Source organism: Malania oleifera, chromosome 13 (genome assembly GCF_029873635.1).
Source record: "Malania oleifera isolate guangnan ecotype guangnan chromosome 13, ASM2987363v1, whole genome shotgun sequence".
NCBI lineage: Eukaryota > Viridiplantae > Streptophyta > Magnoliopsida > Santalales > Ximeniaceae > Malania > Malania oleifera.
Window position 1 is genome coordinate 3166142 of NC_080429.1, and position 144179 is coordinate 3310320.

Below are 144179 nucleotides of genomic sequence, written 5' to 3' on the forward strand. Positions count from 1 at the left end.
GTCAGAGGAAGAGGCCAGCGCCTCAGGGTTTTCAGGCTGGCTCTAGTAGGGGCCCATGGAGAGGTGGTCGTGATAGGGGAGACTAGAGGCAGATGGCAGGACCTCGTGGGAATCAGGGTGCACCGACGTACTTGGTGTGTTAAACATGCGGGAGACATCATTTGGGAGAGTGTCGGGCAGGCAAGGGTGTATGCTATCGTTGTAGGAGACTCGATCATGTGATGCGTGAGTGCCCAGGTCAGCAGAACCAGGTCCCAACACCCAGGCCCTATCAGGGAGGACATTAGATAGCTCGGGGTGGATACCAGACACCTCAGGGTGGCCAGTAGAGGAATGTGACCCCAGCACGGGTATATGCTTTGACGCCAGGAGATGCAGAGGCTGCTACGGATGTGGTGACAGGTACATTTACTGTTTCATCATATCCAGTTATTGTTCTTTTTGACTCGGGTGCTACTTATTTTTTTATTTCTACATCCTATGTTAAATTATTTAAGAGTGAGACCCAGTTATTAGATATAGCACTGTCGGTAGCTACACCATCAGGATTAGTGACCAGATGTCAGAGGGTACTTAGGGGCTATCCGATAGAAATACAGGGTAAAGTACTACCAGTAGATCTTATTGTGTTTGATATGTGCGGGTTCGATATAATATTGGGCATGGACTGGTTGGCTGTCAATCACGCCAGCATTGATTGTTTCCAGAAAGAAGTAATTTTCAGACCTCCTGGAGAGTAGGAATTCAGATTCGTTGGTTCACGGGTGCGCGCTCCAATACAACTGGTGTCTGCCGTGCAGGCAGGTAGATTACTTTTGGATGGAGGTCAGGGGTTTATAGCATTTGTGAAAGAAGCATCTGAAAATGAGTTGAAGATTGACAGCACTCCAGTAGTACGAGAATTTTCAGATGTTTTCCCAGAGGAGCTACTAGGGTTGCCTCATGTGCGCGAGGTAGATTTTCCTATAGATTTACCTCTAAGGATTGCGCAGATCTCTAAGGTTCCGTATCGTATGACTCCAGTTGAATTGGGAGAATTAAAGGAGCAGTTGCAAGATTTGTTAAACGAGGAATTTATACGACCTAGTGTATCGCCATGGGGAGCTCCAATGTTGTTTGTAAAGAAGAAAGACGGGTTCATGAAGATGTACATTGATTACAGAGAAATCAACAAAGTTACTATCAAGAATAAATATCCTCTACCCCATATAGACGATTTGTTTGATCAGCTCTAGGGTACACGGGTATATTCCAAGATTGACCTCAAATCCGGGTATCATCAAGTGAGAGTAAAAGCGGAGGACGTCGCAAAGACAACCTTCAGGACTAGGTACGAACACTACGAATTTCTTGTTATGCCTTTTGGTTTGACGAATGCCCCAACTGTGTTCATGGACTTGATGAATAAAGTTTTTCACCAGTATCTAGATCGGTTTGTAGTAGTTTTTATCGATGATATACTAGTGTACTCGAGGAGTTTTGAGGAGCACGAGGTGCATTTGAGGCAGGTGTTGCAGACTCTCAAGGAGGAGAAGTTTTATGCTAAATTTAGCAAGTGTGAGTTCTGGCTAGAGAAGGTGGCATTTTTAAGCCATGTGATCTCAGGGGATGGTATTTCAGTGGATCCCAGCAAGATTGATGTAGTGGTAAATTGGGTTAGGCCAAGGAATGTGCAGGAAATCAGGAGTTTCTTAGGGTTGGCAGGTTATTATCGTCGTTTTGTTGAGGGGTTTTCAGCCTTGTCGTGTTATCTCACGCGATTGACTAGGAAAAATGCTAGATTTGTGTGGGATGAAGAATGTGAGTAGAGCTTTCAGGAATTAAAGCAGCGGCTCGTCATTGCCCCAGTTCTGACAATTCCATCGGGAGGCGATGGTTATGTTATTTTCAGTGACGCGTCCTTGAAAGGGCTTGGTTGTGTGTTGATGCAGCACGGTAGGGTGGTAACATATGCATCCCGACAGTTGAAAGAATATGAAAAGAATTACCCTACTCACGATTTGGAATTGGCTGTGGTGGTACATGCACTAAAGATCTGGAGGCATTACCTTTATGGTGAGAGGTGTGAGATATTTTTCTGATCATAAGAGCCTAAAATACATCTTTACACAGAAAGAATTGAATATGTAGCGGAGGAGGTGGTTGGAACTCATTAAGGATTACGACTGCAACATTAGTTACCACCCAAGTAAAGCAAATGTAGTAGCTAATGCACTGAGCCGTGAATCAGGAGACACAGCACAGCTAGTAGCTGTAGTTCAACATCCGATTTAGATGGATTTAGAAAGACTCGGTGTGGAGTTAGTGGAGGATGATTCTCAGACACTTTTTTCCAGTTTGGTTGTTCAACCCACATTGTATAAGAAGATTAAAGCTACTCAGAGAGATGATCCAGGGTTAGTGGAGGTGATAGCCAGAGTTCAAGATGATCAGGGGGAGGAGTTTAGTATTTCTGATGATGGGGCTTTGAGATTTTGCACCAGATTGTGTGTGCGTGCAGATGATAGCATCAGGAGGACGACTTTATAGGAGGCACACAGGTATCTATACACTGTTCATCCTGGCAGTAGGAAAATGAACAGGGATCTGCGAGATTATTTCTAGTGAAGTGGCATGAAGAGGGAGATAACAGGGTTTGTGCAGCAGTGTCTGACATGTCAGCAGGTTAAGGCTGAGCACTAGAGGCCGGCTGGTCAGTTGTAGTCACTTTTCCTTCCTTAGTGGAAGTAGGACCGCGTGTCCATGAATTTTGTTATTGGGCTGCCGCCGGCATTGCATGGACAGAATGCCATCTGGGTGATAGTTGATAGATTGACGAAGATAGCTCATTTTTTGCCTATTAAGGTCAGTTACCCTATGAACAGGTTAGTAAAGATTTACATACAGGAGATTGTTCGATCCCATGGAGTGCTGGTATCCATAGTCTCAGATCGTGATCCACGTTTTACATCACGATTCTAGAGGAGTTTGCAGGAGACACTAGGGACTCAGCTAGCATTCAGCACAACTTTTCACCCTCAGACCGATGGTTAGACTGAGAGAACCATCCAGGTATTGGAAGATATGCTTCGTACTTGTGTGCTAGACTTTGGAGGTAGCTGGATTCAGTTTTTGCCGCTAGTAGAATTTGCTTATAATAACAGTTATCAGGCTAGCATCGGCATGACACCCTATGAGGCATTGTATGGTAGGAGATGTAGATCTCCTCTTTTTCTGGGATGAAGTAGGCGAAAGACGAGTTTTGAGTCCAGAAATAATTCAGCAAGCATGTGATAAAGTCTGACTTATTCGTGATAGGATCAGTGCAGCGTGGAGTCGGTAGAAAAGTTATGCAGATACACGCTGCCGGGAACTAGAATTTGGAGTAGGTGATCATGTTTTTCTGAGAATAAATCCACTGAAGGGGATTTTGAGATTTAGGAAGAAGGATAAGTTGAGCCCTAGGTTTATTAGCCCTTTTGAGATTCTTGAGAAGATTGGGTCAGTAGCCTATCGGCTGGCTCTACCGCCATCTTTATTTCGAGTTCATTACGTATTTCATGTTTCTATGCTAAGGAAATACGTTCCAGATCCTTCCTATATCATCAGCCATGCAGAATTAGAAGTCAGTGAGGCTTTAGCATATGAAAAGCTCTAGTACAGATCCTAGATAGAAAAGAACAAGAATTACGCAGCAAGAGAATACCACTAGTGAAGGTTCTATGGAGAAATCATGCGATTGAAGAAGCTTCGTGGGAGCTTGAAAGCGAGATTAGACAGAAATATCCCCACTTATTTAGTGGATCATAGTATTGATGTATATGCTTAGATGACAATTTTATATTGTTGAGTCCAATGTAATTGTAATGTAGAGTATAGGATAGGTAGCATTTTGTTTTGGGAGAAATTTTCCTTTATGGTTGTAATCTCCCATAACTACCCATGTAACCACGGTATTCCTCCGCCATAAGTGAGGGCAGGTAATAAAATAAGTAGACTCTTTTCTTTACGAGATGATGGAGAGTATTGATAGAGATACATATAGTAAATTTCAAGGACGAAATTTTATAAGGAGGGGAGAATGTAGTGACTCCGAAAATAATAGCATTATAATAATAAAGAGGGAGAGGAAATAGCAACAGAAACCAGAAAGAGGCCATATACTTCGTCGACGACATTGCATTTTAGAGAATAAAATAATTTTAAGGAAACTGCCAATCATCGTTGACGAACACAGGGTTTCATCGACGAAAGTCTGAAGAATTTCGTTAACAAATATAGGGCTTCGTTGACGAGAAAATACCGAGAGACGGTTTTGGCTACTCTGAATTTCATCGACGAACACAGGGTCTCGTCGACGAATTTAATGAAGGATTCGTTGACGAGGTGACGTGTCTCATCGACGAATCTCGTCCTATAAATAGCTAAAAATCGGATTTTTACTCATTTCTCGCGCCACTCTCTCTCTCCTCTCTCTCACCTACGAACCCTCTCCCTTCTCTCTTCGTTTTCGGCCTCGCCAGACGCCAGATTGACGAACCGAAGCCACCATGACGTTCCTGGTGGAGTTCTCTTCAAGTTTGCTAGGACGGATCGTCGGTGGGATCAAGTTGGATTTCATCCCAAATTCAGCGTAAGACCTTTTAGTCCCTTTTTGGCCTTATGATAGTGATAGAAAATGATGTAGGCGATGAAATACTGATATTTAGTTATGAAAAATATTATTTTCAGGGTGTTTTGTAGGAGGCCCTGCAGGTTAGGCCCTGCGGGTGTTAGGCTAGTATTCTATAGGGGCTTTTCAGTAGTCAGGTAAGGGAAATATGCTATGCTAGGAAGTTTTGAAATATTATACAATTTATTTAATTATGAAAATTATGTATTTAAGTATGATGTGACTTGTGAATATGAAAATAGTACGAAAATATGTTTCATGATTTTCAGTATCACGATTTTATGAATCCCAGTACCGTGATTACATGAATATTAGTATTATGATTATGTAGATGATGGTGTTATGATTATATAGTTCTCAGTATTACGTATGAATTACAGTTACAGTTTATGTAGCATCATGGTAATTTCAGTACTTCAGAATCATGGTAAAACAAATGGATATATATATATATATATATATATATATATATAGAAATATATTATATGATATCAGACCCTATTGGACTTGTAGCTATAGAGCACGGTACCGTTGCTACAAATACTATGTTACTTTATGAGTGCAACCACCTATTTAGATAATACGTGGTAAGGTCGTTTACCTAGGCCCTTGAAGAGGTTAGGCTCCCCATCCAGATATGGGTTGAGGTGGGCAGATCGACCTATGGAGTATAGTGATTTATTCTTGGTTGGACAGTTAGGGTAAATCCAGTCTACGGGCCGTACAACCCTGTCATGAGAGGGTAAGTCATGACACACAGATAGTCACAAGGAACATTTTCAGTTATTATTACCTATGTATAGTTTTGCAGAAATAGGGAACATACTTACTTATACTAGAAGTATTTTGAATAATAAACTTCAATATTGTCATGTTAAGCAATAGGGACAGGGGTGGTGTAATTTATCACTTATACTTTGTTATATATTCTGTTAGACATGTTTATTTGATAATATATTTCATGATATAGTAGCTCATTTGCCACACACTAGTAATAACATATTTCTTCTTATTGAGCATTGGCTTATCCCAGTGTTAAAAACCTTTTTCAGGTGATCCGGGTAGGCGAGCAGACCGGGCTCGTAGATAGAGGGGCTTCGGTACTGCGCTGATAGTGGAGAGTGAGTACATTTTGAAAGTATTTTTGTATACCCTAGCTAGTTAAGGATATTTTGGGGAACAGACGTATGTATATATTTCGGAAAAACATGTAGTACTCTGGTATTGTGTGGTATTAGTTTTTGTACTGTGTATATATTTTCATATGATTATGTTTATGTGATTATGCTTCTTGGTGCTTAGGTTATTGATTGGATTTATTCCCAGTATGGTATGAGAGCATGTAGAATGTTACAGCGTAAAAAAAAAAAAGTAACAAATTAATTAAGCAGGTCGTTACACTTCTCGTCGACGAGACAAGACCTCGTTGACAAGATCTTAAAGAACTCTCGTCGACGAAACCCCAGTGTTCGTCAACTAGTGCTTGAAAAATTTCTTAGGTTATTATATCCAAAATGTAATGTCGTCGACGAACGTTTTGCGTTCGTGGACGATGTCTGCTCCCTCCTTCTATTCCTGTTTCCATTTTTATCTCTCTTTTTTATTTAAATATCATTTTTCTTCAGGTTGTTACAGTCAATCTTGAGATGACATGACTAATAAGAGAATTTTCCGCACTTAACTAATTGGAGAATTTAATTTATTTAGTTTTACAAATTAATAATTATAAATATTATATTGTTAAAGTTCAAAACATCTCAACCAACACATCATGTTGGACTCTTGAAATGGGTAAAAAAGAATATGCGTGCCAAAAAAACTTAGGTACAATGGAAATATCGTGTTCCCTTGATTGAAATTATGTCAATATACTTGTTCGTGGTCAAACTGTTCATATGTTTTAGTTGGGGGTGACATACGCTACGACATCGAATGTTCAAATATATAGTAATGTGTGAGAAAGAAAGTGTGGTAAATAAGTAAATAAATGAGGAGAAAAAGTGAGGGAGAAGAAAGAAAGAAGGAAGAAGAAAAGCTATGTCCCCATTTCTCCCTCCCCCATGTGCTCTCTGTTTTGCTTCCTTGCCTAGTTTCCATCACTTCCAACTAACTATTCAATTTTTTAAAAAATAAAATTAATCTTATTAATTATCAATTTAAATTTTTAAATTTTATTTTATGGTAGGACCAATGAAAATTTTCAACCTAATTAAATAGCATTAGAATATTATTATTTTACAATAGTCCCACAAATTTAATTATCAATTGATTAAGGTTTACACCAAACTAGTGAAATTTTAAATATCATCATTTTCTATTTAAATAAGAGTAGATTGTACCATCATTAAGAAGAATTCTGAATCGATAATAGGTATGTATATTATTTTTGCATATTATTAATACTTTTAATATTTAAAATAGTTTATTATATAAAATGAATAACTTAGCGGTGCATGTGTTGTAATCAAATCCTAATATTTGAAATTATTAATATGAAAATTTGTAAAATATGAAATGGATGAGAAGAGTTTTAAACTTACTTGATAATAAATGTCGCATTTATTTTATTTTATAAATAAATAAAATTAAAAAAACCCTTATAGTGCATTCAATATTTTTAATCATTATTACATTTTTTTTTATAATAAAATATTTAATAACGATTGAGCCCAAGTAAAAAGGAAAAGGGAAAGGAAAAGGCAAAAGAAAGAACTGAGGATGGGATGATTGGGATGGAAACCCGAATACGCAGTAGACACGCGGCGCACAAAAGAAGCAGGAAAATCCGTGGGGAGCAGGAGTAGCAGATAACTGCCCCGCTTTTCCCTGACAAGATGACGATAGAACGCAGCAAGCGGGAAGTGCAGTGCATACCCGGCTTCTTTTGGAAGCTATGTGAACGTATGGAATGCCTTACCCAGGCGTGACACAGGAGCAGAAAATAATAGAGCAGAGTAAATCTCCTCAGCGGTTCCAAAGCTTCTTTTGCCAAGTTCTTGCAGCGGAACTCGAGTAAATCTGAAGGTATTCCAAAGCTTCTTTTACCCAAGTTCTCGGAGCAGAATAGACTCTAATGCTGGTCTTAAATGTTCCTTATCCCAGTCTCTGAATGGAGTAAAGCTTTTTTTTGGTTGTGAATCGCATTGAGCTGTTCTGTATTCATTTACACTTTTTGGGGTTCCAGCTTGGTGCACATGTATGTGAAATTTGTGATGTCATGCTCAGTGGGTGTTTTATATAGGTTGAATTAACTGTTGTTTTTTCCCCAGTTCTGATGTTTCATTGTTACCTTGTTGATGATGGTTTGAAACTTGAAGCTTGACGATCACACTGGTTTCATTATGAGTAATTGGAACATGTCTCATTTGTTATGATTAAGAATTGCGTGCTTTTGTTTTCTTCTGATGTATCTCCTTTCAATCTCTTTGGGAAGCAAATGAGCAATCACCAGGAAAGGACTTCATTTTCCGGGTAGATATGATGATGCTGTTTTTCTTGTTTGCCCTGTACTTGGCAACATGGCTACCATTTCACTGCTCTGTGTGTGTGTGTGTGGCTGTATGTGTGCTCTTCCTTCTTTGCTCAGTTTTGTTTTTTTGGAATGGTTGTATAGCTAGTTTTTCTTTCCTTAATTAATTGCATATGAACATAATCTGGTTAACAAGTATATGAGGACTATTGATGAGCATTTTAAGAGTATTTTATTACTTCTAAAAGTTCAAAAATTGTATTTAGGATGATTTTACGCTTACGCCTCTAGTATGCTGCATGTTGTTTTGCAGCTTGCTGGACCTGCACCTTATAAAATCTGGAGGGGAGAGAGCTGTTTTTGACTAGTGATTTTTTGTAAATTTTGGTGGTGTTACTCTTTTTTGAGCTGGATTAATGGCAATCAGGCCATTGTTTATTTTTAGGTTGACTTGCTGTAAGATTGTGCGTCTAATGTTTTGTTTTATTTCCCTTCATTTCAAAGTGCTTCCCGTGGTTGCGCTCTTGGTTAATAAATGAATCAGTACCGAAAAAGTTAATATTGCATTGATTTTGGCTACGTCTTGAAGAAGCAAGAAAAACACATTAATTCCACAAACCCTCTCTAGAAAAAAGAAAAAAAAATCTGCGAACATCTAGTTTGCAGGTTTGTATGTGGTGGATTTTATCTTCATTTTTCATGCATATCAGGATCCCCACCAACCCTGCAGAAAACAATTCTGGTCTTTAGGGGATTATATCTAGTCAATCAGTTTAAGAACAATCAGCAGCACATCAAACTAAGAAAATTTGTTTGTTTTTATCTGCATCAAAGTACATGCCAGAGAAGTAAAAAGAAGCTCACTCTCATTTTTTTCATCTTTCTCATCTACTTTGAGGTTGCTGGCGGCCCCTTCGGGGAGGTGCTGGGCAGTGGTGATGGGGAGGTGCTGGGCGGTGGTGCTGGAGTTCAAAGGAGGTGGGGCCGACGGAGGGGTGTTTGGGACTTTCCGGCGAGGGGGCTCATCGGGAATGGTAGTCAGACGAAGAGCTCTAGATGAGAGGGAGAGGGAAGAGGTTCCTGTGCACCAGCTAGAGAAACACGAGACAGAGGAGAGAAATTGCGTGGAGAAAAAAAGAATGCAAGACTCGCTACTTCGTGTAGCGATTTTTAACAAATCATAGTTTAAAAGTTTTGTCTGCCACGCGTTAGTAGGGCAACCCTCCTACTTTAAAACTTGCTGGATGGTCCAGCAAGTTTTGTTTAAAAATCGCTGGACCATCCAGCGATTTTTAGGACTCATCAAAGTGGGAAATAAAGTTCCTACCAAATCGTTATTTAATATTTTAATATAAAATAAAATTAAAAAAGGAAAAAACTCATTATTTAATGCATACCATTGGTTTGGCCGGGGGAGAGAAAAAACGTTTCATGCAAAACTCATTGAATGATCTAGTGAGTTTTGCTTAAAAATCGCTGGACCATTCAGTGAGATTTGGCTGTCACGTGTCAATTAGCGGCAGCCCTCGTCGTTTAAAACTCGTTGGATGATCCAGCGAGATTTTCTTCAAAACTCACTGAACCGTCCAGCGAGTTTTGGGACGCATCAAAGTGGGAAAAAAAGTTTCCATCACACTGTTATTTAATATTTTATTATTAAAAAAATTTTAAAAAGAAAAAAACTCACCTTTTTAAGCTTTTGATTAAGTGAGAACCTAACCAAACATTTTGGCACTGCTAAGGTGAGCAGGCCTGCTGTACACGTGGCAATCATCCAATAAGTTTCCTGTATTGCGCTCAGCGCATGCTGACCGGGTACAACGCTGCCATAAAGGTAGCCGCCAAACGCAATTCTCTTAAAGTGTGCCGGATATGCACTGTGTGCAGCGACCTCAGCAGTCCGATCAGCACCATTCCCACATGTGGCGTAACGGAAAAAGCAGTGCACAATTCGCCCCGGGTGCACTTTAGTCAGCCTAAACACTTCCAGTAGGCAGCTCTGCAGACAGAACGCTACATTTGCTTTCTTCGCTTTAATTTTCTGGAACAACCCCCCAACCCCCCCCCCCCCCCGGGGCGGGGGCGCGGAAGCCTCTCTCTCTCTCTTTGTTCTGCTAATACCCATTTGGAACGGAATCTCTGCAGAGCTCTGGTAAGGTTGGCATTTCATCTATTGAATGTTCTATCTTCTTCTTCTTTCTTCTGTACATTATTGTATGTGTGTATATGCGTACTTATTAATGAGTGTATGTGAATATGTATGTTTTAGTGCTCCGTGTTCTGCTAATAGCTTAATACCCAATTGATGAGAGAGGTTGAATGGACATATGCATTAGTTAATGATGCAGAGTTTACTGTTGGATTGGTTTATGTTTGTGTAAGGTTGGTTGCTGGGTGGTTCGTTTATCTTTTGGGTATTTTGTGTTGGGTCAATCGCTTTGGGATTCTTTATGATTTTTTTCAATGATTTAACACTCTTTTTGGGGTTGCTGCTTCTTGTTCTGATGTGGGAATGTTTATTTCAACTGCATTCTTGCTTGGAGTCATTTGGAGAAGCTGAAATAATATTCTACTTTGGTTCTGGAGCAGTGAATCTATTGATGCAAACTTCTAATTCAATGTTTTTCATATAAGATACACTTCTATTAACATGTTCTTCTACTAATAGATAGAAGAATTATGGCATTTTAATTTTCTTTCTGTCACTGTTGTTCCACTTCATCAAAGAAAATCTCTTAAAATCTAGGAACACCTCAACCTCCTCTCTATACATGTATAGTTGCATAAGCATTCTAATATACCTCCTGTTCCAAAAACCAGATCGTTTTGTGTTCTAAGTAACTTTATTGGCTACTTGGTTGGGGAACATCACCCTCTCGGGCCTCCTTGCCTGGCAGATTGATTTCAGCATAAATGACATTCAGCTTCATCTTAAGGATGTGCCTTGTTGGAGGCTTCTTTGTATCCCTGGAGGGGGTAACAAAGCTGCTTATGAAGTTGGCCAGTACATGTCATCTAAGTTCTTTGGCAAATTCCCCTTAAATGAAGCTCCTCCCATTTCACTTGCAGCTTCAGTTTTGGAGGGTTTCTGACCACACTTTCAAATATATTTTCATGTGTATTAATTAATAAATGGGTGTTTTGTGTCCATAGACACACGCATACACATGCAGTGATATTATGTTGCTTGTGTGTGATGTGTTCATGCATTCTTGCTCTGAACACTTGTACTTGTATATATGGGAATTTTTTTCTTCTACATGGGTTTTTAAAATTTTTCCTATTTAAAAATATTCTGATTATTAGAATTTTTTCTCTCATTTTTGTTTCCGTTTTTTTGTACCTTTCATTTGCTGCAGAAGGTAACAATGACAATGGAGCCGTGGAGGACTAAGAGGAGGCTGATTGTGGAAGTTGAGGACAGTGACATTGACAAGGTGTACAAATTCAAAATATTGTTACCAAATGGGAAAGCTTTGGTCCTGACATTGTGCGAACCACCAAATGAAATGCCCCTTGAAGAGTTTGTTGATAATGTGAAGCATGAGTATTTCCAAAGTATAAGACAGTTGGACTTGGTGAACCCAATAAAGCGCATAATGTGGAAGAGTAAAGATGTGTACCTTGAAGATGGTTATGGAAATAAGATTAGAAATAAAATATGTTTCACAAACTTTAAGATGCACAAGTGCCATATTTTACAGCTTCATGTGAGTTTTGATGCTTTAATTTTAGGGCAAAAGACACTTACCTCCCATAAGGTTTCAAAAATGCCACAGACCTCTCCTAAGGTTTCAAAAATGCTGCAAACCTCTCATGAGGTTTGCCAAAAAGACACAGACCTCCCCTAAAAAAACTTGTCTTTTTGTAAGATACAAGGGGAGATTTGTGTCTTTTTGGCAAACCTTAGGGGAGGTCCTTGGAATTCTTAAAATCTTAGGGGAGGTCTCTGGAATTTTCGAAACCTCAGGGGAGGCAATTGTATTTTTACCAAACCTTTGTGGAGGTCAATGTCTATTGCCCTTAATTTTATGATTGTTCGGTCTTTTTGCACATTTTTATATTGTTTTACTTGTTTTATTGTTGAATTAGGATGGATCTGCTGATACTGCGGATAATTTTGAGGTTGGTTATCAGTTTTGGCATGTGATTTTTTTTTTGTTATTATATATATTTTGAAGTGAATATTGCTTATTAATGCCAAGGAATGAAGTGTTCTTATTGCGGTTGCAGAATATGTGGGATTTGACACCTGATACAGAATTGCTAATGGTGCTCCCTAAAGAATATACGTTTGAGACTGCTCTTGCTGATTTGATTGTAAGTTGTTTGGTATGGTCCATGGATAGATTTAGTTGTATGCTGTTCATTTGCATAGTTACACTTCTAAGCTTGTGTTCCAGGACAACTCACTGCAAGCAGTGTGGTGCAATGGTGCAAAAGAAAGGAGATTAATCAGGCACGACATTATTGACATCTTGCGATAACTGTTTACTTATTTTGATCTTGTTTAGTTCAATTATGTTTTCCTTTCTTAAATTTATGTATTTCTATTTATGGATATGATCTTTTAACAAAGAACTTTTCTTTTTGGCTCTTTTTCTACTTAATTTTTTTTTTTTCATTGAACAATACTTCATGAACATATCACATTCATTTGAGAAGGCAAAATCAACTTCAGCTACCCACTTCCCATGTGCAGTTGATCCAACATAAGGGAAACAATCACCATCTTGATGAGAAAAATACAAAGATATTAATTGATAAAGAACAATGTGCTGCTCTAGAATTGTGGCTTGAGAGCAACTTGTTAGTTGATCTTACTCCATGTCATGCAAATTGAGATGGTTTATGCAAGATGTTAGATAGATAATGACTTGGCCCTTGAAAAACAGAATACATGTCACATGATAGGGCACCTTTTTTCGAAAGATGACATGGAAGTACCTGGTTTGCATGGGATTGTTTTTTTTTAAATCAGCAAAGAGATATATTATTGAAATAATGACAAGGGCATCAAGGGGATGCCAGTCAAGTACAACCCAAACAATGCGAAATCAAGGGTTGCAAAAATGTCCCTCCCAGGCAGCCCACTTTGCCAATTAGAATTCATTGATATCAAACTGTCCCTAACAGCCTGCAGGGTTGAAGCCACTCCATCAAAAACCCCTCTGCTCCTTCCCCTCCAAGCACTCAAAAATAAGCAAGGGTAGCCCTCCTTGTGGCCTTATTAGAGCAGATCCCTTTCCAAGCCTGAATCTCTTCCTCCACCAAAGCTGCAGTGACCCACTTTTGCTTGACCATGGAAATGGCCAAGCTTCTCAGGTTTTGGGTCCAAGAACAGTGCTGAAGGATGTGCTCCACAGATCCCGCTTCCTTGAGGAAAAGAAAAAACCTATTCATGAGAGATAAGCCCTTTTTCTGATGATTATCATAAGTAAGGATCTTCCCTGGTGTAGCCTCCCATGTGAAGAAAGCAACCTTTGAGGGGGGCTGCTGTTCTCCAAATGAGCTTCCAAGGGAAATTGTTGCTGCACTCTGACTATGAAAGTTCATCTTTGTTCAAGGACCACTTGGGCTGATTGAAGGTGGCCTGGCACTAAATTCTATAAAGGCTACTATAGAAATTATTCAGAGTATCAATCTCCCAATCAAAAACATTCTTAATCAAGGGAACATTCCAATGCACCCCTGATTAGGTGGGGGTGGCCTTGTGATTGTGGGATTGTTAGGTCTGTTAAAGAATGTCCCAGCATGGCTCATCATGAAGACCTTCTTTAGCAGACCTAACATTCCCATCACAGCCTTGTATAAACTCCTCTCCAAAGTCCTGGCAGCTAGGCTCAAATTACAATTTCAGGGCAGCATCCATGAGCTGTCTGGTTTTTCCTGAATCTGATAACTTCTGAAATTGCTAATTTGAGCCTAGATGCTAGGACCTTCGAGAGGAGTTTATCCAAAGCCATGATGGGAGTGTTAGGTCTTCCCATATGAAAACATTGCTATTCACGGTTTGCATTGGAGGGTTGGGTCTGCTAAAGAAGGTCTTGATGGTGGGATGATTAATAAATTGGGCATGTTTTAGTGCTACATAGTGCAGCAATGTTTTAAGCAAGCTAGATGGGGCTCCGACATGGATTGCTTTGCATGACATAGGCTAAAGATAACTGGTGTTGGTTTATAGTTATTAATATTGTGAGACTAGTCTTGGTTGTGACAAGTTCGCGAAACAAGTTTTTTAATTATTATTTCTTTTTTGAAAAAAAAATTTGGATATAAATTTTCTTATTGAACTTGTACACTTATTTTATTTGATTTATTATTTTTATCTATTATGTTTTCAGGAATTTATTTTATGTCAATTTTATTCTATAGTTTTTGTCATATTTTTCCCCAAAATTATATATCTTACATTCAACCAATTTATATACATATATGTAGATGCTTGCCTGCCTGATACTTCTAACCATTACTTGTCTATATCTTCCTGCTTCCTTGCATCCATTCCCTGCCCTTGCTCCAGCTCTTTGTTTGTGTAACTATGGATTTTAATCCACATGGTATATGCTTTAATTGATGCATCAATCATGGAGTTAATATTAGTAATTGTTAGAGGAGGAAAAATTACTTTAGCAATACTCTAGAATTCAAATTATTTCATGATGTTTGTTAAAAGTGTTCTAAAATATTTATATATTGGAACAGTATGAAAACAAAACATCTAATATATTTAGCATTATTTTTGGAATGCCATGAATGGTAGGGTGTAGTGATGTGTTGACATCAGTTCTTGCCAAAAAACGAAGGGCAGCCTGGTCCACAAAGCTCTTGCGTATGCAGGGTTCAGAGAATGGGTGGACCACAATGGGTCTATAATACGCAGCCTTACCTTGAATTTTTACAAGAAGCTGTTTCCACACCTTGAACCTGTGACCTCCAGGTTACATGGTGACAACTTTACCATTGCACTTAGGCTCCCCTTCACGTCAGTTTGATAAATATTTATATGTTGGAAAAAGGATATATAAAAAACTAAGCATTTAAAATATTTTTGCATTATTTAGAAATAGAATAAGAAACTTGAATTTTTATCAAACTTAGCATCTTATGCCATGAATTGTGGGATGTAGTGATGTGTTGACATTAGTTTTTACCACTAAATGGATCCAATTTATATTAATCTAAAACCAAAGTTGGAATATTACTCAGTGCTAATATGTGAATTGCATGTTTACCTGGTTATCTCAGTTGATCCTTTTGCTGCAGTGTTTGTGTTAATTGCTGTTTTTCCTTTTGCTATATCTCATACTTACTTGGATAAATGGGTTTGTTATGTGCGTGTATGCAAGCATGTTCACGTATTTCTGTCAGATTTTTCAAATCTTGCTACATGTTTACATTTGGCATGCATTTTGGCTACGTTTTTTGTTGCATTTTATGTCAAAACATGCTGCACAACTTGTTTTTGGCTGCAATAATACTCTGAATTTCTTGATTTACTATATTTGCAGTGTGGAGATTGCTGAGGATAAATTATCAATTTTTGACACTGGCCCTGGAATGGATGGTAGTGATGAGAATTCTATAGTGAGATGGTACAATGTTACAACCTTCTTCCCCCCATCCTTCCTTCTTTCCTTCTTTCCTTTCTTCCCCCTTTTTCTTGAAACTTTATGTGCTTTACAAAAGTTGACTCAGTAACGAGGAAGAACGATTTCTAGTTTCAACTAAATTAGAATATTTGAGTGCTGACAATTGTACATTTTGCTTTGACATCACTGTTAAACTGATTCCTTGAAAAAATGCAATACTTTATGTATTTGCAGGAACTTAAAGATCCACATCAGAAGTTGTAAAAATTATATATATTTGTATTTTGAAGAAAATGAAGAAAAAAATTGCAGATACAAATCTAATATCAAAACACATGCAACTCCATGGATATGTTTCCAATATATCTTAACAGAGATAAAAAAATTCAATCTCGATGCTTCAGTTCAGCAAAGAGCAGAGGTTTACCGCAGTTACTAGTTGGCACAGTGGATTTGTTGTGAATGAGTTTAATGTAATTTATGATTTTTGTGACACCCTACAGGGTGATTGATTTCTTGTACTATGGTTTGGCATACCCTTGATGCCCTTTTAATAGATACCTTTTTTACTGATAAAAAAAATAAGACTACTACTAATTGTCATTCTTCCTCAAACTTGGTTCCATGCTACTGTTTCTAAAGGTGATGCAGGACAAATAGGGAAATTAGGAAATTATTTAATACTAGGGTCTTTGAAGGAAATTAGGGAATAGGGAAACTAGATCTCAAAATTAGACATTGAAATTTGTTTTAGAGCTTACTTAGGCTAGCTATGCTAACAGGGCATTTAACTACTGGCCTCACACTAAAGGGTTCAAGGTTTTTATTCTTGAGAGAAGTAAGCCTCAAGCTTTCTAGCGTTTAAGGTATCCAATTTGCAGAAACATTAATGATAATGATTTGTTAGTTCATTTAAAACTGCAGGTAAAATAAATGCAAAGCTTACATAGGACTCTTGCTAGTTTATCCCTGACAGTAGTTAATCTTGATCATTCAAGTAAATGATCTTGACCATACATATAAAATAACAAGACCCCGGATAAAATAAAAATAACCCTAAAAATAGACTTGTGAACTGTACAGATATATAACGGCTTTTGTGGCTTGAACAATATTTCTACAATACCCGAACAATACTCAAACTTGAAATTCAACTCCAGGTCAAACCTCCGTTATCATCATTGTTGGAGCAGCCGTTGTTGCAATTCATACAGCAGCCAACCACCCATGCAATTCACACAGCCGTCATTGTTGAAACCGCCAGCCACCATTGTTGAAGAGCAGCTGCATTCACACAGCGGCCAGCTGCCCATACAATTCACACAGCAGCCAACCACCCATGCAATTCACACAGCCGCATTTGATTTTTGTTTGCCATCCAATTGCCTATATGAGGACATGATGCTCTGTTGAGAAAATCATCCCAGAACCAGAAAATATTTGAGAAATTTGTATACCCAATTTTGCATACTATCCTGTGAGGATTATTGGGTGTATTTGGGTTTGGTTTCGAGAGTGTAAGCTGCGATTATTTTGTACTCTACTATTTTTAGTGGATATTTCTGATTCACCTTCGCCCGTGGAGTAGGCGCACTGCCTAACCACGTAAATCACCTGTGTCTTGTGCATGCCATTTTATTTTTTTTCCTTTTACCATTAATTTCTCGTGATCATATTCAACTGCAAATTTCGATCCTGCTAGAAATATTGTTTATTTCTGGGCCAAATCTCGTAATAAACTAGTATTAGAGCTATTTTAGTTTTTGATGTCTATTTGGAGTTTTTCCAAAATGTCTGCCAAATATGAGATCGAGAAATTTGATGGCAAAATTAGCTTCAGTTTATGGCGTGTTGAAATGCATGCCATTTTGGTCCAACAAGGACGGAAAAAGGCACTTTGGCCACGAGAAAAATTACCTGAAGAAAAAGGAGCTAATAGCAAGGCTCTAATTGTGACCACGACGGCTGCAACAACGGCAGCCTCGACCGCAACGATCGTTCCGACAAAAACAGTGTCGGCTGTGGAGCTAGTAGAAGTAGACGAGAAGGCTCGCAGTGTAATTATTCTCAATTTATTAGACAATGTGTTATACGAGGTTGTGAAGGAAGATGACACGTTTAAATGTGGCAAAAGCTTGAGAGTCTGTAAATGATGAAGTCTCACCAATAGGTTGTACCTTAAACAAAATCTTTACACATTACGAATGAAAGAAGGTACGCCTATTAAAGAACACATCGATGAATTTAATCGTATAGTTATGGATCATAGAAATGTTAAGGTTAAAATTGATGATGAAGATCAAGCCCTTATTTTATTATGTTCGTTGCCCCCTTCCTATGAGCATTTTGTTACCACTTTGCTATATGGTAAAGACTCCATTAGTATGGAAGATGTTAAGGCATCTTTGAATACGCAAGAATTAAGGAAAAAAGTTTCTAGCAATAATACTGAAGAAGGGGGGAGTCAAAATAAGGGATAAGTAAATAGAGACCGATCTAAATCTAGATTGAAGAAAAATATTGAATGCTTTTATTGTCACAAGAAGGGGCACACTAAGTGGAATTGTCCTAAACTTAAGAAAAATAACAGATAAGATCAAAAGGACAATAAGAATGAAAATTCTTCCGTTGTTGCTGAAGTTGTAGAAAATAAATCTTCATATGCTAAATATGTTCTTTCAGTTACCATTATTGATTCTAACTCTAAAAATGAGTGGATTCTTGATTCGGTTTGTTTCTATCATGTGTCCAAATAAAGACTGGTTTACTACATATCAATCAATTAATGTTGGTATCGTCTTGATAGGTAATAACATGGCGTGTAAAACTGTTGGAATAGGTACAATTCAAATTAATATGTTTGATGGTGTTGTAAGGACTTTGACAGATGTTCAGCATGTTCCGGAGTTGAAGACGAGTTTGATTTCTTTAGGTACTCTTGATGCTATTGGCTATAAGTTTTCAGCTCAAGGTGGAGTGTTGAAGTTGAGAGTTTCAAAAGGTGCACTAATTGTGATGAAAAGAAATAGAAGAAATGGTCTTTACTTTTTGTAGGGTGATACAATTTATGGCTCTGCTTCAGTTTCTGCATCAGTTGACTCAAATTTAGACACTACTCGGTTGTGGCATATGCGCTTGGGTCATATGAGTAAGAGGGGCATGACCGAATTGAGTAAACGTAGTTTACTTTGTAGACAAAAGACAGGTAAACTAGACTTATGGGAAAATTGTGTTTTTGGTAAACATAAGAGGATTAAATTTCGGTACTGCAGTGCATAGGACCAAAGAAACTATGAATTATATCCATTTTGATATTTGAGGTCCTTCACAAGTTCCTTCTCTTAGTGGTTCTTGGTATTTACTGACTTTTGTTGATGATTTTTCCCATAAAAGTCTGGATTTATACCTTGAAGAATAAAAATGATGTGTTTGGAAAATTTAAGGAGTGGAAGGTTATGATAGAAAATTAGACCTGTAAAAAGGTGAAACGTTTACGGATTGATAATGGTTTAGAATTCTGTTCAAGATAATTGAACTAAGGCATTGCTTGACATTGTTTGGTCAAGGGTACTCAATAGCAAAATGGAGTTGCAGAATGCATAAACAAAACTCTTTTGGCGAGAGCACGTTGTATGCTCTTTAGTGTAGGTCAGCCAAAGAAATTTTGGGCGGAAACAGTCAACACAGCCTGTTATCTAGTGAGCAAGTCTCCATTGACTGCTATTGAGTGTGAGACACCTGAGGAGGTATGGTCAGGTAAACCTGCTGATTATTCTTGTTTAAGAATTTTTGGTTGTCCAACCTATGCTCATGTTAATGAAGGGAAACTGGAGCTGCCAAGAAATGCATCTTTCTTGGATATAGACAAGGGGTGAAAGGATATAAGTTCTGGTGTCCTGATCCTAAGTCACCCAAGTTTCTAACCAGCAGGGAAGTCACTTTTGATGAGTCTTTTATGCTTCACCAGAAAAAGAATTCTTCTGACACAAGTTGTAGTAAAAGTGACAAACATCGGGTGGAGTTACAGTTTGATGTTTCAAAGATGATGCTTGAAGCACCGATAGATCAGCCTACTGAGGAGGAGGAGGTGCAACATGAAGGAACACCACCACTGCAACAGGACAGTATTGTTGTTTAGAGACAGCGCAGGCAGATTAAGCCACCCCAGAGGTATGCTTATGCAAATTTTTGTTGTTTATGCGTTTTCTATGGTAGAACTCATTGAAGAGGATGAGCCTTCCACGTATCGTGCTACCATTGTAAGCAAAGAATTTGCTAAATGGACTGTTGCTATGACTGAAGATATTGAGTCTCTTCATCGAAATCAGACATGGGAGTTAGTTAAACCATTGAAGGGTCAAAAGGTTATTGGTTGCAAATGAGTTTTCAAAAGAAAAGAAGGAATTCTTGGAATTGAGGATGCTAGGTACAAGGCATGTTTGGTAGCAAAAGGCTACAATCAAAGGGAAGGTGTAGACTTCAATGAAGTTTTCTTACCTGTGGTAAAACATACTTCAATTCGTGTTTTACTTGCCTTAGTTGTCTTATATGATCTGGAGCTTGAACAACTTGATGTAAAAACTATTTTTCTTCATGGTGACCTTGAAGAACAGATTTACATGCATCAGCCTGAAGGCTTTGTTGTCCAGGGAAAAGAAGACCATGTTTGCTTGTTGAAAAAATCACTATATGGGTTAAAGTAACCTCCAAGACAGTGGTATAAGCGGTTTGACTTGTTTATGATTGATCGTGGTTATTGCATAAATTACTATGATAGTTGTGTGTATTTCAGGAAGCTCTTTGATGATTCATTCATATATTTATTGTTATATGTTGATGATATGTTAATTGCTACTAATAACAGGTCAGAAATTTCTAAGTTGAAATCCCAACTCAACTCTGAGTTTGAGATGAAAGATTAGGTACAGCTCGGAAAATTTTGGGCATAGAAATTTACTGTGACCGTCAAGATGGAAAACTTTGTTTATCTTTGAAATATTATATTTTGAGAAAGTGCTTGAGCAGTGTGGGATGGAAACTTCCAAGTCAGTTTGTACACCACTTGCTACGCATTTTTGCTTATCAGCGGAATTGTCACCACAAACCAATGAGGAGGAGCATATGTCACGTGTTCCTTATGCTAGTGTTGTTGGCAGTCTTATGTATGCTATGGTATGTACTCGTCCTGACATTTCACATGCAGCTAGTGTTGTTAGCAGGTACATGGAGAATCTAGGAAAAGAACATTGGCAGGCTGTGAAATGGATATTGCGGTATTTACATGGTACTTCAGATGTTGGTTTGGTATTTGAACATAGGAGTGTTGACATTTCTAAAAGTCTTGTTGGATTTGTGGACTCTGATTATGCAAGTGATTTGGAAAAAAGGAGATCCCTAAATGGTTATATTTTCACTCTATTAGAATGTGCTGTTAGTTGGAAAGCAACTTTACAACTAATCGTTGCTCTTTCCACTACTGAGGCAATGTATATGGCATTGAATGAAGCAGTGAAAGAAGCCATTTGGCTTTGAGGTTTGGTTTCTGATTTGGGCTTACAAAAAAATTTAACTATTGTTTACTGTGATGGCCAGAGTGTAATACATTTTACCAAAAATCAAATATATCAAGAGCGGACAAAACATATTGATCTCAGGTATTACTTTATTCGAGGTATTATATTTAATGACTTTATTAGTGTTGAAAAAATTGCTACAACTGATAATTTAGCAGATATGGTGACAATGCCTATTCCGATGATCAAGTTCAATCACTACTCGAACTTGGTCGGTGTTCGCAAGAAATAATTCCTTATTGGAATTTTGGAGAAAATTGGATCAGTAGTTTTAGTTTTCCCTTATGGGGGTGTTGTGGTTTGCAGTTTTCTCCCCATATCTGTTGGAGGGGGGAGAATTGTTGGAGCAGCCGTTATTGCAATTCACACAGCAGCCAACCACCCATACAATTCACACAGCTGCCATTGTTGAAACCTCCAGCCACTGTTGTTGAAGAGCAGCCGCATTCACACAGCAGCCAGCTGCCCATGCAATTCACACAGCAGCCAACCACCCATGCAATTCACAAATCCGTGTTTGACTTTTGTTTGCCATCCGATTGCCGATATAAGGACATGATGCTCTGTTGAGAAAATCATCCTAGACCCAGAAAATATTTGAGAGATTTGTATACCCAATTTTGTATACTATCCTGTGAGGATTATTGGGTGTATTTGGGTTTTGGGTTCGAGAGTGTGAGCTGCCATTATTTTGCACAGTACTATTTTTAGTGGAGTAGGCACACTGTCGAACCACGTAAATCTCCTGTGCCTTGTGCATGCCATTTTATTTTTTTTCCTTTTACCATTAATTTCTTGTGATCATATTCAACTCCAAATTCCGATCTTGCCAAAAATAATATTTATTTCTGGGCCAAATCTCGTAACAGTCATCCCACCAAATCAATGCTTGTGGTTAATAATTTTGCCATCATTTGTGTCTTCTTTAATCATCCAACCGCTGATTTCTGTCAAAGGACTGCTAATGTTTCCTTATATTGATCGGACAATCTTTTGTTAATTTCCAATGAAATGTATAGGACATATGCACATAGAGCACATGCACAAACGTACATGCAGATATTATGTTCTTATGGTGTGTGGGTGTGTGCTTGGACACCCATTGGGTGTATTCTTGGATGGCCTGAGCTTTATAAGCAAATGTAGGGAGCCTTCCCAAATGTTGTCAGTCCTTTTGGGTTGAATCAGGTGCTGATGGTTTTGGAGACACCCTGGAACTATATGGCCAGTGAGAGTCTCACATAACCATTGGTTGTGAGAAGCCCGTCATGATGTGCACTCATGCCTAGTCTGAAATTGAGTGTGTACTGTAAATAGCTTGGGTATGAATTTTAAGAACTGTCACTAACTGGTTCCACATAAAAAGGTCTGGTCAACGTTTTGACTTTCTGCACCAGCTTATAAAGTATGATATCCTAGTGCATGAAGATGTGGGGTTCAACACACTCTAACAGGATATGTGTGTGCGCATGCATGCATTTATATGTTCATAGAAATATTATGCATATTGTATTTTTGCTTATATGAATATTGCAGTTGTTATGTTGTGATAGCCACATGTTTTCTTGATGGGTTATATTTTAATCTGCTGTGCGAATATTTACTTCGATGTATTTTAAAGTTGTCCTTGATCTTTCACTTTGTTAAAATTTATCCTACTTTATTTGAGTAATTGTCACTTTGCCTTCCAGGGGAAAGATGGGTGCCTCACTCCATAGGTCATTGAGAGGGGAGGCAATAGGAGACAAACCTCCATACTTGATGGTAAAGTTTAATTTGCAAAAGCCTTCCCACTATACATGGTCATTTTATCTGACAGTCTCAACGTTAGATTTTCATTTTGGCGTCAAGTTCTTCCCAAAATTTGTACAAACTACAGTCTTATATATATATATATATATTTTTTTTTGTAAACTTTATTAAAGATATTTGAAGGTTTTTTAGGATCAAAAGTTTAAAAAGGTTCTGAAAATTTGAGAAGTCTTAAAATGTCAGTGTTTTAAGATGCTAATGAAACGATATATTGTTTGTATGTTTGATATATTGATGGATCCAAAATCCTATATTTGATAACTGTGAAACCTCGACCTTTGCTGCAACTCCATCACTTAGCAACAAATTCCCACACCTGAACACTGAAGCTTCGTCTCTGTCACAGAAAATGAACCAATTTCTGGCTGGTGACCTTTGTGGCCACAAGCCCATCTCCCGAAGAGGACAGGGCATATATGAGATTGAAATGGGATGAAGTTACTTTCCTTTAGTCACCGGGGAAGATGATGCGTTGTGTTGTGTAACTTGTGTATTGTAAAGTTTGAGACGATATGATGTCTAGCAATGAATATTGGGAATTGGGGTAGTTGGAGTCATGTTCATGTTTCCATTCCTTCTTTTTTAAATGAATTTATTTTTCCATCTGAAAAAATGTTCATGCTTCTGTGAGCACTATCTCTTGGTGGTTAGCACATCCATGACCCTTGTTTTGCAACTCTAGCAACTAGAGCACGACATAGTCTGCAGGCAACTTAGTAAACCTCTAAGTTTCCATTTGATTTAATCACGAATTTGTATAAGATATTATTTGTTTGGAGGTTTTTTAAATGCAATGTCCTTCGATGCGATGAAGCATCTGTCACTCGCATCTTCTGGGATGTACCGGATCTTCCCATTTTAAATTGTTGGTAATACCTCTGAATGAAAAAAATGGTAGTCATACTTGATTTACATTGAAGGGCCAACGCACATCAGATGGCTTGGATGTGCTGTAGGTTTGGCTAACAGATTATGGCCAGGATTCCTAAATTTTCTGCTGAAGTTTTGCTGGTGGGACTCAATTCATGTCTCAGCTCTTTAGTAGTAACTAATGATGATACCATTTTCAATTACTAAGCCTTCAGGGTTCTTTAATTTGAAGAAACAGTCATGTGTCCAAGCCTCTACATGTTAGTCTTTAAATTTCTGCTGTGGCTTTTACTTTACTCTCGCACTTCCTTTGTGCTCTGGTTACTTGGGGGGAAAATTTGGCCCATCACAAGGCTATCACGAGGTTTCCTGTTCTCTTCTCATTTTGTTTATGTTTAGATTTTGATTAAATGAATGATCTAACTTGAAGATCTCTCCCTCTATTTATTATACAAATCAAATACATTCTAATAAGTAATAACCATAATATCCTTATTCTCACTAATTAACATACTAGCACAGAATAATAATACTAAAAGACTAAAATAACCATTAACAGTTTACACTTTGGAGTAATTTTGTGAAGTTGTTGGCCCTTATATGGCAATGCGAGCGTAAGCTCTATTCATCTATCCTGTTTTGCATTCATTACAGACGTGATCAGTTTTAGCGGCTAAAATTCAGTCCCAACTTAATCTCATGCCAATGCAAATGCAGTTTGTAGTTAAAATTGAAACATGTATTAGTCAAAACAATTAATGGAGAGAATTCAAAATTTTGTGTGGTGCCTAGAATGAAATAAAATGCATTTTAAGGCTGAAATTTCTATGATCCATGGCTCATATATGGATGCTTCAAAATTGGCTACTGAAGTGCTTGTTTTGAAATGAGTTGTCATGGGAAATGATGGTGGCGTCATATTTCTAGCCTTATTTACTGCTTTATTAGGCTCATCAGTTTTTTGCCCCGAGTAAGGGGCGATCTATTTCTTCTCACCAACAATGACATGCACATTTACCCTCTAAATTCCTATTCAACCAAGATGTCCATTTGTTTTATAAAGTTTGTGGCATGTATGAACTAATTTGTAAAATATACGAGCTACAGTTTTGTAATGAAACCATAGTAATTCAAAACTCACACAGGCTTTTTGCCACTAGTTTCTAGGTGGATACAGACTTTCTCGTTATAAGTTAAACCTTTATTGTTTGATAAGAGTTGTTTTGTTTATTTATGCAGCCTTTCTTTGGCATGTTTGGGTATGGAGGACCAATGGCGTCCATGCATTTGGGGAGGTATGACTATTCTGAATATTGTCAACATGTATTTTCCCCCTTTCTCAATTAGTTTAACTCCAGGAAAAGTATCACCTTGGTTTCAATTTGATCATTTTACCACATTTCTATAGGCATGCTTTAGTTTCTTCAAAGACAAGAGAGTCCAAGAAGGTTTTTACTTTACGTCTAGAGAGAGAGGCTTTAGTTAACAAATCAGGCTCTGAACATACTTGGAGGGTAATTACACCTTCTTCCTGCAATCTCTCAATCACCTTTTTTTTTAGTTGGTTAGTGGGGGTGGGTGGGTAATGGTTGGTCTCTTATTTATTTATTTATTTATTAGTTATTATTATTTTTTTAGACGGATGGTGGAATAAGGGATCCGTTTCATGAAGAAATTACTAAATCACCACATGGAAGCTTTACTAAGGTTATTTTTCTTGCATGTTTCGGCCCTCCTAGATGCTTGAATTCTGGTTATGCTAATTTATTCTCAGAGATATTGTTAAAGAATTGTAATGATGGAGAACCTACCTTGTAGTTAGGTCCCCTATTCTATTTACAATATATCCATATACAATACAATTAATGAAAATAATGCCCTTTGTAACATCTAACCTGTAACACCCCCTAAAGTTGTAGTGTATATCATATGCTTTTTCTTGTCAGAAATGAGCTTAACTTGCCCTAAGACACGGTGAACAAATCAGTCAATGGATCTTCAAACTTCGCATGATTTGTAGTAATAAGATTTTTTACAAGCTTTTCTTGAACAAAGAGGTAGTCAACTTCAATATGTTTCATCTTCTCATGAAAAACTGAATGAGGCAATATGAACAGCTGTTTGATTATCACACATCAAGCCATAGGCTATGAATGCAGAAACCCAAACTCTCTGAAATTTCAACGTATTCTTTAACCAAATCAATGCACTGGTTGTATGTGCCATGGCTCTAATTTCACTTTTCACTTGATCTTGAAACCGCAGTTTGTTCTTACTTTTCAAAGACAATATCCTGTCTCAAATCTTCTATCAAATGGTGATCATCCCCTATCCTCATATGTGTATCTTGAACATGAGTGTGACCCTAATTTTGACCAAAGAGACCTCTCCTAAGTGCATGAGGGAGAGTCAAGTAATTGTCTAACAAAACTGGTTGCGAAGGATATCTAGCAGAGTGACTGAAAGAAAATTCAACCAGTGTAGTTGTGGATTAGCTGACATTTTACCCCTGGTATTAGTTTACTATTAGGTCCATGGGTGTAGCAACAGGTTGGGACCCCAATAGCCCTGTCTCGCAACTCTCGTCCAACAAATCAAGATCATATTAAAATAATTTCGGCATGAGATCTAGATACCTCAATTCCCAAGAAGTACTTCAATGGTCCTAGATCCTTAGTCTGACATGGTTTGTAAAAGCTCTGCTTCAAATGTTGTATACCCAGACTATCATCACCCGTGATGACAATGTCATCCATGTAAACAATCGGAAGAGTATTACTGGGGGCAATATGATTATAAGGTAGGCCATACGAAGACTCTTTTGGACGACATACCAACCTTGACTCTCCATGTGCAACAAACCCAAATGGTCCACATAGACCTTTTTCCCAAAGATCACCATGCAGGAAGCTGTTGTAAGGTTATAGAAGGAGGAGAAGAGAGAAGATGGGATTCTAGAGAAGAGGAAAAATTAAGCTGTAGTTTGGTGGAGCATATGTACTATGTGCAGCTCATGTCTGCGCTTTTATGTAATTTTTGATCACTAAAAAGAACTTTATTAAGAGGTCTTCAAGGGGATGCCAACCCAGAAACAGGTAAAAAATTACATCATGATCTTTCATAACCTCCCCATTGTGCCAGCTGGAAACAGTAGCAACCTGCTGGTCTTTACTAATCTGAAGCGGTGTAATTGATTCTTTTAAAGCTCTCTTGTTTCTTTCTTTTCAAGCACACCAAAAGATAGCAAGAGGGATGAGACTCAAAGCCTTTCTCTTCTCTTTTGTGGCTTGAAACCTTTCCAATCCCAAAACTCTTCACCCTATGGCATAAGGTGATTAAGAGCCAAGACAGGATCAAACAGAACAGGCGGGAGATGAAAGGCAGTGGCATCCTCTCTCATGCGTGTTCTTGGAAATTTGTGTCCATGGTAGCTAGTCATTTCTTTCCCCTTATCTAGATCAAAGTGGGTAATGCGAAGAATGTTCGTTTTTGGGAGGATGTTTGGGTGGGGGAGTCTTTGTTGGAGTTGAAGGATCCTTATTTATTTAAGCTTTCATTACTACATAAAACTCCCATTACCTCCTTCATTTCTTCTTACTCTTTTTTTTTTTGGGGGGGGGGGGGGATGGGGTTGGATTTCCATTTTTTTAGGAACGTCAATGAAAGAGAAGTCGATGAGCTCACTATCCTTCTTTCTTTGTTGGACCATTGTATTCCTTAAATTAGTGAGGATGAGAGAGTATGTGCGTATGTTGGGGGGATGATTCTTTTGGTATGTTCACTTCTAAATCTTTTCTCTAACCTTTAGAAACCCCTCTCCCTAACTGTTTTCCTTGGAACCACATTCTTTGGAGGACTAAGGTGTCGGGAAGATTTGGGCTTTTGTCTAGATTCTGGAAAGCATTAATAGACATGATTTGCTTCAGAGGAGAAGGTCCTATAAGCCTCTTAATCTTGACATGTGTATCATGTGTTGTGAAAGCAACCACTTTTTACAGGTCGATGGAATCTTTATGCTCAAAACCCTGATTCAAGTAGTCATTTATTTGGTACCCCCAGGGGGGACTGCCATTTTAACCCTTCTCGAGGGATTTCATCCACAAACGCAAAGTTTATGGTTGATTGATATCGCTAATCACCATTTAGCTATTGCATTTTTTTCTTGTCGCTGGTCATATGTATAGAACTAACTTCGGGATTGGGCACAACATGAAAAATATTTTAGAAGCACACATTCCTCCAGGGGGTCAATTGGGACGTGGGCATTAGGGTCTTTATGACACAATCAATAATTCGATTCATTTTCAATTAGGTCTTGCTGTAGCCTCGTTAGGAGTTATTACTCCCATGGTAGCTCAACACATGTACTCTTTACCCGCTTATGCATTCATAGCACAAGACTTTACTGCTCAAGCTGCGTTATATACTCATCATCAATACATCGCGGGATTCATCATGACAGGGGCAAACGAATGCCCATCTCTTCGTGCATTGCGAAGTGGCCTCGCAGCTTTGGAAAGCCCTTTTATCATTTACGGGGGAAGAGGAGTGGCTCGTGGAAAGGTGGGAGAGTTTCTATTGGTTAATTTCAAGGAAATTATAAAGCTCTTTGGAGTGCACCTCATAGTATATTAGAGGATAGTTCTTTTGTTATGGTTACTTGTATTGTTTTTTCTGTTTTTCTTCGGTATAGTATAGCTTTTCTGTGCCTCTAGATTTTTGGGGTGGATTCCTTGTCAAGGTCTTAAATTTTGATTTCAACTCAAATTTTGAAGCTCCAAAAGTATGGAAATTTCGAGTAAAATTTCTGTTTTGATGTCAATTTTGATTTCTATTTGAAAAAATAATGGAAATCAATAGTAAAGCATGGAATTTTTTGTGAAACTTAAGAAATGGTTCGCATACATAATATTATAATAATGTAAGTTTTAGGACTAATATATTACAAGTTAAATACATCTATGTTGTGTATGAGGTGAAAAAGTTGCAATATTGTGTGTATCAAAAGAATTTGTAAGATAATGTGCACTAAACATATTTAGTTAATACAAATAAAATTCGTAAATCATTTAAATATTATTTATTATGTGAATATTGATAATTGTTTAGACATGAATGGTTAAATAAAATGTTGTTGTAAGTTTATTTTTCATATAATTTCAAAAAAATTTGTAATAATCATTTGTTTTGATAAAAAAAAATAAAATAAATTAGGAGAGAAATTTCACTTCACTTCTAAATCTCTCATTTGTATTCCAAGGAAATTTCATTGCATAGTTAATATTTCGACAAATTTTGCCTGTGATCCACTTGTCATAATTTTTTCACACATAACCGGTCCCAAGCCCGAGTAAAGGAGGAGGGTTGCATTAGGCAGTTGACAGCCAACATAAAATTTGTCAAATCACCATGATATGAATCCTTACTGAATATTTGCTCGGGGCGTCCCCTACGAGTGACATGTTGCACTTGTACCACCCAGGTGTAGCGAAAAGCGGGTGAGGGTGGGCTAGGTCGTTGCCCGGGTACAGTGTCAAATATGCGAGGGTTCCTGCATCATTCTTGATGACATAGGCTGGTAAGGAAGTTAGTTCAGGAAAATAGGATTAGATTAGCAACTTGGAGTATAGGGACACTTGTGGGTAAAAGCATGGAAATTGTGGACACAATGATTAGACAAAAAAATAATATAATTTTCCTTCAAGAAACTAAGTGGGTAGGGAAGAAAGTTAGAGAAATTGACAAATCAGGATTTAGACTTTTGTGCACTAGAAAAGAAAAACATAAGAATGAAGTAGGAATTATTGTAGACAAAAACTTAAAAGGTAGCGTTGTTGATGTAAACATAGTGGGGAATAGAATTATAAAAGTCAAGATGGTATTATGCTCAGAGATAATAAATATCATTAGTGCTTATGCTTCTCAAGTAGGCTTAGTTGTAAATTTTAAGAGACAATGTTTGGAAGATATGGATGATATTATACAAGGCAATACCAAGGACTGAGAAAATATTTATAGGAGGAGATATGAATGGATACATTGGTAGGGATAATAAAATTTATGAGATCCACATAGAGGATATGAAAAAAAAAATGAGCTTGGGGAGATGATCTTAGACTTCACTATGTTATATGATGTTAATATAATGAATACTTGCTTTAAGAAGAGAGAAGAACACTTAATAACCTTTAAAAGTGGACAAAATAGAAGTCAAATAGATTTCTTTTTAACTAGGAGGGTAGATCATTTATCATGCAAAGATTGTAAAGTTATTCCAGGTAAAGTCTAACCACACAACATAGAGTCTTAAGCGTTAGATATATGTATTAAAAAATGGAAGAAAAAGGATAAAATGAGCCAGTGTAAGATAACTTGGTGGTAGAACCTAAAGGGAAAAAATATAATAAAATGATCAAAGATGGGGATTGGACTATAGAAGACGGGATAGATACAAATACTCTTTGGAGTAGATTAGCTAGCTCTATTAAAAAGATAGTAAAAGAAATTTTAGGTGAATCAAGGGGAAGATTCTTGAATAAAAAAGAAAGTTGGTGGTGGAATAAAGATGTCTAAAAAGGTGTATAGACAAATAATTTGATATAAAACATGGGCAAAATGTAGAAACATAGATAACTTTGAAAAGTATAAAGAGGTGAGAAAAGATGCAAAAAAGGCTGTTAGTGAAGCTAAATACAGATCATTTAATAGTTTGTATGATAGATTAGATACAAAAGAAGAGCAAAAAGATATATTTAAACTTGTTAAAGTTAGAGAAAGGAAGAGTAAGGACTTAGGAAATGTAAAATGTATAAAAAGTGAGGATGATATTGTCATGATTAAGGACGAAGACATAAAAGAAAGATGGCTAAGTTGTTTAATGAAAACCAAATAGAAGGCTTAAGCTTAGATTTGAAAAATGTAGAAAAGACTAAAAATATTAGATTAATTCACAAAATTAGAGTTAATGAAGTTAAGTTTGCACTAAAAAAGATGAAAAATGGGAAAGCTTTAGGACCAGATAACATCCCAATTGAAGTTTGGAAATGCTTAAGCGATAACGGAATTATATGGTTAACTAAGTTATTTAATACAATTATAAAAAACTAAAAAAATGTCATATGAATAGAGGAAAAGTACTTTAATACCTATATATAAAAATAAAGGAGATATTCAAAATTGTAATAACTATCATGAAATTAAATTTATGAGTCATACGATGAAATTATGGGAAATTGTAGTTGAATAAAGATTAAGGCTAGAAATGAAGGTCTCAAAAAATCAATTTGGTTTTATGCTTGGGAGATCGACCATAGAAGCTATATATCCTTTTAGAATATTAATGGAAAAGTTTAAAAAAAAAGAAGAGGGACTTGCATATGGTGTTTATTGACCTAGAGAAAGCATATGATAGGATACCTAGGGAAGTTCTATGGTGGATTTTAGAAAAAAAAAAGAAGTGTGTGTAGTAGGTATACTGATGTCATTAAGGATATGTACGATGGAGTAATGACTAGTGTAAGGACTATAGATGGAGAAACTAGAGAATTTCCAATCAACATAGGTGTACATCAAGGATCTACTTTGAACCCTTAACTTTTTGCGTTAGTGATGGACCAATTGACTAAGAGTATTCAAAATGTAGTTCCATGGTGTATGTTGTTTGTAGATGATATTGTATTGATTGATGAAACTAGGGGCGGAGTAGAGGCTGAGTTAGAATTATGGAAATAAGCTTTGGAATCTAGAGGCTTTAGGATAAATATAAATAAGACAGAATATATAAAATGTAATTTCAGTAATGGTAGGAGGAAAATTGGAGACAAAGTTAAACTTGATGATGAATAAATAAATAGCACTTGTAGATTTTGATATCTTGGATCTATCATGCAAGCTGAAGGAGAAATTGAAAATGATGTAATGCATAGAGTTAAAGCAGGTTGGGTAAAATGGAGAAATACTTCTAGTTTGCTTTGTGATTGTAGAATACCCTTAAAATTAAAAGGGAAGTTTTATAGGACAGCTATAAGACCAGCTATGCTATATGGATCAAAATGTTGGGTGACAAAGAAATAGAATATCCAAAAAGTAAAAATTGCTGAGATGAGAATGCTTAGATGGATGAATGGTACACCATTGAAAGATAAATTAAGGAATGAATATTTGTGGTAAGTTAGTGTTAAGAAAATACGGAAACGGAGAAAATGGAAACGGAATTTAATAGCCTTGAAGAGGATGAGCTGCAGCGGAAGAGCCAGCTTTCATGCGCTGGAATGATAATGCCCGTGTGCTAAAATAACCCATTAAATATCCCAATTACTCCCTTCCTTTCCTATCCATTCAATATTGCTATATAATGAAACAATTGAATGTGAATGTGAATACAGTGAAGTGAGTAAGCGAGGAGTGTGAGGGTGCTGAAGGTGAGAGAGAGAAGTGTGAGAAGAGTTGAGTTGAGTGTGTGTCTCCTCTTATTTTTCTCCTAAGTTATAGTATTTTTGGTGTTCTCCGTGGACGTAGTTCAGATTAGACTGAACCACGTAAATCTGGTGTTCTTATTTTGTGTGCTTGTTTTGCTTGTGTGTGTGATTATTGTTCCTAGATCCCTAACAATTGGTATCAGAGCTAGATCAGAGCAAAGTCGCCAGATCAAAGCAAAATTGCTAGATCGGAGCAAAGTCGCCAGATCAGAGCACAATTGCCAGATCGGAGCAAAGTCGACATATTGGAGGTCCAAGGAGCTATATGTGCTAATTATGTGTCTAAGGAAAATTTTGTCTGGGAAAGTGGGACTTGAGTGGTCCATTGTGATCCTCCACTTCTCTGAGAATTTACCTGGTATAATTTAGCACAATCATCACTGGGCCCCACTGCCACGTCATCAGTCAACCCACTCCAGCGTGATGTCAACGTGCCGCGTCAGCATCCTCATCAGCGCCATGTCAGCGCTGTGTCAAAGCCACGTCAGTAGACACGTGTTAGCCGCCACATCATCCCTAGGCCCACTTGCCACGTTAGCTTCTACATCATCCCAGGACCCCACTTGCCACGTCAGCAACCAGGTAACGACGTCAGGCGTCAGTAACAACGCCAGGAATATTTCATTGAGTGGAAGTATATTCCGTTAAGTTTAGTGAAAAGTTGATCGATTTTGACCAAAGGTTTGACTAGGTTTTTGGCTCTGAACATTTCAGGTCCGATTTTCAAACGACTTGAACCATTTCTAAAGTTTTCGACCGTTCCGGATACAACCGTGCTATCCGTTTGAGTTGATTCCATCTCTAGATTGACGAATCGAGATGTTGAACGAAAAGAGCTCAAAGATCGAGATGTTTAACGACACCAACTTCAGTTTTTGGAAGATGCTGATTGATGACTACTTGTTTGGTAAGAAGTTGTAGTTACCATTGAAGGGAAGGCTAGATTCCATGACGGAGGACAAGTGGGAGTTGGTTGACCGAAAAGCTCTTGGAGCTATCAGGATGACGCTGGCAAAGTCTGTTGCCTTCAATATCAAACACATGACAACCACCAAGTCTCTTATGGATGCACTCTTCAACATGTACGAGTAGCCATCAGCTGCCAATAAGGTACACTTAATTAAGAAGTTATTTACCATGAACATGTCCGCATGTGAAAGTTTTAGTAGACATCTGAATAATTTCAATGAGCTGTTGGATCAACTCGCCTCAGTTGAAATCAAGTTTGATAGTGAGATCCGTGCCTTATTGATTCTTAGGCAGTTGCCTGAGTGTTGGAAAGGTGGTGTTACTACAATCAGTAGTTTTGCAAGAAAAGGTCGTTAGTATGATTTTGACAGAAGAAATCAATATGCAGTCAAACAGTGCTTCCACTTCAAGTTCAACCTTGAATGCGGAAAGCCAACGGAGAGAATCTTGGAAATGAAACGGGCATGGATGATCAAACAATCGCAACAGATCTAGGACCAAGCGGTCCAAATCCAAAAATTCCAGAGGTTTCCAGGGCACAAAGAACATTGAGTTCTGGAACTGTGGAAAGTTCGGTCATTTCAGAAACCAGTGCAAAGGTCCAAGAAAGGAATATGAGGTGAAGACAGAAGCAAATGTTGTTTCAGAAGAAGGTGATATGTTGATATGCTCTTTAGAGAGCAAGAATGAGTCTTGGGTCTTAGACTCTGGAGCCTCATTTCATGCCACTTGCAGTAAAGATTGCCTAGAGGAGTATATACTAGGTGACTTCGGTAAGGTATACCTTGGCAATGATCAACCTTGCGACGTAACCGGCGAGGGAATTGTGAAGATCAAGATGAACGGGTTAGTATGGAAGCTGAAGGATGTCAGATATATTCTAGACTTGAGAACTTGATCTCAATTGGTCAACTGGCAGATGAGGGCTACACCACAACATTCATTGACGATGAATGGAAGTAATCAAAGGGTGCACTGACAATTGCATGAGGTAAGAAAAGTGGAACACTTTATGTGACTTCTAATGCCTGTATGTCTATTTCAGTTGCTACAGGAAGAAATGATAGCAACATTTGGCATCAACAACTCAGTCACATGAGTGAGAAGGGACTTAGGGTGATGCACTCAAAGGGAAAGTTGAGTGATCTACGGTCAGTAGAGATTGATATGTGCGAGGATTGTATACTTGGGAAATAGAAGAGGGTCAGTTCCCAGACATTCACCAGTACCCCAAAGAAGGAGAGACTTGAACTAGTCCACTCAGATGTATGGGGACCGATGACTGTTTCATCCACAGGTGGAAGGAATTACTTCATGACATTTATTGACGATCATTCTCGGAAGGTATGGATTTACATTGTGAAATACAAATCTGATGTCTTTGATGCTTTCAAGATTTGGAAAGCAATGATTGAAAGTGAAACTGGTTTGAAAATCAAGAAACTAAGAACTGATAATGGTGGTGAATATGAAGACATTGGGTTCAAGAAATTTTGTTATAAACATGGTATCAGGATGGAAAAAACTGTGCTAGGTACGCCTTAGCACAACGGTGTAGCCGAGCGGATGAATCGATCATTGATTGAAAAAGCCAGAAGCATGCGTATGCAATCAGACTTAACAAATCAGTTCTTGGCAAAAGCAGTCAAAACCGCAGCATACTTGATTAACAGGAGTCCATTAGTACTGTTGGACCACCATCTAATAGAAAATGTATGGAGAGGAAAAAAGGTGAGACTTTCACTTTTGAAAGTTTTTGGTTGTGTAGCATATGTGCATGTTAATGATCATGTCAGAAACAAGCTTGATCCAAAGTCCTGAAAATGTACCTTCGTCAGTTATGGTGAAGATGAGCATGTGTATCGCATTTGGGACAATGAAAATAAGGAGGTGATCAAAAGCAGAGATGTGATCTTTAATGAAAAGGTGATGTACAAAGATAGACATACAACAGAACCAACAGAACTTGCAGAACCAGTTCAGAATGAAACAATCTATGTAGACTTGGATGATGTTCTAGAAGGTGTCGGGACACAACACACCGAGAATCGTCAGGCAGAGGAGACACAACAGTAAAACGTCGAGATTCCTTAGGCGGAGGAACTTGTGGAGCAGATTGTCGCACCACCGCCTCCTACGCCAACTCTGGAGCTTAGGAGATCTTCTCGGAAGCATGTACCAAATAAGAGGTATATGAATTATTTATTTCTTGCAGATGGAGGAGAACCTGAATGTTATGATGAAGCATGTCAGGTAGGAGATTCGAGCAAGTGGAAGCTTGCAATGAAGGACGAGATGAAGTCCCTTAACTCCAACAAAACGTGAAAACTAGTTAAGTTGCCCTAAGGTAAGAAGACTCTTTACTACAATGGGTGTACAGGATCAAAGAGGAGCATAACGGATCCAGGAGGTACAAAGCTCGATTGGTAGTCAAAGGCTTCGTGCAGAAGGAAGGAATTGACTATACTGACATCTTTGCTCCAGTTGTGAAGTTAACAACCATCAGATCAGTCTTGAGCATTGTTGCCTTTAAGGGCTTACATCTCGAGCAGTTGGATGTGAGGATGACATTTCTTTATGGTGATCTTGATGAGGAGATTTACATGAAACAACTAGAAGAATTCTCAGTAAAAGGTAAAGAGGATCTTGTGTGTAGATTGAAGAAGAACTTGTATGGTCTCAAACAAGCTCCCAGGCAATGGTACAGAGAATGTGAAAGCTTTATGCACAGGAAAAATTTTCAGAAGTGTAATGCCGACCACTATTGCTACTTTAAGAGGTATCGGTCTAGTTATATCATTTTATTGCTATATGTCGATGACATGTTAGTTGTAGGATCATATATAGAAGAGATTAGGAAATTGAAGTAGCAAATGTCAGAGGAGTTTGACATGAAGGACTTGGGTTCAGCCAAGCAAATACTTGGGATGCGGATCTCCAGAGATAAGCAACAGGGAACGTTGCGATTATCTCAGTGGGAGTATATTAGCCGTGTATTACAGAGATTTAACATGAGCAGCGCCAAACCAGTAAATACACCATTGGCTGGTCACTTCTGTCTCTCCAAGGGTTAGGCTCCCCAGACAAATGAAGAGAAGGACTTCATGGCTAAGGTACCTTACACCTCAGCCATTGGAAGTCTCCTGTATGTCATGGTTGGTACCAGACCGGACATTGGTCAAGTAGTGGGAGTTGTTAGTAGGTTCATGTCAAATCCAGGGAAGACTCATTGTGAAGCAGTGAAGTAGATTTTGAGATATCTACGAGGCACTATTGATAAATGCCTATGTTTCGACAAAAGAGATTTGAAAATTTGAGGGTATGTTGATGCCAATTTCGCTAGTGAAATTGATCATCGCTGAAGCACCACCGGATATGTATTCACTGTTGGCACAACAACTGTTAGTTGGATGTCACAGATACAAAAGATTGTTGTCCTATCCACTACAGAAGTTGAGTATGTAGCAGTGACAGAAGCTAGTAAAGAGATGATTTGGCTTCAAGGTTTGTTGACAGAGCTCGAAATTAAACAGGAGAGGAATGTTTTACACAGTGACAGTCAGAGTGCAATACATCTAGCAAAGAACTCTGCATTTCATTCCAAAACCAAACACATTGGATTACATTATCACTTCGTTAGATCTCTGTTAGAGGATGGAGTGTTGACAGTAGAAAAAATTTAAGGTAGCAGGAATCTGGCAGATATGTTGACAAAGGTGGTGACTACAAAAAAGCTGAAGTTGTGCTCAACTTCAGTTGGTCTTCATGTTTGAAGACAGATTTGAGCACATCATTTATTTATATATTGGTTCAGATAGTATCTCCGTCTCCAAGTGGGAGATTGTTAAGCAAATATGGAAACGGAGAAAATGAAAATGGAATTTAATAGCCTTGAAGAGGATGAGCTGCAGTGGAGGAGCCAACTTTCATGCTCTGGAATGATAGTATCCGCATGTTAAAATAACCCATTAAATATCCCAATTACTCCCTTCCTTTCCTATCCATTCAATATAGTTATATAATGAATCAATTGTATGTGAATGTGAATATAGTGAAGTGAGCGAGCGAGGAGTGTGTGAGTGTTGAAGGTGAGAGAGAGAAAAGTGTGACAAGAGTTGAGTTGAGTGTGTGTCTCTTCCTCTTGTTTTTCTCCCAGGTTATAGTATATTTGGTGTGCTCTCTGGACGTATGTCAGATTAGACCGAACCACGTAAATCTAGTGTTCTTATTTTGTGTGCTTGTTTTGCTTGTGTGTGATTATTGTTCCTAGATCCCTAATAGTTAGGTGTAGCTCCTATAGAAGACAAGATAAGGGAGGGATGCTACTGCCCAGTCAAGGATAAAGCCTTGCTCCAAAGGTTCCTGGTCCAAGGGTAGTGCAGGAGGATGCGGTTAACTGATTTTGCATCAACCATGCAAAGAAAACACCTATTGGTGAGGATCAACCCCCTTTTCTGCAAATTTTCCAAGGTTGAAATCTTCACATGCATTGCCTCTCAGGCTAGAAAAACAACTTTTGCAGGGGTTGTTGTCTTCCAGATGTGAATCCAAGGGAGGTTGATGTGATTTGTTTCCACCCGGGAGAGTAAATAGACATATGGAAATATCATTACTATCTAGTATCCATTTTGGCTTACAGCCTATTGTAAGAGTAAATGAAGAGATGAAATTCCCAATCTGCGTCATTTCTAATGAAGGGAATATTCTTGAAGATTCTCTGATTTGATATTTGAAGATGTTAACCGATGATGGCATTCTTGTCACAGGTGAGGCCAAAGATGGAAGGAAATGTAGCGCTTAGAACCCTTTGGTCACACCAAGTGTGCCCTTTTATATGTCAATAATAGAGAAGACAAAAAAAACAAAAATGCTTCCATCCAAGCCACGTAATTACTAAAAAAGCATATTCTCTTCTAAAACTCCCCCACTTAGGCTGGAGGTGTATAAATATTACCTTTAGAACCTTTAGACAAAATAAAGCCTTCGTGAAAATGTCACCTGAAGCGCTAGGTTTCTAGCGATTTATATGGCTGCTAGATTATCCGAAAAACATATCTGTTGTAAGGTTATAGATTGAGAGAAGAAGAGAAGAAAGAGGAGAAAAAAAGAGGTGGCAGTTTTCCTAGAGCATACATACAGCTCCAGCTTCCAAGTCTGCCATCTTGTATACTAGTAATAATATATGCAAAGTACAAAAAGGCCCCCACTTATTCAACCTAATTGCTAAAAAATAAAATATTCTCTTACTAACACTCCCCTATAAGCTGGGGGCATATAAATACCACTTAACCCCAGCTTGTGACAATTGTTAGATAAGGCAGGCTTAAATAAAGGCTTCTTGAAAACATTTTGTTGCTGATCCACAGATTTCAAAGAGTTCTCACGACCTTTTTCAACAGATCATTTGTTACAAAATCACAGTCGACTTCATTGTGCTTTGTCCTCATGAACATTGCATTGCCAACAATGTCAATGACAGTTTGGTTATCACAAAACACATCTATTGGTTTTTTTGCCAAGAATCCCATTTGTAACATTAGAGACTTCATCTGTATAAACTGACTTATAGTCTGAGCCATGGCTTGGTATTTTGCTTCAGCACTAGATCTTGCTACAATAGTTTATTTCTTGCTACTCTAGCTTGTTCCTTGTTTTAAAAATGTTCAGCATCCAATAATATACCTTCAATCATCAACAGAGCCAACCCAAATGCAGAGACTACCACATTGACTTTGTCAAACTGGGATTTAGGAGATTGCATAAGATGATAAATGGCCTTATGCAACCTATATACTTTACTCTTCCTCCTCATGAGCAACATACCCAGGAGGTTGTTACATCTATACTTCTTACAAACCAGACATCACAGCCTGATCTGGACTCTTGGGCATGGGCATCACTAATCTCAATCTGCAGACAATATAATCAACAAACCAACCTGTTAGCATGGGTTATGGAGGGAATCAAACCATCACACACGCATCAGAACAAAAATAAGGTCCAATGAAGCCTCACATGCAGGTGTGAAGTAGAATCTGCAGGCCTTTGGTCAGCACCTAAGGCTGCATATGGTTGTCGTCGGAGATGGTCTTAAGGGTTGGTATGATTGGTGAGGGCTGAGACTGTTTGTGGTGTGATTGTTTGAAAAATACGAGGGAATTGTCAAACAAGAAGTGGCAATGACGTTAGACAATTGATAGTGGTTTTGAATTGCTCAGGTACAGATGACCCATCTGGGACGAGGAAGAGGCATGGTGATGTGGGGTTTGGCTGGGGACAACTTTATATGCTTAGGTCTCAGATTTTTGCTCTGGTATCATGTTAAAAAAAATTTAATAACTAGAGGACCTGCCAAGTTGTTAGTTTGATTTCTGTTCTTTTTATAATAAATCCAATGTACAATAAATGACAATGATATTCTTACTAACTTATTGACCTATACCAGATATATTGTTTCATTTCGCTCTTTTCAAATCTTCTTTTTTTTTTCACATTGTTGATAAGTTCCCTCGGTTACATTATACCCCTTTTTGCATATAGGCATAGTTTCATTTTAAATTTTTTTTTTTAATTTTTTCCCACTAAAGAATGGCATGCAATCTTTATACCATCCTACGTACATGTTGTTTAATAGTTAGTGAGGACTATTGAGGTACTTGTTTTGTGTTTTATTGTTCTAGTTTTTAATTGTGTATTGTTGCAATATACCTAACAGGTTGAGATTTTTGAGCCTAAATTGAAAAGATTGGGCATATTTTCACTTCAATGTAAACTCAAGGACATCTACTTTCCCTATATTCAGGTTTGCTTTTGTTACTTGCATTTTTTTTTTCCTATGTAAAAATATAATTTGCTAGTGTTTTGTGCATGCCTATGTTTTTTTAGTGGTGTAAATGACAATTCTTATTTTGGGGCATTAAATTGGTAATCTTTCAAAAGGATTGGGTAGAAAACTTTTTTATAACTTTTTCCATTGCTTTCTTGGTTTGTTCAATTTTGCCTACATTGCACTCAATGTCCTAAGTCTCTTTTTACACGTTGTCAGTCCCATGTTCGAGTAAAGCAGAAGGTTTGCATTATGTAGCTAATAGGTAGTGTAAAACTTGTCAGATCTTTATGTTATGCATCCTTAACTAATATTCATTGGAATTTCCCTTGCAACCCAAGTGTAGTGAAAATTTGGTGAGAGTGGCCAGGTCATCACTTTGAAGCAAGGATCCATGTCAATTACGGTGTCAAATATGCAACAGTTCCCACTTATCTCGGACGTGGGCAGGAGATGAAGCTAATTTAGGAGACGAGGGTTAGATTTGCAACTTGGAATATAGAAATACTTATGGGGAAAAGTATGGAGATAGTTGATGCAATGACATAGTTTGCTTTTAAGAAAGCAAGTGGGTAGGGGAGAAACTATGGTACAATGGGAAAGGGCGCAAGAATAGGGTAGGAATCATTTTAGACAAAGACCTATAGTGTTGTAGGTGTTAATAGAGTAGGGAACAAAATCATAAAAAGCAAGATGGCTTTAGGTCAAGTAATAATGAATGTCATTAATGCCTATGCTCTTTAAATAGGCTTAGAAAAGAACTTAAAATACAATTTTTTGGAAAGTATGGATAGTATTATGCTAGGGATATTAAGGACTGAGAAATATTCATAGGAGTTAAGTTAAAGATATGGAGATAAAAATGAGTTTGGGGACATCATCTTAGACTTCGGCATGTCATATGATCTTGTCATAATGAATACATTCTTTAACAAGATGGACACCACTGAATAACCCTAAGAGTGCACAAAATAAGTCAAATATATTTTTTATTAACTAGGAGGGTGCATCATTTATCTTGTAATAATTGTAAAGTTATCTTGTGAAAGTTTAACTACACAACATAGAGTTTTAGTGTTAGATATATGTATTAAAAAATGGAAGAGAAAGGGTAATATAAATCAATGTGAGAAAACTAGATGGTGGAACCTAAATAGAGAAATTGTAATAAAATTTAGCGATAGATTGATTAAAGAAATTGATTGGACAATAGGGGATGGAGTAGAGATGAAAAGTCTTTTGAGTAGGATGTGTAGTTCTATTGAAAAGATAGCAAAATATATTTCAAGTTAATGAGGAATATTCTTAGCTAGTAAAGAAAGTTTCTAATGAGATCAAGATGTCCGAAAAACTATAAAGACGAAAAAAATTTGGTATAAAACATGACGAAAGCATAGAGACACAAAAAACTTTGAAAAGTATATAGAGGTAAGAAAAGATGCAAAAAAGACTTTTAGTGAAATTAAACATAGAGTATATAATTATTTCTATCTAGATTAGATACAAAAGTAGGGGAAAGAGACATATTTAAACTTGTTAGAGCTAGAAAAAGAAAAAGCAAGGACTTAGGTAATGTAAAATGTATAGAAAGTGAGGATGATAGTGTCTTGGTTAAAGGAGCTGACATGATAGAAAGATGAAGTTACTTTAATAAGCTATTCAATGAAAGCCAAGTAGAAGACTTAAACTTAGAATTGACAAATGGGGGAAACAACTGAAATATTGAGATTTGTTCTCACAATTAGAGTTATTGAAGTTGAGTTTGAATTAAAAAAATATTAAAAAATGGAAAAATTATAGGGCCTGATGGCATCCCAATTGAAGTTTGGAAATGCCTAGGAGGTAATGGAATTGTATGGTTGATTAATTTATTTAATGCAATTATAAAATCTAAGAAAATGCTAGGTAGCTTAGATGAAAGGAGGAAAAAATAATTTAATACCTCTATAAAAAAGAGTGAAGGAGATGTTCAAAATTGTAATAACTATAGTGGAATTAAACTTATGATCATACAATGAAATTGTGTGAAATGGGCAATTGAATAGAAATTGAAGTTCGAAACAAAGGTCTGAAAAGTCAATTTGGTGACTTGGGAGATCAAACACAAAAAGAAGATTAATTGAAAAGTTTAGGGAAAAGAAAAGGGACTTATATATGGTTTTAATTGAGTTAGAGAACCTATGGTAGAGTGCCTAGGGTAGTTCTATGGTGCGTTTTAGGAAAAAAAAAAAAGAAAAAAAAAAGGGAGTATGCAGTAGGTATACTAATGTCTTTAAAGATATGTACAATAAAGTAATGACTAGTGCTAAGATATAGGTGGAGAGTATAGGAATTTTTAATCACAATAGGCGTACATCAAGGACCTATTTTGAGTCCTTATCTTTTTGCACTAGCAATAGATGAACTTATGAGGAGTATCCAAAATGAGATTCCATGGTCTATTTTGTTTGCAGATGATAGTGTCTTGTTTGGTAAGTAAAGGGAAAGGTGGGAAGTTGCTCACATGATAAGTAGAGTGGGATGAAGGAAGTGAATATATTCGACGAATGGGAGAGGCAATGAAGGCCAACTGAAGAGGCAACTAAAGGGAGCTTGACTGACTTTCCTTTGAGAGGGAGATGCCCAATATAGTTCTTTTGTCGTGTTTGCATTTAATGATATTTGTTTGTCTTCGTGCTAGTGTAACTGCATGGTACTTCTCATACCTCATTCCTTAGCAGCCAAAGTTGCTTTGGATTATTGGCCCTTTCTTGTCGTCCCCTGCGTTCTTCAACTAGGGGTGGACTGGAATCTAAATTATATTAATAGAGAGAAGTTTTAGAATCTAGAGGTTTAAGGATAAGTAAAATAACTAGAATATATTAAATGTAATTTTGTTCATTATAAGAGGAATACTAGAGAAAGATTAAACTTGATGGTCAAGAAATTAATTTAGATTTTGATACCTTGGGTCTATTGTGCAAGCAGAAGGAGAAATGATAGAAGATGTGAAGATAAATGGAGAAGTGCTTTGAGCGTGTTGTGTGATTGTAGAATACTCTTAATATTAAAAAGGAAGTTTTATAGGACAGCTATAAGACCAACATGTTATATAGAGTTGAACAACTAAGAAACAACAATAGAGGTTGCCAAAATGAGAATAGTAAGGTGGATGTGTGGTGTAACATTAAAAGATAGATTAAAGAATGAACATTTTCTTAGTTAGGCATAACACATGTATTAGATCAGATAAGGAGGGGCGACTTATATGGGTTGGGGCCTTTAAGCATCTGCAACATAGGCCAAATAGTGCATTAGTAAGTAGTGAGCTAGTTATTACAAGTGGCCGAAGTGGGGGCGGAGCGAAGAACAGTTGCATGAGAGAGTTCTTGGACTTCGCCAATGTGAATGCCCTCATTGATCTCCCTGTTATTGGTGGTGCTTTCATTTGGTCCAACTCTAGGGATCCACCTTCTTGAGAATTGATAGATTCCTTGTGTTAGTGAGATGAGATACTCACTTTCCCAAAACCACTCAAGAGTTCCTTCCTAGGCCCACGTTAGATCACTTTCTTATCCTTATTGACATGGGTGGAATCAAAGGGGACCAACCCCATTGTGCTTTGAAAAGATGTGGTTAAAGCACAATGGCTAGGGGACCTTATTAAGCTATGGTCGTTCACGTTGCATGTTGAGGGGAAAGCCAGCTTTGTGCTAGCTTCAAAAATTAAGGGATTGAAAGAGAAGCTCAAAGTGTGGAATAAGAGCACATTTGGGAACATTCAAGCGAACAAGACCATTATTCTGAAAGACATCAAGATCCTTGATGAGCAAAAGCTAAGACAAGGGCTCAGTATTGATGAAAAGGCCAAAAGAGTTTTGTTAAAAAGTGAGCTAATTGAGGCTATTAGCCTTGAAGAGATCTCCTGGAGGCAAAAATCTAGAGCCTTATGGCTCAAGGAGGGAACTCGGGATACTAGATTTTTCCACCAAACTGTGAATGCCCATCGCACACTGAACATCATTTCTAGTAATGAAATTGGGGAGAACATCTTAACTGAGCAAAAGGATATCAAAAAGGGAATCTGCAACTTCAATAAAGCTCTTTACTCTAAATCCAAAAGCTGGAGACTTTTAATGGACGGATTGATTTTAAATCTATCAACCCCTCCACTGCAAAGTGTCTTGGGAGACCTTTTGAGGAAGCTGAAATTGTCCAAGCCATTGGAGATTGCAATGGTGACAAAGTGCCAGTGGCTAGATGGGTTCTCCTTATCATTCTTCCAGTCAAATTTGGGCGAGCTCAAGCTGGACTTTTGTAACACTTTTGAGGAATTCTTTAGATCGGATAGATTTTTGAGTAGTATCAATGGGCATTCCTTACCTTGATCTCGAAGAAATCCATGGCAATAAACTTAAAGGACTTTTGTCCAATTATCTTGGTGTGAATTATTTATAAGATCCTTGCTAAAGTCGTTTCAACGAGGATTAAAAAAGTCACTCTGGAAGTCATTGGGCAACATTAACACGCCTTGGTGGTGAGAAGACAAATCATGGGTGCAGCCCTCTTAGCTAATGAGGTGGTGGATGCTTATCGAAGGGAATATAAAAATGGGGTAGTGTGCAAACTTGACATGGAGAAAGCTTTCAATCACATCAACTAAAACTTCCTTCTCTTTACTACTATTAGGAAAATAGGTTTTGGGGAGCGTTGGTGTAGTTGAATCACTCATTGTGTCAATACACCAAGCTTCTGAGTGTTAATCAATAGGTGTCCCATCGATTTCTTTCGCTCCTCTAGAGGTTTGAGACAAGGGGAACCTCTACCCCCTTTTTGTTCATTGTGGTGATGGAAGTGTTGAGCTTCATGTTGGAAAAAGCCACCATAGAAGGGCTACTCAAAGGCCTTAGAGTTGGCAGGCACGAAAGGTCCATGGAGGTCACATATCTCCTATTTGCAGATGACACTATCATTTTTTGTGAGGATGACCCTCTCCACATTCTAAACCTGAGATGTGTCTTGGCAAAGTTTGGGGCAGTTTCGGGTTTGAAAGATAACCTTGGAAAAAGTGAAATCAATTCGGCTGGAGAAACCATAGATGGGCCTCTCCTTGCTGGCCTTGTATGCTGCAAGATAGTTAGTTTCCCCATTAATTACTTTTGGGCTACTTCTTGGTGCCAAATTCAAAGATAAAGGAGAGTGGGATCCCATCATTTAAAAATTTGAAAAAAGGCTGGCTGGATGGAAGAGGAATTTCTTATCAAAAGGTGGCAAACTCACTCTCGTTAAAAGCACCTTGACAAATCTCCCTGTTTACTTCCTGTCTCTCCTTACCCTTTTGACTCCAATTGTCAAGAGACTTGAAGGAATTCAGAGGAGGTTTCTTTAGGGGAGCTTTGGGCCAGAATTCAAATTTCTCCTTGTCAAATGCGTCATGGTGAAACAACACTTTCATTTAGGAGGCTTGGGTTTGAAGTCCCTCCACATTTTCAATAAATCCCTGTTAGGGAAATGGTTGTGGAGATTCATGATTGAGAAAGACCACCTTTGGCGGGCATTCATTGCTGTGAAATATGGGCTTGAACATAACGATGAGATCTCCCATGCTAGCTAAGGATCACATGGTGTGTAGGGGTGTGGAATTTCATTAGGAAAGGTTGGAATAATTTCGCTTCTGGTATTTGATTCAGGTGGGGAATGGGTACAACATTTATTTTTGGCATGATTTGTGGGACGATCAAGAAGCTCTATAGTGTCTTATTTTTAGCCATTTACAACTTGGCCCGAGTCAGTTAACATATTCAAACCTTAGATTAGGGGCTCTTTTCTTTTGGAGCATCCCCTTCCTTAGGAATTTGGAGAGCTCACAGACTTTTACAACTTTCTCTACAGCTTTCACCACCATAATAGTACTAACCCTCTTGTTTGGGCCTTAGATGAGGAGGGGATCTTAACTGCCAGATCCTTCTATAGGAAGCTCTTCCCTTTGGACTCAAAACATATTTAATTTCCCTTGGACTTAGACTTGGAAGACAACTGTCCCCACAAAAGTTGCCTTCCTTGCATTGGAGGCAACCCATGCTAATACTTTAACTCTAGATAATTTGCAAAGAAGGGGTCTGTTAGTTGCCAATAGATGTCCCCTTTTCATGTGATGCAGGGGCTGCATCAAGGTTCTACAGCCATGGAGAAATTAGAAGAGATGAAAGAAGGGGAAGCAAGGAGAGAGGAGATACCAAGGGGGAAACTCACTTTCAATTCAATTCAAATTCATCAACAACTGTCTACAAGTCTACAACATGGCTTTCATACACTATTTATAAAAACGCATCTTTACATGAAATTACACATAAATCCCTGAAACTACATTACATTACAAACATACCCTTACTTTACATTGATATTACAAACAACCCCCAAATGCACATAATCCTATACTTATTAACACTAAACACACATAATAAACTACTAACTTAACCCCGCAATTCCTTAACCCAGCTCTTAATTTTTTCTAGTATCTTCCTTAGGTCTTACTTCTTGTTCTACGTCAGCACGACTGAGATAGAATTTGTCAAGCACATCCTTCTTCATTGCACTTGGACCAGGAATCTCTGGAACATGGCATTGTCTCTAATCGGACAATGGTGGCTTATTGCTAACTCTGTGGGAGGGGAACTCTGGGACAAGAAAGGGATTCAGGCGACAAAGGAGTAGAGAAAGGCTATGTCCCTCATTCCCCTTGCTATTTTCTGGTTCATTTGGAAAGAGAGGAATATGCAAGTGTTTAAAAATTTAACCTCAGCAATATAGATTGGCAAAGAGCATTGGTTTACCGCGGTCAATAGCTGGCATAGTGGGACTGTTGTCAGTGATTGTGATGTAATATTTGAGTTGTGTGACACCCTTCAAGTTGCTCGACTTACTGTACCATGGGTCGGCATCCCCTTGATGCCTTTTCAATTAAGTTTCCTTCACCTATTAAAAAAAAGGGTTAAGGGTAAGCCTAATCTACTTGGAATAAGATAGTAGGGTTTAATAGCCTTTAAATTGTCAGAGGAAATTGCCCATGATCATGTAAATTGGCGGGAAAGGATTAATGTTGCCAACCCCACCTGGTGAGACTTGAGGCTTGGTTGCTGTTGGTGTTGTTTCTTGTATTCATTCAGTATTCAATGGAATGTGTGGTCTTAGTTTCTCTAAGCAGTGTGCTCCAAGTCTAGCTCATGTGTACTAAAATAATTTTTTGGAACCTAACTTTTTTTAAGCGTGAGTTGCATGTGTGGCAAAGCTATGAATTTTTTTTTTTTAGCACTAGAGCCGACCTCCAAAAAGGGGGGGGGGGGGGAGGGGACTACAATTAACCCACACGTTTTCAATAATGATAATGTAATTATATGGTTAGTATTTAATGGGGAAGGGAACACACTATCGGCTATTTATGCTTCTTTAATGGAAGATATCCAAAACAAATGGATTGATGTTAGGGAGTAGTTTGTTTGGGGTAAATGGGTCAAACACAATGAAATATATGAGATAAAAACTTTGATATTTCAATTTTTAACATTATATATGTTCAAAAGAATAGCCCCCTTTATATTGAGTGTAGCTTCATTCTTGAGTGTTGTTAATAGATATTTACTAAAAAGCTGTTGCACAGCACTCAAAGGTTGTCTCAAGTGATACAAGGTTGAAAGTTTGGTGGTTCAAGGGAGCTTCATAGACTAATTCAGGTTCACAACCAAAATATTGTCATTTAGGTTGGTTTAGAAATTGTTTGCAATTCTAGTGCTCATGTGTATGACACGCTTAATGTAAATATTTTTGTTGAAGAATCCATCATGAAGTCTTTTGATGCCAATGGATTTACCAAGTAAAAAATAAAATGATGTCACGAAGTTTGTATAATTTGATTTAACAGTAGACTTTTATTCACATGAAATAAGTTATATGGTAGTTGAGAATGATAATATAGTGCTGCAGATGCCAACTTAACTGGTAATTGGTGCTTTCCCATATACAAATAACTCTTCGCTAGGACTAAACTCTGGTTTAGCAAATCCAAGCTTAGTGAATTTTATTGCATGGATGATTTAATGCGAGTCACATTTCGATATTACATCAATGAAAAACACTTGTCAGTTAACATTGCAGATACCCTTAATTATTTAGCTCATTTTGTGGAGACAAGATTGAGTTCAAGAAAGAACAATGACAAGAAGATCGATTTTCAGAGATGTTGCTCGGATTGGGGAGAATAGTGGAAAAAGATGATATAACCCTCTCACATTCAGCGACTTGAGGAGGCCTTCTTATGGAATTTGGCGGGATGCTACTTGTGAATTGAATTTAGCTTCTTTTTTTTTTTAAATGTTTATTAAAACAACAACAACAACAACAATAAAACCAAGCCTTAAGTCCCACTAGGTGGGGTTGGCTATATAAATCCTTTTCCGCTAATTTATGCAATCATGGACCATTTATTTTGATAGATTCAGGGCAGTTGATTCCTTATTCACTATCTCCTTTCAAGTTATTTTAGGTCTCCCCTTGCCCCTTTCACTGCCCCTTAGAGTAACTAGCTCACTCTTCCTTTATGGCACACTTTGTGACCTATATTGCAAGTTTCCATACCATCTGAGTCGTCCCTCCCTTATCTTATCTTTTGTAGGAGTTACACCTAACTTATCTTAAATTTGTTCATTCCTTAATTTATCTTTCAGTGTTATACCACTCATCCATCTAAGCATTCTCATCTTGGCCACTTTTACTTTTTAGATATTCTATTTCTTTGTCGCCCAATACTCTGATCCATATAGCATAACTAGTCTTATAGTTGTCCTATAAAACTTCTATTTTAATTTTAAGGGTATTCTACGATCACAAAACACACTTGAAACACTTCTCCATTTTACCCTACTTGCTTTAATTCTATGCATTACATCATTTTCAATTTCTCCTTCAACTTGCATAATTGATCCAAGGTATCGAAATCTACAAGTGTTATTTATTTCTTCATCATCAAGTTTAACTTTGTCTCTAATATTCCTCCTATTATTGCTAAAATTACATTTCATATATTTAGTCTTATTTCTATTTATCCTAAAGCCTCTAGATTCCAAAACTTCTCTCTATAATTCTAAATCAGCCTCCACTCCACCCCTAGTTTCATCAATTAATACAATATCATCTGCAAACAATATACACCATGGAACCTCACTTTGAATACTCTTAGTCAGTTGGTCCATCACTAAAGCAAAAAAATAAAGGCTCAAAGCAGATCCTTGATGTACGCCTATGGTGATTGGGAATTCTCTAGTTTCTCCATCTATAGTCCTTACACTAGTCATTACTCCATCGTACATATCCTTGACATCAGTATACCTACTACATACATCCTTTTTTTCTAAAACCCACCATAGAATTTCCCTAGGTATCCTATCATATGCTTTCTCTAGGTCAATAAATACCATATGCAAGTCCTTCTTCTTTTCCCTAAACTTTTCCATTAATTTTCTTAAAAGATATATAGCTTCTGCAGTAGATCTCTCACGCATAAAACCAAATTGATTTTTTGAGGCATTCGTTTCTAACCTTAATCTTCAACTAACCTTTCCCATGGTTTCATCCTATGACTCATAAGTTTAATTCCACGATAATTACTACAATTTTGAATATCACCTTTATTTTTGTATATAGGTATTAAAGTGTTTTTCCTCTTTTCATCTGGCATTTTCTTAGCTTTTATAATTGCATTAAATAAATTAGTTAACCATATAATTCTATTATCACCTAAGCATTTCCAAACATCAATTTGGATGTTATCTGGTCCTATAGCCTTCCCATTTTTCATTTTTTTTAGTGCAAACTTAACTTTGTTAACTCTAATTTTGCGAATAAATCTCTTATTTTTAGTCTTTTCCTCATTTGTCAAATCTAAGTTTAAGCCTTCTATTTGATTTTCATTAAACAACTTACTAAAGTAACCTCACCATCTTTCTTTAAATCCTGGTCCTACTCCATTCTTATGTTTTTCTTTTCTAGTGTACCAAAGTTTAATTCCTGATTTATCAATTTTTCTAACTTTCTCCCCCACTTAGTTTTTTGAATTATATTAATTCTTCTTCTATTTATTGTGTCCACAATTTCCATGTTTTTACCTGTAAGTGTCCCTATATTCCAAGTAGCTAATCTAATCCTACTTTCCTACACTAACTTCTTTATCTACCCACGTCCAAAATGATGTAGGAACCCTCGCCTATTGGACACTATACGTGGGTTCCAACATGGCGCATCGCTTCGGTGCGACGACCTAGCCCACCCTCACCTACTTTTTGCTACACTCGAGTGGTACAAGTGCAACGCGTCACTCGTAGGGGATGCCCCATCAAATATTTGGCAAGGATTCATATCATAGTCATCTGAGAAATTTTACGCTGGCTGTCAGCTACCTAACGCAACCATCCTCCTTTACCTGGGATTGGGATCGGCTGTGTGTGAAAAGATTAGGAAATTAAGTGCATCACAGGCGGAGTTTGAATGTTTATTGAGAAAAAGAAAAAATAAACGGACATAGTGACAGATTGTGGAATCTTGTTATTGCAATTTTGTTTATTTCTAGTTTTTATCTTGTGAAGTCTTTGTCATAATAAATTTTTAAGCTAAGTGAGACTATGAACTGAGTTGTGTTTTTGTGTGTGGCTTGTGGGTTCGGTGATCCCTTGAGAGGGTAGTTGTTACCCTTCTCTTGCGTCCCTTTCCTCTCGCTCTCTCTCTCTCTCTCTCTCTCTCTCTCTCTCTCTCTCATGTTCCTCTATTATCTCCTCATCATCCCATAGTTGCCCCTTCTTCTCCTGCATCATGCAGCCTTTGAGAGAACCTGTGGGTCAAAGGTCAAAGTATCTACATTTTTTTTTGAAATCTCTTGTTTCCTTTGGTTGAATGTTGTTAACATCATCATTATTTTCATAAAAGTATATTTGTTTCATTATGGGGTGCTTCTGTGTTTTGCAGTGTGATGATGTATCCAGCAAAGGCAAGACAATCATGCCTATTGAGTTTCAGGTCTTACTTGTTACTAGATTGGTTTTTTATGTTTTGAAATTTTCCCAATTGTTCTTTATATTAATATTCTCTTCTTATCATTACCACTGTATTTTAGATGTTTTATTATCAGTTATGATGTTCTTTCAATTTGCTCTGGGAAACTGTTGTCTCTTTGCATCTGAAAATTGTATTTTTTTTTTCCTCGTAGAAGAAAATTTCATTCAAAATAAATTTTGCCTTTTTTTAATTATATATATATATATATATATATATGTATGTATGTATGTATGTATGTATGTAAAAGGATGGGTCGAGCCTGGATTCAATGTTAAGGGTGTTATATCCAAGACCTAAAGGTTAGAAGTTCAAATCATTGAAACAATTCCTCCAAGCATGCTGGTAAGACTTCGCACATCTTGCCTTCTCCATACCCCCAATTGGCATGAGAGCCTTACGCACTAGGTATTACATTTTTCTTTTTTTAATATGTAAAAGGGGATGTGTAGTGCCTGTTTTTTAATTTTTATATATATATATATATATCAGAGTCCACTAAGAAATAAATTCTCCCTGTCTTTGTCTCCCTATTTATCTAAGAAATTACAAGTTTTAAACACTGAAGCTTAGATGTAAAGGCTCACTTTGGTGATCCCTTTGTTTTCACTATGGGTTGCCATGCAACAACATATTTAATAGAATGGGGTAAGGGTGAAATGAAATAATTAAAATTTCTATTTACCCTGACTTTTTTTTTTTTTCATATTCCATGTTTGCGCTAGGAACCATATAATCCATTTGTTTTTCTCCATTGTTTAATTTATTTCCATGAACTTTATACTTTTGCCTTTTTTCGTAATGTTGAATGATAAGCTCAACCAGTTATATTTTATGCCATTTTCTCAGAATATTGTGTATTTATCTTCATGTGCATTTCAAATGCCATCCCCCCCCCGGGTGAAGCGCCCCTTTTATTTATTCTCTCTCGCTTTCTTTCTCCATGTGTAGGGTTGTGGGTGTGCGGTGGACAGCTTGTGTAGTCATATTTATGCTTTAGTGTGTCAAGTGTTTTAAGTAGTAAATGCCATGAGAATTCTGAAGAATAAGTTAATGCTTTCCCAGGTCAATGGCATTGATTTAGCTGAAATTGAAAGTGGGGAGATTGCAACAACAAACTTGCACTCTTGTAATGGTCCTGAATTTGTTCTACAACTTCGTTTTGACTGTAAGAAGGACAATACTGCAACTAGAGGTTCAGGTTAGTAATCTGTAAATTCTTTCTTGTTTTATTATTATTTATGTTATAGTGGAAAGACAGGACCTTTTGTTTCCTTTCCATTTCTTTTTTAGTTAATTATTTTATGTGAGCAACCTTGACAAATTTGATGTAAATGAAATGCCAGATTTGATAGCTTTATGGTTTTTAAGACTAACAAATTTCCCCTGTTTTAAAGGTCTCCAGAAGGCTCATGCATGCTTGAAGTGTGTTTATTTTCCTATTGTGGAGGCAAGATAACTCTTTTTTTTTCCCTTTCTGTTTTCATCTGCTTTTGAAATTTTGGAATTGTTTATAGTGGTAAAGAAACTTATTTGTGTGAGGCATGGTGGGGGGTGGATGGGTTTCGTGATTTGCTCAAGAGTAGGGTAAAGAGAGTATTGAGAGGATTTTGGAAAAGTTAGATGCTGAAGGACTTGGAATTTCAGAAAGCTATGAAACATTTAGTCGCGTATCTATTCGACGGCTAGGTCGTCTACTTCCAGATGCTCGATGGGTGAGTTGCCTAATTTTCTGTTTTTCTTGTCCAAGTATTGCTTTTCAGTTTACAGTTAACTTTAGGAACCACCACTGTCCTGTTGTATTTAATATTTAGTTTCTTTTCCTATATCCTATATTCACAGTCTGGAGTTTCATAATTTATATTTGGGTAAAATTCAGCAACACCCTCTGAGTTTTCAAAATGTAACACTGCACCCCCTCAGTTTTTGACAACTAGCAAAAAACCCCCTGAGATTTAGTTTTATTGACAAAGTGAACCTTCCGTTAGTCAACCATTAAGCATATATAGAAAATTGAATTTTATCCAATATAATTACCTCCCCTCCCCCCCCCCCCTCTTCATTCAATTGTGATAGGAAAATGATATTAATTTATTGACTCGACCCATTGACATTAGCATAATAACATAAATTATTATTTCAAAAAAAATTAAAATATATGAAAAATGAAGTATTAATAAAATTGAGAAAAAACTGTAAATTAACCAGCTGACCTGGATAAACTGACCCAAACTGTAGGCTCAATCAATTAATGTAAATTTGAGTTGCTTTTTTTATTCATTTATTTTTATATTTTATACACAAAAGGACTAACATTTGTTCTATGATTTTAATTCTGAAGTTTGAACTTTGCGTTTTTAATTTTTATCTATATTTTTCTAGCAATATATTTATAAATTATTAGTTATTAGTTATTACAATTTAAAAATATTTAGCTATATTTTATTTATTTTAATTTTTTTTTTTATGATTTGTTATCATTATTCTTTTTTTTTTTTTTTTCCTTTTCAGATATTTTAAAAATTTTTAAATAATGATATAGTTATGATGTCATACTTGTGTCAATTAGTTGACTCAAATTAGGACTAGTTGGGCTAGTCAACCCAAAAACTGGTTAGACGTATGATTAGTTTAGCAATTTGATTTTCAAAATATTATATTTAATTTACCAATTTTCTTAAATTAATTTATTTAATTGATGTCATTTTTCTAATTTATCTTAGTACAATTGAATGAAAAGGTAAAAAATGGCAATTTATTAAGGTGAAACATCATTTTTTTCATTTGAACTTAACAGTTAACTAGCTATTGAGTAACAGAAGGTTCTTTTTGTTCGTATAATTAAACTTCAAGGGGAATGGGGGGTTGTTAGTTTTCAAAAACTCAGGGGATGGAGTGTCATATTCAAAAAACTCAAGGGATGTTTTTACCCTTCATTATTATATGCTACATTGTCTTTGAAGTACAATATCATACATGTAGTGACACGAGGGAAATATGCATGTACAAGACCTAAATTTTTGTATAAATTATTAATTTGCATGAAAATACTTGCCTGTCACTCACATGATTTTGTAGGATGAAGATTCAGCTTGTCATGGTCATTTTGTATTTGTTACACCTACCAGTGGAGAGATTTTATTATGCATTATTCACCTTTCAGGTAGGGAAAAATGATGGTTTTGGAGTGAAATTTTTTGGTATGGGAGTGAGATAATTTAGGGGCCAAAATGCTCGGAAGGTTGTTCAAGTGGTTGTGGGAATGAAGGAAAAAATTGGGGAGAAGAGAGGATCTTCTAGTAGAAAAGTACCAAGGTTTTTAAGAAGAGATTTAGAAGGAAAGTTATCTATTGTTGAAAATCCAAGTGTTCAGTGGGCTGCAACTAGTGTGAGGGAAAGCAAATGGAAGAAGAACAAGAAATGGGGGATCTCTCAGGTAATGATAGTGAAGTCCTTAGTGAGTTTGACTGTGATGGGAGAGGGGGGGGGGGGGTGATGCTTAAGGATGAAATTTGGGAGAAATATGGATATGGTTCCTGTTGTCTAGGGCCTTGTCAACCTCAAAAGCTAGCTTATGGGGTGAGGCTTTCCGTCACACTTAAAAACTGACTACCAAGTCCCTTCCACAACCGATGTGGGACAAACCCCAACAGTTCCAACTCTTTTGATTTACTTTGGGATTTATTGAATCTCTGATAAAAGGTTTGGAGGGGATTCCTATTTTTGAGGGTGGTGGTATGGATAATTAGCTATATAAGGATGGAATTTTGCCTACCCATGTGGAGGAGATTTCTGGGAAGGACACAACAATTGATGGATGAGATGGTTTTACGATTGTCTAATCCTAGAGTTAATGAAGTTCGTTTTGATTTTTACAAAAGAAATGCAAAGAAGGGCCAGAGAGAACTAGCTAATCTAAACTACTCGATGAACTACAATGGAAAGGGTTTGAAAGGGGTTTTCTTGGTTAATTTTTCTTTTTTTTTTTTTCTCCTTTTTTGAAGATTTCCTATCTTCATCTAGGTTGTAATTCCTCCTTTTTCTACCTAACTTATTTTTTTGTTTATCAAAAAATTATTCAACTCTCAGGTTGTAGTAAATTTTAGCGTGAGAAACTTTACAAACATCCAATTGCGTGGGGGGGGGGGGGGTGTTAAGAAAACCTGAACTAACACTTGCAATGATCTTGGAGATATGAAAAGATGCAATCTAGTGACTTAGGAAGGTTGCTTGTATCTTAAATAATACAGGATTATCTAAAGGCTTCCAAAGGTACTGGTCTCAGTTAAGGCATCTGCCAAGTTACCCTATAAATAATCCAAGAGCAACCATATCACACTATCATCTTTTGTGAGGATGAGCCGAAGCAAATTCTTAACCTTAGATGCATCTTCCTCTGTTTTGAAGCAGTTTCGGGCTTGAAAGTAAATTTTGGCAAAAGTGAAATCATTCCATTGTGACTGGCAGTTGTGGTCCTTACTTGCAGGCATCCTCAGCTGTAAACTTGGTGCCTTCCCTATTGCCTATCTTTGCCTCCCTTTGGGAGCAAAGTTTAAGTACAAGGGTGTTTGGGATCCCATTGTTGACAGGTTCGAAAGAAACTCACTGATTGGAAAAGGAACTTTTGTCAAAAGGTGGTAGACTCTCATTAAAATTTCTCTGTCCAATCTGTGGTTTACTTATCTCTTTTCCTTATCCCTGGTACAGTGGCCAAGAGATTAGTGGGTCTCCATAGAAGATTCCTTTGGGGGGTCACAGTGAGGTTTTCAAATATCATCTTGTTAAATGGGGGGTGGTCAAACAACTTTTATAAAAGGTTGGCCTTGGCCTTAGATCCCTTGTTATCTTTAATAAGGCCCTCTTGGGAAATGGCTTTGGAGATTCATGACTGAGAAAAGCCAACTTTGGAGGGATGTCATTGCTGCCAAGTATGGTCTTTATCAATTATCAGAATGGTTGGACCTCAAAAGTTTTAAAGGAAGCTCATGGTACAACTGTTTGGAGATATATCAGAAGGGGATGGGAGAAATTTCTTTTCTCATCTATTTCCTTGTGGGAATGGAGCTGATGTTTTCTTTTGGCATGATATTTGGTGTGGGAATTCACAACTCAGCTCCTATTTCCCTTCCATTTTCAGACTTGCGAGTAACAAAGATGCCCTTATTAGCCAACACTTGGAGTTCACTAGTCAAGGATTGTTTGGGATAGTCCTTTTAATAGAAATGCTTTTGATTGGGAACTTGATATTTTTACAGATTTTTTCAGCAATCTCTATCAGTCTCATTATGATGCCTGTTCCTATGGGCCCTAATGGGTTTTGAGGAAAGATGAGAACTTCACTATCAGCTAACACCTTAGTTCCCTAGCAGGGAGCAACACTAACTTCCCTTGGAAGCTGATTTGGGAAACAGCAGCCTTTTTAAAGGTTGCTTTTTTCACATGGGAAGCTACTCTTGGAAAGATCCTTACTATAGAAAAAAAATTATCACTCTTATCAATAGATGCTTTTTATGTTTGAAGTAGGAGGAATCGGTTGATCGTGTATTGTTCATGCACCAAGAAATTGTCGAACTTAGCCATCTCCATTGTAAATTAGAAATGGGTCACTGCAGCTACAGTGGGAGGTGAACTGTGGCTTGGAAGGGGATCAGATCTAATGAGAAAGGGAGAAGATCTTTCTCCCTCATTCCCCTTTGCTATTTTCTTGGCCGTGTGGAATAGAAAAGCCTTTCAAGGAATTCTCTCTCCTATTCTGGCTGCCATGGACCATTGGATTGCTATTTGGACAGTGGGAGGTCTTTGAAAGTGTTATCTCCAGATTCTTGCATCTTGTGTTTGGATATCTCAGAATCTTCTCCTCCACCTCCTCTCTCTCTCTCTCTCTCTCTCTCTCTCGTGTGTTGCACTGTTCTTTCACTTGGAGGATTTGTGTGCTTTGGGTGGAAAAGGGGCTCATATTTGTTTAGTGAAGATCTCTTGTCTTTGCTTCTCTCTGCTCCTTTGCAGCAGGCTGTTTTAAGGGCCCCGGGGGGGGGGGGGTGTGTCTTTTTTGGACCTTCAGCGAGATTGGAAGGTGGTCTTATTTGGACTCTAGTTTACTTCTTTTATGTTTTCTTTTTCCTGTTGGTGGATGCCTTATTCTCTTTTTTATACATCCTTCTGTAATGAAATCCCATTTTTTTCTATGGAAAAAAATATAGATGGCTACTTTAGGGTCTGTTTGGTATCATTGTTGTTTTTTGTTTTTTGTTTATGTTTCTGCACAATAAAGAAATAAATTATAAAAATGCATTTGTTTATGCTTCCAGTTTTCTGTTTCCTTTGTCAATTTTCAGTTTGCAAAAAAACTAAAAACCAGATTTTATGGCTTTCAATTGTTTTGGCAACCTGCTGCCTAAAACTTTAATATCTAGATTATATTTTTTTTGGATTAAATCATTCATTTTGCACTTTTAAATAAAAATAAAAATAAAATGATCATTTGAATTTAAATATAATTAAAATAAAAATATGCATATATTTCAAAAAATAATAATAAACCCAATGCAATATATTTTTCTATTTTTCAGTTGTCATGTCTAATAAAATTTTTATTGTAAAGTAAAATTTGCAAGTATAAGAATTAACTAAAGTAATTATAATAAATTTTATTTTTTTAATGTGTTATTTTGCAATTTTATTATTTTAATCATATTTTATAAGATTATTTGATTTGAAGAAAAAAATGACCATTTTTTAATTAAGTTTTTAACTTTGTTTTAAATTTATAAATATTAACCAAACTGGTTGCTGGTTTCTGGTTTTTAGTTTCTATTTCTGATTTTCATTTGTATAATTTTTTACAATGATACCAAATGGCCTCTTAATTTGTTGTGGAAAACAAATGTATTCCTTATTTTTCAAGTTTCTCTTGGCTGAGATATCCTACACAGCTTGTGAATTACCAAGGAAAATGAAACAAGTAGAATTTTTTGCGAAAAAATTGCACTTTTTCTGTTTGTTTTGCTATATTTTGTCTGCATCTTTTTTATTTCCCAATGCCTTGAATACATGTATCCATGGTCTTAAAATTCCACAAAATTGTCGAAATTTCCTATTTCCGTCACTCTTGAAATCGAAATGGCAGTCGATTTCTGTCTTGCATAATTTCTGTTGAAATTCAACAAATCTTCCTAAATTCATCAAAATCTCGAAATTTTAGTGAAACTTGTAGAATTTTGAACTATACAATGAAATTTCCTCAGAATTCAAATGAGAGATTTAGGAGTGAAGTGAAATTTCTCTCTTAATTTGTTTTATTTATTTTTATCGTAACAAAAGATTATTGCAAGTGCTTTTGAAATTATATGAAAAAATAAACTTACAACAACATTTTATTCAACCATTAATGTGTAAATTATCATTATTTTTATAATAAGTAATATTTAAATGATTTATGAATTTCATTTTTTTTAACTAATTCACTAAATATGTTTAATGTACATTATCTTACAAATATGTTTGATGCACATATTATATTACACTTCTCTACCTCATACACAGTATTAGATGTATTTACTTGTAATATATTAGTCCTAAAACTTACATTATTATGTCTACTAATCATTTCTAAAGCTTCATAAAAGAATTCCATGCTTTACTATTGATTTTCATTATTTTTTCAAATATAAATGAAATTTCTGTCGAAATTTTCATACTTTTGGAGCTTCGAAATTTGTGTCGAAATCGAAATTTAAGACCTTGTATGTATCTTACCAACATTGAGATGTTGGACAACTCCTGCAGGGCTGCAACTAATTTTGTCATTTTCTGCTTTACCACAGGCACAACTTCCTTTCATGGAACCTAGGATTAAGAAAGGAGACAAAGCTCAAATCCTGAAGAGATCTTGCTTAAGAGTCAAATGCTTCATTGGTAAAGTAAACTTATTTTTTATTATTAACTATCAAGTTAGCATATCATTGTTTATCATATATCATAAAGGATGTACAAGCATGGTTATTTGTGAACTCTTTTGTACCATATTATGATATGAAAGTCGTCGTGTTCCTTCTCTTTTTCCTTAAGTGGAACAGTGTTGTGGTTGCAGATACTGATGCTGGTTTTGATCCAACACCTTACAAGGTAGGGATTTTCTTTGACATATATGTGTTTGTGTGTGTGTGTATTTATGCATATGCATATGCATTTATATTTTTAGTCTTCTCAGGTAGTGTGCATTGTATAGTGCAGCTGGTGCCATACTTCTGAAACATCTCTGTATGGTACAAAATTCTTGAGATTTGCTTGCTTGATTTTCTTTCCAGCCAGTTCTACATGCATATTTATGGCCTTTGTTACGCTTAAATAACCTTCATGAATAAACAAAATAAAAATCAAATAGATTTTTTCTTAATTAGGAGGGTAGATCATTTATCATTAAGAATTGTGAGTTATCCTAGGCAAAAGTTTGACTACAAATAATAGGTTCTTAGTGTTTGATATATGCATTAGAAAAAGGAAGACAAAGGGTGAAATAGATCAATATAGCAGACTGCTAGGTGGTGAAGGGAGAAAATATTAAAAATTGAAAAAGGTAAAGTAATAAAAGAAAGCGAGTGGACAGTAGAAGATAAACATGAACACAGACACCATTTGAAATCATCGTCACTAACACCAGGAACCTTTCATTTTTCAAACCTAGCCGGCCTGTGGTTCTCACAGATCAATTCTGCTATCATCATCCCTAAGACCAGGAACCTTTCGTTTTTCATCAATAACCTAGCCTTGTCTGTTCAAAGCCTTTTGCATATTATCAGAAAGCATCGTCGGAAATCAGAGGACTCGTTTTCCACCAGAAACTCATCCTCAACCATCCAGAATCCATCATACATTATTAGTAAAGCTTCGTCAGAAAACTCGTCTTTCCGCCAGAAATTTCTCATTGGAGACTCTTTTTTTTTTCTTGATAATTATCTCCTTTGTCTTTTGAATTTCTTCTGAACCAAAATTTGTTTTTGACTTTGTGAGCAACATATTTTTCCTATCAGTTTGGGATGCCTAAAGGAGATTATATTTATGAAAATCTTGGTTTCTCAGGGTACTGGATTAGTTCACTTGTTCATATGAATAACTGTGGTAGATAGTGCATGTCTGTTATATGGACAGTAGCTGTAGAAATACTGCAACTACATTCATCTTGCTGCTTTTATTAAATGATGATAGATGAATGCTTTTTTTTTGTCTTCCAGACTGACTTGGCACATCATCATCCTTATACTGTTGCGCTGAGAAATTTTGGCAATAAGCCTCTTCAGAATGATAAAGGTAATGATAGACCATTTCAAATGGCTGAAGTATAGTCATTTAGTCCCTTTGGATTACAATGTCTTTTCCTTGTGAATCTGCTAGTCAAATAATTTAAACTTTACCTGTAGATGTCAACCTTGAAATCTATAAAGATGAGAAACCATTGTCTCTATCACAACTGGAAAGGGACTATCAAGAGTGGATTTTCCAAATGCATGATCATTATGATGAAGAAATTGACTGTGGTGAGGACCAGCCAGTTCTTGTTATCAAACCAACAAACAGAAAAGGGCTTGGCATTTCATCTGATGGTGAGCATTGATTAGTTTTTCTTATACTAAATTATTATTTACTTTCAGTTATGTAAATTAGCTTAGCATATAAGTGGTCCGGGCTTTAAAGTATTTGAGTTTTTGTTTGTATCTGACTAGGGATTTATCATATTATTCATATATGCTAATTTTATAGTTTATTACAACTTGTAGTTGCCAGGGTTCATCGGATTATAAGGAGGAAAGGAATATCATGGAAATCTGGACAGAAAGTTAAGATCCTCAAGGGGGCGTGTACTGGATGCCACAAAAACAACATTTATGCTATATTAGAATATATATTGCTTGAGGGATTTCAAGGGGATTCAGGCGGTAAGTAATGTATACATATGCTGGCGTTGGAGGAGTTTGAGCCCTAGTCTTATGTTGATCATTCTTCTAAAATGGCATACTTTTTTTGTCTTAAATCCTACCCATATTACTGATTTACAGAGTGGACTTAATTTTGCTAAGTATATGACAGGATTGCCTTGGGACACCTGCAATATCTTAATTTTACATTGAAATTATGATAGATATGTTTATACTTTATACCCTTGAAAATTTTCTGTGTCAATGGCATGTCAAGTAGGGTTCTTCACTTATTTTTGTAAAACACTGTTCTCCATTTAGTTTGATGATGCTAAACTGTTTCACTTTTCTTTAAGAATAGGGGGAGCTCGAATTATATGCAGGTACTCTATTTTCTACAATTCTTGTTTTCTTATTGTTAAACTGTCATATTTTGAGTATGCTAATTTGTAGTGTTTACTGATGACATGCTTAAATTGGTATTGGAAGGCCACTAGGTCTTTCAGACGAGCGTGGCTGCACCCTTATTGAGAATGATGGAAGCTTCAGTGTTGACATTCGTGAATCTATGTCCTTACCCATCAGTGTGATAGACTCTGGAAAGGTAAGGCTCTTTTTTGTTCCAATTTGTTTTTCTATTTTTTTTTCTGTACCTTTTTTTTAAAATTTTTTTTACTGTACTAGTGTCATTATGTAGTTTTCTGATCCTTGATCAATTAACATTAGTGTGTAGCTATTGAAAGTGCCGAATGGGATTACCAAGTTGAGAGGCAACGCCAGAAAGCTCCATCTGCAATTGATATATTGAGTGCTAAAGATTGTCATAAGCTAGATGTTGATTCGGTCAGTTTATTCTAGCTTTCTCTTTATCTATGGGGAAAATACAGATCCTTTATCCCTAGTTTTGTTGCAGGAAGAGACCAAAAAGAAAAGTTGTTTTTGGAATTTTATTATATTTTCACAAACTTTATGCTTAATATTTGAAGAAGGGGAGCCTAGGCGCAATGGTAAAGTTGTTGCCATATGACCTAGAGGTCATTGGTTCAAGGCATGGAAACAGCCTTTTGCAAAAGAGTAAGGCTGTGTACTATAGACCAATTGTGGTCCGCCCCTTCCCCAGACTCCACATACATGGGACCTTTGTACGCTAGGATGCCCTTTATGCTTAATATTTGAAGATGTGCTTAAACTCCATCTTCTCCGTACTCAGCAACAAAATGGTTCATCAACGCCTTCTTCTTTCCACACTCAAGCATCTTAAAATAAAGTGAAATTTTTTTTTTTTTTTCTGCTTTTGTTTCTGTTTAGGTATTACCTGTTGGCCCTTCAGTTTATGCTGGACATGTTCCTCCTAATGAAATTGTGGCAGTTGTTCGGCCCGTCAGTTTCTTTTCTTCTAATGCTGCAAAGAACTTGGATCAAAAGTATATCGTTAACAATCATTTGGAGATGCATGTGGAAATTAAGTTTATCAATGAAGCTATGGATATTCCAGAAAAGGCCCATCATATTTATTCAGGACACATAGCACCTTCCTCGCGCAAAGGATTCCATGGCTTATATATCCTTCCACTTGGATCCAAGCTCCCAAATTTATTTCAAAAGGCTGGTGTTTATACATTTTCATTTTATGTTGTAAGTATAATTTTTGAACCTAGTTATGTCCTTTGGAATTATTACATGGTTCTAAATCCTTCTCTGGTTATTTATTCACTGATTTTTTTTCCTAGAAAAATTCAGTTGTTAAAAGTTGTGAAAAGAGAGTATCGGTCAAGGCATCATCTCAGGTTGGAAGGTGGGAACTCTTGGGTAGCGAAAAGAATCTACCATTTAATGTATGGTAAGGAGGCAGTTATTTATTATGCCCACAGTATGTTAATATTGATAGCTGTAACATTTTTCTATTCATTGTCTTCCTATTGATCATTTTAAGTACCTTTTTTCAGTTAATATCTTGACCTATCATTGCATGTACGTTATCAATATTACTTTGTTGTTTGTTGTGGCTGCTCACATATTTATGGCTGGTAAAAAATATTTCTTTAATAACTGGCAATGAAGAACGAACTCCGCTCACCTTATGTATGATTAGAACAGCAATTGGTGTATTAAATGAAGGTATGAATTTGTCATTTAATTTTGTTTAGCCAAATTACAAAACATGCACCAACCTCATGTCAATCAAAATCTTGTAGAAGACAATAAAAAGAGCAATTTTAATCTAAAAATAAAATACCTATGGTATTTTTTGAATGAAATTTAGGTCATTTATTTATTGTTATTTGTTCTATTTAGCTCCCATTTGGCAGCAATTGAATAAAATGCTTATAGCACTTACCTAAAATCAGGGTTTGTGGACGTGCTGTTTTGCATGTTAAAAAAAGTGCTTATTCTATAAAGTGCTTTAAAAACCTCTTATTTTGAGTAGTTTTTTCATAAGCTATCCAAGATGGCTTAAGGCTCTAGGATCTTCTGTTAAGTGTCAGTGTTCCTACATGGTGTCATTTTTGTAATCTTTGCAATGGTGCAGCCTAGCTCATCAGTGAGCATGTCTCCAACAGATTCCCAAGTGAGGCTTTCTTTTCCAGCAACCCTTCTTCACTAGACCCTTGAGGAGGCCACCAGAATTGTGGTTCGGAAGCTATCGCTGTTGAGGATGAGCCCTTGAAGCTTGGAAAAGATCTGTTTGAGGCGCATATCTCACTGGGAAACAAGTTACTATAGATAATCAGTCATTGGAGGCATGTGAAGCTGGGGTCAGGTATAGAGCTCGTGAAGGAGTTGCTGAGAGGGAGCGAGTAGCTGCAGCAGCCAGATCTGACTTTGGAGCCAGATCGTGAACAATGCTTGAATTAATTTTAATTAAATTTATATTAATATTTAAAAAAATTATTTTATTATAAAATAATGAATTTTCATTAATTAATGATATTATTATAAACATCAATATACCATAATTTTTATTTTATTTTATTTTTACGAAAACCCCAATTTTATTGATAGCCCTCACTTATGGCGGAGGAAAACCGTGGTTACAAGCAAAACACATGGGATTTACAAATAAACCATCAAAACCATCCCAGGCATCAAAACCAATACTATAAAATCAAAACCATTATCCAACTAAAATAATCTAAACATGCCTAAATGTAATAAAAACCAAACAAAGCAAACATAAACAAATTGCCTGCAAAATGATGTCAATTACCTGCAAACATAAATCAGAGGAAAACAGGGAAAACCATAATTAGAGAATAATAATGATGAATTATATTAATTACAATATTTTAACTTAAAATATATTTAACATAAATTTATTATTTTATTTTGTGATATAATATATGAATTATATTTTGAAATATAGTATTATTATTAATATGATAATAATATAGACTCTTGGATATCATAGTAAATGCATAGTGAAAAACCAGTTATTTTTTGACACAGCCAAACGGACTTACAATATTCAAAACTTATCCAGTTCCGTACTTATTCCACATTTTTTTTTTTCATTTTAGCACTTCTTAAGTGGTTTGTGGTTCCAAACAATCCCTTAGTATCTTATTGCGATTCTTTTTTTCTCCTTAATGGTAGTCCTAGAAAGATTAGGAGCAGGACTGTAGGACTAAGGCAACATAAGAGGATTTACTGCATTATTTTCATTACAGTGGAACTCTCTCTCTCTCTCTCTCTCTCTCTCTGCCCCCCCCCCCCCCCTCTTAGGAGTTTGTGTGGTTCCTTTTTTCTCCTTATTAGTAATCTTATTTAGATTAGGAGTAGGACTGAGGCAACATAAGAGGATTTACTGCATTATTTTTAGTTATAGTGGACTATCTCTCTCTCTCTCTCTCTCTCTCATTAACACTATCATTAAGAATAGTTAATCATTATATCACTTAAACAAAACATTATTTAAGTTATTTATAAAAATATACAATAAAAAAACAATGGCATTTGTACAATATACTTTTTCATGAAAGAATTAACATAAATTGAAGACTAATAGATTAGCACATATGTTTTTTTGTGAAACATTGAAAGGTAATAAAAATTGAAGATTAATTATGAATCAAGGGTCTGGTAATATCACGCAAGTACACAACTGAGGAAGTCATGTAGCTAACCCCAAATGATAGGGTAACTAACTTCAAAAAGATTTTTGTGGGTTGCATGCACGCATGTGCTTAGTTATTGTTTGGAGCAGAATTACCACATTGGGTGCTCCATATGTTACCATAACAATGTTGTATGTAGGTATTGTGGTAGTTAATGTGGTTGTCTGGCTATTACTGTTTGATGGTATTGTAGCAGTATTGGACTATTTGTTATGGTGTTGTATTTAGAGTATTTGAGTCTTTTTATTCATTTATTTTATTATATTGTTGTACATATTAAATTGTATTTAAATAAGGACCTGGCCTACTGTTAGCTAGCTTTTGGGCTGTCCTCTTAAACAAAAGCAACGATATTGATAGTATGGTAAGGAACTTTTGATTGTTAAAGAATTGTGTAGTTATGTTTAAGTTCTTTTGAGAACTAAGTTGTAGAAATCCTGAGCATCTTCGAATATCTTGGAGTAATCTAGGGAAGTATATATTGATATTATTGAGAGAGATTTGTTTAGGAGATTATTTCCATATTTAGATCTTTCGATTGTATTATAAATATTGTAAATTGGTCTGTACAAAAAAATTCAAGAAATACAGAAATTCCATTCTTCATGGTATCAGAGCTAGGAGATTAAACCTAGCTATCAATGGCGGAAACCGCCAGCCAAAGTAAAGGTTCGATGACCTCTGAATCTCACGAGGTCCGCCAACAGAGTTTCACGAGGTCCTCCAACAGAGTTTTAGTCTGCGACTCGCCTCATCTCTGCATTAGAGGGAAGACCTCTCAAGTTAGGGTTTCATACCTTCATTTTTTGTCGCCGTCGCCAACTACTGCCCATCACACGCTCGCGGAGTCTTGTGAGTTTGTGACAACTCTCGCCTCACGGTGTCGCTATACCTTCGCATTGCAGTGTCGCCATACCCTCACCTATTCGCCAGTTAGTTGTTCGTGCATCACTTGCTCGCTTAAGTCGCTCGTCGTTACATTCTTCATGAACCACGAAACCAAATCATGTGGAGGTTACTGATGCAGTTTCCAATGAGATCGAACAGAGGAGGAAGGAGCTGAAACTCTACGTGAACACTCAGAATCACGGTCGCCACAGGAATGGATGGTGGATGTTCGTCCCCTTCACTCATTCTACAACCCTTGACACCATTGCCATGGACTCAGATTTGAAGAACCGGGTCAAGTCAGACCGCGATTCCTTCCTTGGTGCCAAAGTTTCTTGGGTGAACGAAGAGAGGCGATTGCAGGTCCTTCGTTTTGAAGATCCGAAGGCGAGATAAGCACCAGGTCCTATGTTCTTATCTGCAACACATTGACTGTGATTTGAGTGAGCCAATTGTGGATTGCCTTTACACACAAGATGAAAAGGTTATCTCAAATTCGAGAAATATTTCTTCAGGTTCTTTAGCCCAAAGAGGTAATTTTTTACAAGCCTTGAATATAACCTCTAAATCCAAAACTCCTTGGATTATTGATTCTGGTGCTTCTAACCACATGATCGATGCCTTTCATCTTTTTTCATCATATTCACCCTGTGCTAGAAATTTGAAAGTTAAAATTGCAGATGGATCACTCTTGTCTGTCACAGGCAAAGGGAATATTCGACTCTCTAACTTCATCACACTAGAGTCTGTTCTTCATGTTCCTAATTTATCTTGCAACTTTCTATCCATTAGCCAGTTGACTAAGAATTCCAATTGTTTTGCTAAATTTATTCCCTCTCATTGTGTTTTTGAGGACCTATTATCAAGGAAGACAATTGGCAGTGCTAAGTAGTGTGAGGGACTCTACTACTTTGAGGAGGCAAATGTGAGTGAACATGTAAAACTGCTATTTGTGATTGTGCATCTACTTCTAGGGATAGTGAAATTTTATTTTGGCATTCTAGGATGGGTCATCCAAATTTTCAATATCTAAGACGCTTATTTCCTTCCACTTTTTCAAATAAAACGTCTTCTGAATTTCGGTGAGATTTGTGAATTTGCAAAACACCAATGTAATTCCTTTTCAAAATCCACATACAAACCATCCTAACCCTTTACTATGATTCACAGTGATTTATGGGCGCCCTCACGCTCTCTTAATCGCACTCACATGAGATGATTTGTTACTTTTATTGATGATCATACTTGTATTTGTTGAGTTTGCTTGTTGAAAGATAAAATTAAAGTCTGTTCTATTTTTGCTAGCTTCCACTCCATGATTCAAACACAATTCCAAACTCACATTCAAATTTTACGTACTGATATCTTGGGACATTTTCTCTGAGAAAATGGAATTGTTCATCAAAGTTCCTGTGTGGATACCTCTCAACAAAATGGGGTTGCTGAATGTAAAAATAAGCATATTCTTAAAGTAGCTTGGGCATTGATGTTCACTACAAATATGAAAATATATTTTTGCAGCGATGCCATTTTAATAGCTACACATCTCATTAATTGAATGCCTAGTCGAGTTCTTTCTTTTGCCACTCCTCTCCAGAAACTCCGGGAATGGTTTCCCAACACTCGGCTCCACTCCAATCTCTCTCTAAAAATCTTTGGATGTACTGCATTTGTTCATGTTCATACTCACAATCGGGATAAATTGGAACCTCGTGCCTTTAAATGTGTTTTTATTGGTTACTCTCCTACTCAGAAAGGTTACAAATGTTATGATCCTGTCACAAAAAAAATTGTTTGTTAGCCTTGATGTCACGTCCTTTGAAACAGCTCCTTACTTCCCTATGCCCTCTTTTCAAGGGGAGAAATGGAGTGAAGATCGGTTCTTTGAATTTTCTGTTGATGAATCTGTGTCATACACTGAGTCTACCATTGCATCATTTCTTGACCTGTCATGTACAAAAGATCACTTAATCTCAGGGGGAGATGCAGAAAAACAAAACAACACAGAAATACTTGTTTACTCAAGAAAGCCAAACACAAAGAATAGGGAGAATCTCATGCCTGAGGCACCAAGAGAGTTGGAACTGGTGATAGCTCCGAGCAACCATGAGTCCACGCCCAATCCCGATCAGGTAATAGATGGTCATGAGCTCCCTTCTGATAAGCCTGTACCTGATGACATCAATTTACGCATTGCAGTCAGAAAACAAACCAGGTAATGTACTCAATATCTCTGGTCAAAATACATGTCTTATAAAAGCTTGTCTACCGAATATCGTGCTTTTACTTCTAGCCTTGACAGGATAAAAATTCCAAAGAATATCCAGGAAGCCTTGGAGATTCCTAAATGGAGGGAAGTTGTCATGGAGGAAATGTGGGCTCTAGAAAAGAATGAAACTTGGGACGTTATGAATTTGTTGAGAGGGAAGAAGCCAGTTGGTTGTAAATGGGTCTTCACAATGAAGTATAGAGTTGATGGGATAGTTGAATGATATAAAGTCGGACTCATTGCAAAAGGGTTTACATAGACCTATGGCATTGACTATATAGAGACATTTGCATCGGTGGCAAAATCGAATACAGTTCAGGTCCTCCTGTCCTTAGCAGCTAGCTTAGATTGGCCACTACAGCAACTCGACATTAAGAATGCATTTCTAAATGGCGAGTTAGAAGAAGAAGTCTACATGACGATACCGCTAAGTTTCAGTAAGAAAGGTGAAGAAAACAAAGTATGTAAACTCAAGAAGTCCTTGCATGGACTCAAGCAATCTCCCAGAGCATGGTTCGACAGATTTACGAAAGTGATAAAGAATCAAGGATATCAACAAGGGCAATCAGATCACACTATGTTCTTCCAACAATTTAAAAGTGATAAGAAAACAATTCTGATAGTGTATGTTGATGATATAATCCTAACTGGAGATGATACAGTGTAGATGGAAAGATTAAAGAAAGTCGTAGCTGTTGAGTTTGAAGTTAAAGACATGGGATAAATGTGGTACTTCTTGGGAATGGAAGTTACTAGATCAAAAAAGGGTATCAAAGTCTCTCAGCGAAAGTATATCCTTGATCTCCTAACCGAAACTGGTATACTTGGATGCAAACCTAGTGAAACCCCGATTGAAGCAGTAAAGAGGGTCGAAGACTGCGGAATACCAGTTGAAAAGGAGAGGTATCAAAGATTGGTTGGTAAACTAATTTACCTATCGCATACCAGACCCGAAATTGCATTTGCGGTAAGTGTGGTAAGTCAACACATGCATTCACTGAAGAAGATTCACCTAGATGCTATGCATAAGATCCTTAGGTACCTCAAGGGTTCTCCGGGCAAAGGACTCTTCTTCAAGAAATGTGAAAGTAAGGAAGTAGAAATTTTCACAGATGCAGATTGGGCAGGATCTGTGGAAGATAGAAGGTCTACCACTGGATATTGCACCTTTGTATAGGGAAATTTGGTAACTTGGAGGAGCAAAAAACAGAATGTAGTGGCTTGAAGCAGTGCTGAACCTGAATTCAGGGCAGTTGCTCAAGAGATATGTGAAGGACTGTGGTTACAAAAACTCTTGGAAGATTTACAAATCTCGGTGAAATGCCCTATCAAACTCTATTGTGACAACAAACCAGCCATTAGTATCTCTCTCAATCCAGTTCAGCATGATAGGACTAAGTGTGTAGAAGTGGACCAACATTTTATCAAAGAGAAGGTTGAAGAAGGAGCCATCTGTTTGACTTATGTACCTACTAAGGAACAAACTGCAGACATCTTTACTAAAGGGCTAGCTTGCCAGAGCTTTGATGATTTCATTTGCAAGTTAGATATGATCAATATCTATGATTCAACTTGAGGGGGAGTGTAGAAATCTTGAGTATCTTCGTATATCTTGGAGTAATTTAGGGAAGTATATATTGTATATTATTGAGAGAGATTTGTTTAGGAGATTATTTTCATATTTAGATCTTCCGATTGTATTATAAATATTGTAAATTGGTCTGTACAAAATAATTCAAGAAATACATAAATTCCATTCTGTTTTCATAAGTGTTAGCTGTAGTATGCTATACAGATGGTTAAAGCCTTTGATATCTTCACTCTAGATGTATTATGGAAGAAGCATATGAAGTATGTTATTTTGTTAGACATAGTATTGAAGATGTAAATAACTATTTCCTATGTGAAATTGAAGAGTCAACACTATATTGTCTTACTAAATTAGGCAGGCAACAACTCTTGTTGAGTACAGTAAGGGAAATGGCTAGGTATTGATGAAATTCTTCTTCATTATTTTTTATTTATCCTGAAACCTTCATATATCCTTCAAAAAAACTTCATCTTTTATTATTTTCATTTTTTTTTTTCTATTCCAAACTTTCATATATCCTCCAAAAAAACTTCATCTTTGCAGCTATAATGAAGGTGGCTACCCCTCTCCCTCTCCCTCACCCTCTCCCTCTCCCTCTCCCCACAGGTTCTTATACCTTCTAAAGCTTTCAAAGGAAAGGAAAATTCATTGGAAAAGGAAGTGACTAGCTACTATGTATATTTGACTCCATAGTGTATGTTGTTAAAATTTTATGCCTTCTCTATTTTTTTTTTTGGTAATTTTTGTGGCTTCTCACCGTTATATAGCTTTTCTGTACGTGGGCGACTTCTCCTCAAAGTCCCTTTTAAGAATGTGGGCACATTTACTTGGAATATTCCCTTTCAACTCTGAAAATTTGAATGGGTTATAGTTTGAGTCTCATCATATTTTCTGGAGTGTAATTTAGTCTTTTCATTCAAGGCATAAATGAAAGAGAATGCTCTTTGTTTTTTATTTCAACTGTTCATCTCCATCTTCAATAGTTTTTTTTTTTTAAAAAAATTTAAAATAAATAAATAAATCCACAATTATGAGTAAACTGACAATTCTTGATTATTGATATCTTAATAACAGGGTTGGTTCATGCTTTCCACCATTCTCAATTACATGCAATGATGTATATGGCAATCGGATTCCATTCAGATCCATTCCAAATTTGATTGTCAAAATTGATTTGAAATGCGATAAGCCTGCCAATGTAAACAAAATGAATTTTTGCCTTTCATCTGATAGGTTGTTGCTCTTAGTTAAGGTATGATTTAAATATTAATTTTCTTTCTCTTGAATCTTGATTCCCTTCTTGCGGTCATTGCATCCACTTGCCTTATTTACAATAATTTCTCACTTGAGTCTTTGAAATTCTGTAGAATGTTCTAATTGAAAGCAGTGATTTGGACAAGATTCGGCCAGATTATGGAGCTAATTTAGTTATTTGTACACAAGATGAGTTGTTCTCAATTTGCATTCCATGTCATGGTATATTCATTTGTTTCTTGTTCTTTGATCATCATGAATCTTTATTAAAGCTTCTGCACATAAGGTTATTGTACAAGAAATTGATTTCACCGTCTTTCTAGGAACCCTATGTTTCTTTTCGTTATGTGGATTCTTGATTTTGCTTTTTTGTCAGTTACTCCTGGACCTTTACGACGTGTTGCAGTCCAACCAGCCAAAGTGGAGAACCAGTTGCTTCCTAGATGTGTTGTTAAGGATTTTATATTTGAGGTATCTTGAGGCCTTGTCATAATTTTCATTTACCAAAATTTTATTACAAGCTTTTGTGGTTGTTAATTTGAGGAGATGCTATATAGTTTCTATTATTTATACACTTCCTGAGAATCTTGCTTTGGGTATTGTAATTTCATGTGCTATTTTTTTGCAGAAATGTCCAAATAGACCAATTTAGTAATTATCATACACATTTCTCTATGAAAAGAATATTAGATTATATGCATGTGTCTATTGTAGTGTTTCTCTGTTAGCAATGTCGAGGTTATTATTTATCACCAAAATTGAAGATCTTTTCATGTATTCTATTGAATTCTATTGAATTGGCATTTCTCTCAAGATATCCATGTATGTGGGTTTTTTTTCACTTGATTGCTACATTTGGATGATTGCCTTGCCTGGTGGGGGCCAACTTTGTGCATTGGCTTTCGTAGAAATTTAAGGAGATGTGACCTTGCTATCTTTGACGTTTTATAAGGAACATGGTCTTAAATTTCCATGAAATGGTCGAAATTTTAGTCGAAATTTCCAATTTTTGTCACCCTCGAAATTGAAATGGCGGTCGATTTATGTCTTGCATAATTTCTATGGAAATCTCAATGAATCATCCAAAATTTATTGAAATCTCGAAATTTTAGCGAAACTTGTTGAAATTTGAACTAAGCAATGAAATTTCCTCGAAATTCAAATGAGAGATTTAGTAGTGAAGTGAAATTTCTCTCTTAATTTATTTTATTTATTTTTATCGAAACAAAAGATTATTACAAGTACTTTTGAAATTATATGAAAAAAATAAACTTACAACAACATTTTATTCAACCATTCATGTCTAAATTATCATTATTTGTATAATAAATAATATTTAAATGATTTATGAATTTCATTTGTATTAACTAACTAATTCACTAAATATGTTTAATGTACATTATCTTACATATTATATTATAATTTCTCTACCTCATACACAGTATTAGATGTATTTACTTGTAATATAGTAGAGTCCTAAAACTTACATTATTATGTCTATTAATCATTTCTAAAGCTTCATAATAGAATTCCATGCTAAACTACTGATTTCCATTATTTTTAAAAAATAAAATTGAAATTGACATTGAAATCAAATTTTCGGTTGAAATTTTTGTACTTTTGGAGCTTCGAAATTTGATTCGAAATCAAAATTTTAAGACTTTGATAAGGAAAATGTCACCCTCAGGTGAATATGTAAATAAAAGAGAATGGCATACTGTCAGGTGAATATATATTAAAAGAAAACACACACACACACACATCTAACACTAAACAAGTATATATATACTAAAACTAATGCACTTTGTGTGATCTGGATTGGGTAGCCCAGCATAAATACTGGTCGTTTCTCTTTTCATTGACAACTTGGTGGGTAAAACAACCCATATCCCAACTGGGATGCTAGGGGATGGGCCTGCCCTACTTATTACATACAAATTAGTATGGAGCTGTAGCCTTTTCATAATGACTTGATAGTGGTCCTTTGTTTATCTCATTTTTTACAGATTTTTATTCCTCGTTTTAATATACATTAGTGTATATTGATCCTCCTATGGTAACTGCTTGTGACAAGGCATTCTCTGTTTCAGACAGTCATTACCTGCTCTTTAAGAGGAAGCATGTTCTGCGCCACTTCTGTTTTGGGATTTGGCGGAGCACGTAACACGCAATTGCCAATATGGGCCATGCATTTTTCATGACCAATATTGTTATCTAGTATGATTTGCAGCTAGAACTGATGCAAAAAGTAAAGCTTTTTTGGTATGCCTTTGTGTTAGCAGGAATTTTGTTAATTTGGTATTATGCCTGTATTATTAGTCTTAATATGTTAAACTTTTATTTTTTTGGGGCCTAAGTAGATAAGTTTGGGCTGATTTTTAGTGAGTCTAGCATCATACATGAGTCCAAGACTATTTTACTAATTTTGTTGACTTGTTTGTTTGATAAAAAAAATCAATAAAGGAAGAAATTTCAGCTTTATTCCTTCCTGTAGTGTCTAATTGCATTTTCACATAATTGTTAGTGCTAGGAAGCTCTTGGTGCAGTTGCATAGACCTATCTCATCCTCGTATTTTCTTCTTTAATATATCAGAAATCTCTGTGAAAATGTGTTAATTAAAGTTTGCCTGCTTTTCAATTTTGCCTTTTCCCAAGAATGCATGCCCTATTCCAACAAAAAACAACTAGCCCTAAAATATAATTGTGGTATATTTGCCGAGCATCCTGCATCATCTAGTCATCGTTTAATTTGCAATTGACATAACCATCAACTTGATTAGATTTGGCTGTTTGGACAGACGTTGATGTAGTCATCGTTCGATGCATGGGATTGTTTCTCCAATATTCCACTTCATAGGTGGAAATTAGATGAGATTTCCTCTCCTTTTTCTCTTTTTTTTGACATAGCAAATATTAGAATGTGACTTTGTCTTGTGGTGCTTGTAAAGAGATTGTTTGGATGAGAAAATATTAATACATGATATAGTTTATTTGACAACTTGTATGGCACATCATTTTTCTGGAATGATTTGCAGTTTATAGTCTTGTTGCAGTGCAAATTGTGATGACCCTTTTCTGAACCCCTCTCACTATATCCAGTGTCTCATTAAATGGTTATCTTTCATGAAATTGTGTTTATAATTGTTATCACATTTGCCAGTCACAGATAAATTAATTTCATGCTAGAATCATATACAATTTTTTTTGGGTTGTTTTTCTCATCTTATTTTATTTCCTCTTAATGCATGTGATCTCAAATGCTTATTTTTCATTGCACTTGCTCAATATTTTGTCCATGCATGCTCTGCAGATGTTTGATATGTATGGTAATCATGTAAAAGAAGGCTTGGAAGTTCTATTTGAGGTGGATGGATTTTGTTTTGAAGATAAAAGAGGTCCAAAGCGAAAGGTGAGGTGCTACGTTCTCACTTCTCTTCTACTATCGTGTCATTATGCTTTTCTTATTTCTTTTGGAACAGTTTTGTTTTACAAAATATAGTCAAGAAACCTTTCACAAAAAAATATAATGGCTTTCATAGCGATGCTGCTATTGGGAATTGGGGTGAAATAATGGATAAATCTACTGGACTAGGCACACAAATTTTGCGGAAATGAAAAAAAAAATGTTACAACAATGAGTAGCAACGAGCCTCAAATTCATGAACGAAACATAGGGGCAAGGCATGTGAAGTGCTGAAGCCTAGGAGATGCTCAGGTCTGGAGACTTCACGATACACACATATATCCCTCTCAATAAAGAGGAACTGGAAAAACTTTGAATGAAAAAAATAAGATGACATTGTTATGAAAAATGTGTATGTTGCCCCATCTTCCACCACTTCGCTTTTTCCACCCCAATAAATGCTTAGCTATCCATATTGCCCTATAAAAGGGCACCCTCCCCTTCTCATTTGGGATACACACATTTGATGCTTCCATGTAAGTAGATATATAGTGAGGATAAGAGAATAGGAGAGATAAAGTGAAGAGAGACATTTTGTACAAGGGATAAAAACAGAAGTGATATTTTGTACAAGTTTAGTCCCAAATCCTCTTGTAATTTCGCCCGAGATGGTGAAGTTTTTGATTCCATCTGCCCATGGAGTAGGTATATCCGAACCACATAAAATTTTCGTCTCGCCTCTTTATTTTTCTATTTATTTCTTGCATCTTTTATAACACGTTATCAACATGAGACTCTAACCAATTGAGTTATTTCTTTAATTCTTATTTAATTTATTTATTTCTTGTAAGTTTTACTTCACAAGAATATAATATTCTCCAGAAGAGAATATATCTTTTAAAGTTTAAAGAGTACCAATTTCCAGAAGAGATGGTAAGATAGTCCTCCTGAAAAGGCTATATATATTTAAATCTCCCAAAGAGATAGACTTTTTGATGAGATTATATATTTAAATTTTTCATATATATATATATATATATATATATATAATCTCCAGAAGAGATAGACCTCCCAAAGAGGTAATATATTTAATCCCTCATTTACATAGTTAACCTCCCGAAGAGATATTCAAATCGGCCTTCTAAAGAGGTGAACTGTTTATCCTCTAAATGAGGTAGTATATTTAACCTTCGGAAGAGACGGTAAACTATTACTCAATTTAATATTGTAAATTGCAATCATACTCCTGAAAAGTACAAATTGAGAAAAAAATAAAATAATGTTACTAAAAAAACATATTTAAGTACCCCAGAAGGATGGAATTGATATTATATTATGATCTCAGTTTTATTTCAATTTTTACATTTTGTTTTCTAAATTGCCTTATTATTGTTAATTCATTTAGATGTCGAACCTAATCAAAGTTGAATTTGTTTCCCGTGATATCAAAGGCAACAATTATTTATCATGGATTCTTGATTATGATATCCATCTAAATGCAATGAACTTGGGAAACATTATTTTAGATGGAAATACTGCATCTTTGCAGTATCGTGCAAAAGTTATAATCTTCTTTCGTCATCATTTAGATGAAGAATTAAAGACTGAATACTTCACTGTTAAAGACCCACTTATCCAATGGAAAAATTTTAAAATAGATTTGACTACCAGAAATGTAACACCCTGAACCCACAACTGGGGTCCAGAGTGTTATTTTAAATAAATCTCTGATACCACAACTATCATACAAGCAACAGAAACCATTTAAAACTCTAAAACATTACCAAAATACTAAAACTACCATAGCCACATGATTTGAGTGATAATTCATAATATAATAAACTACTCGAAAAAAATATACTTTGCTGAAAACAGGGGTATTATCATCTCCATAATTTTATTTAACTCATTATATAGATTTTATAGGAAAAATGAGATGATTACCCTTACTTTAGTTTTCCCAAATGCAAACACACACAGATATATATATATATATATATATATATATATATATATATATAAAATAAACCCCAAAATCATCATTTTCATATGCCCAATTATTCAGAAAATCATATATAATTTTCCTGTAATCACATGTTTCATTTTAATCGGTTAACTCCAAAAATAACTGACATAATCTATTCCTCTTACCTTATTCCTGGAGTGGTGCCTACTGTGAGAAAGTTGTGAACCTACTGAAGTTAGTTAATTCAGTTATTTAGTTGAAAAATCAGCAGACAACTCAGCTTACAGTCAGCAGAATATTCCACAATAAAATTGTTCAGTCAGCAAGTTGCAGCCACTGTGATTCTTATTCAAAGTTCTGTTCAGTTTTCCAAAGTGGAATACAACTGTCATCCATTAATAGCATAGGAGTGAGTTATTTAGTCTAGGAACTTGTCATATTCTTTGCCTTGTTTCTTGGTTTATTCAATGAGTTGTTAAGTTCCTAGAATATTAAAATTTCCCATCTATTCCCCATGTACTCTGCCCTATAAATAGTGGCCTTATCCCAATCATTTTAAGTAGTAAGTAAAAAGTGTTGCAGCATTGTAGTTTTTTTATATATGTAATTTCTTCATCAAGTCAGTAAATTAAAAAGACATTTTTTTCAGTATTTTTTTTTTCTCTGTTTTTTTCTACTCTTCTGTTCTAACACCTACGATGCCCAAATGACGAATCTACTCCGGTTAAAACGCCGAGGCTCGGAGCTAGTACCTAGAAATGGTGTTTAGAGAGAAAGAGAGCTAACTCGACAGTTTTCCTAAAACCGCTGACGGTTTGGTCATTTACCCCACCTTTTTACCGCATTTTTACATTTAACGGGCCTCGGTAATTCAAAACGATCGACGGTTTTTCCTGAGCTTACAAAACCGTCAACGGTTTGGTCCTGTACCAAATCAAATTTTCATTTTATTATTATTATTATTATTATTATTTTGCGGGTCTCTACATCCTCCCCTCATAAAAATTGAGAGAGAGAAAGAGAGAGAGAGAGCTAACTCTTATTTATAAGCATGCTGGCCCGGACGAAACCGTCGACGGTTTGGTCCTGTACCAAACCAAATTTCCATTTTTTTATTATTATTATTATTATTATCCGGGTCTCTACATCCTCCCCTTCTTATAAAAATTTTCTCTTCGGAATTTGCTAACTCATACTTATCACAACCTCCTTTGGAAATCATTGAAATGTTTACCCAACTCTAGAAAGAGCCGGAGGCCACCCACATAGTGGCCCTGTCCCAAGTTTATTGGTAATCCTCATAAAATCGTGCTCTGTACCTATCTACGTACCGCTAAGATTCCCGTCTCTGTGACCACAAATAAGTCAACACCTAATAGTTGAGTCCTGAACCCGCAACTGGGGTCCAGAGTGTTATTTTAAATAGATCTTTGATACCACAACTATCATACAAGCAGCGGAAACCATTTAAAACTCCAAAACATTACTAGAGTACTAAAACTACCATAGGCACATGATTTGAGTGATAATTCATAATATAATAAACTGCCCGGGAAAAATATACTTTGTTGAAAATAGGGGTATGATCATCTCCATAATTTTATTTAACTCATTATATAGATTTTATAGGAAAAAGGAGATGATTACCCTTACTCACTTTAGTTTTCCCAAATACACACACACACACACACACACACACACATATATATATATATATATATATATATATAATAAACCCCAAAATCATCATTTTCATATGCCAAATTATTTAGAAAATCATATATAACATTCCTGTAATCGCATGTTTCATTTTAATCAGTTAACTCCAAAAATAACTGACATAATCTGTTCCCTTTGCCTTATCCCTCGAGTGGTGACTACGATGCTCAAACAACGAATCCACTCTGGTTAAAACATCAAGGCTCGGAGTTAGGACCTAGAAACAGTGTTTATCCTTCAATTTAGTTGAGAATTGGAGAGAAATTGAAGAGAGTGAGAGAAAGAGAGAGAGAGTCCAAAACCCGAGAGAGAGAGAGAGAGAGAGAGAGAGAGAGAGAGAGAGTTTCCCTAAAAAAATGAGTTAACTCTTATTTATAAGCATGCTGATCCGGAGGAAACCGTCGACGGTTTGGTCACTTACTCCACCTTTTTACCATGTTTTTACATTTAACAGGTCTTTGGAAGTAGTTTGTTTAGCTGACATTTCTTCGAGATAGGAAACATTTCCATTACTTGAATATATCTTCAACAAATGTTAATACAATATTTTGTTTGAAGGCTCTGAAGTAACTAATATAAAATTACCCAATGGTATTTTATTACAAATTGATGAAGCTTTATATTCCAGTAGATCCAGAAGAAATATGTTAAGCTTTAAAGATTTAAAACTCAATGGATCACATTGAAAATACAAATGAAGGTAGTAAATAACTTTTTTATATGACTTATATTGTTTCTAGGTAGAAACAAATTTTAGAAAAACTGTCAACTTTATCTTCTGAATTGTATTATACAAAAATTAAAGCAGTTGAATCATATAATATCTTGCACCAAAAGTGCAATAACCCAAAGTTATTTATGCTTTGGCATGATCGTCTTGGACATCCGAGAGATGTAAGAATTCACATGGTCATCCACTAAAAAACCAGAAGATTATTTTATCAAATGATTTCATGTGTATTGCTTGCTCTCAAGGGAAATTAATTGTTAAACCATCTGTTTTAAAAGTAAGTCTTGAATCTCTCAGTTTCTTACAGAGAATTCATGGTGATATATGCGGACCAATATATCCACCATCTAGACCATTTAGATATTTTATGGTTTTAATTTATGCATATGCTAGATGGTTACATGTTTCTCTACTTTCTACTCGTAATATTGCATTTGCTAGACTTCTTTCTCAACTGATTAGATTACAAGTTCTTTTTCCCTATTATCCAATTAAATCAATTCGTTTGGATAATGCTGGTGAATTTACATCCCAAACTGAAAACTAAGGTAAAGTCCCAAGAGGGGGTGAATTGGGTTATTAAAATTTCTTTTAAATTCCCTTTTAACTTAAGTTTTTTTATTCAATCCGCAAACCACAAGTTAAACAAAAACTTCAAACAACCGCAATGTGTTCAATCAAGATATACTATATAATTCTTTTGGCAATTCTCTGCTTGGTTGTATGTAGCCCTGTGAAGAATGAATTTGGTCTTTCTATATGATAAACAATATAATATTCACACTCTTTCCAAATTTCAGATTTCAAATAAACCTTCAGTTAATAGGTTTTGGGGTGTTGACCAATTAATGTACCCCCTTATGGTTTTCGCAAATTATTGATCAACCAACGTACTCCCTTTCGGTTTCGGCAAGTCCTAAAAAAACAAATTAAACTTTAGCTTATTTAAAATCCAAACCACGTAGTTCTTATGATTAGGAAATTTAAATTATCCACGCAGTCAATATATTTGCTGAAATATAAAAGAGAGTAAGGGAAAGAGAAGGAGGCCAAGGTTTTTACGAGGTTCGGCTTATCCTTAGCCTACGTCCTCGCCTTAGGCAAACCACCTAAGGATTTCACTATACCTGTTCCTTTCCGGACGGAACAAACCTTTTACACTTCCCTCTTTTACAGGCAGAGATACCTCTCCAAACAAAACCCTATGCTTGGTAACAACGATCCAACAGCCCTGAATCGTCTACAAGACAAGAAACAAAAGAAGAAAACTTGTGTACAAGAGACACTCTCAAATAGAGTAGGTTAGTGCACCAATCAGCACTATATACTTCAAAGTAATTCAATACAAAGTAATTGAAGCTCAATAAAATTTTATCACCGAATTAATCTTCCTTTTATTGAAAGGTTCAGACTTTGAAAGCACAATTTCGGTGTGAGAATCAACAAGAACTCAGTAGAATGTGTAGCAAGATGTTGGCAAAAATGCTTTTGAGAGTTGAAAGCACGTGAGAGTCTTAGACTACTAAAGATGTTTCTAGGTCAATGAAAAGTTCATGTCTTGGGGGCTATTTATGGAGTTTTCCTTGCTCCCCAAGTTGACTTGGAGTGTTTGGTCAACTTTGCAAAAGATTTGAAGCCCTAGAATCAAATTTAAAAAGCTTCCCGTTGGTAATTAAAAAAAATTCTTTGAGTGGCAATCGCCTAGCACAACATGGTAGCTGCCTGTCTCAGTTCAAAATCAAAAGTCAGAACATTGGCAGTCACCTGTCAAAACACAGGCAAGCGCTTGGGATGACTAGGCAGTCGCCTGGAAAGCACCTAGCAGGCGCCTAGCACCTTTTTGTCTACCAATTCTTAAAAAAGACATTAAATGGGCAGTCGCCTGGAAGGTTTGAGCAGGCGCCTGGCTTTGGAAAAACTTTGTTTTTTCTTTTTTCTTTTTTTTTTTGAATTTTGACTTTGAAAACTCTTCTCATTTGTGACCTTCATAATTTATAATTTTAGAAATCATATTTCAAGGTCTTCAAGAAAATGGTTTCTTAGATTTTATCTTGTCCTGAAGAACTTCAACCATTTTATATCGAGTCTTACTTGAAGTACTTACATCAAGACTCTCTTAATGACTCTAAATCTTTCAGCTCTTGGAGTCTTTGTACTTTTCTTTTGCTTTGAGTCCTTTCTTTGAGCTTTAAACAAACTTTGAGCTTCAATCCTTCAAGCTTTCATAAAATATGTAAATCTTTGAGCTTTAATATCCTTTTAGTTTGAACCTCTTGTTTGCATATTTCCATTGAGCTATCTAAGTTTTGATTCCTGAAACATATCAACTTGAAAGCATATCAAATTTACCTTGATTTGTTATCATCAAAATAAGAGTCGTAAGTCTTGTTAGGCTAACACAAAATTTTGATAACTATTGCATGTCACTTGGAATAGATGTTGAACATCCTATTGCTTATACCCATACACAAAATGGTTTAGCTGAATCTTTTATTAAGAGACTTCAATTCATTGCTAGACCTATGATTATGAGAACCAAATTGTCTTTATCTGTTTGGGGATATGCTATTCTTCACATTACATGTTTAGTTTGTACAAGGCCAACTGCTTACAATAATCTTTCACCCATGCAATTAGTTTCTGAGCAACAACCTGATATTTCTTATTTGAGAACTTTTGGTTGTGCAGTTTATGTTCCTATTGCCCCTCCTCAAAGAACTAAAATGGGTCCTCAACATAAGCTTGGTATCTATGTTGGTTTTGATTCCCCTTCTATTATTAGATATCTTAAACTTTTAACAGGTGATTTGTTTAAAGCACGATTTCAATATTGTCATTCTGATGAAGCAGTATTCCCTACATTAAGGGTAGTAAAATTAGTGCCTGAAGCACAACATGAAATCACATGGTATGCCATGAGTTTATCTCATTTAGATTCTCGCACAAATCAAAGTGAACTTGAAGTTCAAAAGATTATACATTTACAAGGGGTTGCAAATCAATTACCAGATTCTTTTGCAAATACCAAGGTCATATTAAAATCTCATATATCTGCTACAAATATTCCAACGCGTATTGATGTCCCTGAAGGACAGTAATTGGCTAATGAACCTAAATTGCAAATTAAGCGTGGAAGGCCTATTGGTGCAAAAGATAAAACACCCAGAAGGAGAAAATTGAAATCTGTAAACACTCTAGAAGAGGTTACAGAGGTGGATAATCCATTCGACATTCACAAACCCATTTCTCTTGAAAATGAAATCTCTATTGTGGAACCTCCTGAAGAGGAATCTCCTGAAGAGAAAACTTCTAAAGATACATCCCTTAAAAAGGGACAAGTACCAAAAAATAATAATGAGATCTCAATTCATTACACAGGAGAAATATGGGATAGAAATAAAGTTATTGTCAACAACAAATTTGCATATGCTGTAGCTACTAACATTATTAGAAGTAATGAGGATCCTGAACCTAAATATGCAAATGAATGTCAATATTGAAGTGATTGGCCAAAATGGAAAGAAACTATCACATCAGAATTAAACTCTTTATCAAAAAAGAGAAGTTTTTAGACCTATAGTCCAGATACCAGAAGATGTTCAACTCGTTGGATACAAATGGGTATTTGTGTGCAAGCGAATTGAAAATAATGAAGTTACTCGATATAAAGCAAGGCTTGTGGCACAAGGTTTCTCGCGGAAACCCGAAATTGATTATGAGGAAACATATTCTCCCGTAATAAATGGAATCACTTTCAGATTCTTAATTAGGCTAGTAATCACTGAACAATTGAGCATGCGTCTTATGGACGTAGTAACAGCATACCTATATGGATAATTGGATAATGAAATTTATATAAAAATTCCTGAAAGATTTAAATTACCTGAAGCAAAACCCAGAAATTTATATTCAATAAAACTCCAACGTTCTTTATATGGATTAAAGCAATCTGGACGCATGTGGTACAATTGATTAAGTGAGTACCTTGTGAAAGAGGGATTCATAAATTATCCAATTTGTCCATGCGTTTTTATTAAAAGATCAAAATCCAGATTTGCTGTCATTTTTGTTTATGTTAATGATTTGAATTTAGTTGGAACTCCTGAAGAGCTTACTAAAGCTGCTAATTATTTAATAGCAAAAATTGAGGTAAAAGATTTAGGAAAGACAAAATATTGTCTTGGCTTACAGATTGAACATGTAAATGGCGAAATTTTTGTTCATCAATTTAAATATATCGAAAAGGTATTAAGGCAATTCTATATGAACAAAATTCATCCTTTGGGATCTCCAATGATGGTGCGATCACTTGACGTTAAGAAGGATCCATTTCGACCTCATGATGAGGGGGAGGAATTACTTGGTCCGGAAGTACCATATTTAAGTGTTATCGACTCTCTAATGTATCTAGCCAATTATACAAGACCCGACATTGTATTTGCTGTAAATTTACTAGTAAGATATGACTCTGCTCCTACTCGGCGACATTAGAATGGAAAGCAACATTGAAATGGAATTAAGCACATTCTGTACTATTTGAGAGGTAAATCTGATTTGGGTCTATTCTACTCATTTGATTTCAAATCTCAACTAGTAGGATATGCAGATGCTGGATATCTATCTAATCCTCACAATACTAAATCTCAAACTGGATATATATTTCTTTACGAAAAAATTACTATATCTTGGAAATCAGTAAAGCAGACAATTATAATAACATCCTTCAAATCATTCTGAATCCTCACAATACTAAATCTCAAACTGGATATATATTTCTTTACGAAAAAATTACTATATCTTGGAAATCAGTAAAGCAGACAATTATAATAACATCCTTCAAATCATTCTGAAATACTAGCTATCCATGAAACTAGTAGAGAATGCGTGACTCAGATTAATGATTTCTCATGTCCGAGCAAATTGTGGTCTTTAATCAATCAAGGATATTCCAACAGTTTTATATGAAGACAATGCTGCATGTATGACTCAACTAAAGGAGGATACATAAAGGGTAACAGAATAAAGCACATCTCTCCAAATCTTTTATACACATGAACTCCAGAAGAATGGTTATATAGATATTCAGCAGATCCGATCAAGTGATAATCTAGTATATTTGTTCATCAAAGCTTTGCCTCCTACAACATTCAAGAATTTGGTTCATCTCATCTTAATGAGATATCTTAAAGATCTTCATAAGAGTTAATATATATGGGTGACATCCAAGGGGGAGTGTCATGAAAAATGTGTATGTCACCCCATCTTCTACCACTTTGGTTTTTCCACCCCAATAAATATTTAGCTATCCATATTGCCCTATAAAAGGGCACCCTCCCCTTCTAATTTGGGACATACACATTTGATGTTTCCATGTAAGTAGATATATAGAGAAGTTAAGAGAATATGAGAGATAAAGTGAAGAGAGACTTTTTGTACAAGAGATAAAGAGAGAAGTGATATTTTGTACAAGTTCGGTCCCAAATCATCTGGTAATTCTGCCCGAGATAGTGAAGTTTTTTATACCATCCACCTGTGGAGTAGGTATATCCAAACCACGTAAAATTTCTGTTTCATCTCTATTTATTTTTCTATTTATTTCTTGCTTCTTTTATAACAGACATATATTTTTGTTTCATATTTTTTGTTAAATGGTCTAGCAGAAAATTCATTTTATATTGCTCCCTAGAGATTTGTGTGATAGTTAATATGAAGTCGGATTTGTTATGCTTAGAAATTAACTAATGAATAAAGGGTTATAATTTTTAAAATTCAGCTACTTTATGCCATTAATGAAGCATGGTTACTCCAAAAAAGGAGTCAAGTTCATTCAGTAAAAGATTATATGTGGGACAGGAGAGCAGCCTCGACTCAATGGTGTGATGTACATCCAAATCTAAAGGCCTGAGGTCCTAATCATGAAATCAGTCCCTCCAAGGAGGGAGGTGAGACTGCATACATCTTGTCCTCTTTATATCATGATGGCATTGGAGCCTTGTGTACCATGTGTTACTAAGAGTAGGGGTGTTCATGGATCTGGTTGTGATAAAAAATCTTACCATCCATACTTGTCCGTTTGATTAAAGGTCAATTAAAAGTTGAATCGTTAATGATATAGTTGGGTTCAATTTGAGTCAATTTTCCACTCTATTTGATAGGGTCAAGTTGGCGGTTTAATTTGCTTATTTTATCTTAAAAAATAAAAAATGAGAAAATAATTTGAGTTTGAAAATAAAATGACACCAAAAAAAATTAGAGAATAAAATTTTGCAAAACTTTTGCTGACTAACACTAGTGTCAAATCTGTTTTTTTTTAAGTCCAGTGGAGACCTCATTGGAACTGATTACACAACAAGAGTTAAGCAATCATACATCTCACACCCTTACCACTTGATCCACTCCAGGACTTGCCACTCCCACAATCTTGATTACTCTTCACCGCGAGCTGTTCACCATGTGAACTCTCATTGCTGGCCTTCTTCCTCTGATAGAACCCCAGCAATGCACTCATGATGTCCTCCAACTCCAGGGTTTCTTTCCCCCAAATTAGCATCGTAACCAGATTCTCGTATGTAGGCAACGTAGGCAGGGAATTCAGCAGCATCAATGCTTTGTCCTCTTCCTCAAATTTCACATCAACTCGCCCTAGATCACTAATGATCTGATTAAAATGTGTTGATGTGCTAAGTCAAGTCCGAACCCTCTGCTATCTTAAGCCAATATAACTTTTTCTTAAAATACAACTTGTTCGTCAATGACTTGGACATGTACCAGCGCTCCAATTTCAGCCAAACCGCTGCCGGCGAGTCCTCATCCATGACGTGATACAACATGTCATTGGCCAGATATAATTTGGTAGTGGACACAATTTTCGCTTCTAGCTCCTTCCAACTCGCGTCTTCCATGCTTTCAGGCTTCTTTCCGGATAGACCCTTCACCATCCCTTGCTGCACCAGCAAGTCCTTCACCCTCCTCTGCCAAAGCCCGAAGTTCCCCGTTCTATCGAACTTACCAACCTCGAACCTTGCAATAGAAATCCCAATCATTGAGGACCAATAGCTCTGATACCAATTGTTGTTCACCACACCAACAATCACCCGGGTTTGATACCAATTGTTATACTCAACAATCAGCCCTCAAAAACCAATTGTTGGTGCCGAGTGTGCACAACGGAAGACCTCACACGAACTCTCATGAAACAATCAATGGAACAAGCAAGCAAGCACTCGATGATGAACTATACTAAACAAGCGACCACTCAACAATGAGAATCAATGAAAGCAATAACCAAAACACAAGAATATACGTGGTTTTGCAATTTGCCTACGTCCACGGGAGCAGCGATTGTTTTCAGTATGAACAATGAAGCTTACAAGTTTAATCTCATCTAGGGTTACATAATAATCATTATATAACAATCTAATGTGTATAGAAGACCTATGGTTGATCTTAAACACTTCTGTAGCAATCCCTCGGAGGAAATCCCTCCGATTAGCCCATTCTACTGATTTCGGATTCGAAAATCCATGACGTCTGCAAGTGAAACCGTCGATGGTTACCCCCAAACTTTCGATAGTTTGCCTTTCATGGTTGCAACCTGCATCTCTCTCTTGATTCTTGCTTCACGGTGCTTTCTTCCGGTTCATGCGTTCCACTCATAATATGAGCCACATCCCCAATAGATTATATACATGACAGATTCTTTATATGCAGTGATGCCACTAGTTGCAATGAACCAAATGCAGAATTTGTGCCTTGTAGGGGTGAAGTGTGTACTATATCAGAAGTTTCAACAAAAATATAAATTAGAAGAGACTTGAGGGCAGTGGGAACAATTATAGCTTTATTTCATAAGAAAGAGGGAAGACTGAACCTTTTAAGGTTATATAAAAAGGGTTTTTGACAGGTCCCCCCTTGGGGCAGTGGGAACAATTATAACTTTATTTAATAAGAATGGGGGAAGCTCAAACCTTGAGGTTATATAGAAAAGGTTTGACAAGTCACCCCCACCGGTGCCCAAAATTTTTTTCTTCTATCTAATAACAATAGGTGAAATTGTTATAATAGAAAAATAAGACAAATTTATCAAACCTGATAAATGGAGTACATGATTGGAGGACAAGGAGTCCTCTCAACCAATTAGAAAAGCTGGAAAAACCAAAAAACAACAAAAAATACCAAAGAAAGAAAAAAAAAAACAAAATGCAATCCAAAATTCCATCAAAAGAGTGCAGCCACAAGGTGGCAATGAAAATCTCTAGTAAGGTCAGACAGCGTAAGACCCTTGAAGAAACCCAAAGAATGCAGCCACAAGTTGGCAATGAAAATTGCCCTATCCCATGAAATTCGTGAGCAGGTAGATCAACCTCTGAAAATCCTAGTTTTCCTTTCAATCCACATGGTCCAAAGGATAGAAAGAACAGCTGCACATCATAGAGCTCTGCCATTCCTATTCTTTCCAAAACCCCTGAAATTAACTGAAAGCAAGTCTTTCACCTTTCCTGGAGCCACCCACTCTTCCCCTGCCAGAGAGAAGAGCACATATCAGGACTGAGCCACATAGGATCTTCTCCTCTGAAGCATATCATTCATGTTAATTTTTTCCAGGTTCATGGTCCAAACAAAATCCCGAATCTTCCCTGGAACCTTAGCCCTACAAAGTAAGTGATTCCAAGGGAAAAAATTAGGACTATGGGTTTTCAAAAGATGTGATAGAAAAAATTTAGAAGTAAATATGACTGAGGAATCCCCCTCCCCCACTCTCTTGCTCTCACTAGAAGAATGAATGTTGTTAGACTGAAGCAGTCTGTCCTTGTTCATTCACCCTTCATCCTGTTCATTGACTAATTGGTTTGATTCTCTTCTTCTGTTTATTGAAATTTTGAAAATGAAATATTGTCGCTTGAATTGAAAGGCTTTTATCATGCTTTCACCAATATAGGTGAATGATAATGGATGCATTGACCTCAGTGGCCTCTTGAAAGTGACAGAAGGATATGGAAAAAATGGTATGAATTTCCCAATTGCCCTTCCTCTACTATATTGTTTTGTACAAGTTTACTCATCAGTGTTTGACCAGTTTGAAAAATCCTTGTCAACAGAACTTGTGAGTTTTATGCTGTTTTCCTTTTTTCATTGTGATAATTTTACCCGGAGTGTTGTGACATTCTCAAGCATGTAAAATTCATTGCTCATCCAATTTAATATTGTTCAAGTTATTTAGCTGATAACTGTATTGTGGCAGAGTGCCCTTTTGATGTACATAAACAGCATTAGTAGCTCTTGTACTAGTTGCAAATGTGATGGCTAGAGAGTGATGGTTATGGAGGACAAGGACTACCAGAAGAACTATTAATCATCTAAGAAACAACGCACAGCCCAATTTTGATTTATTTGATTTTTGATTTGGTCTATTTGATGCATGTAATGTTTCCATTTGGTAAATTAGGAAATTGTTTCCTTACAGTAAAGTTTGCATTTAGTAAATTAGGAAACTGTTTTTTCTTTTGAGTTTTGAGAAATATATATAGATGGACTGTATGGCTTTGGAGGAGGTTAAATTTTGGAATAGAAGTCATTTGTGAATTGGGTTTTTGTACCTGAGTTTGTAAGTTGTGTGCGTGCCACAGCAGCATCATATGTCATTTGAGTGCCTGTGCGTCATCAAAGTGACTCTTGTAATTAGCAGTTGATAAACAACTCATTTGCAAAAAGCTTATTGATGACAATTAACATGTTCCTTGGATTGATGGTCAACCTGCATTGTAACTGTTAGGGCAAAATAAACTTTAACTAGATGATAATACATATGTTGTTTTTATTTATGGAATGGCTTTGCTAAATTTTGTGCGTACAATCATGAATTGCTTTTTCCATTTCAATCTTTCCTTGGCCTACATTTTCTTTTCCCACTTATAATGCAAGATTAATGGTGTTTGTTGTAAATAAATTTCCAAATTGACATTTGTCTTTTAAATCATGGGATTAGAATTGTCTTGAAATATCTGAGTGGATCATGAACAACGTCCCCCCCCCCCCTCCCTTCCTTTAAAAAAAATATTATATACATATATATATAAAATCTTTTCCCATGCAGTGTCTGTTTCTGTAATTTTTGAGAACATCGTAATTTTCAAGCAAGAGTTTCAGATAGAGAAAAGGGGGTTGAGAGCTGCATCTGGGGTTAGTAATGCATTGTACTGTTTCTTAATATATATATATATTGTCTCTTTATTTGTTGCCCATTTTTTTCAAAATGTCTTCTTTTGTTTCAGGTTTGTATGGATTGTTTTGCTGGTTCTCAACTGGAAAATATTGTCTTTGAGGTTGTTAATTCTGATGGTGAAATTGATGAAACTTTTCACAATGAAGAGAAATTTGGCCAGTACCATATGCTAACAATAAGGTCAGAGTTATTTGATAAAGGTGATTCCATACGATATGCATTCCGGCATGGGCGTTGCATCATTCCTGCCATTCCCATCCCTCAAACAGAAGGGGAATACTTCCTTGTAGCTGCTCACTCTTGTCAACCAGAGCTCAATTTGAGAGTCAAGGTACTAACATATTTCTAAACTATTTGTAATGATCAAACCATAAGTCAATCATTATCAATTATTACATGCAGGTCATTGTGCATGCTCCAGAAATGGAACAAAATGTTCTGCAACAATGTTCAGATGAAAAGATCTTACTCCTCCAGGATACATGCAATCCCACAAGTGTAAATAACTTAATGGTGTCCATTGTGAATGATGTAAAGGTATGGTGATAGAACTTAAATATCAGTAATCATTTTTGTATATTGTAAGATATACCAATCATAGCTGCATTAGTGATCCTTGTAGGTTCAATTTGCCTCTGGTCTTAAGTTCGCAATTGTAATTCACTTACACATAACAGATCCTTTGTATTGATTCAGAGAATCCTGAAAAAATATTATTTATGATTTAGAATCATCAGTTTTTTTAACATGATGTCTACCATTATCACCATTTTGAATATTGTCACTTTTTTCAGATCAAATTTTGTGATAATTGCTTCAGATTCTGTGCCATTTCTCAACTTACTTCTTCATGCAGGAGCTTGATGATGAAGTCAACAAATATGGTTTGCGCATTGGAGATCTGGAAGAGAGATTGAAATGGCTTGATGACCGCAAGGCATTACTTGAGGAAGACATGTTTGAGTTGCAAGGTTTTGAATTATCTATTCTTGTTGCAGTTTATAAAAATGTATTTTTCATAAAATGTAGATGCAATGCCTTGTGTCACGGTTCCACATCGGATGTTTATTAGGGAGATCTTGGGCTTATAAGGACGGTTTGGGCTCCAACTAAGTGAGGTACCTTTTATAGGAAAAACTCGTGAGGCCAGTGGGCCAAAGCAGACCTCACTGGAGTTGGGCCTAGGACCGTTACATTTCGTATCAGAGCCTCCCTGGGGGTACTATCAATCTATCATGTGAGTGGATCTACCTTGGGGCTACTATCATGTGAGTGGATCCAACACAGAGGTAAACGACTTTGATGAGAACGTCAAAGATCGGACAAGAGGGTCTGTCGCGGTCTCACATCAGATGTTTACTAGGGAGATCACGCTGACAAGGATGTCAGAAATTGGATGAGAGAGCCTGTCACAAACTCATATCTGATGTGTACTAGGGAAAATCACGCTGATGAGAAGGCTGAAGATTGGATGGGAGAGTCTATCACAGTCTCACATTGGATGACTACTAGGGAGATCTTAGGCTTAGAAGAAGGGTTTGGGCTCCAACTAAGCGAGGCACCTCTTATAGGACAAACATGTGAGGCCAGTGGGCCGAAGCGGACAAGACCTCGCTGGAGTTGGGCCCAGGACTGTTACACCTTGTATATTTAGAAGGTAAGGGGGAATATATTGGCTCAAAGAGAAAAACAAAAGCCAGGAATGCTGACACCAGCCGCCAGCGTAGAAGACGTTCCTAAATCTCCTAATACCAGAACATTTACCCCTAACATCAAAATGAAAAACAATGAACAGTGTCTGAACTAATACAAAAATTCTTAAACTAAGCTGCATTTCTAGCTTTCCAAACATGATAAATGGAAGCTGCCACCAGCAAGCCCCAGCTAGCTGGCAGCTAAAGGATTCTTTCCCAAAGAGAGCCTGTGAACTTCATCATCCCAGTTAGTGAAACTATAGGGAGGCTAAGTGACAATAACATTCTGATAAATGCTTTCTGTAGACTCAGCCGAAAAAAAAAAAAAATGCGACTTCTATCCCTAATACAATAATGACAAAAAAAACAGGAAGCAGATGAAATTCTACCACAGGGCAGCAGCCTATCAAGGGTTAGAAGTCTCTTTCAAGTTGCCAATCAGCTTATAAAAGCATGTATTAGGACATTTTGCTTAAACTAGATTTTCTTCTTTAGTTGATCCCACGCTGTATTGAAGGTGAAAATGCCTGAAGAAATGGGTTCCCAAACAATAGAATCCTCAATGGAAGGGCTGGGCTGAAAAATTCAGCAGAGACTTGATTTCAGCTACCCTTATCGAGGATCTCCTTAGCCAATTCCAATTACCTTTCTTCATGATGCTTGAAACATTGGCATCCAGCAATATTTGATATTATTAAAGTTTAAAAGGATTTTGGTCAATTTGGAGAAATTGCACACCCAATAATATCGATGTTGACACACGCTATAATAATTTACTGGCTGATTATATTTTTTTATATCAGTAATTAGTAATTCCCATCAAATTGATCTGTGCAGAAAACAACAGGAATAAATTTCTTCCATTCATCTCTCCTTTGAATCTTGGAGAGGAAGCTCTATCTGTGTTTTCTAATGGGTTTCTTTATCTTGGCTGAAGTGCATTTTCAGTGACTATGATTTATACTGTGACATTGAAGAATTTCAGTCCTTTTTTCTTAATTATGGACACAATCACCTATTTCTTAAAAATTACTCATGTTTTCCAAATTTTGTTGCATATTCAGAGCATAGTTAATCTTTGTTTCCTGTTTATGCATTCAAGAGGGAAATAGAATGCCTTTTTAACTGCTCTATCTTCTTGGAGGGTCTGTTTTGATCGAGGGTTTTGTTTGGAGAAAGGAAAAGAATGCAAAATAAGAAGGAAATTCATTTTATATTGTATATTTTTTCTATATCAAATACTACTAAAGATTAAAAATTATTTTTAAATTATAAAAATTAAGCAAAGTTAAATGTTAATGACGTGTAAAATCAAATTCTTGTTCATTGATTTGGTGTGCTTTTATTTTCTCTCACTTTCCCTAGAAACCAAACATGAAAAGGTGGAATTTTTCATATTTTCTTTTCCTTTCCCCAATATTTTCCAAGTTCCAAATGGACCTAAAGGTATATATGGAAAAAAAAAAACATATAAAACCAGCACAATATAGAAAACCTTGAGTTCAGTTCTAGCATACATTTCATTTACAGCACAATACATAGATCTTAGATTAGATTGTGTATTCTTCTGAAGTTAACCAACTGAGAAATTCACATGGCATGAAATCATAGGTAATTAGATGGTTATGTGGTATTTGACCATCAATTACTGCATTACATATAAGTAATTAGATTAGGGATATTTATGTCCTATTTGAATGGCTCTTATTGTCATGCATCAAGTAGGTGAAATTACTTGAGGTTAAAAGTTACTTGGCCATCTTGATTCTTAACCGACACAATTTCCATTCTAAGGATCATCCTGTTGTATGCCCACTTGTTTATAAACAAATCTTGACTATCCCTCAGCCTAATTGCACAATGGACAAGACAATAACAATATGCTGCATGTACATCATCTACTCATGGATACAAGTATATTGGGCAGTCTTAATAGGTTACGCATCACATTCCATTCATTGTTTTGCTATAAAAGTATATCATTTTATGATATTTGGGGTTTTTCTTAGCTTTTTGTTATAGCTATTTCTCAGCAAGAGTTACGAAGAAAATCTTACTCCATTCCATATTGACTCTTCACTTCATAAACCTCGAATGTTAAGGAGTTAAATGGTGATGTCCAACATTTGAAGTCTATTCACATCACTCAAATCTCATGTGTATCAAAGGGGTACTGGAAAAATGAAATTGTTCCCATGGTTTTTTTAGCTTGGACAAACATTGTGAGACGTATATAAATCATTGGAGAGTCATCCTTTCTCTAATGAGTAAGTAGATTAGTCTGCTCAAAGTGATTATATATGTTGTGTTGATTTATTTATTTATTTTGCAGCTTCTGTTGAACCTGTTATTTTGAACCATTCAGACTTGATGTTTGAGAGAGAGGCAATGATGGAGCGGATTGAGAGCAAGGGCGATTCTGCAGCTGCTGTTTTCTGCAATTTTTCTAGAAAATCTCGATACTATGATCTTGAGAATGACTCTATGAAAGATATACTTGATATCGTTGCACTTCTTGGAACAGTTCCAACAAATAATCTGAGCAGGTTATCTTCTCTATTCAACTATTCAACTTTTGTACACATCCCTTGTGACCCTTCTCTATTTCTGTCTCCCTCTTTCCCACACTTCAGATCTAGATCACTTTCAGAAAACTATAAAGTTGCAGAGATCCCTATTTTCTGATCCTTCAATATTTGTATGTATCTAGGATACTAGCTGAGTACTTGGGTGAAGACCAAATGCTTGCGATTGTGTGCACATCCTATGCAGCTGCATGTGCTCTTGAGAAGTATGAACAAAATGGAAAAGTAGATCATGAATTTGCACTTCATGCAATTGCAACTGAATTAGGAAGAAAAATAAGTGGTCGGTTTCTTGTTATATGTCTTGAAGATATAAGGTAAAATTGATAGTTTTTTCATTGTATTTATGAAATATAATCAGTGATTGTTGTGGGAGATTTCAAGCTAGTCAATTAAGGAAAAATAAATTTTGGTTCACAAGATAGGAAATTTTGGATTTCAGCAATTTGTGTGCGCGCGTGCATGTGTGTATTGTGATAGATAATCTTTGAAGTTGCAAACATAAAACTTTTTTTTCAGGCCATATAATGGGGAAATTAAAGGCAATGATCCTCAGAGGAAACTGTTGTTGACTGATCCTACCCATCCAACTGGAAAGACCCCACCAGGTTTCTTAGGGTATGCAGTTAATATGATAAACCTGGACATCCGTCATGTACACACAACAACATCTGCAGGGCATGGTCTTCGGGAGACTTTGTTTTATTGTCTTCTTGGTGAGCTCCAAGTGTATGAAACCAGAGAAGACATGAAACAGTCCCGTGCCATTATAAGACATGGTGCTGTATCCCTAGATGGGGGCATTATGAGGCAAAATGGAGTTGTTTCTCTTGGTTATCGGTATGTGCACTGTGACCTATATAAGCATACATGCAATTGTGTGAAATGATAATTCCATTGGTTTCAGTCTTTTCAATGTTTTCATTGTGATTTCTCCTTAATAAAAATAAACAAGTAAATCAAGAACAAGCCTAATAATATTTGATCAAATCTAATTTGAAAATCGAATGCCGTTTTGAGCTTTAAAACTTGCATGGTTTTTGATGCATGAACTGAATGTGGCTATTTACTGGGAACCTACATGCCAAAAGAGAGAATCTTCAATGACTGGGGGCCGCAATTCTTCATATCATATGTTTTCAACAATCTACTTGTGCACATAACTAGTTATTCCTTCAAAACACTTTGAGCTGTCAAATTAATTTGATAATTCATATGGTCCAAGATTGGTTCTTTATTCGATCTACCAATGTTAGATCAAGTATTCTGGGGGTTTGCATGTTTTATTCTTTCTATTCAGAGGGTTTCATTGGGATGCACCATGACAATAGTAGCCTGCATTGTGATAACTTGTTAAGTCAAAAATCCTAAAGCATAATATGGCATTTTTTCTCCAGGGAACCGGAAATACAGTTTCCAGTTGTTGCGTCAGAAAATTTAATGGGGGTGTCTTCCCAAAGCATGGACATCCTGAAGGAAATGGAAGTAAAGAGGGCAGATTTAAGAGAGACAGTAGCTGAAATAGTGAAAGTTAACAAATGGCATGCAAAAACATTGAAGAAGTTCATGAAAATGAAGGAGAGGTATCTGAAGATGATGGATGAGAAGGGACCCCTGATAAGAGATTATTATCTAGAATGCCCACTCGGCATGAATAGGTCAACTCTCACCCCTTCGTGATCTGGTTTGCCTCTTGAATATCTGTAAATAGTTAGGTGGACAGAATTTGACAATGTTTTGAAATACATGTAAATAGTTGCTTTGGGGATGGGGGGATGTTTTGTGGACAGAATGCAGAATGTATAGTCTGAACTTCATTTATGGAAGGACAACAGCTTAATTAAGTCATTTATGTCAGTCAGATTATATCAAGCCATAATTAGCCTATCTATTTATAGCATGATTCTTGTATTGTAGCTGTAACTGACATGTAATTAGCTGCAACCATGTAACTGCCATGTAATTAGCTGCAGCCATATAACTGCCATGTAATTAGCTGCTGCCATGTAACTGCCATGTAATTATCTGTCATGTAACTGCCATGTAATTAGCTCAAACGTTGCTGTATTTAATCATAGTACTTGTCAAAATTCTCGACCTTTTCATTTCATCTCAACCAAATTCTGAATTTTAAGTAGGATGTTGTGTGTAAATGACAGATCAACAGTATGAATTTCACCTCATAGAATTTTCCTCCTTGTTTTATGGTTAAGCTATGACCGTGTTCTTTTTATCTCTACATTTCATAGATTTTTTTACAGCATATTATGTATAAAAACAACCTTACTAACAATAGAATTATTCACTTCATAATATTTATGTACTATTATGTTTTAATGACTTTATTTTCATTTATTTGTCTTTGTTTTATATTTCATAAAATCTTCATGTTGTTGCCTTGAGACCCATACCCGTTAATATTATTTCCCATGTGGTTGGAATTGTTTTCTAGTTCATGCGTCTTGATGGAGTTTCCTATATTTCTGAAAATAATTGTCTATATGATGAGGTGAGGTAACTTATTGTCTCATTAAAAATAAGAAAACAACATGAAGGTGAATGTACTTGAGATGTGCCAGGTTCTTGGCTAGTTTAGATTTCAATGCTTAGATACTTGCGGAGGACATTGTCAATGTGTTATCATTCTGTTGCTCGAGTTATATGCATTCACATTAATGTTATGGATTTGCCATGTCGATTTCATGAACATGTGTATCGTATAGCATAAAAATATATGTTGATGTCGTGATAAATATTAGGGTGGTAAAAGTGCTTGTTGATGTTGTGATGTCCCAAGAATGAAATAGTGTTGCTATTTTTCAGAAGGATATTATTAAAAAAATTTCATTATATGTATCATTTTCATGACATATGGACTAAGTTTTCAAATCCATTTGATCCGAGATATACGTATCAGTGTTTGAGCTGAGTATGAGCATCATTTAGCATGTTGAGTGGATAATCCAAGACTATTCAAATTCTTTTCGTTTAATAATAAAATTTAGATTTAGATTTAAAAAATAAGAGTATGAAAAGTTGTGTTATTTATTTATTTTTTTTATGTATTTTTTGGGGAATTCAACACACTCAAGTTTAAATTTCATACTCTACACCTTAAAGTGTAGCATATAGAGAGAGCCATCAAACAAAGGCAGAAATGGAGAGAGCTGAAGGCAGGGAAAAAGAAAGCAATTTAGAAATTTTGATGGGCCCCTTTTCGAAAAAAAAAGTGCAGGGGCTTTTTCAAAATTTTAAAATGCTTATGTGATTATGGGGCCCATGTCAGCAGTGGGGCCCGCAGGCTGATGAGATTCTGCTGGATGCATCTTGATCCGACACTTCTGTCTTTTTTGTTTTTTATTTTATGTTTTCTAAACCTCACATGTCTCCTAGAATACCATTTTTTTATTTTAACCATTATATTTCTACATAATAATTATTTTATTTTTACACAAGCTAAAAGTATTTGTATAGACTATAAAGAACATGCATAGTGTCTCAAGTTCATGTCCTATAAAATATTTGTACTTATAAAATATCTTTCAGTTGTTCGAAAATAATGTCGTTTTTAAAATACATGGGTAGAATATTTTTATCTTAATATTTGATAGCATAAATTTTAGATTTTGAATTTAAATTTATATGAATTTAGACAAAATAGAATATAAAATTATATCTAGTTTATTCCAAATTTGCACAAATCTTATTCAAACACTTGAAATATCATATAAGTGAATTCAAAATGTTTGTAGAGTTTATTTCTCTTTGTTTATTGGGTAAAAAAAAAGTTCACAATCAACAAGACCTAACATATCTTCTTATAGAATTGTAGTAACGAATTATTCAAAATGTAAACATATTTTATTTTGTATCTTTTATAAGCAATAAAATTAATTTTTTACATTTGTCTCTCAATAAATGTGAGATGCAGACGATTATTGAAGTATTGAAGATTTCAATTTCTTACGACGTGCAAGTTATTGAGTGCTTCTATTGCAGCAAATAAAAACAAAATATCACATCAATCGATATTGTAACATTAATCCTCATTTCTCCTAACTGTAAGGTCTCTTAAAATCCAAGATCAAAATTTTGATTCAATAAAAATAATAGTATTAATATGATTTATGTTGTCATATTTGCAAAGGAAACTTCTAAATAAGTTGTCAAATATGATTTGTTTAGGTAAAGCAAAACATTTCATAACTCAAGAAAGGCAATGTTTTTTTTTTTTTTTGTCAGATTAACAATAGTATCCTAGACATATTTTGCCCAAACTAATATGTTGCTTATGTCAACTATGCCTATAGCTAACAAGTAGGAGGTAAATCGCAGATGTACAGCACAAGCGGTGGGAATTGAACCCGGACCACTATGGTTACCAACATGTTCTACCTCATTTGATTTAATTGTAGTAACTTTACTTTATTTAGACGAAATTTAATCTTTAACCCTATTTTCTTCTTTTATTTATAATGCATGTAAAATATAGGTTGAATAATTCTAGCATTACTACAAGAGGGAATCTTTTGAGATATTTGTCATAGAAAAAAAAATCAACAGAATAATTTTGAGGCGAGAAGCTAATTTATTCTTTTTTTTTTTCTTTGTATGTTGTATAAAAATAAAATAGAATCATCTTGTCAAATGCTCCTCGATATTCCATCAACCCTCTTTTCCCAATAATTTTATTGATTTGACTACTTTTCACAATAAAATTTAAAAGTCATCTCCTTTTAAAGTTTCCCCCACACCCCCCCCCCCCCTACCCTAAAAATTTGTTGTATCAACAAAAGAATTATATCTAGTTCCTTCAATCAAGTCTTTCCTTACTTATACTTGCACATGGTGATTAAATTTAAAATATTTGGTGAAGGCGATAAGCTATGGTGGGCAAAGACACAAGACATGCATTTAGGAAGACAAATTGAGTGACAGAAATTTAGACAATCTCCAATATGATTAGTTTGAGTTAAAGGTTTAAAGTTGGAAAGAATTTATTCACCACTATTAGAAACTTCCTACAATATGTGTTAGAAGTACTAAAATTAAAAAATTAAATTTAAAAGTACCACATTTTTTCAATTAAGCTCTATCAAGCATTTCAGTCTGTTTTAGGGACTATCAAATTTATGCTCTTAAGGACACGATAATATTCTATATTGGTTAAGCCTCTTTCAATTACAATCGTGTTCCATCTATAATCTACTTTTCTTAACATATGCTTCTTTGAAATTGATTTCATGCCAAGTCCTATAAACTTTTTATTTTTGTGCAAGTGTTTTTTTTCTCTTTTTCTTTCTTTTTTCCTTCTTTTGTAAATTCTACATGTTTTATGTAGTTTATTCATTAAGGCAAACCTTATTATACTTAAGAAACATTTTATAGTTTTGCAAGTTACATATAGATCATAAACACGATACAGAGAAATGTGTCCACCTAAAAGATGAGATTGAAGCTTTAATCCGATGAGAACACTTGTCAAGGTTCATAAAAATAAAAAAAATTATCATAGGATAGGGACGTGTAATCAGCAAAGTCTAACACTATCCTATAGTAATTGACCAAGACCCCTTTTCCTATCCAATTATATTCCTTTCGTATGTAAGACCAAGCATGAGCAAAAGATAGCCTAACTTAACTTCACTAGCGAACTAAATGCACCCTAAGACTATTAGGAACTTATGGGATCATATAAAAGAAACACTAAAATTTTGCAAGTTACATAAAGATCATGGACACGATACAAAGGAATGTGTTCGCCTAAAAGATGAGATTGAACTTTTAATCCAATGAAAACACTTGTCAAGGTTCATAAAAACAAAAAAAAAAAAAAAATGAACACAAGGCAAAGACGTGTAATCAGCAAAGTCCAACACTATCCCTTAGTAATCGACCAAGGCCACTCTTCCAATCCAGTTATATTCCTTTCGTATGCACGTCAGACCAAGCATGAGCAAAAGACTTAGCATAACGGAACCTCGCTGGCAAACTAAATGCACCCTAAGACTATTAGGAATTGATGGGTGTACACGAAAAAGACAGAATATTTGAATAACAATTATTAAAAACCTCCAAATCCTACTTGTTAGATTTTAATCTTTTTTCTCGTCCTTTCATCTATTGTTATGTGAACAAAAAAAACAGTGAGCTTGACAATAAGCCAACAACCCCATTAGAAAATAATGTATAATTTGTATTTATTATAAGTTAATTTGTTATAAACGCAACTTTGGTTTAAATATATAGTTTTTATGGAAAATATTTGAAAAACTAATAGAAGAAATGATTAAACTTTAACTAAATTTGCCAGTGGATAGAAGGACATACGAACAAATCCAAAATTCAAAAAATTCAACATTTCACTTTGGTTAATTATGCGCATTCCTGCCCCACTTCAATTTATTAAGTTATGTCGGCTTCACTAAAAATCTGTCATCTTATCATGAGTTATGTGTAATTTTAAAAAATATTTTGAGATGAAATAAGCGTTCATCCATGATTATATATTAAATATACTTTTGGGAGAAATGATATGTACGAACACTCCTCAATGTCATTGTTCTTTACTTTTTTTAAAAAAAAATGTAAATAACATAAATAGTCATTAAAATTTTGTTCAATTGCACTTCAATTCTTAAGTATTTTAATTTTTTGTATTTAATTTCTTCAATTGGCAACTAAGGGGGTGTTTGTTTACACTTAATGACCTTTAAATAAAAAAATAAACTCTAGATGGTTCAATATTCAATAAACCAATGGTATTTGTGTAATATCTAAATAAACTCTAAATTGTCTCTGACCAAATTAACTAACATTTCTTCACGATTTGGTTAGTACAAAATTAGAACGTCATTCGAACACATTTTGACCCCTACAATAAAACGAAATTACGACAAAACTCAAACTCTAAACCCTCTCTTCTCTTCTCTATGCATAGTCATAATTATTCTTCACTTATATGTATAACATTTTGTCGTAAATTGTTTTTTCTTCTTCTTTTTTTCTTTTACTTCCTTACAAATTCTAGATCTCACATATACTAATTTATTATGACGTGAGCTCTTGAATTGTTTTAATAGTTTTATATAAATGATTTAACGATGCTATATTTTTTTGTTAATTAAATGATGACAAATTTGAACACCAAATTATATGAAATTACATTTTGTTGATGATTTCTCTTTTTATAATTAGGTTTATAAGTTTTATTTTAATCAAATTTAAATGCACCGATAAAATGTCAACATCAAAATATTAAAAATAAAATATAATTAGATAAACGTCAAGCACTAACTATGTAATTTAGGTAATTCTTTATAGAATTTGAAATTACAATTATATCCTCAAACTTATAGTTTGTCCTCAATTGCGTTCACTCCCTGCCTAATCCAAAATTATAATTTTATCCCCAAACTGGTCCTTACATTGTTAGGGTAGAACAGTTAATATTGGTTTGATAATACTGACAAGGAGGATCAGACTGCAATTTAATTGGAAGCCCAGGGGCCAAAACATAATTAGTTAGAACTTCAAGTGGCTAATTGTGTAATTTAACATATTTTAACAAATGTAAAATTATAATTTTATCCTCAGATTCTCATTCCAATTTTGGGGTAGAGTAGTCTTTTTGTTTGGAGTCATGTCAGAAAACTTCAGGAGAGGTGAGGTTCTTATTTTGAGGTGTGACAGTCGAGAAAATCTAGAGAGAGAGAGAGAGAGAGTAGTTGGGGAGCCAAACTCGGTGCGGCCATGTTTCAACCGAACCATCAGGTGCGTGTTCTCTCTCAAGATTTTGGAATCTCTCTCTGTATGCCTCGTCGGAGTGTCCTAGGGTTTCGAATTTCGCATGCATGGCTGGTTTTTTAGGGTTCTTGGGAGCTTTGATTTTCAGAAAAGAAAATACTTCTTTCGTTGTTTCTGTGCTGTCGGTTTAGTTTGTGTCTTTTCGGTTCCTGCATTTCGGAATCTACACTCTGTACGGCAGTTTTTTTTTTTTGTGTGTGGTTGTTGTTTAGCGTGTGAAGTGAATTTTAATTTTTTTTTCGCGGTCTTGAACTGCTCGTAAGTAGGGAATTTGCCGAATTGCGGGGCGATAGAGTCGGGAGCTGCTCGGAGCTGCATTTGGTTTTCTAAGATGAAGGAAATTCGGGAAACGATAGTTGAAGAATGAGTGTTTGGTTCTGGTTTTTTAAACGGTTGTTTTTGTGTGCAATCTTGGTATAAGATGAGTATAAAGATGAAAAGGTGTTTGTTCTGTTAGATATGAGGAAAATGGTGCTGTCTGGTTAATTCTTCCATGTCAGAATCTGGATCTAGACGTCTTACCTAGAGCAGAAAGCGAGTCTCTTGTATCTTGTACTCAAGTACTACTCTTATAATTTGATATTATTCTTGTCTCTTGCAGCGATTATTGATTTTTTTTTTCTTCTTAATATCCAGTGTTGTAGTATGTGTTGTATTATATGTTTGATGAAATGCCAATTAGAAATGTTTTTACTCTGGAGGTATTTTTATTTTATTTTAATAGGTGGGTAGTTAGGGAAGGGGATGGTGATGCTCCGACCTGCTCAGTTTTGGGGAGGGATGATCCAATTGCAACATGACACTCCCATGGACTCATGGGCAATTAGTCAAACCCTTCAATTGCATAAGATATCTGTGCTCCATATTGATTCATGTGTGCATGATATGTAGACCCAATAAAAATAAAAGGCCAATAAGAGAGAATCAACCACTTTTTCCAAGGATATGTGCATCTTGTTTCCTCGTCATCAACATTTCTTGCATTTGCAAAATTATTGCAAACACATGATGATCACTTTTTTCTCAGGTGTCAGTTCATCCAATGGCATTATCAGTCCAAGATCCATCAACTTTGAAGCATGTGGATCAAAGTGATACCTATATGATTCCTAAGGAAGAAATGCAGAATGGAGCGCTTCCCAAAGCAGAATCGATTGTCTGTGCTTCTAAGGTTGTGAAATATTTAATCTAAAAACATGGACTGCTTCAATGCCTTGTTTGACTATGATTTCTTTTAAAAAATAGTGGATTTTATGGACTTTCATTTCTGATTTTGGTCATTAAACAATTGAAACATTTTTCGAATCCAAAAAAGTGCAAAACTTTTTGAGTACTAAAAATGTGTAAAATTTTCAATTTCTTATAAGATTATGGTGTATCCATCAAGTATTAATGGACTGAGAAAAACCAACTGGAGGATTCCGTTCTTGTCGTGTGCAACTGACTTCTTTTCTTCATTTATGCAGAAACTTCAGGACGATCTGCAAATGCTAGGACATAGAATTAAGCAGCATGAGGAGAATCTAAAATTTCTGAAGAATCAGAAACATAGTTTGGAGGACTCCATTCTTGACATGCAAGGTGTGCCTTTTTCTTATTGGTGGTAGATGTTAGAAATGGCAAATCAATGGACTATTAGATTTGCACTACTTGGCAAATGAAAAAGCTTAGAATTTAATGGTGGAAAACAGTTTTCATTTTCCATTTTTAGTTTTCCAAAGAATTATAAAAATGCTAGTTTATTTTTAATTTTTCAATATTTGTATTAAAAAGGTAGAGAATAAAGGATCTGTTTAGTTATGAAAAACAGTTTTCAGTTTTCATTTCTTGATTTCTTAATAATCACAAAATCTCACCTTGTTTTCCAATTTTCCTAAAAATTATATGCGAAATCAAAATTCTATTAAAAAAAAAATGTTTTCCAACTTTCCTGTACAAATTCAGAAAATTGCAAACGAGGTGGAATTTTTTAATTATTTGAAAAAATGGAATTGAACATAAAAATATCTTCCAGAAGTGAATAATTTCAAAGCTTTTTATTGTTTTCCTGTTTTTAAATGCAAATGCTGCATGAAAAATAAGCTATTTTTTTTTTAATTCTTTGGAAAATTAAAAATGGAAAATGGAAATTGTTTTAAACAACTAAACAGGCTCTTGCACATTTTTAGAAACCAAAATTGGTTAATATTGGTAAATCTGTAATAAGATTATAGTTTCAGCACTTATGCACCTGTACTGCTGATGTTACCGTAAATTTGTGCCTAGTTTTTGAATTCAAGTTGCACTATGAGCCATTTAGCCAAGTCCATGTTAGCTGCGCTTAACCTGTTGATTATAAAAGGGTTTTGCTTTTAATTTCCAGCCTACACAACATCCTGCTGTACGCATGTTAGATATTAAATGTTGCCTTATGCCAAAGCTGCACACCTTGGAAGTGCAACTATTTTCAAATTAAACTTAAAAGATGACTTCAAGTCTCGTTCAATCTTGTATGACAGCGTTGCTCTATCATTGTCTGCTAACAAGTATTTTCTCAGTTGTTCTTGGCAAGTATCATTCTTCTAGTGTACCTATGACCGAAAATAGGGACATTTCCCACTGTCAGAGTGAGGAGGAAACAACTGAACAGATTTTACGGCATGAGAAATCTGCAGCTGGCTTGTTGTGTCAGCTAAAAACTCGTCACAGCACTCAGGCTTCTCATCTTCCGTTAACCAAGGATATTCTGGGTATTGTTGCTACACTTGGCAAGGTCGAAGATGACAACCTAAGCAGGTCAGTTTAACATTAATTTTTTCTTGATAATCATTTCCGGAGCTGTGGAATGTATGTTAGCCATAGCTTCTTAAAATGTTGTTTCTAATTATTAACATGCCAATTTTTTATTGGCCAACATTATACTATATATTAAAGTGAAATATATTATGCTTATTGTGATGCTGATGGTCTAAAAAAATGATCCGCTGACTATTAGCTATCTGGTTTCATCATTGAAGCTGATGTTGGTCTATGTGGGGGTGTGGGACCTTGAAAGACCTGAGTTGGGTTATGTGCCAGAACTATCCCAGGGTGGCTCACTGTTTAAGAATTCGAAGAGATGGCCTCCTCTTTGAACTACAATAGCTTGTAGATGGTGAAGAAATGGAGTGTCGCACTTAAGTTGTGTGAAAATATTGTTGCTTGGATTCCCACATCATGGCTGACATGTTTCTCATTTTCTGACTTAAAACCATAGGCTCTTCTCAGAGTACTTGGGAGTGCAGACCATGCTAGCAGTTGTATGCAGGACTTCTGAAGGCATGAAAGCTCTAGAAACGTATGACAAGGATGGCTTTATAAATAAGAGCTCAGGTCTTCATGGGCTTGGAGCTTCTATTGGAAAGCTTTTGGATGGCCGGTTTCTTGTCATTTGTCTTGAAAATTTAAGGCACGCACTTTTATGTTCTCTCTGCTTGGTGATTTGGACTTGTGGCTCGTGATAATTCTAGATACATTTTTTATTTCTTGTTGGGACAGAGAGTATGCTGGTGAGTTTGTAGCTGATGACCCACAAAGGAGGCTTGACCTTCTAAAGCCAAGATTACCCAATGGGGAGTGCCCACAAGGATTTTTGGGCTTTGCTGTGAACATGATAAATGTGGATGCTGCACATTTATTCTATCTCACAGCCAATGGTTGTGGCCTTAGAGAGACCCTATTCTATAGCCTCTTCTCTCGTCTGCAAGTCTACAGGACTCGAGCAGATATGCTGCATGCTCTCCCTTGTATAAGTGATGGGGCCCTTTCTTTAGATGGTGGGATGATTAGGGCTGCTGGTATTTTCTCTCTGGGCAATCGGTAAGAATTTCACCGTGACAAGTGTCTGGAATTTCATGCTTAGTCTCTTTTCTTCAGAAATTGTGATTCATGGAAATTAATGAATGTTATAGTTTTTTCTTCCAAAAAAAAAAACTCTGGAATGGACTCATTTTCAAAACGAAGTTTTATCCTGGCTTTCATTAACAAGAACCGGATTCTTTTTTGTTTTTAACTTGAATTTTCCTTCTAAAAGAGGAGCTAATTACTGTTAGAACCATTGTCCTCTGCCCTTCTGTGACTTATGAACTTTGGAGGTAGAATTTCTCTGCTCGAGCATTGTTAGCTGATCTGTACTCTTAATTTAACTTAGGTGAGTGCATTTGTTTGTAGTAGAGAATTATGGATACATAAAGTCACTGTCTTGTTACAGGATTGCATTCTATGTAGTAATTTTGTTGAGCTCACTTTTTCTTTTTCTTTCACTTTTATTTTTCTTTTTCTTTTTCTTTTTCATGGTTAAGTTACACTTGGTTAGTAACAATTCAAACTCTCTTTTTGTTTTCATGTTTGCTTTTAATATATTTGATACAAGGGAAGACGTAGATGTGAGATTTGCAGTAGGCTCTATAATTCCCAATCTACCTATGAACTACTTCGAAACGGAGAACCAGGTCAAGATGGTGAAATGGAAAAAGGAAAAAATGATTGAAGACATTAAAAGAGAGCAGTCATTATTGGACCATGCAAAGTTCAACTTCGAAATAAAAAAGCAAGAATTTGTTAAGTTCCTGGCTGAAAGCTCATCATACATGACTCAGGTAATGCCTTGAGAATGGGTTCAAGTCCGGTCATTGCTTTCTATTTTCTCTTTTAATTCTCTGAGGGAGGACACTTTTTGTTTCATTTAGCATTTTAATTACAGTGACCCCTTAGATGTGCAAACCATATGGTAAGTTTAGAAGGGTTGCAATTTTTTATTTTTTTCACTCTTCTTTTTCTTTTTCCAGATTTTGCTTTCATTGTTCTTATTTTTTTTGGGTTGTTTGTGATGCCATCCCCTCTCCCAAACCCAACTCACCCAAAAAACAAATAGACAATGCATGGAACAGCTTTTTCTATCCTGCACATAATTGGTAGATTGACCTTGGCAATTTATATATTTCACTCAATAACTTGGGGACAGTTTGTGGTTGGGGCTTGTGCATCTGTCTTTGATTGTGGGACCTTAAGAAATTGGCTATTAGGAGCCGGGAATATGCAAGGTGGCGTGCCTTCTGTTTAAAACATGCCAAATAATTGTTGTCTCTGATAGATGTCTTATTTCTGAAGGTTCATCATGATAGTTTCAGTTTTAAAAGCCAAAAAAGTTCATAATATGTTGCTGCATGATCTTTTCATTCATCCTTTTGCTGTTAGATGGGGGGAAATGGAGGTGTATTTGGAATAGCCTGCTCTTTCTTTTCTTTTCTTTTCTTACCCTGAGCAACCAACTCAATGTTCACTTTTCAAAGAAAGTTCATCTTTGTTTACTTTCTGTTTTTTTTTTTTTTTTGTTGGTTCCTCACTGTACAAAGTACAAAGCCTTAAAGTTGGAATGCCAGCAATGAAAAAATTTTGCGTCAATTGTATTTCCACTGAATACAAAAAAACTAGTTGTTTCTGGTTCAAGATTTTGTTTGTCATGCCAACCCTCCTAAAATTTCTCCTCTAACTTGGTTATCTAAAATAAATTGAAAGGATAGGCATTTTTTTGTTCTCGAGTTCTAGAACATTGAATTGGTGAGATTGTCTATTGGAAACTCCACCTTTTCTTTTCTTTTTTTTAATTTGTATGTTTTGCCCCTACATGTGCCAAACAATCTCTAGTTTAATACCTCCTTGTAAATTGTACTTCAGGTTTCACATTTTAGTGTTCACGAACAAATTCTAAGTTACGGTGTTCCTGATTTTGGCTACTCTGCAGATTCAGGCAGGCCGAGACAGAATGACCCCGAGATGACATTTCCATTTGAAGAATCATGTTCACCATGTCATACGAGGGGACTTGAATGGTATGATTGACCATAGCGGTGGGACGAAGAAGCCGTTTTTTGGCGATGAAGCGCATGAGATGGAAGTGTGAGGTGGGCGAGGAATAGGTGAAGCAACATTCCCCCAAGATTCCGCGGCTGCAAAAATTTGTATCAGGCATCCCTTTGGTCCTCATTGTATGCTTGTGGGTAAATTTTGGTGCTTGGTTGTACATTCTAGGAAGAATTGTACTGGGAAGAACTGCATTCTGCATATCAATCTACGCCCCTCTCTCTCTCTCTCTCTCTCTCTCATGTTTTTGAATGCTGGGATTGCGATTGTGCGCGCGGCAGCCATGGTAGTGGACTAACCAAAATTTTTACCGAGTAAAATTTTTTTATCTGTTGTTACATTATTGAAAATTTTAAAAATAATTCATTCAATGCACTTTGCCAGAAGAAGGTGGGTTATGCCCCACCATTTTGGGTTGATAGAGAGTGACAATGGACAGTTATGGTTGATAGTAGTCAAGAACTGTTTTCTATGTTACAGAGCTCTGCAATGATTGAACTTGAGCAGTGGATTGCTCCCAGAGAGCGAGTGGAGCCCCAACAACAAGGTGACCGTATCCCTTTCGTTGCTGCTAGACGACACCTGTGGCCACATTTTTTTTCTCCCAATTTTCAAATTGATTGGGAAAAAAAAATGCAGGAATTTATTTTATTTATAATTGGTTAATAAGGAAACTCAAGGTGGGGGGGGGGGGGATAAAATATATGGTAAATTAATGGGTGAGAATTTAAGGGTGTGTTTGGTTCTTTTTGTTTTTTTTTTTTTTTAATAACAATTTCTCCTTTTTAAAAATTGGAGCTGGGTTTATCATATGGTAAATAGTTTTTTAAGCTTTTAAAAGTTAATTTTAATTTTTTTTAGAGTTTTAAAAATTTAGGAATTTGAAGCTTTTAAAATTAAAAAAAAAAAAACTGATCTTTATTTGTTGGAAAATAATTCTATTTATAGATGCTCCTAATCTTATAAAATCATGCAGTCACCTCTCCTGCCTTCTCCCATTGATATTTTTTTTCTTCATTTTTCATAACTCAAATAAAAAATTTAGGGGCCCATTTTGGTAATGATATTGTTTAATACAAATATTTTTTTAATAAATAATTTAGCAATCATTTTAAATTATTCATATATGTTAATTTCTAAAATTTATTTTTTTAATATTAAATTTAGTTTTTGATAAATAATTTAATAAAAGCATTCAGTCATTTCAAATATTTAAGTTACTTTTTACCAACACTCAACATTAACTTTTTTCTTTTTAATAGTTCTTTTTTTATATAGGGATGAAACAACTTTTGTAATTATTTTAAAGTTTCTTTTTATCAATTTTTTTTTTAAAATATTCTTTTAAAAAGTCAAAACTAAATCTATTTTATGCACCATTAATGTTTGTTTTTTTAAAAAAAATTTTAATGAAATATATGTTAAATTCATAGACAAGAACTTAACTTCTTATGGTTAATGTTGATTTTAAAAATTTTTAATTATATGAAAATAAAAACTATTATATTTTATGTAGAGGAAAAATGTAATAAAAATTTTTATTTTTATTTTTATTTTTATTTTTATTTTTATTTTTATTTTTATTTTTTCTTTCTTGACACATGCTTAATAGAGGAAAATTGCTATATGATGTAAATCAACCATAAAAGTCATTTGCAAGCGCAAGATTGGACAAGGGAGAAGCAAAACACAACCAAATGCTGGCCTAGACATGGCAATATTAATTCAAATCCATTTATCCACCTATACCCGACCTTTTTATTTAATGGATAATAAATGGATCTGTAATAACCCAAAAAATAATAGTATTTAAATAATGATTAAGATTGTGGAAAATGGAGACAATAACAGAAGGAGGAAGTCGACGACATTACACTCTGGAAGGAATAACCGAGGGAAATCATCACGGCCTCGTCCACGAACACAGGGGATTCGTTGATGAGGGTATAAAAGGACCTTGTCAACGAAGACAGGATTCGTCGACGAGGAGATATCAAGAGAGGTTTTGAGCAGTCTGAATTTCATCGACGAGGAGTGGGTTTCATCGACGAAATTATTAAAGAACTCGTCGACGAAATGACGTGACTCGTCAACGAATCCAGTCCTATAAATATCAAAAACCCGGATTTAAACGTCAAAAATTAGCAAATTTTCACTCTCTCTCTCACCATTCAGTTTCTCCTTCTTCCCTCTTCGATTTTGGGTCGGATTTTCGCCGGTTCAACGATCTGAAGCCACCATGACGCTCCTGGGGAAGTTCTCTCTGAATTTGCCAGAACGAATCGTTGGTAAAAGTAAGTTGGAAATCATCCCTAACTTGAGGTAAGACTTTTTAAACTAAATTTGGTCTTACGGTAGTTATAGGAAATGATATACACGTGAAAATACTAAAATTTAGTACTGAGAGTTTTCATTTTCAGGGTATTGATTAGGAAATCCTACGGGTGTGAGACCAGAATTTATAGGGGCTTTTCTCAGTAGTCAGGTAAGGGAATAAACTAAAACATTTATTTTCCATACAAATTATTATTATGTATGAGTAAATTTACTTTCAGAAAAGCATGTATTATACTTGTATATTACGAAGGAAATAGTACATTTGGGAAAAATACTACTAATATGTTGAAATGAATATGTATGTATGAGATGTCAAAAACTATAATTTTAGAATATAATGTATGGTTTTATACAGCAAATGTGTGGCATGAATATTATTTTACGTGAAAAAATATCATGTTATGACAATGATATGAATGAAATATGTTTTGAAAAATTATGAAAGAATACAGTATATTATGATGTTGAAAATACATGATAAATTGATTATTTTCAAAATGATATACATATATGAAATGATTTCAACGTAAGGTCGTATTTATGAAACGATCGGCACGAGGCCGTATTTATGAAATGTTTGGCGCGAGATCATATTTATGAAATTATGAAAGATGTTATATTATCATGTATTATATGTTATCAAAATCCGGATGTTAGTTTAGTTCAGTTCAGGAGCACGGTACCGTAGCTTATAGATCGGATATCCATGATCAGATTGGTGCTAACCACCCCACGAAGAGGTGGGAGATGGATATTCGATGTGACTTTCAATAGAGTGTGGACGTCCACCTGGCAGTCCGGACCAAGGTGTGGCAGGCCCATCGTACTTACAGACATTTTTGACTTGACAGTGGTCGGCTAGCCATTGTCGGGTCTCGCCTTCGGGCTGCACAACCCGTCATGAGGGATAATACATGACATCAGCTAGTTATTCATCCTGAGTATATTTTCAGTATTATCAGTTATAATAGATGTTTTATGTACGATATGATTCAATTAGCAAATATGAAAGTATGTGATTATTCAGTACAATATGTTAAACGTTTACAGAAATATGAAATGTACTGTATATGTATAATTGCGTTAAATGTTCATGTTGCCACACAACTGTATTTATTTTATTTTTCCTTACTGAGAAGTGTCTCACTCCTAAACCTAATTAATTTTTCAAGAGACCCTGAGAGACCAGCGGGTCGTGGCCGTCGTTGAGCTTATTAAGTTACCCCACTAGGAGGGTAAGATTTTGTACTAAGATCAGGATTATATTTTTTTTGTATAATCCTAGGGTTATTTTGATGTTTTGGAGGTTTATGGTTGGATGATTGAGATTTTACACTTATTGCTGCTTAGGTTTTCGCTGTGATTGACAGGTATCCTCGCTACCCACGAGTTTGAGTTGACTTTTCTAGTTATTATATTTCATTTTATATTAAGATTTTTTAGGTCGTTATAGTTTGGTATCAGAGCCTAGGATACTAGGTTTTGTAGACTCTAGAGTGTAGCAGTAATAATACCAGAGTATAGGATAAGGGGACTTGAGGTTTAGTTTTGTAGTCTAAATGCAGGACTTCCATGGTGGTTTGTATGATTTTCCTGGGGTGACGATTTCAGGAAAGTCATGGTAAACTATCATCGGGTTGGGTATCTAGGTTGCAGGATTGAACCTTGAATTGAGATCAGGAGAGATGAATTAATTAGGAGAATATATTATATGAGTTAGATGATATGTGTAGAGAGGAGGGTTCTGAGTTAAGTTAATTACTTTTCAGGATGGACCCTGGTGGCAGTAGTTCCCATGCTAATGGGAATGAGGGTGCTGGACCCTCAGGCTCTGCGGGTAGTGATTCAGATGCCGTCTTACGTAGTGTGGCACAGCAGGTTATGGCATAAATTGCTAGGAGTTCAAGGGAACAAGGTTTTCCATCGGCAGGCCACGGTAGTTCGATAAAGAAATTCATAAAGATGAATCCTCCAGCTATCTCAGGGGGAACAGATCCTACAGTCGCTAAAAACTGGGTGCAGGAGATAGAGAAAGTGTTTGCAGTACTGCAGTGTTCGGAGGAGCAGAGGGTACTATTTGTCACATATAAACTAATTGGAGAGGCCGAGAGATGGTGGTCGGCGGTGGGATTATTAGAGCAATAGAGGATTGTACCTATGGAGATAACGTGGGAGCTATTTAAAGAAATATTCTTCGACAGGTATTTTCCAGCCTCGTCTAGGGAGGCTAAGATTGAGGAGTTCCTGAATCTAAAGCAGGGACAGCTATCAGTGCAGCAGTATGCGGCGATGTTCATCAATCTATCTCGCTTCGCCTCGTACATCATTCTAGATGAGGTGAAGAAGGTACGACAGTTTGAAAGAGGCCTGAGGAGAGAAATATACAAACAGGTATCGATACTGAAGTTGTAGGACTTCGCCCAGCTGGTTGACCGAGCCACTATAGCAGAGATTGGTGATCGGTTGGAGGCTGAGGAGCAGAGGCAGAAAAAGAGATCCACACCTTCTGGTTCCTAGCAGGGAGTCAGTTGTGCTTCGTGGAAGAAAGGTGGCTATTATAGAGACTAGAGATAAGAGACCTAGAATCACGGTTTCCAAGGTGTGCAGCCATCTCCAGCTTGCCCATCTTGTGGGAAGAGACACCTGGGGGAGTGTCATGCTGGGCGAGGTATCTGCTATAGGTGCGAGGAGTCAGGACATATAATAAGGGAGTGTCCGACACAGATTGGTGCTGCTCCTGCTCCTAGACCTGCTTGAGGAGGCTACCAGGCGCCATGTGGAGACCAGCAGAGGAATATGGCCCCAGCTAGGGTTTTCACTTTGATATCGAGCGATGCTGAGGTGGCCGGTGACGTGGTGACAGGTACAGTTAATATGTTTTCATTTAAAGTTATTACACTTTTTGATTCTAGTGCCGCACACTCGTTTGTGTCCTTGGGGTGTGTTAAATTATATGGGGTGGAAACGCAATCGTTAGATGTTGAACTATTAGTGGCTACACCAACCAGGTCAGTGGTGAGATGTAGTAGGGTACTCTGTGGTTGTCCAGTTGATGTTTAGGGGAAGATTTTATTTGCTGATTTGGTGGTACTAGATATGCACGGGTTTGACATCATCTTCGGCATGGATTGGCTAGCAACTAATTCTGCTATTATAGATTGTCGTGCTAAAGAAGTGATATTCAGACCTCCGAGGAAACCAGAATTCAGATTTACAGGGTCATGAGTGCAATCTTTACCTCAAATGGTCTCAGTTGTTCAGGCAAGGAGGCTGCTCCAGAATGGTGGTCTGGGATTCATAGCTTTTGTGAAGGAAATGTTAGAAAATGAATTGAAGTTTATTAATACGGCTGTGGTAAAAGAATTTATGGATGTGTTCCAAGATGAATTACCAGGTCTACCACCTGATCGTGAGGTAGATTTCCCTATTGATCTACTTCCAGGTACAACGTCGATCTCTAAAGCACCGTACCGAATAGCGGCAGTAGAGTTGGCAGAACTGAAAGATCAGTTGCAGGATTTGCTTGATAAGGGCTTCATACGACCTAGTGTATCTCCGTAGGGAGCTCCAGTGCTGTTTGTGAAAAAGAATGACAGGTCTGTGAGGATGTGCATAGACTATTGAGAAATTAATAAAGTGACTATCAAGAACAAGTATCATCTACCCTGTATAGATGATTTATTTGACCAACTCTAGGGTACACGGGTATACTCTAAGATCGATGTAAGAACTCGAACTGTGATAAATGGGTTTAAATAAATAAGAGAGGGGCAAATTGGTAATTTGGCATATTTCGTCGATGAAGCCAGATTTCGTTGACGAAGCCTTTGTTGTTCTCGTCAACAAAATTCAGAGACTCGTCGATGAGGAGAAGCCGAGGAGTCTCAAAAAAATCGGGGATCTCATATTCGTCGACGAAGGCACCATTTCGTCGATGAATTAGGCCGGGTCAAAGGGCTATAAATAGGATTTTTCATTACTTCCTCACTAAGAAACTTCAATTTTATCTCTCTCTCTAGAACTCTCCCTACTCTCTCTCTCTCTCTCTATCTCTCTCTAGATTTCTTCACCGATCGTTGATGGAATCGAAAATCTGAAGTTACCACGAGGATCGTGGAAGGATTCTCTTTAACTTCTACGGATCGGAATCTCGTTTCGGAAATTTTTGGGTTTCGGCGTAAAATCGAGGTAAGGCTCGGTTTTCAATTTTGATCCGATAGTTTTATAGGTAACTGTCTTGTGAATATATTCTGTACTGTGATTTATAGTTTTTGAAACTCGGTTCACTGTTTAGGGACCTTGGAGTTTGGGATTCGTTATTCGAGGAAAAGGTAAGGGGAACTATGTTTATATTGGTTATTTTTGAAATCGGACTCGATGGAACTGTGGTTCACAATCCTGTGTGTGTTTTGGCTACTCATTTGGGGAATTTAACGAGGAAAACTATGGGTTTTTCATTATTACATTTTTGGGAAAAAGGGGCGATAGGCTGCATCCCTGGTTTTGTTGAAAACCGAGGGTATATGTTGATTTATACTGTGATATTGGGATGGTCGTGCCTTGACTTGTTTAAATTGTATTTGTGTGGAAAATCATGATTTAGAATACCAAATGGGTGTGGTTTGTTTGATTATATAAGCATGCATATGTGTGTGATATGTGGAAATGCTAATAGGAACGCGGTTCCAAAATTTGTCCAGGTACTGAGAGTGTCCAGCTCTATATCCAAGGGCATGTATTTTACCACCTGTCATGTGGGCAAGAGTGTCAGACTCTATATCCGAGGGCGTGAGCATATTTCGGCAAATCAGGCCAAAGGGTGTGGATCCACCAATTTAGCATAGGTACGATGCCATGGGAGTCAAGGACTAGCCATGTGCCGGTGGCGCCGTGTTCGCGGGTTGGCTACGAGCCAACGCCGTATGTCGCGGGCCAGCTTCAGGCCGAAGGGTGTGACGACATCGGGATTTCTGATCATGTGTATGTGTATGGGTGCGTGTATGCACTGTGGAAATTAATACTGGAATGCATTTAACTACATTTATGTTGTATCATGATAACACTCAAATGCCACACACCGATATAACCTGTGTTCTTCCTTATTGAGAGGTGTCTCACCCCTGCTGTACGTACATTTTTACAAGGTCCTTTGAGTAACCTGAACTAGCGTCCTAGTGTAGGGAGCGTAGTGGTCGGTGTACTGCGTTTAGCGCATGGGTAAGTGCTAGGACTGTAATTTTTGGTGGTTTGCCATTTTTAGATGTGTTTGGGCACCCGTTTGTGCATTTAGATAGAGCCATGTTCTGCTCTTGTATAGACTCTGGTATGGTACTGCATATGTGTATATAGATGACCTTTTTTCGCTGCGTATATGTTTTTGATTGGATGTGTTTAGGGTGCCTGAGAACCCCACGGGGTCGGACCCTCATCCATTGTGCTGTATCTTTGGATGTTTTATCAGATACAGGGACAGGTTAGTTACATTTTCACCCTTGGGTCCCATTTCGGGGTTCGGGGCATGACAACTTGGTATTAAAGCTGACCAGGTTACTAGATCTTGTAGACTTGGTTAGGCTTAGTTGTGAGCACATACCAGAGTATAGGATGTGGATATGGGTAGAGTTGGTTGAGGGTTGTTCGGTTGCTAGACCGAGATTTGTCGACGGTATTCCGTGTTTTTACTGGGATGACGATTCCAGTAAAAGTAGGCCAGATCATTGATGACTTTCGTGTCGGTGTGATAAGACAGACCTAGACCTGGCAGGGAGTAGTTAACACGATTAGTGCAGATCATTGTGTTAACTGTATATGTTGTAGGGATACTAATAGATTCCTATTGTGTTTCAGAATGGAGCCCAAGGATAATAACCTGGGAAGTGGCTCCAAGGAGACTACGAGTGATGAGTCTCCTTCTGTGCCTCGAGGTTTGACAAAGCAGATGTTACGGGGGATTGGGCGGAGTGTGAGGAGACGCGAGCGCTCTCCTACTGCTGTGGGGTGCACCATTGAGAGGTTCACACGCATGCATCCTCCGACGTTCTCTAAAGGACCTAACCCGACGATAGTAGAGGATTGGGTGGAGAAAACTAAAAGGATCTTGGAGGTCCTGCACTGCACGGATAGGCAGCGAGTCCTTTATGCCACCTTCCAACTATCTGGGGAGGTCGGTTGATGGTGGACTGCAGTGAGTCTATTAGAGAAGCAGAGAGGTGGTCCTGAGGAGATGTCATGGAGCCGTTTCAAGGAGGTATTCTTTGATAGATACTTTCCGGCTTCCATACGTGCTGCGAAGGCAAATGAGTTTTCTGCTCTGACTCAAGGGAGTTTGACGGTGCAAGGGTATGCGGCTCGATACATAAAGCTGTCTTGTTTTGCACCGCACCATGTTTGATCTCGAGTGAGTATGAGAAGACTCGAAGGTTCGAGAAGGGTCTGAGGAAGGATATCTACAGACTGATGGGTATGCTTCAGATCCATGAGTTCTCAGTGTTGGTGGATAAAGCCACAATGATTGAGATTGGTATCCGAGAGGACGAGGCGGATTAGGAATCGAGGAAGAGGACAGTACCTTCTGGTTCTCAGACCAGATCTCGTCAAAGATTGTGGAAGATGAGGAGCAAGGGCTCGGGTTATCGCCAAAATATCGAGGGCCAGGATTCTCAGATGAGCCAGATTAGTGGTCGTTGTACTAGATGCCAGAGATGGCACAAGGGTGAGTGCTAGTCATTTGGGGGTAACTGCTACAACTATGGCCAGTCAGGCCACATGTCTTATGACTGTCGTGCACCGAGGCGAGATGTGCCTGCATTCAGTGGGAACCGAGGAAGCCATCAAATACCTTGGGGAACTGTCCAGGCGAATACAGCTCCGACCAGAGTATACTCTCTTAGTCCAACGAACGCTGAGCATGTAGGTAACGTGGTGACAGGTACCTTATTATTGCTTTCAAATAAAGCTTTTGTTTTGTTTGATTCGGGTGCAACCCATTCCTTTGTGTCTGTGAATTTTGTGGGACAGTGTGGGGTTGAGACCCGAGACATGAATGCGGTGTTATCTGTTACTACGCCATCTGGAAGTGTATCTTTCTATAGGAAGATGTTGGTAGACTGCCCAGTGGAAATTCAGGAGAAGCTGCTACCGGCGAATCTTATGGTATACGACATGTTGAGGTTCAATATCATTCTGGGGATGGATTGGTTGTTCTCCAGTTATGTTGTGATCGACTGTCGTAAGAAGGTGGTAGTTTTCAGACCTCCTGGGGAGCAGGAGTACGAATTCGTGGGATCGTGTGTGCGTCCAGCCTCACAGATTCTGTCGGCATTACAGGCGAGGAGGCTACTCTTGAACGAATGTCAGGGGTACTTAGCTTGTATGAAGGAACCGCTGCGAGATGAGTTAAGACTCAAGGACATTCATGTAGTTAGCGAAATCCCTGATGTGTTTCCAGATGATTTACCCAGTTTACCTCCGGATCGTGAGATGGAGTTCACGGTAGAGTTGCTGCCCGGTAAGGCACCGATCTCTAAAGCTTCATACCAGATGGCTCCAGTAAAACTTCGAGAGTTGAAGGAGCAGTTGCAGGAATTACTGGACATGGGATTCATTCAACCTAGTGTTTCGCCTTGGGGAGCTCCAGTACTATTTGTGAAGAAGAAGGACGGGTCGATGCGAATGTGTATTAATTACCATGAGATTAATAAGGTGATTGTGAAAAATCGTTATCCTATATCTTGTACAGATGATCTTTTTGACCAGTTGCAGGGAACACGGGATTTTTCGAAGATCGACTTGCGATCAGGGTATCATCAGGTGAAGGTTAGAGCGGAGGATGTAGCGAAGGCTGCTTTCCGAACCAGATATGGCCACTATGAGTTCTTAGTCATGCCATTTGGGTTAACGAATGCTCAGGTGGTGTTCATGGATATGATGAATAGGGTTTTCCATGAGTACCTGGATCGGTTCGTAGTGGTATTCATTGATGACATACTGGTATACTCGAGGAGTACAGAAGAGCATGTGGAACATTTGAGTTTAGTATTACAGATTCTGCGGGAAAAGAAGTTGTATGCTAAATTGAAGAAATGTGAATTTTGGTTGAGTCAGATTGCGTTCTTAGGCCATGTGGTTACTGGGGATGGTATATCAGTTGACCCTAGCAAAATTGAAGCTGCGGTCAATTGGGTAAAACCAAAGAATATGCAGGAGGTTCGAAATTTTCTGGACTAGCGAGTTACTATCGTCGGTTCGTAGAAGGCTTCTTTAAACTGTCTGGACCTCTAACTCGATTGACCAGAAAGGGAGTCCAGTTCGAGTGGACCAGTGATTGCGAGCAGTGCTTTCAGGAGTTGAAGCACCTGCTGGTTACTGCTCTAGTGTTGACCATTCCTTCGGGGGATGGTGGGTTTGTGATTTATAGCGACGCGTCTCTGAAAGGTTTGGGATGTGTGCTTATGCTGTAGCGACCCTAAATTCCTTAACATAAAACATAACATAATAAATGGAAAAATCAACCCGAACCAGTGGGTAACGGGGACACCTGTCAATCACAGCGGAAACCTAAGCAGCAGTAAAATAAAATCTCAATCATGCAACCATGAAACATAATACCAGAGTTATTTACATTTCCAAAATACTGTATTTATTTACAATCTTCCAAAAAGTCAAAATAGCACTAGGATTATATAACAAAAATCTTCTGATCCTAGTTCAACGCTTATGTAACGACCCAAATAAAATGGTAATTAAATAATGAAAGAAAAGGGATATGAAAACCGGAAACAGAAGGAAACTATCGACGACATTGAACTTTGGAAGGACTAAAGGAAAGGGGGTCAGCAGGGCTTCGTCGACGAATACAGAGGATTCGTCGATGAAGGCTTTGAAGATTTCGTCGACGAACACAGGGCTTCGTCGACGAGAAAATACCGAGAGAGTTTCTGAGGCAGCCTGAATTTTGTCAACGAACACAGGGTCTCGTCGACGAAATTTGTGAAAGACTCGTCGACGAAGGTCGGGCTCGTCGACGAAATCCTGTTTTATAAGAAGGAAAAATTCGGGAGAAATATCATTTTTTTCAAAATCTCTCTCTCTCCTCTCTCTCTCTCTCTCTCTCTCTACGGCTCTCTCTCCTTTCTCTCTAAGTTTTCGGCCCCACCAGTCGTCAGATCAACGATCCGAAGTCACCACGACGCTTCTGGCGGAGTTCTCTCCAAATCTGCTGGAGCAGATCGGGAGAGAAAGCTAGTTGGAAATCATCCTAGAGTTGAAGTAAGACTTTTTAAGCCATATTTGGTCTTACGCTAGTTATAAGAAATGTTGTACGCATGAAAATACTGAAGTTTAATACTGGGGGTTTTTAGTTTTGGAGTATTGGTCAAGAAACCCTTCAGGTGTTAAACTTGAATGCATTTGGGTGAAAACTTTCTACCCAATATTTGGGTTTTTGGCAGTTGAGGAAAATATTGTACGCTTCAAAATATTGAACTTTAATTCTTGGATTTTTCATTTTCAAGGTGTTGAGTTAGGAACCCTGCGGGTGCAGGGCAGTTTTATTAGGGGCTTTCCAGGAATCAGGTAAGGGGATAAACTAAGTTAGTATTATTTTGGAAAATGCTTATATATATATATATATATATATATATATATATATATATAGTATCATTTGATTTATGGAAAATGTATATGATTATATATATATATATGTCTTATATTTGCAAAATAGTGTGAAAATGATCGTATGTTGAATATGTGGAAAATCTACGGTGTGACATGAGTAAAAAGGTTGTGAAATGTTGTTTTTTGGGAATGTGGATGATGTGGATTTTTATGATGGAAAACCGGCGTACGAGCCGAGATGTTTTGTATATATATATGTGTGTGTGGATATGTTTGCCGGTGTACGGGTCGTGCTATGTGATTTGCTAGCATAGGAGCTGTGCTATGTGATTACTGTTTGCTAGCGTACGGGCTATGCTATGTGTAGCTGGTGTACGGGCCGAACTATGATAAAATGTGAAATACCGGTGTATGGGCCGATGATTTTCATGATACATATATATATATATATATATATATATATGTGAAATGGTATGATTGATGTGAAAATAAATGAAATGAGATATTTATGTATCACGGTTTCAGTATATGTATATGATATCAGAACCTGGTTGGCTTGGTTTAGGCTAGCACTTGCACGGTACCGTTGCTATGTGTCCATGGTCCTCGTGATCATGATATTTGTGTTAACTCCGCTGTACGGAGTGGTGTAAGATTGGAAGGTCGATGTGGTTATGTTTGAGGAGTGTGCTGTTATCGCCCCTGGTGTACGGACCAGTCTAGGAAAACCCATCGGACCTACAGACTAGACTATCGACTTAATAGTGGTCGGCCAACCATTGTCAGGTCCTACCTTCGGGCCACACAACCCAGTCATGTGGGGGTAATACATGACAACAGCCAGCTAACCTACCAGGATTGTTTTTATGATACTATTATTATGATATGAGATGAGATATTATGTTATGAAAATGCAGTATGTTCTGCCATGTTGATTTATATATATATATATATATATATATATGTTTTCCCAGATTTGATGAAACAGTACTAAATGTGTTATATATGATATATGTTGAGCACGAATTACTCATGTTGCCACACATTAGTATTAGTTTATTTCCCTTACTAAGAGGTGTCTCACCTCTAAATTTCATTAACTTTTCAGGAGCCCCGGATAGGAGAGCGGGAAAAGCCCCGCAAAATTAGTGTGGTTTATCTGCCCTCTGCGAAGGGTAAGTTTTTGGTAGGGACAGTTAGGATTTTTGTGGAAATTGTCCCTAGATTCCATTTTTGGGATGTATATATATTGAGAGTTAGTGTTTATAGTACTCTGGTATGTATTGGGCACATTATGATGAGGTGTATATAATTTTATACTTTCTGTTGCGTAGGCTTCTGCTGTATGTTTCGTTATATCCCTGGTACCCACGAGTCTAGGTGTATTGTGACCTGCTGAGTTGTGGTGTTTGATGTTGATATTATAGAAAAAAAATATGTGAAAAATAAGCAGGTCGTGACAGCTTACCCTTTTTGTAGGGAAGCTAAACCCACTCAACGACGGCCCTGACCCGCCGGTCTCTCTGGATTTCCTGAAAAATCATTTAATGTTCGGGGGTGAGACACTTCTTAGTAAGGGAAAATAAACTAAATACAGTTGTATGACTACATGAATATTTAATGTAATTATACATATACAGTACATTTCATATATATGTAGACATTTAACATAGCGTACTAAATAATTATATGATTTCATAATAGTTGGTAAATCGTATCGCATGTAAACATCTGTTATACTGATAATACTGAAAATATACCCAAGATGAATAGTTATCTGGTGTCATATATTACCCCCCATGATGGGTTGTGCAGCCCGAAGGTGGGACCCGACAATGGCTAGCCGACCACTGCCGAGTCAAATATGTCTGTAAGTACAATGGGCCTGCCACACCCTGGTCCGGACTGCCAGGTGGATGTCCATACTCTACTGAAAACCACATCGACTATCCATCTCCCACCCCCTCGTGGGGTGGTTAACACTAATCTGATCATAAACATTTGATCTATAAGCTATGGTACCGAGCCCCTGAACTGAACTAAACTAACATCCGGGTTGTGATAACATATAATGCATGATCACATATATAATATCATTACGGCTTCGTGCCGAACATATTACGGCCTCGTTCCGAACATAACATAATTACAGCCTCGTGCCGAATTTAGCATAGTTACGGCCTCGTGCCGAATATAACATAATTACGGCCTCGTGCCGAATATAACATAATTACGGCCTTGTGCCGAATATATCATACATATCATTCTGAAAATAATTAGTTTATCATGCATTTCAACATCACAAAGTACTATACACTTTCATAATTTCTCAAACCATACTGCATTCATATCATTAACATATCATAATATTTCTTCACATAAAATAATATTCATGCCACACAGGTGTTGTACAAAATCATACTTCATATTCTAAAATCATAATTTTCTGGCATCTCATGCATACATATACATTTTAATCATCATAATAGTATTTTCCCAATCGTACATTTCATTCGTAATAAACAAGTATAACATATACTTTTCTGAAAATAGATTTACTCATAATTAATAATAATTTGCATGGAAAGTAATTGCTTTATTTTATTCCCTTACCTAACTACTGAGAAAGCCCCTAAAATATCCTAGCCTAACCCCCGTAAGATTTCCTGATCAATACCCTGAAACTTGAAACTCCCAGTATTAAACCTCAGTATTTTCATATGTACATCATTTCCTATAACTATCGCAAGACCAAATTCGGCTTAAAAAGTCTTACCTCAACTCAAGGATGATTTCCAACTTCGTTTTCCCAACGATCCGCTCCAACGAACTCGTAGAGAACTTTGCCAAGAGCGTCGTGGTGACTTCGGATTGTCGATCCAACGTATATCTAGCCCAAAAATGATGAGAGAGAGAGAGAGAGCCGAAGGGGAGAGAGAGAGAGAGAGAGGGCAAAGATGGCTTAAAAATGAAGATAAAAATCGGTTTTTGATATATATAGGGCTAGATTCCTCGACGAGACCCTGTATTCGTCGACGAAATTTAGAGCAGCCAAAACCCCCCCTCGGTATTTTCTCGTCGGTGAATCCCTGTATTTTTCGATGAATTTTCTTCTGCACTCGTCGACAAACCATTGTATTCATCAACGAAGTCTACTGCCTCCTTCTGTTTCTGTTTCTATTTCTCTCCCTCTTAACTATTCAAATTCCATTTTTATTCGAGTTGTTACATATGCAGCAGGGTAAGGTAGTGGCGTATGCTTCTCAGCAATTGAAAGAGCATGAGAAGAATTACCCTACGCATGATCTGGAATTGGCTGCTGTGGTATATGCACTGAAGATTTGGCGACACTATCTGTACGGGGTGCAATGTGAGATCTTCACTGACCATAAGAGCCTCAGGTATTTCTTCACACGGAAGGAGTTGAACATGAGGCAAAGGCGTTGGCTAAAGTTGATTAAGGACTACGATTGCACGATCAGTTATCACCCGGGGAAGGCTAATGTAGTAGCTGATGCGTTGAGTCAGAAGTCAGGGCCTACGGCTGTATCTGCACTTATAACTCAGTGTCACATTAGATGGGATTTGGAGAGTTCGGGTATAGAACTGGTGGTTGGTGATTAGCAGGCTTATCTTGCTGGTTTGGTGGTCTAACCGACCTTGGTTGAGCGTATAAAAGTCGCGCAGGCTAGTGATGTAGAGTTGGCAAAGGTTATGAAAAAGGTACAGCAGGGACTGACTACAGAGTTTAACATCTCTGAGGGAGGTGTGTTAAGGTTTGGGACCAGACTGTGTGTTCCGAACGATAATGAGATCAGAAGGACGATTCTAGAGGAGGAGCATCGTTCTATGTATACGGTACATCCTGGTAGTATAAAAATGTATCGGGACTTGCGCGAGACCTTCTGGTGGTCTGGTATGAAGAGGTAGAATGCTCAGTTCATGGAGCAGTGTCTGACGTAAGCAGGTGAAAGCTAAACATCAAAGGCCGGCAGGGCCGTTGCAGCCTTGCTTATTTCGGTGTAGAAATGGGAAAATGGGAGCATATTTCCATAAATTTTGTGACCAGATTGCCACCAGCACTTCACGGGCAGAATGCTATTTGGGTGATCGTGGATAAATTGACGAAGTTTGCTCATTTCATACAGATGAAAGTTGGTTATCCTTTGAGTAGGCTAGCAAATTTGTATGTGCATGAGGTTGTGAGAATGCACGGAGTACCGGTGTCCATTGTGTTGGATCGAGATCCAAGGTTTACTTTTTGATTTTGGACGAGTTTGCAGGAGGCATTGGGGACGAAGCTTACTTTCAGTACAGCGTTTCACCCCCAGATTGATGGACAGTCAGAAAGGATGATTCAAATATTGGAAGATATGTTGCGAGCTTGTGTGTTAGACTTCGGTGGTAGCTGGATACAGTTTATGCCACTTTTAGAGTTCGCTTATAATAATAGCTTCCAGTCTAGTATCGGGATGGCACTGTTCGAGGCTCTGTATGGTCGGAGGTGTCGATCTCCTTTGTGTTGGGATGAGGTTGGTGAATGTCAGGTGTTAGGACTTGAACTTGTACAGCAGGCATCTGAGAAGGTGGGTTTGATCCGGGAGAGGATTAGATCAGCTTAGAGTCGGCAGAAGAGTTATACAGATGTTCACCGCTGTAAGTTAGAGTTCAAAGTGGGAGGTAAGGTATTTTTGCGTATCGCTCCGATGAAAGGGGTGATGAGATTTGGGAGGAAGGGCAAGCTGAGCCCGAGGTATATTGGACCATTCGAGGTACTTGAGCGAGTGGGTTCGGTAGCATACAGAGTTGCATTACCTCCAGCACTTTCGAGGGTCCATGATGTGTTTCATGTATCCATGTTGAGGAGGTACGTGTTGGATCCTTTACATGTTATTAGTTATGATGAGTTGGAAATTGGGAATACTTTAGAGTATGAGGAGAAACCTGTTCAGGTTTTGGACCGTAAAGTTCAGAAGTTTCGTACTAAAGAGATACTGTTAGTGAAGGTATTATGGCGAAACCATGAGGTTGAGGAAGCTTCTTGGGAACTGGAAACGGAAATACGCCAGAAGTATCCACAGTTGTTTTTTAGCACTTGTACATGATCCTACTATGGGTTGGGATAGGTGGTTAGTCATCGGGAGTCTATGTATTGTGAACTCCTAAGACAATTGTATATGTAACCATGGTATTTCTCCGCCATAAGTGAGGGCATGTATGTGTACGTGCATGATGGGACTACGCTGTAGTGGTCGCTAGTTTTTGATTGAGTTGTGTATATGTGTATTCGATTGTATGTATAAGTTTGTGAATGAGGTATGGCAAATTTCGAGGATGAAATTTTTGTAAGGAGGGGCGATTGTAAGAACTCGAACTATGATAAATAGGTTTCAATAAATAAAAGAGGGGCAAATTGGGAATTTGGCATATTCGTCGACGAAGCCAAATTTCGTAGGCGAAGCCTTTGTTGTTCTCATTGACAAAATTCAGAGACTTGTTGACGAGGAGAAGCCTAGGAGTCTCCAAAAAACTAGGGATCTCAGGTTCATCGACAAGGCCACCGATTCGTAGACGAAATCAGTGGAAGATTCGTCGACAAAGGCACCATTTTGTCAATGAATTGGGCTGGGTCAAAGGGTTATAAATAGGATTTTTCATTACTTCCTCACTAAGAAACTTCAATCTTATATCTCTCTTTCTCTCTCTATAACTCTCCCTACTCTCTCTCTCTCTTTAGATTTCTTCACCGAACGTTAATGGAATCAGAAATCTGAAGTTACCACGAGGATTGTGGAAGGATTCTCTTCAACTTCTACAGATCGGAATCTCATATCAGAGATTTTTGGGTTTCGGCGTAAAATCGAGGTAAGACTCGATTTTTAATTTTGATCTGGTAGTTTTGTAAGTAACTGTCTTGTGAATATATTCTATACTATGATTTGTAGGTTTTGGAACTCAATTCACTGTTTAGGGACCTTGTAGTGTGGGATTTGTTATTCGTGGAAAAGGTAAGGGGAACTATGTTTATATTAGTTATTTTTGAAATTGGACTCGGTGGAACTGTGGTTCACAGTTTTGTTTATGTTTTGACTACTCATTTAGGAGAATCTAATGAGGAAAACTATGTGTTTTTCATTATTACAGTTTTGAGAAAAAGGTGCGACGGGCTGCATCCCTGGTTTTGTTAAAAACTAAGGGTATATGTTGATTTATATTATGATATTGGGATAGTCGTGCCTTGACTTGTTTAAATTGTATTTGTGTAGAAAACCATGATTTAGATTACCAAATGGGTGTGGTTTGTTTAGTTATATGAGCATGCATGTGTGTGTGATATGTGGAAATGCTAGTAGGAACGCGGTTCCGAAATTTCTCCAAGTACTGAGAGTGTCCGACTCTATATCTGAGGGAGTGTATTTTACCGCCTACCATATGAGCAAGAGTGTCCGGCTTTATATACGAGGGCTTGAGCCTATTCCAACAGATTAGGCCGAAGGGTGTAAAATCCACCAATTTAGCGCCGGTACGATGCCATGGGAGTCGAGGACTAGCCATGTGCCGGTGGCGCCGTGTTCGCGAGTTGGCTACGGGCCAACGCCGTATGTCGCGGGTCAGCTTCGATCCAAAGGGTGTGACGACACCGTGATTGCTGATCATGTGTATTTTTATGGGTGCGTGTATGCACTGTGGAAATTAGTACTGAAATGTATTTAACTGCGTGTATGTTGTATCATGATAACACTCAAATGTCACATACCGATATAACCTGTGTTCTTCCTTACTGAGAGGTGTCTCACCCCTACTGTACGTACATTTTTACAGGTCCTTCGAGTAACCGGAACTAGCGTCCTAGTGTAGGGAGCGTAGTGGCCAGTGTACTGCGTTTAACGCTTGGGTAAGTGCTAGGACTGTAATTTTTGGTGGGTTGCCATTTTTAGATGTGTTTGGGCATCCGTTTGTACGTTTTGATAGAGCCATGTTTTGCTCTTGTATAGACTCTGGTATGGTACTACATATATGTATATAGATGACCCTTTTCCGCTGCGTATATGTTTGTGATTGGATGTGTTTAGGGTGCCTGGGAACCCCACAGGGTCGGACCCTCATCCATTGTACTGTATCTTTGGATGTTTTATCAGATTTAGGGATAGGTTAGTTACATTTTCACCCTTGAATCCCATTTTAGGGTTTGGGGCGTGACACGATCTCAAGTCAAGCTACCATTAGGTAAAGGTGAGAGCAGAAGATGTATCGAAGACGACTTTTAGGACCAGGTATGGGCATTATGAGTTCCTCGTTATGCCATTTGGTCTGACAAATTCTCCTGCGATATTTATGGATTTGATGAATAGGTAGGGGTGTACAAAATTTACCAAAAAATCGAGAACCAAACCGAAACTGAACCTTTTGAAGCTTCAGTTCGGTATTTCGGTTTCGGTTTTGTATATATAAAAAATAGATTTTCGATTTCGGTTTCGGTTTCACTCAAAAACTGAACCGTAAAAACCGAAAATCGATTATAATTTTAAAATAATTATATCTGTGGGAACTTTGACTATAAGTACATGAAAAAAAAAATTATACCTACATTATTTTTTTAATTTAAATTATTGGCTTATACTTTCTCAAGGAGTGGGGAAGGATTTTACAAAGGAGAATGATAACCAAAGCTTCCCGATGTAGGATGAGTGCTTGGGAAGAATCGAACCAATAGCAGCCTGCTACAGTGCTACACTGCTACTACCACAGTAGGCATTAGACATCATCTTCTCCATCTCCTGGTAACCTGCACACTGCACAGTGCCGACTGCCATGCCCTCCGAGTCTCCGACGCTCACGCCCACACCAGCAATGCTCACGCCCACCGCCCAAGCCAGTCGCCAACACCCACATCTCCATGACGCTCACGCCCACCGCACACTGCATAGTGCTGACTGCCATGCCCTTCGAGTCTCCGACGCTCACGCCCACACCAGCGACGCTCACACCCACCGCCCACCCCAGTCGCCCACCGCCCACGCCAGTCGCCAACGCCCACCCCACATCTCCACGCCGACACAGTCACACACAGCAACGCCCAGTCACCCATGCTCACGCTCACACAGACACACACAGCAACGCCCACATCTCCAGTTCTCCATGCCCACGCTCACACACAGGCACACAGCAACACCCACGCTCACGCCCGTCGCCCACGCCAGTCGCTCACGGTCACGCCCACATTATCTTGGTGCTCTGGCCATCCCACATCGGTTGGAAATGGGAAGAAAAAATTTTCCTCACCCTATTTATTGAAGTTGGATCTGTTTAATCTCTTTCGTGCTGGGCTTTGCACTCAAACTCGTGGCCTGACTTGGCTTTATTTAATTATGTTTTTATTTTGTTAGTTTAAAATTTGGTAAAACCGCATTAACCGAACCAAACCATAAAATAAACGGTTTGGTTTGGTTTTAAACCGACGGTATACAGTTCGGTTGCGGTTCAGTAGTTTTAAAAATCGAGAGGTTCGGTTCAGTTGACGATTTTGGCAATAACCGAACCGAATTAAACCGTGTACACCCCTATGAATAGGATCTTTCATCCATATTTAGATCAGTTTGTGGTTGTTTTTATTTACGATGTACTGGTCTATTCGAGGAGCTATGAGGAGCACAAGATACATTTGAGGCAGGTTTTTGCAGATGCTCCAGGAGAAGAAGCTGTATGCAAAATTCAGTAAATGTGACTTTTGGCTTGAAAAAGTTGTGTTTTTGGGGCATGTTATTTCAGGAGATGTAATAATCCTAGTAAGATTGAGGTGGTAGTGAATTGGGCTAGACCAAGGAAAGTCTAGGAGATCAGAAGTTTCTTGGGGTTAGCTGGATATTACCGTCATTTTGTCGAGGGATTCTCAGCTTTATCAGGAGTTCTGACATGATTGACTAGAAAGAATGCCAGATTTGAGTGGGACGACAGCTGTAAGCAGAGTTTTCAAGAACTGAAGCAGAGGCTAGTTACAGCGCCAGTACTAATCATCCCGTTTAGGGGTGAGGGGTATTGTAATACCCCATAGATGAAAGACTTAAAAAGATTAGATGTTACTACCCATATCAATAAGGTGCACCTTTCTTTTCGGGAGCCTTCTCATAAAAAATTCATAGTTAAGCATGCTTGACTTGGGCCATCTTGGGATGGGTGACCTCTTGGGAAGTTTTCTCAGGAAGTGTGTGAGTGAGGACAAAAACACACTGAAAAGAACACGTGTTGGTTTGTGCGACCAGTCATTAGTCCGATAAGGCCCGCCCCCCTATTGTCTGATCTAGGTGGAGGAGGAGAGACACAGTGCTCCCTGGCAGACCCAGGTTGGGGCGTTACAAATGGTATCAGAGCCAACACCCAGTCGAAAGTGTGATGAGATTCACATCACTTGGGTTTGGAAATGTGGGTTCGCAACAAGGACGTTGCGTTCTATAAGCGGGGGAGAATGTGATACCCCATAGATGAAAGATTTAAAAAGATTAGATGTTACTTCTCATATCAATAAGGTGCACCTTTCTTTGCGGGAGCCTTCCCATAAGAATTTCATAGTTAAGCGTGCTTAGCTTGGAGCAATTTTGGGATGGGTGACCTCCTGTGAAGTTCAGGAAGTGTGTGAGTGAGGACAAAAACACATTGAAAAGAACACGTGTTGGTTTGTGGGGCCAGTTATTAGTCCGATAAGGCCCGCCCCCCTATTGTCTAGTCTAGGTAGAGGAGGAGAGACACAGTGCTCCCTGGAAGACCCAGGTTGAGGCGTTACAGATATACTATTTACAGTGATGCGTCCTTAAAGGGACTTGGCTGTATGTTGATGCAGCATGGCAGGATAGTGGCATATGCGTCCAGACAGTTGAAAGAATACGAAAAGAACTATCCTACCCATGATCTTGAATTAACTGCAGTGGTACATGCATTGAAAATTTGGAGGCATTATCTGTACGGTGAGCAGTACGAGATTTTCTCCGACTATAAAAGCTTAAAGTATTTCTTCACCTAGAAGGAATTGAATATGAGGCAGAGAAGGTGGTTAGAGTTAATTAAAGATTTTGATTGTACTATGAGTTACCACCCAGGGAAAGCAAACATGGTAGCTGATGCATTGAGCAAGAAATTTGGGGAACGACGTTGGCAATTATGGAGATCCAACGCCCAATCATGATGGATCTAGAGAGACTTGACATTGAATTGATAGAGAGTAATACTTTAGTATGCATCGCCAGACTAGTGATACAGCCTACTCTGTAGGAAATAATTAAAGCCGCCCAGAAAGAAGATCCAGAATTGGTAGAGGTAATGGATAGAGTGCAGAGTGGTCAAGGAGAGGAATTCTGCATTTCAGATGACGGAGCTTTGCGGTTCCATTCCAGACTCTGTGTTCCTGCTAATGCTGACATTAGGAGGACTATTTTAGAAGAGGTTCACAAATCCTTGTATACAGTTCATCCCGGCAGTACAAAAATGTATAGGGATCTACGAGAGTTTTATTGGTGGAGTGGTATGAAGAGAGAGATTGTCGAGTATGTAGTCCAGTGTTTGATGTGCCAGCAAGTAAAAGTTGAGCACCAGAGGCCAGCGGGTCAATTGCAGCCGCTATTTATCCCAGAGTAGAAGTGTGATCATATATCCCTTAACTTCATTTTAGGGCTGCCGTCGACATCTCATGGCCAAAATGCCATTTGGGTGATAGTAGACCGATTGACTAAGTCCCCTCATTTTCTCCCTATCAAGATCAGCTACTCAGCTGTTTAGAGGAGATTTACATTCAAGAGATAGTTCGTTCTCATGGGATGCTTGAATTTATTGTGTCAGATCGAGACCCGCGATTCACGTCACGATTTTGGAGGAGCTTGTAGGAGGCTCTGGGGTATCGGTTATCATTTAGCACGAGATTCCATCCTCAGTTAGATGGAAAAACTGAGTGGACGATACAGATACTAGAAGATATGCTTCATGCATGTGTATTAGATTTTTGGGGTAGCTGGACTCAGTTCATGCCCTTGGTGGAGTTTGCATATAATAACAATTATCAGTCCAGTATTGGCATGACACCATTTGAAGCACTGTACGGTAGGAGATGTCGATCTCCTTTATTTTGGGACGAGATAGGTGAACGGCAAGTTGTGGGACTAGAGCTGGTACAGTAGGCATACGATAAGGTTCGGCTCATCAGGGAAAGAATCAGTGCAGTTTAGAGCCGACAAAAGAGTTATGTCGACAATCTCCATAGGAATTTGGAGTTTGATATGGGTGATCACGTATTTTTGAAGTTAGATCCGTTAAAAGGAGTTATGAAGTTTGGTAGGAAGGGTAAACTTAGCCCTAGGTTTATCAACCTATTTGAGATTTTAGAGAAAGTGGGGCCGGTGGCCTACAGGCTAGCTTTGCCACCTACACTATCCAGGATGCACGACATATTTCACGTATCTATGTTAAGGAAATACGTCCCAGATCCTTCTCATATTATCAGTTATGGTGAGTTAGAGTTCAGTGATTCGTTAGTCTATGAGGAGGTACCAGTGCAGATTTTGGACAGAAAAGAACAGGAACTACGTAATAGGAAGATTCCTCTGGTAAAGGTTCTATGGAGGAATCACGCAGTAGAAGAGGCTTCTTGGGAACTCGAAGAACAGATCTGACAAAAATACCCACAACTGTTCTAGGAAGATCAGATGTAATTAAGAAATGTGAGTAATATGTAATGTTTTTTTTGTAGGTACATGTAATATTCTAGTAGTAAGAGGTATTTTAATTTTGGGGGAAATTTTTATTTTGTATATGTAATATCCCAGGACTTGAAATCTAACCACGGTATTCCTCCGCCATAAATGAGGGTGAGTAATAAAATAAGTAAACCATTTTACCTACTAAGGTATGGTAAATTACGTGAATAGTAAATTTCGAGGACGAAATTTTATAAGGAGGGGAGAATGTAATGACCCGAAGAATAATAGTATTTAAATAATGATTAAGAGGGTGGAAAATGGAGACAGTAACAAAAGGAGGAAGTCAACATTGCACTTTGGAAGGAATAACCGAGGGAAATCATCAGGGCCTCATCAACGAACACAGGGGATTCGTCGACGAGGATATAAAAGGACTTCGTCGATGAAGACAGGATTCGTTGACAAGGAGATACCGAGAGAGGTTTTGAGCAGTCTGAATTTCGTCGACAAGGAGTGAGTTTCGTTGACGAAATTATTAAAGGACTCGTCGACGAGATGACATGGCTCGTTGACGAATCCAGTCATATAAATATCAAAAACCTGGATTTAAACGTCAAAAATTAGCAAAATTTCACACACTCTCTCTCCATTCGGTTTCTCTCTCTTCTCTCTTCAATTTCGGGCTAGATTTTCGCCGGTTCGATGATCTGAAGCCACCATGACACTCCTGGGGAAGTTCTCTCTAAATCTGTCGGAGCGTATCATTGATGAAAGTAAGTTGGAAATCATCCCTGACTTTGGGGTATTGATTAGGAAATCCTACGGGTATGAGACCAGAGTTTATAGAGGCTTTTCTCAGTAGCCAGGTAAGGGAATAAATTAAAACAGTTATTTTCCATACAAATTATTATTATGTATGAGTTAATTTACTTTCCGAAAAGCATGTATTATACCTGTATATTACGAAGGAAATAGTACATTTGGGAAAAATAATGCGAATATGTTGAAATGAATATGTATGTATGAGATGTCAAAAACTATGATTTTAGAATACAATGTATGGTTTTATACAGCAAATGTGTGACATGATTATTATTTTACGTGGAAAAATATCATGTTATGACAATGATATGAATGAAATATGTTTTGAGAAATTATGAAAGAATACAGTATATTATGATGTTGAAAATACATGATAAATTGGTTATTTTCAGAATGATATACATATATGAAATGATTTTGGCGTGAGACCGTATTTATGTATGATTTCGGCCCGAGACCATATTTATGTATGATTTTGGCGCGATACCGTATTTATGAAACGATAGGCACGAGGCTATTTATGAAATGTTCGGCGTGAGGCCGTATTTATGAAATTATAAAAGATGTTATATTATCATGTATTAAATGTTATCAAAACTTGGATGTTAGTTTAGTTCAGTTCAGGAGCACGATACCGTAGCTTATAGATTAGATATCTATGATCAGATTTGTAACGACCTCAAAATTCTTATCATTTTTTTTAAATATATATATATATATATGTATAATAAAAATAATAAACATTCCTACACAGCGGAAACATAAATTATATAACCATTATACATAAACTGTACAATACCAGAATCCATAATTTACAAACCATACAAAAATGCCCTTCTAGTATCATCTATCCCAGAACATACATAATTTTGTCAAAAACTCACCCTATAACCAGGGTGATCTGGGCTACACTCTATCCACGAGCCCGATCTGCTCACCTAACTGGTTCACCTGAAAAATGTTAAGGTAATAGGGTGAGTCGACGCTCAGTAAGTGGAAATATGTTATCACTAGTGTGTAGCAACTAAGTTAAGGATACTTTTAAAAAATAATAACTGAACTGCAATGTAATAATTCATTTGTAAAACATATCTTTCTTTCACAATTTAAAACATATTGTACCATCTGTTTTTCTACTTTTCATACTGGTAATATCATACTATACCCAACATATGCTGTAAATCTGTATATATATATATATAACTGTGCTTTTATCCCTGGGACTTTGTACGTCATGATTTGACCCCTCATGACAGGGTTGTGCGGCCCATAGGCGGGACTCTATCTGATCGGCCCTCCAGATAGGTCATTATACTCTACACTACCTCAGTCCGGCCAAACTGCATCCTCTCCTAAGCTCGGGACTGACTACTACCTCGTCAAACCGGCCCCCTCAATCCAGTGTACTGGGGAGCTGCATACTCTCCAAGCACGGCTAACGGTACCCACATACTATCTGAGATATGTGGTTGCACTTTATCTGTATCTAGCAACGGTACCGTGCTCTGTAATCTGTATCTGTCTGTGTATCTTTCCTCAGGGATCTGATATTATATACATACATACATATATATTCTTTTACTATTTTCATCATGTTTCCAAAATTACCATAACTCTATCTTTCTGTAATGTAAATATTGTATCTCTGTGTACTGTATCTGTAGCATCTTGATGCTACCTCTGTATATCTATCTGTGTATTATATATATACACACACTATCTGTATGTTCTGTATGTTATGGTAATAGGAAAACATGACATGCTATAATACTGTATATATATACTGTTCTGAGTATCTGTGTACATGTATATGGATATATGTATATATCTGTTTCATGAAACCATTCATATAAAAAGCTATATAAGCATGTACATTTCTCTGTGAATATAAATTTATATCTATATACTCTGTGTAAACCCATATACTGGAAAAACTATGTAAATTGTATGTACTATCAATAACTGTGTATTCAATATAGTATGATACATCACAAAACTATATAAATTCTTTATCTCATGCAAATCTACTCAGGCCCACAATCTTAAACCTCATATTCTGATAAATTATATAATAAACTGTATGAATATATTTTTAACTAAATTCTCTAATAACTTTATAAAAATTCCTAGCATAGCATATTTCCCTTACCTTAACTTTGAAAAGCTCCTATAAAAATCTGGCTCTATACTCGCAGGATTCCTAACTCAACATCCTGAAAACATAATGTCCTAGAACAAAATATTAGTATTTATTAGTCTACATCATTTCCTATAACTGTTAGGAAGTCAAAAACTCAATAAAAGACCTTACCCTAAATTTGGGTTGAATTCCAATTTCATTTTCTCGACGATCCGCTCTGGCAAACTTGTAGAGAATTCCGCCAGGAGCGTCGTGGTAGCTTTAGATCGTTGATCCGGCGAGAAACGGGCCCAGAATCGAAGAGAGAAGGGAGAGGATTCGTAGAGAGAGAGAGAGAAGAGAGAGAGAGAGAGAGAGGCGCGGTAAATGGATAAAAATCCCGGTTTTCCTTCATTTATACTGCCATATTCGTTGACGAGACACGTCATCTTGTCGACGAGTCCTTCATTAATTTCGTCGACGAAGCCCTGTATTCGTCGACAAAATTCAGAGCAGCACATAACCGACTCTCGGTATTTTCTCCTCGACAAAGCCCTGTATTCGTCGATGAAATTTCTTAACCACTCGTCGACGAAGCCTTGTATTCATCGACGAGTCCTTGTAATTTCTTGAATTTATTTTTATTCTTCAAAATGCAATGTCGTCGACGAAGTCTACGACCTTCTTCTGTTTTTGTTTCTATTTTCCTCTCTCTTTAATTTTTGAATATCAATATTTTTTTGGTAGTTACAAGATTGGTGCTAACCACCCCAAGAGGGGATAGGAGATGAGTAATCGATGTGACTTTCAGTATAGCGTGGACGTCCACCTAGCAGTCCAGACCAGGGTGTGGCGGGCCCATCGTACTTATAGACATTTTTGACTCGCAGTAGTCGGCCAACCATTGTCGGATGTTGCTTTGGGACTGCACAACCCGTTATAGGGGGTAATACATGACATCAGCTAGCTATTCATCTTGGGTATATTTTTAGTATTATTAGTTATAACAGATGTTTTATATACGATATGATTCAATTAGCAAATATGAAAGTATGTGATTATTCAGTACAATATGTTAAATGTTTACAGAAATATGAAATGTACTGTATATGTATAATTGCGTTAAATGTTCATGTTGCCACATAACTGTATTTAGTTTATTTTCCCTTACTAAGAAGTGTTTCACCCCTGAACCTAATTAATTTTTCAGGAGACCCTGAGAGACCGACGGGTCGTGGCTGCCGTTGAGCTTATTAAATTACCCCACTAGGAGGGTAAAATTTTGTACTAAGATCAGGATTATTTTTGTTGTTTAATCTGAGGGTTATTTTGATATTTTGGAGGTGGTATTATGTTTTATGGTTGGATGATTGAGATTTTACACTTACTGCTGCTTAGGTTTCTGTTGTGATTGACAGGTATCCCCGCTACCCACGGGTTCAAGTTGACTTTTCTATTTATTATATTTTATTTTATATTAAGATTTTTGATATCGTTACATAATCACCCATTTTGACCCATTAATTAATCGGATTAAATGGTTCAATGAATTCGTGGGTGGGTGTCTGGGTGATCGCAGTGAGTCTCTATTAGCCTTGGGGATTCGAAGGCCTTTCAAAGCTCAAAGTGCAACAGCTCGCCGTCGCCGTTGAGGTCTAGGGCGGCGAACTGCTCGTCGACGCTCTTCGTGAACTCACCCTCCTCCTCCACAAACTGCCGCACAGTGGATCCGTCGATTATCACTACCCCCATCTCCTCTCCTCCCCAATTCACTTATTTGATCTCTACCCACAAAACCCATGCAGGTCCTCACCTAGACACCCAGTCATCCGAGCTACTGGCCTTCGTCCCTCCGAGTCTTCGATAGTTAAACTACTTGCCTGCTCGACCTTCAAAGTTCGACCTTCGACTTGCTGGATCTGCTTGCCTTCTCGCCTTTTCGACCTTCTACCTACTTGATTTACCCATTGCATTCTCTTCAAGCTAGGGTTCCTTGTTTTTTCCATTCTTCCATTTTAAGATTTATAAGGTAAATCTCACTATTTTCAATTGAATGCTTGTAGTTTATTTTGAAATTCTAGATTGATTCTAGGGTTTCAAACCTAGACTAATTAAATGACTCTGAGTGAATAATGGTCTTCTTGGGTTTCCGATTGATTTCAGCAACTAGACCAAACATCTCCCTCTCTCTGATCGTGGCACCGTAATGAATCCACTCGAAGGGATGATGAACTCAACACAATTTGTAATGAACTCAAATAAGTGGTAATGCCTGACTGAATAAATTACTTGCAAAAGAATGAAATTACAGGATGAACTAAATCTAATACTACAATGCTTATAATGGAAATTGAAATAAAGAAGAACAGATTGGCTGGTTCGAGAGAGCCATTCTCCAGAAACAGAAAACAAATTGATTCCAATTTTTCTCCCCCTGTATTCCACTGACCCCTAGCTTTATACATAACAAACTCTAACTAACTTATTCTGGAATACCCCCTGCGATCTACTATAGTTGGCCCCTTAACACGTAAGCAACAATGAGCCGTTAAGGGAACTCAGCCCAGCACCCAGCCCAGCTGCCACGTGATCCACGTCTCGGCCCACGACGACCCAAGCTGCGAAGCCGACCTGCGAATGGCCAACCTGCCCACACGCTCACTCTGTTCGGCCTCTTCTGACGACCCCAGCTCAGCACCATCTGTCCGAGCTCCCCTGTGATCAGCTGTTCCGTCCGAGCCGCTCAAGCCCTCTGTTCGAGCTCCCCTGTGACGGGTCGTCTTGTCCGAGCCCTTAACCAGCTCGACATCTCTTCTATCTGACAACCAGCTCGGACCCCTTCTATTTGCGTTCCCTGGTGTCGAGTTACCTTGTCCGAGCCCCTCGATCTGCTTGGATTCCCCTCTGGTTGGCGTCTCCGACCTTCCTCTGTCTCGGCTTGTAGCAGGCACTCAGGTATGTGTTTGAAATTCTTCATCTCTTTCCCACTCTCTCTCTCTCTCTCTCCGTCCCTGCATTTCGTTCTAGGGCTTGTGGAATTGATGCTCCCAAATACGTTTCAATGAGCAATCAATTTCATCAAACAAAGTGATTTTTCATTGAAATGGTGTTTGTCGACGCATATTGCATAGCAATAAATAAGAAGAGAATATCAGCTAGAGCCATTCGCTTGCAAAAAATGGAGACATTATTTTTCATGAATAGAAATATTCACAGGTTAAGACCATACCTTTGTTAGATGGTGATGAACTTACAAGCTGCTGGTGGAAACCCTGAGTTAGAAATTGAGCGAAATGCATAAACTGGTAATGTGAATGGCCTCTTCCCATTTTCTCCAACTCGCAGGCTTCTCCCATTTGAGAAATTAGACAAAGAGAGAGAACAGAGGAAGGAATAGCATGAGACCTCACCTCTCACCTCTCCATCTCCATTTGCAGTAAAACACAATAGCCCCAAAACCAAACCAGAATCTGCAATATAATAACAAAACCCAACACAGACCCAATGCCGTTAAAAGGACAAAATATGCAGAGGCATAGGCAGAGGATTACTCACTCTTTAATTTGATTGAAGTGGGTGGGTGCATGGAGAGAGTTTAATGGGCAACCACTTATGTCCCAATTTCAAAATCAGATTTTCATATTGATTCTCTGTTTCAAAGAGTGCAACTCTGTCTCTGAAACTGCTAATAATGCTATATTTTTGAACTTTTGAGCCCAGCTCTGGCAGCCCTCTTTGCCGTGTTTCAGTTTTCCCATTTTAAGTTCATTTTTCAGTTCTTTATTCAATCTTTTGTATACTAATTTAATTTAATGATTGTCTTGTTCAATCCTCTATGTACTAATTTATTCTATTTTATAATTTAATGATTGTTTGATGCCATAATAGGTCTTGGTGATGGTGTGTGTGGATTGATCAAATTAACCACACTTTTTTTAAGAGAGTTTGCAGGTTACTTCCATCTTTGTCTCTCTGTCTCTCCCTCTCTATTCTTTTTTTTTTTTTTTTGAGAACAGAATAAATTACTCCAAAAACAACATTTCATGTCTAAAGATAATAGAACTTTAGATCTTATGTTGCCTTCACAAAACCATTCTTTACTCTTGGAGGAGTATAGTGTTTTGCCATTGAAATGTATGTAACAGAGTCTCAATTGATAGCCATACCAAATGTACATGTTATTTTGTTCTACCCCTACACCTTTGGTTGAATTTATCCAATGTGGCAGTAGCTTTCTACTAAAGTTTGCAATAATCTTGAAGGTAATATATTTAATATGTTTATTCTAAGATTTCAAAAAGAAAAGATATTTGATTTGCTGGGTAGCTACATTATGGGATAATCTAGCTCTAGTATTATAGGCTGTGCTCCAATTTGCATTTTTTTGTCATTCTTCTTCTTCTTCTTATTTTATCTTGCCTAAAAACTTGTCATATGCTATTCTAATATGCTATCGTAATGCATTTATAACAATGAAGAAGAGACTTTTGATGATATTGACATTGAACAAAGCACAAGAAGTAGTTTAAAACGTGCTATTGATTGAAAATTATTAGGATGTTACATAAGTGGCTCTCAACTTAAGCTTTTACTAAGGTAGCATGTGGAAGCACAAATTTTGGGCCTTAGATTTGGATCTATGTGTTTGAAAATAACTCAATAAACAACAACAACAAAACCAAGCCTTAAGTCCCACTAAGTGGGGTCGGCTATATTAATTTTTTTCCGCCAATTTATGCAATCATGGACCCCTTTTTTTTGACAAATTCAGGGCTATTAAATCCTTAATCACTATCTCCTTCAAAGTTATTCTAGGTCTATCCGTATCCCTTCTACTACCCCCCCCCCCCCAAAAATAAAAACTAACTCACTCTTCCTCATTGGCACACTATGTGGCCTACATTGCAAGTGTTCATACCATATACGTTGTCCCTCCCTTATCTTACATAATAGATCCAAGTTATCGAAATCTGCAAGCTTTTTATTTCTTTATCATCAAGTTTAATTTTGTCTCCAATATTCCTCCTATCATTACTAAAATTATATTTCATATATTCTGTCTTATTTGTACTTATCCTAAAGCCTTTAGATTCCAAAGTTTTTCTCCATAATTTTAACTCAGTCTCTACTCCGCCCTTAGTTTCATCAATTAATATAATATCATTAGCAAACAACATACACCACGGGGCCTCATTTTGAATACTCTTAATCAGTTGGTCCATCACTAAAGCAAAAAGATAAGGGCTCAGAGGAGATCCTTGATGTACACCTATCATGATTGGAAATTCTCTAGTTTTTCCATCTATAGTCCTTACATTAGTCATTACTCCATTGCATATATCCTTGATGACATCAGTATACCTACTACGTATGTAACGACCTGCTATTTAAATGAGTTTTTTTTATATTTATACTATGATATTTAACATGCTCTGATACTATACTGGATTGAACCCAATCATTAACCTAAGCAGTAAGAAGCGGAAATCAAATAAACATATCCATATATAATTATATACAATACAATACCAGAGTGCTAACATGTTTCCCAAAATATACACATATCACTGTTTCCCCAATATCCTCAACCGGTGCGGGGTATACAAAAATATTCCGAAAATATACTCACTCTCTCTCTGACATGGCAGTACTGAAGCTCCTCTATCTGCGAGTCTGGTCTGCTCGCCTACCTGGATCACCTGAAAAATGATTAAATACTGGGATGAGCCAACGCTCAGTAAGACGAAATATATTATTACTAGTGTGTGGCAATTGAGCTATAATACTGAGAAAATCTATTACTATATAGTCATGTATCACTGAATCTGTAAAGCATAATACTAGAAATATAATCTTCATCTTTTGCCTGTTGCTTAACATTTCTGTACTTTAGGTTTCTATTCAAAATACTGCTAGTATATGTATATCTTTTCTGTTTCTGTAAAGCTGTATAAACATAATAATAATTGTAAATTTCACTGTGAATAACTGTGTGTCATGATTTAACCCCTCATGATAGGGTTGTGCGGCCCGTAGGCGGGGTTTACCTTGCCTGGCCAAACAAGAATAAATCACTATATTCCATAGTCTGATCAGTCCTCCTCAACCCATATCTGATGGGGAGCCTGTCTACTTGTGGGTTTTATGCGATTGACCTTTATACCACGTATTATTTGAATAGGTGGTTGCACTCTATAAACTGTATGTAGTTATGGTAGCGTGCTCTGTAAATTGTATGGTTTGACTGGGTCTGATACTATATAAATACATCACTATCTACACAACTATCTGTTTTACCATGTTTTTGTAATAACTGCATAAACCATGACGCTGTAGAAAACTGTATCTATATTAATTGTGTTTCTGTAATAAACTGTAAAACTATATGTCATGGTACTGTAAACTGTATCTATATCAATTGTATAATCATGGTATTCTATAATTGCTGTAAAATACATTCACTATCTATATATTTTGTAAAACACATATGAAAATACTGTAAAACATGTTTCTATACTATATCTATATTCTCAAGCCACACAATAATTTTAAAACATATTAATCACATTTGATAAACTGTATAAATCTCTGCTGTAAACAATACTTTGGTGGAACATTTATAATTTCATATTGAAAACATATTCATATAACCTAGTATAGCATATTTCCCTTACCTGTTTCCTGCTAAAAATTTCCTATTATAACGGGTCCAACACCCGCAGGGTTCTCCGCTCAACATCCTGAAAATCATAAATTTCAGAACAAAACATTAATATTTATTAGCCTACATCATTTCCTACAACTGCCAGGAAGCCAAAAACTGAATAAAAGACCTTACCCTGGATTTGGAATGAATTATAACTTCGTTTCACCAACGATCCGCTCCGACAGTCTTGCAGAGAACTTCGCCAGGAGCGTCGTGGTGGCTTCGGATTGTCAATCCGGCGACTGGCGGGGCCGAAATCGAAGAGAGAAGGGAGAGAGTCCGTAGGAGAGAGAGAAGCCTGAAAATGTAATAAAAATTTGATTTTTCACTATTTATAGGGTCAGATTCGTCGACGAGACACGTCACCTCGTCGACGAGTCATTCAGTAAATTCGTTGACGAACCCTACCCTTTGTCGACGAAATTCAGAGTAGCCCAAATCCGTCTCTTGGTATTTTCTTGTCGACGAAACGAGACCTCGTCGACTAGATCCTGAAGACATTCGTCGACGAAGTCTACTGCCTCCTTCTTTTACTGATTCCATTTCTCTCTCTTTTCATTATTTAAATACCATTATTTTCTGGGTCGTTACAACGTACACCCTTTTTTTTCCAAAACCCACCATAAAACTTCCCTTGGTATCTTATCATATGTTTTCTATAGGTCATTAAATACCATATGCAAGTCTCTCTTCTTTTCCCTTAACTTTTCCATTAATATTTTTAAAGATATATAAATTATATGGTAGATCTCCCAGGCATAAAACCAAATTGATTTTTAGAAACCTTCGTTTTTGACCTTAATCTTTGTTCAACTACCATTTCCCGTAATTCATCGTATGACTCATAAGTTTAATTCCACAATAGTTATTACAATTTTGAATATCTCCTTTATTTTTGTATATAGGTATTAAAGTGTTTTTCCTCCATTCATTTAAAATTTTCTTAGTTTTTATAATTATATTAAATAAATTAGTTAACCATATAATTCCATTATCACCTAAGCATTTCCAAACTTCAATTGGGATGTTATCCGATCCTATAGCTTTCCCATTTTTCATCTTTTTTAGTGCAAACTTAATTTTGTAACTCTAATTTTGCGAATATATCTCATATTTTTAGTCTTTTTCTTATTTGTCAAATCTAAGTTTAAGTCTTCTACTTAATTTTCATTAAACAACTTGCTAAAGTAACTTCACCATCTTTCTTTAATGTCTTCGTCCTTAACCAGGATAATATCATCCTCACTTTTTTTACATTTTACATTTTTAAGTCCTTATTTTTCCTTTTTCTAGCTTTAGCAAGTTTAAATATATATGATCTATCATACAAACTATTAAATGATCTATATTTAGCTTCACTAATGACCTTTTTTGCATTTTTTCTTGCCTCCTTATACTTTTCAAAGTTATCTATATTTCTACATTTTTGCCACGTTTTATACCAAATTATTTTTGTCATTACGACTTTTTGGACATCTTTATTTCATCACCAACTTTCTTTGCTATTCGAGAATCTTGCCCTTGATTCACCTCAAATCTCTTTTGCTATCTTTTTAAAAGAGCTAGCTAATTTACTCCAAAGAGTATTTGTATCTATCCCATCCTCTATAGTCCAATCCCCATCTTTGATCATTTTATCTTTAAATTTTATTATATTTTTTCCCTTTAGGTTCCACCACCTAGTTCTCTCACACTAGTTTATTTTATTCCTCTTCTTCCATTTTTTAATACATATATCTAACACTAAGACCTTATGTTGTGTGGTTAGACTTTCACCTGAAATAACTTTACAATCCTTGCATGATTATTGATCTACTACCCTAGTTAAAAAATATATATATTTGACTTCTATTTTATCTACTTTTAAAGGTTATTAAGTGTTCTTCTCTCTTCTTAAAGCAAGTATTCATTATACTAAAATCATATGACATAGTGAAGTCTAAGATCATCTTCTCAGGCTCATTTTTGTTTCCATATCCATATTCTCTATGTATCCTCTCATAACTTTTATTATCCCTTCCAACGTTTCCATTCATATCTCATCTTATAAATATTTTCTCAGTCCTTGGTATGCTTTGTATAATACTATCCATATCTTTCTAAAATTGTTTCTTAAGATTTTTGCTAAGCTGACTCGAGGAACATAAACACTAATGATATTTATTATCTTTTGGCCTAATACCATCTTGATTTTTATAATTCTATTTCCTACTCTTTTTACATCAACAACACTATCTTTTAATCTATTGGCTATAATAATTCATACTTCATTCTTATGTTTTTTTTTTCTAGTGTACGAAAGTTTAAATCCTGATTTATCAATTTCTCTAACTTTCTCTCCCACCCACTTAGTTTCTTGAAGGCAAATTATATTAATTCTTCTTCTAATCATTGTGTCCACAATTTCCATGCTTTTACCTGTAAGTGTCCCTATATTCCATGTTGCTAATCTAATTCTAGTTTTCTTAACCAACTTCTTTGCCTGCCCATGTCCAGAATGATGTGGAAACCCTTGCATATTTGACACCGTACCTAGGCGCCGACACGGCATGTCGCTTCGGGGCGATGACATGGCCCACCTTCCCCCACTTTTCGCTATACCCGAGTGGTACAAGTGCAATGCGTCGCTCATAGGGGACGCCCCAACAAATATTCGGTAAGGATTCATATCATAGTGATATGACAAATTTTACGCTGGCTGTCAGCTACCTAATGCAACACTCCTCCTTTACCTAGGCTTGGGACCGTTTGTCTGTGAAAAAAAATTAGGACATTAAGTGCATCACAGGTGGAGTTAAAATAACTCAATAAAATTTTATATTATATTTTATTCGATTTTATAAATATTTAAATTCAAATCTCAAAATTTATTCCCCCAAACAAAGTTCTTCTTTGATCATAGAATTTATTTGTTGCATTCATAGTCTCATATTATATGACTATGTAATGTGATCTTGAGTTATGTGGATGCAATAAAATTGAAAATTTTGTTGTTTCTAACTTAATAGTCTAATCAATTGATGTAGTGTAGGTCATCCTACATGTATAATTCATCGTTGTCCTAATTAATTAAACCTATATAAGTTATTAGTTATTGGGCCTATAATATTAATGACCCTGAAGATGTTAGCTAGGTTTATTAAATTAGTAATAGTAGGATTGTTGCTTCGTGTGACGAATCAAACAATACCACCACTATTATGATGAGGAATAAATGTTTAAATTCATGTTAAATGTAATAATACAAAAACTTCTTTTATTTGTAAAGGACGAGCCCTCCACAAAGGATTTGCAATCCACCTCAACGATTTCATATTAATATTTGAAAGCGTAAGAAGTAAGACCTAGACTTGGCAAAATGGATAAAAATCCATTAATCCGAACCGTATCCGATCCGTTTTAACCGACTCATAATCATCCGTTTGCTAAATGAGTTGAATATGAGTTTTCATTTTCATATCCGCCCCCTTAGTGGGTCGTGTCGGGTTTATCCAGCGGATATCCGCCAACCCGCTTATTAAATATAAACCCAAACCCATAAAAGCCTGCTG

The 144179-nt window shown here is 36.8% G+C and overlaps 3 protein-coding genes across 10 annotated transcripts in view; all 3 read left to right on the forward strand.

Moving 5' to 3' along the window:
* The first annotated feature begins 7383 nt into the window (after positions 1-7383).
* Positions 7384-95534, forward strand: LOC131146193 (structural maintenance of chromosomes flexible hinge domain-containing protein GMI1). 4 transcript variants are annotated; one of them, XM_058095587.1, is made up of 38 exons: positions 7384-7675; positions 11480-11830; positions 12213-12245; positions 12354-12440; positions 12524-12579; positions 15632-15715; positions 22977-23049; positions 25207-25262; positions 25376-25481; positions 25606-25674; positions 40129-40215; positions 51229-51279; positions 52381-52516; positions 52713-52765; positions 52902-53030; positions 59139-59229; positions 59405-59439; positions 60546-60621; positions 60732-60914; positions 61089-61247; positions 61588-61609; positions 61716-61830; positions 61953-62069; positions 62535-62861; positions 62957-63066; positions 71164-71341; positions 71457-71565; positions 71720-71814; positions 74654-74752; positions 88100-88166; positions 89255-89340; positions 89433-89714; positions 89786-89920; positions 90240-90354; positions 93410-93623; positions 93788-93979; positions 94182-94502; positions 95060-95534. In XM_058095587.1, the coding sequence occupies exons 2-38, from the start codon at positions 11489-11491 to the stop codon at positions 95340-95342; spliced, it is 4773 nt and encodes a 1590-aa protein (XP_057951570.1). In that variant the 5' UTR covers positions 7384-7675; positions 11480-11488; the 3' UTR covers positions 95343-95534. The 4 variants fall into 4 exon arrangements, with proteins under 4 accessions (XP_057951570.1, XP_057951572.1, XP_057951574.1 ...); XM_058095588.1 differs by lacking the exon at positions 7384-7675 and adding an exon at positions 9901-10272; XM_058095589.1 differs by lacking the exon at positions 93788-93979.
* Positions 95535-101298: 5764 nt separating this feature from the next.
* On the forward strand, positions 101299-107577 carry LOC131146194 (protein DEFECTIVE IN MERISTEM SILENCING 3). Of its 4 annotated transcripts, none has more exons than XM_058095593.1 (9): positions 101352-101435; positions 101735-102028; positions 102496-102639; positions 102935-103049; positions 104006-104243; positions 104704-104895; positions 104985-105305; positions 105859-106084; positions 107230-107577. In XM_058095593.1, the coding sequence occupies exons 3-9, from the start codon at positions 102511-102513 to the stop codon at positions 107263-107265; spliced, it is 1257 nt and encodes a 418-aa protein (XP_057951576.1). In that variant the 5' UTR covers positions 101352-101435; positions 101735-102028; positions 102496-102510; the 3' UTR covers positions 107266-107577. The 4 variants fall into 4 exon arrangements, with proteins under 4 accessions (XP_057951575.1, XP_057951578.1, XP_057951576.1 ...); XM_058095594.1 differs by lacking the exon at positions 101352-101435 and adding an exon at positions 101475-101640; XM_058095592.1 differs by lacking the exon at positions 101735-102028 and having other exon boundaries at positions 101299-101435.
* Positions 107578-135452: 27875 nt separating this feature from the next.
* Positions 135453-144179, forward strand: part of LOC131146195 (uncharacterized) — a 13669-nt gene continuing 4942 nt past the window's right edge. Inside the window, exons 1-3 of one of the 2 annotated variants that reach the window (XM_058095596.1) lie at positions 135457-135951; positions 136086-136877; positions 137811-137873. The gene's annotated coding sequence lies outside the window, so the exon portion shown is untranslated. Of the gene's footprint in view, positions 135952-136085; positions 136878-137810; positions 137874-144179 lie in introns of both variants that reach the window. The other variant, XR_009134272.1, reaches the window with a different exon arrangement.

What these genes read in the sequence shown, in the direction of transcription:
- LOC131146194 (XM_058095592.1), top strand. Translation starts at nt 101,415, where the DNA reads ATGTTTCAACCGAACCATCAG. An exon ending in TGTTTCAACCGAACCATCAG is followed by an intron (nt 101,436 to 102,495) that starts GTGCGTGTTCTC and finishes CTTTTTTCTCAG; the next exon opens with GTGTCAGTTCATCCAATGGC. An exon ending in GCTCATCATACATGACTCAG is followed by an intron (nt 106,085 to 107,229) that starts GTAATGCCTTGA and finishes GCTACTCTGCAG; the next exon opens with ATTCAGGCAGGCCGAGACAG.
- LOC131146193 (XM_058095587.1), top strand. Translation starts at nt 11,489, where the DNA reads ATGACAATGGAGCCGTGGAGGACTAAGAGGAGGCTGATTGTGGAAGTT. An exon ending in GCCTCTTCAGAATGATAAAG is followed by an intron (nt 60,622 to 60,731) that starts GTAATGATAGAC and finishes CTTTACCTGTAG; the next exon opens with ATGTCAACCTTGAAATCTAT. An exon ending in AGACATGTTTGAGTTGCAAG is followed by an intron (nt 90,355 to 93,409) that starts GTTTTGAATTAT and finishes TTTATTTTGCAG; the next exon opens with CTTCTGTTGAACCTGTTATT.